Source organism: Rutidosis leptorrhynchoides, chromosome 1 (genome assembly GCF_046630445.1).
Source record: "Rutidosis leptorrhynchoides isolate AG116_Rl617_1_P2 chromosome 1, CSIRO_AGI_Rlap_v1, whole genome shotgun sequence".
Taxonomy (NCBI): domain Eukaryota; kingdom Viridiplantae; phylum Streptophyta; class Magnoliopsida; order Asterales; family Asteraceae; genus Rutidosis; species Rutidosis leptorrhynchoides.
This window is the reverse complement of record NC_092333.1, coordinates 379666215-379810393: the sequence shown is the minus strand read 5'-3', so window position 1 is coordinate 379810393 and position 144179 is coordinate 379666215. Positions and strand designations below refer to the sequence as shown.

Genomic DNA, 144179 nt, shown 5'->3' with positions numbered 1-144179 from the left:
TATCAACGCCCGACGCAACGGACCAAAAATTACAAGTCTACTATGCACAAGAATATAATATAATATTTAAATAATTATATAAATTATTTATATATTTTATATTATATTAAATAGTGTCGGCAGACTAAAAAACAAATGAATGTGAGCTGGTGCCAGACACCATGCGATCGCATGGCCAGAAGGCACATATCCCATGCGATCGCATGGCCCGAAAAAGTTGGTCAGGTCCTATAAATAGCCAGCTTATTCGACGAGTTTTAAACATAATAATAATAATACTCCTCTAATAATAATAAATATATATATATATATATATATATATATATATATATATATATATATATATATATATATATATATATATATATATATATATATATATATATATTAGTATAGGGTAGTTTTATATTAGATTAGTTTGGGTTATGTAAAGGTTATTTTACGGGTTTTAAAGTCGAAGCTCTGTCCGTGTAACACTACGCGATAAATAATCAATGTAAGCTAAGTTCTCCTTTTTTTTAAAAAAAAAAAATTAAATAAAAACTCTCGGGCCCGAACACTGTAGCAGCCCAGCTCTTGGCCCGAAACCCTACCTCATGCGATCGCATGAGATTTTAACTTCCAGACCATGCGATCGCATGGCTTGAGTTGACAGGCCTGGTAACCTCAGCCGACAGTTTAGGGTTTTAATTAATTTATAATTATTATTATTATAACCCTAATTAGGTTAGTTTATTTAATTATTAGTTTTAGTTTTATTTAATTAATTTGTATTTTTAGTTTAATTAGTTTTAATAAATTATAAAACTAATCCTTTTATAAAATAAATAATATAAAAATAATATTTTTATAAAAATTGTACTTTTTACAACTTTAAGTTTATTTTTATATTTTGTATCTTTTTATTTGTTTTAGTGTAATATTTGTATTTTTTTTGCTCGTATTTAGTTTTAATATAGTTTTTACCATAGTTATTTTTATTTCTAGATTTTTAGGCTTTGCCGTAAAATCTCTGAAGTGCTTTTTCTTTAGACTAAGACTTAGGTGCTTTAGAATTTTGCGACGCTGTTTATAAGTTTTAGTACATTTTTAAATTATTGCCATTTTGGGATATAGTTTTCCTTTTAAGCTTTAATATTTTTAGACGCAACTTTTAATTCTTAGTTTTTAGTTCCTTTTTAAGTTTCGACGCGCTACTTTCTTATTTTTATTTTTCGACGCCTATTATTTTTCGACATTTTTATTTTTCGACGTTTTTCGACGCACTTCTTTTTCTTCTTATTTCTCGACGATCTAGTTTTTAGGACATAGAATTTTCTATTTCTTCTCTAAAATTTCAAAAACGAAAAATTATTTTAAGCGGTTAAATTGATAGACATCAAAATTTTCTGCTTCGTAGTAATAGTTGGATTTGTTAGTGGCTGAGTTGTGAGCTTCCGATTTAAAGGGTTCTGGCTCCCTGCTGCATCTATTGGCTATTCAAAACGTGGGCAAAAGCAAAAAAGTCTATTAATTTAAAAACTTATATAATTTTTATTTTTATAACTAATAGGATAATTAAGTAAATGCACCACATTGTAGCTAAAATTTGGTAATAAGCGCATTATGGAAAATCTCGAGAATATTTTGGAAACTCTTTATGACATTCGAAATCAATTTAATCAATACTCTCAAATGGGTGTTGATGAAAATTCGTTCGGTCAATCTTGGATCACGAATGACGAAACAATAACTGGTTGTGAAATCTGTGGAGATTATCACTCAATATGGGAATGTTATTATTACGTTCCTATGGAAAATTATGAACCCATGGAACCTGAAGGGAACGATTATGAAGAATACAATTCATATTGGAATTATTCCCAAGAATATTTCCAAACTCCACAACCAGAAGATGAGGAAAATTATGTTTCTGAAAATTCTTTAGATTATATGAAAATCAAACTCGAAGAACTTGATGCTCAAAATGAACAAATGAGAGAGTTTGTAAATAGGCAAGCTGAAACTCTATCAGATTACGCACCTGTTGATCTGAGGAGTCATGTACAAGAAAATCTCATATCATCGAATTTTGATGAATTCGAGAGCTCCGAAATCACCAATTATCCCGACGATACTTTTTATTCAGTTTTACCAATTTCACAACATATCGACACATTAGCCTTTACCGACAAAATCATCGATCCATCAATGAATGAAGAAGAAGTAAGGGTGACAAATTGGTACTCTTGGAAAACAATAACGTTGAAAATTTTACCCCCGAGACCAAAATGGTGAGACCAATAAGTACCATTAATGAAGAAGAATTTGCTTCGATCCCGAAATCCACCATTCCACAACCTTCCAACCCAATATTCTCAATAGACGAGTCATCTACCAAAGATGAACTACAAGCTGTAATAGATATGGACACCTCGAATTTCACCCAATTGGGTAATAGAGGTGAAAACCTTGATCCCGAGAATGAACAAAAGGAAATGTTAGGAATTGTCCACCATATAGAAATATGTATGTCGGTGTATATCGATCCATTTGACCAAGAACCAAAAAAGAGACGTATCCATTTACTAAAAGCTACACTTAAAAAAGAATTAAGTAGTGACGATCGAGTGGTTCTAAACTTTAAACCCATTGATATATTATACACCACCTGAGATGTAAATAACTGGCTCACTATTCTAATTCGTGAAACTTATTCTACCTACTTCACATATCGTCAGCTAAGTGTGGGGAAGTCTAACCCCACTTAACGTTAAATTAGGGGTTCGGGTTAGTGCATAACTCGTTAATAAACATGCATAATAAGTAAGGGTAAAAGACGCATTTTCAAATATTAACAAACAGCTCAGAAAATCAGCCGTTTTTGAAGAAAAAAAACATGTGTGATAAAACAAGAAGGGATGAACGATGAGGCGCGCCATCTATCATTCGACGAGCTTTGTAATTACAAAACTGGGTATCTTTAACTACTTTTCTGCACTAATCACCCTCATGAATTTATAATTAGAGTCTGATTTCATGCAAATGAGGGCATTGCATGATCTCAAGTGTGGGGAAGGGTAATAATTCTCTCAGGTTTACACTTGGTTTAATTGCCAAATTTTGTGAAAATTTGAAAAATTTTCAACTAAATGAATTCAAAATCATGTTTATACATATTTATGAACGATGAAAACTAGGTATTAATACCGAAATTATCGTTACCTCGGAAAGGACATAAAATTGAGAAACACCCTAAAACACTTGAATTCATTTAAAATGGAATAAAGGAGAATAAAAAGGCAAAGAAAGAAACTAAGTGTGGGGAGAATGTACCAAGTTATTCAATTAAAAAAAACTATCTATCACATGTTTCTGTAAAGTTATTGCAGGTGCTTTTGTTTTGGACTAAATTGACTGTTTTACCCGCAATATTATAATAAAGATAAAAGAAAAGATGGATCTACACGATGAATCAATTCCATCAGTAAAAGGAAGTAAAGTCTTCCGAAAAAGACACGCGGTTCTTGATTTAGGTCAAGAAGTTGTCGTCCAGACCAGCTGTAGGTTGACGAAAAATCTAGAAACGTCATCTCTAAAATCAGCAGGACATCCACGGACCTCAGCATCAAACAGGGTCGTCAAGTGGTCAGATTTATCCTAACCATGAGAAGGATTTATCTCGTACAATAGGGGGCACCGTGTAAATTAGCTTGATAAGACTAATGAATCAGATCCCCGGAAAGGATAATCTCCTTAAAGATTAAAAATCATCTTTTAAGACTGATATTACTCAATCCTAGAGATTGACCTTAAAGATTGAGAATTACAAACTCATGGAATTCGATGATATCTAAACTCGAGCTTGAACGAGAAAATATTTTGATCAAATTAAAACCAATTTGTTTTCTAAAAACCCATTTTTAATGCGTTCATTACCATTGAACGTAAAATCCTAGGAATTCACCTAGAATTCATTAGGTCACCTGAACCAATTCGGGTGTCAACCGTAAGAACGGTGGTTGCATAGCATGGTCGAAGACAGGACCTTGTGCCAGACCGAAAAAAAATTATAGGGTGATCTTTACTATTGCTCCTACAAAGGATAATAATTGCATCCGACACGTTTTAGACCATGAACAAATGTATGTCATTAGACATTGACTTAACAGTTTCTTGTTCATCGCTTTCCTTTACAACCGGACGGTAGTTTGCCGAAAGGTAATATACGGGACAAGTATACTGGACGTGTTGCTTTCCCAATACAAGGTTAGCAAGTGGGTGACACAAAACCACAAGTTTTGAGCTAAAATTTTAAAATCTGAAACCCACAAAACTCACAAAAACATTTTGCAAACACCGGTGAAGGGGTATTCCGGAAAACTTATCTAGGGTAAAAGCTAGAATGAATTTTCAAAAGATCAAATGTTTTCATAAAGATCCAATTTCCTTAAGGATCTAAATTTTTATAGTCATTCGGGACTGTAAACCACATCGTTACTATCATTGTTTATACCGCCGTATCAAAATCACTAATGTATAAAGTGTGAAGAATAAAGAAGTGATTCGTGTGATTTAATTTCAAGTTCTGTATTGCTTGAGGACAATCAACGTTCAAGTGTGGGGATATTTGATAGTGCTCCAAATGAATATATATTTAGTAGCAATATCCTCCCAATATGTAAATTATTTAGTTGTAATTGTCATATTTTAAGTTGTAATCGTTTATATTAAATAAGTGCGAAGACAAAAGGCGAAAATGACGATTTGAAGACGCAAATGACCAAAAAGCTCAAATGTACAAGATACAATCCAAGTGGTTCAATTTATTGATGAGAAACGTCTAAAAATGACAAAAGTACAAGTTGCGGAACGCAAAGTACAAGATATTAAATTATACGAAAGGACGTTCAAAAATCCGAAACCGGACCTGAGCCAACTATCAACGCCCGACGCAACGGACCAAAAATTACAAGTCTACTATGCACAAGAATATAATATAATATTTAAATAATTATATAAATAATTTATATATTTTATATTATATTAAATAGTGTCGGCAGACTAAAAAACAAATGAATGTGAGCTGGTGCCAGACACCATGCGATCGCATGGCCAGAAGGCACATATCCCATGCGATCGCATGGCCCGAAAAAGTTGGTCAGGTCCTATAAATAGCCAGCTTATTCGACGAGTTTTAAACATAATAATAATAATACTCCTCTAATAATAATAAATATATATATATATATATATATATATATATATATATATATATATATATATATATATATATATATACACACATATATATATATATATATATATATATATATATATATATATATATATATATATATATATATATATATATATATATATATATATATATATATATATATGTGTATATACACACATATATATATATATATATATATATATATATATATATATATATATATATATATATTAGTATAGGGTAGTTTTATATTAGATTAGTTTGGGTTATGTAAAGGTTATTTTACGGGTTTTAAAGTCGAAGCTCTGTCCGTGTAACACTACGCGATAAATAATCAATGTAAGCTATGTTCTCCTTTTTAAATTGATGTCTCGTACTTAAGTTATTATTATGCTTATTTAAAACAAAGTAATCATGATGTTGGGCTAATTACTAAAATTGGGTAATTGGGCTTTGTACTATAATTGGGGTTTGGACAAAAGAATGACACTTGTGGAAATTAGACTATGGGCTATTAATGGGCTTTATATTTGTTTAACTAAATGATAGTTTGTTAATTTTAATATAAAGATTTACAATTGGACGTCCCTATAAATAACCATATACACTCAATCGGACACGATGGGGGGGGGATATTTATATGTATGAATAATCGTTCATTTAACCGGACACGGGAATGGATTAATAGTTAATAGACTTATTAAAACAAGGGTGAAATTATGTACAAGGACACTTGACATAATTGTTAACAAAGTATTAAAACCTTGGGTTACACGCAGTCGATATCCTGGTGTAATTATTAAACAAAGTATTAAAACCTTGTTACAGTTTAAGTCCCCAATTAGTTGGAATATTTGACTTCGGGTATAAGGATAATTTGACGAGGACACTCGCACTTTATAATTATGACTGATGGACTGTTATGGACAAAAACCAGATGGACATATTGAATAATCCAGGACAAAGAACAATTAACCCATGGGAATAAAATAAAATCAACACGTCAAACATCATGATTACGGAAGTTTAAATAAGCATAATTCCTTTATTTTCATATTTAATTGCACTTCTAATTATCACATTTTTAATTATCGCAATTTTATTTCATCGCACTTTTATTTATTTCAATTTCATTATCGTTATTTATTTTACGCTTTAAATTAAGTCTTTTATTTATTTAATATTTTACATTAGGTTTTAACTGCGACTAAAGTTTTAAAATCGACAAACCAGTCATTAAACGGTAAACCCCCTTTTATATATTATTATATATAATTATAAAAATTTTGTACAAATATAGTTAATTAAAATATAGTGTACAATAAGCCCGCTCCCTGTGGAACGAACCGGACTTACTAAAAACTATACTACTCTACGATTAGGTACACTGCCTATAGTGTTGTAGAAAGATTTAGGTATATCCCATCTGTAAATAAATAATAAATATCTTGTATAAAATTGTAACGTATTTAATAGTTTTTCCTAGTAAAATATAAGCTATTTCATATACACCTCGCATAACATCAATGTCTATCAATAAATATGCATCAGTATACGTTAGGTCTAGAGTTATTCGTGTAAGGATATTAGGACTCAAAACAACGCAAGTGATTCAACAAGATCACTCACCGATAGTAATTCTACAAGATTACTAACCCACTTAATGAACGAAAGATTATAAATGTAAGAAATGTAAATCGACACAGGAGATAATGTGGTTATATGCAATCGTTGTGATTGCTTTAGTCCACGGACCAACTAGAGAATGTATTTACTGAATATTTGTGGTGTGTTTACAATGAGTTACAAGAGGGTCTATTTATAGAATGGTTTAAGGAGTAAGCTAAAAACAGTTCCTTGAAGCTTCATGTGAGTTTCCTGACAGCTTCATGGAGGCTACATGTGAGTTTCCTGACAGCTTCGTGGAATCTACATGTGAATTTTCTCAAAACTTCGTGGAAGCTACATGTGAATTTCCTAACAACTTCGTGGAATATACATGTGAGTTTCCTAACAACTTCGTGGAAGCTTCGTGTGAGTTTCCTGGAATCTTCCCTCTAATTGTTTAAAGTTCTCCATATCTCCAACAATCTCCCACTTGGAGACTTTGAACAAACCCAACCTTCGTCAACCCAAAATATCAACGATCTAACCAAGAACGTTAAACCACCATTATACCGTCAAACTCCATTTGGGACACGCACACTCAACACATACTTCGGATGAGCAGACTTTCGATACAAGGTCTTCAACACTACTTGTTAGAATTGAAACATTAACTCTCTAATTCTCTAGTTGGGGTCTTCTCTCATCAATTCATTAGAAGACCAATTGAGGTAATGCAAAACCTCAATTTCCCTGTCGTAACAACCTTAGTAAACATATCAGCAAGATTCTTCGTACCAAGAATTTTCTCCAATAATAAAGTACCATCATTTATATGTTGTCGAATAAAATGATACCTTATCTTGATGTGTTTCGTACGACTATGAAACACCGGATTCTTCCCAAGATGAACCGCACTTTGATTATCACAATTCAAGACGCAATAATCTTGTCTTTTACCCAACTCACCTAAGAAGTTTTTCAACCAAACAAGATCTTTAGAAGCTTCTGCAATAGCCATATATTCGGCTTCGGTGGTTGATAAAGCAACACTCTTTTGTAGTCTAGACATCCAACTAACCGCCGTCTTCCCTATTGTGAAAACATAACCCGTAGTGCTTTTCCCCGAATCATCACATCCACCCAAATCAGCATCCGCATAACCCCTAAGTATGAGATTGTTTTTGGAGAAACACAATCCCATATTAGAAGTACCTTTCAAATAACGAAGCAACCATTTGACCGCTTCCCAATGCTCTTTCCCCGGATTAGACATATAACGACTTACAACTCCCACTGCTTGAGCAATATCGGGTCTTGTACAAACCATGGCATACATAATACTACCCACGATCGATGCATATGGAACCTTTTCCATATCTGTTTTGTCTTTTACCGTATTTGGTGATTGACTTTTCGATAACTTAATCGTGCTACCCAAAGGCATAGAACGAGCCTTTGAATTCTCCATATTGAACCTCTCTACTACTTTCTCAATATATTTGGATTGAGACAAGTATGAGTACCTTTCACATCACGCACTATACTCATGCCAAGTATTTGCCTAGCACCACCAAGATCTTTCATCTCGAATTCACGGGAAAGTAATCCCTTCAACTTGTTAATTTCGGACATGTTGGAACCTGCAAGTAACATGTCATCAACATACAACAATAAGATTATATAAGATGATTTGAGTTTCTTTAAGTAGCAACAGTGATCCGCTTCACATCTTAAGAAACCAATCTTCTTCATAAAATCATCAAACTTCAAGTACCATTGTCGAGGTGCTTGCTTCAATCTATACAAATTTTTCTTTAGCTTACAAACCCACTTCTCTTTACCCTTTACCTCAAAGCCCTCGGGTTGCCTTATGTAGATCTCTTCAACAAGATCACCATGCAAGAATGCGGTCTTCACATCTAGTTGCTCTAGATGTAAGTCTTCGGATGCAACCATAGAAAGTACCAAACAGATAGTAGTCATTTTAACTACTGGGGAAAATAACTCTTTGTAGTCAACCCTTTCCTTTTGTTGAAAGCCTTTGACTACCAAACGAGCCTTGTACCTTTTCTTGCCATTCAACTCATTCTTGATTCGATACACCCATTTACTTTGCAATGCCCTTTTATCATGAGGTAACTTCACTAGTGACCAAGTTTTATTCTTCTCAAGTGACCCCATCTCTTCTTTCATGGCAAGCTCCCATTGTATGGATTCTTTTGTCTTTTTTGCCTCAAAGTAACTTTCGGTTTCACCATTCTCGGTATAGAGCAAGTAGTTTGCTGATGGAGAATACCTAGGATTAGGTTTGGGCACTCTAGTCGAGCGTCTTAGTGTAGGAGTAACCGAAATGGTTGGATCGGTTTCATTTGTTTCCTCCTCATCACTAGAACTCGCGCTATGTTTGAAATCATCACCGCTTTTCGAACCATCCCCATCATTAGCATATTTCGACGCCTCACCATTTATTGGTAATTCATTGTTTCCCGTACTCCCACTAGAACCTGTAAGATCATCAATAGAAACATCGTCAAAAGTAACATGACCCGGTTTAGGACTCCCCGTTTCCAGTTTGCCATAGACCGAATCTTCATCAAAAGTAACATCGCTAGAACGAATTACTTTTCTAGCCTCGTTATCCCAACAATGATAACCCATTTCATCTGACCCGTAGCCTATGAAAATACACTTCTTTGACTTGGCTTCAAGCTTGTCTCTATCCGCATCTTTGGTCTTCACATATGCATTACACTCAAAGATCCTAAGATGACCATAACTCACCTTCTTACCATGTCATTCTTCCTCGGGAATTCGAAAACCCAACGGTGTTGAGGGTCCCCTATTTATCAAATAAGCCGCCGTGTTAACCGCATCCGCCCAAAACATTTTAGGCAAACCGGCATGTAGTCTCATACTCTTTGCCCTTTCATTTAACGTACGATTCATACGTTCGGCGACCCCATTGTGTTGCGGTGTCTCCGGTACCATTTTCAACATTCTAATACCGAGCTTTGCACAATGGTCTTTAAACTCAAGACTACCATATTCCCCTCCATAATCCGACTTCAAGCACTTGACCTTGAAGTTAGTCTCATTTTCTATCATAGCTTTCCACTTCACAAAAGTATTAAATACATCGGATTTAGCTTTAAGAAAATAAACTCATACCTTTCGAGTGGAGTCGTCAATGAAGGTGACATAATAGCGAGAACCTCCATGTGATTCTACATTCGTTGGACCAAATACATCCGTATGAACAAGCTCCAATTTCTCCAACTTAGGATCATTCCCCGATTTCCCAAAAGTCACCTTCTTTTGCTTCCCATATACACATGGTTCGCAAAATCCAAGTTCTACCTTTTTCAAATCCGAAATTCTCCCACTCGAAACAAGCATCTTCATACCCTTCTCACTCATATGCCCGAGTCTTTGGTGCCATAGAGTTGATTCAGACTCATCATTAACCGTAGCAACCATCGTGTCTTCATCAAACACTTCAACCATATAAAGAGTTCCCCTTTTATGTCTACGGGCGACAATACAACTACCCTTAACCACCTTCCATTGGAGGTTTTCAAAAGTAACCGCGTTACCTTCATCATCTAATTGACCAACCGAAATAAGTTTCCTTTTTAATTTAGGAATGTACCTTACGTTTTTCAAGGTCCAATTAGAGCCAAGATTAGTCTTCAATACAACATCTCCAATGCCCTCTATATTGAGTTGTTTATCGTCCGCCAATCTCACCTTGCCTTGATATGAACGAAAATTCTTCACCATTTTGACATGAGTAGCATGAAACGAAGCTCCCGAATCCAAAATCCAAGACTCCATAGAATTTTCAACACTACATAAAAGTGCATCATCACTTTCTTCCTCGGTCAAGTTCACATCTTTCGCCGGACCATTTTTACAATTCCTTTGAAAGTGTCCTTTTTGATTGCAACCCCAACAAACAGCTTCACTTCTATCTTTCGATGGATACCTCTTCTTAGACTTCTTTCTACCCTTCTTCTCGCCGCGATCAAATTTTCTACCACGATTGTCGGTACTTAACAAAGAACCGGATGTCGATTCCCCCGAGTTTCTCCTACGAGTATCTTCACCAAGAATCAAATCCCTTATTGCTTCAAACACTAGCTTAGTAGTTCTCGTAGAGCTACTAACCGCGGTAACCGTACCTGACCAACTTTCCGGTAATGATGAAAGCAAGATTAGTGCTTTTAGTTCATCATCAAACTTAATCTCTACCGATTCAAGCTTTGAAACGATATTAAGAAATTCATTGATATGATCCGTTGCACTCGTACCTTCCTTCATCTTCATATTGAACAATTGACGCATGAGAAATACCTTATTAGAAGCGGTAGGTTTCTCATACATGTTAGAAAGTGCTTTCAAGCAAGCAAACGCCGTCTTCTCATTCACAACGTTGTATGCAACGTTCTTAGCAAGTGAAAGACGAATCACACCCAAAGCTTGACAATCCAAAAGCGTCCAATCGACATCGCTCATGCTTTCGGGCTTGGTCTCTAACAGAGGTTGATGTAGCTTCTTTTGATACAAGTAATCTTCAATTTGCATCTTCCAAAAGCCAAAGTCTCTCCCATCGAATCGGTCGATTCTAAACTTTCCGTCTTCCGCCATCGTTCCCTTAACGAAACCTTGTGCTCTGATACCAGTTGTAAGGATATTAGGACCCAAAACAAAGCAAGTGATTCAACAAGATCACTCACCGATAGTTATTATACAAGATTACTAATCCACTTAATGAACGAAAGATTATAAATGCAAGAAATGTAAATCGACACACGAGATAACATGGTTATATGCAATCGTTGTGATTGCTTTAGTCTACGGACCAATTTGAGAATGTATTTACTGAATATTTGTGGTGTGTTTACAATGAGTTACAATAGGGTCTATTTATAAAATGGTTTAAGGAGTAAGCTAAAAACAATTCCTTGAAGCTTCATATGAGTTTCCTGACAGCTTCATGGAGGCTACATGTGAGTTTCCTGACAGCTTCGTGGAAGCTACATGTGAATTTCCTCACAACTTCATGGAAGACATGTGAGTTTTCTAACAACTTTGTGGAAGATACATGTGAGTTTCCTAACAACTTCATGGAAGCTTCGTGTGAGTTTTCTGGAATCTTCCCTCTAATTGTTTAAAGTTCTCCATATCTCCAACAAATCGCCGGTTGTCCTCTTATTTTTTTCAAACAGTTTCCTGGACGTAGACTGACTATCGGTATCAGTTCTCGTTGTTGTTCCATTCTGCAGAAAAATGGAAATACCTAGATATTAGTACTATATGTCTGAAGCAAAAGTGTATAGTAAATATATGTTTGATTCTAATGTGAGAATTTAAATATTTTCAAGTTGGTTGGGCTGTTGGTTGTTGTGGTTTTTGAACTGTAAGCTGAAAATACTTGCCAAAAAGTTTTTGTAGACTAAATTTTTTGTGATACTATGAGTTTGAACTTCCTTTTTTCATAAAATTTTTAGACCATGTGAGGTAGTCGCCTTTGATTGAACTACATATAGTTGGTCGTGTGCGGTTTCATAACTGATACCGTCTCTTCAAATCCATCTTCACATATGCTAATTTCTTTCTATACCAGATTTGTTTTAATTAATCTTAAAAAAAACGAAAAGTGATTTAGTATTAAATTTTATATACTCCATAAAAATGTAGATAACAGGGTACGAAGTTATACCAGTTCACCGTGACAGATGAAATAAATCTGCTCAACGTCATTGCCTAGTTCTATAATTACTTCCCATGTAAAAAAAACTCATGTACTTTCGTTAGCTAAAACATATAAACATCAGTAATTACTTGAACTTTTTAATTGGTTAATAATTACAATCTAATAAGAAGGTGATATAGGTATACTAAATCATTATTATAAACTTGAAGATATATTCAGTAATCAGTAGTAAATCGTATACTACCTTTAGCATCTACATATTGTAAATAGCATACAAATACAAAAGCTAACACATATATTTATAAACAGGGCTGCCTAACATTCTGCAAATAAATGGTGAATATGTAAACCTTATTTCGATATTTTTTTTTTTTTTTTTTGAAAGGCAGAACCTTATTTCGATATAAAATGAAGATTACTTACAATCTGATTCATGACCTCCAATCAGCAGCCCCATAAAAGATAAATATTTTAAATGTCCGACTTATATAGAGTTTGAAAGATCTGCAAGGAATGACTGCATTATCTAGCATCATAAAATTAATATACATACGATAACAACAAAAGGATACAACAGTCACCAACAAAAAGATAAAATGTCCTGAGTTTAATCAAAAAGGAGATGATAACTATGGTCGTTCAATCGGTGAAACAAGGTATGTTTATAATTTGTCTTGTAAAAGATGCAATGTACCATTTACTTTTCAGCTAAATATGGTAGACACTTACCATTTCATAACTCATTTTTTAAATATCAAATAAATGGAAAATATCTTATTCTGAATGAAAAAAGAGTACGTATGTTGCATAGGATGGTTGTGAATTGCATACTTTTGGTAGAATGCTAAGTATATGGCATTAAATGGTTAAAAGCACGTTGCATATATCCGTATACAACAAATGGTGCAAATCAATTTTTTGCAGCTTGTTATCTATATCATTAAGTGGGTGTTTTGATGTGAATTTAGAAGTGACTAGGCATAAGTAATTTTAGTGTTTGGATAACCTGGTTCTACTTATTGTTGTCTCAGTAATTAGGGATCATATAAGCATTCTGATATGCCAACTATAGTAGAGTTTCAGTTTCAACCCGTTCACCCGAATCTATCGATTTGGGTAAGTTTGTCACGGATGGGTCAAAGTCATCAAATGGTTCAGAATTCAAACTTAGCTTCACGCAAATTCATTTCGTAATGACTGTTAACAAAGTAATCAAAATGAAATTGATCGTTTGTATTGATATTATTGAAGATTATGATTTGATACAAGCTTTAATTGATTCATTTACAATGGAAACTAGCCTATATATAAGACAAATGTTGTAACAGCTACTTCCTAATTTGGAATGGAGCTTTGTTACTTTTGAAGGAATCTGCTAAAAGAAGAAATAGCCGTTAGTCAACTCTTGGTCAACTATGGTCAACGCTGGTCAACTTTGTTATAGGAAATGATGAGCTTATTCTAGTTCTGATCCTTTTTATTTCAACACTCCCCCTCAAGTTGAATAGTGGGATCTCCAAAATTCAACTTGACCAATACTTCGTTAAATAACCTTCCATTAACTGATTTGGTGAGAATGTCTGCGAGCTGGTCTTCTAATCTCACAAATGGTAGTGAGATGATTTCTGCTTCAAGCTTTTCCTTGATAAAGTGTCTGTCGATTTCAACGTGTTTTGTCCGATCATGTTGAACTGGGTTTTCTGAAATAGCAATCGCTGCTTCGTTGTCGCAAAAAATCTGACTAGTGTCTTCTGGTGGAAATCCGATCTCTGTTAGTAGCTTTCGGATCCATAACGCTTCTTGTACTCCTCGTGCTATCCCTGTGTACTCAGCTTCAGCACTTGAAAGAGCAACAAACTTTTGTTTTTTTTCCATGTAACTAGGTTCCCGCCAACTGAGGAAAAATACCCTGATGTGGATCTTCTGTCTCATTTTTCACCTCCCCAACTTGCATTTGTATATATCTGAGTTTTGAGGTGTCCGTTGTTTTTTAATACAACTCCATGTCCAGCTGTTCCTTTGAGGTATCCGATGATTCTCCATACAGCTTCCATGTGATGTACTTGAGGGTGATGCATAAATTGGCTAACCACTCCTACTGCGTATGCTATATCAGGGCGAGTATGAGCAAGGTAGATCAGCTTTCCAACGATCCTTTGATATTGTTCTTGATCTGCAAGTTCAGCTCCTTCTTCAATAAATAACTTTTGGTTTGGAATTGCAGGGGTCTCAGCTGGTTTGCAGTCGATCATCCCTGTTTCAGCAAGTAAATCAAGCACATATTTCTTTTGGCATATATATATATTCCTTGTTGAGATCGTAATACTTCAATCCCTAAGAAGTATTTTAGCCTTCCCAAATCTTTCATTTCAAATTCGTTTGATAAATTTGTTTTTAAGTTGAAAAATTCATCTCTGTCATTTCCTGTAATTATCATGTCATCAACATAAATAATCAAGCAAGTTATCATTTTGTTTCTTCGTTTTAAAAATAAAGTGTGGTCTGAATTACTCTGTTTATAGCCATATTTTTTTATAGCTAAGGTAAATTTTCCAAACCAAGCCCGAGGGGATTGTTTTAGCTCATATAAAGATTTTTTAAGGCGACAAACTTCCCTATTTTTGAAGTTTTCTGAGAATCCTGGTGGAGATTGCATATAAACCTCTTCCTTGAGCTCGCCATGTAGAAAAGCATTTTTCACATCAAATTGGTGAATGGGCCATCCTTTATTTGCGGCAACAGAGAAGAGAACTCTAATGGTGTCAATTTTAGCCACCGATGAGAAAGTCTCGGAATAGTCTATCCCATAAGTCTGAGTATATCCCTTGGCAACTAGCCGGGCTTTGTGTCTTTCAATTGTGCCATCTGGTTTGTGTTTTATTGTAAACACCCATCGACATCCTACTGGCTTCTTCTCGTGGGGAAGAATACATTTTTCCCATGTATCACTTTTTTTCAAAGCTTCCATTTCAACTTCCATTGCCTTTCTCCAGTTTTTTGATTTCAGCGCTTGTTCTATGGTAGTTGGTATTTCTTCAGGGTATATCGCGGAATTGAATTTCTTTGCTTCTTCTGATAAATTTCCTTTAGCAATATTCACCATTGGATATCTCGATCTAAGAGCCTCTTTCCCGGGATCAAATTTTTTAGGTGGAACTCCCTTGTTAGCTCTTGGAGGAAGTACATAACCTTCATTTGATTCATCCTGACTTGCAACAGGTTCAACTGGAATTTGTTGAGTTGATTCGTGACTTGAACTTTGTGGTTCGTCGGGAATTTGTTGAGTTGATCCACTTTGATTTAAACATTCTTGTTCGTCTTGTGTTGTAGTATCTGATACCATGTTAATAAAGTAATCGAAATAAAATTGATCGTTTGTATTGATATTATTGAAGATTATGATTTGATACAAGCTTGAATTGATTCATTTACAATGGAAACTAGCCTATATATAAGACAAATGTTGTAACAGCTACTTCCTAATTTGGAATGGAGCTTTGTTACTTTTGAAGGAATCTGCTAAAAGAAGAAATATCCGTTAGTCAACTATGGTCAATGCTGGTCAACTTTGTTATAGGAAATGATGAACTTATTCTAGTTCTGATCCTTTTTATTTCAACAATGACAACAAAATCAATTCGTCATTTACTGTAGAGTAAACGTTGTATCCTTGATTGAAAAAAAAAAACTCTCACAAACATTTTAACAAACAACTTGTAGACACTTGAAAAAACTTCTTTTTAATCCACAAATTTCTATCCGTCAGGTACATCAAGAACATACGAGAAACCAATTAAAGATTGATCTGAACACCTAAAAACCCAGAATTAAACAAAACAAACCGTAGAAAACGAAGATTATTCTAAATAAACATAAACATTAATTAAAATACTCAGGTGATAGTTTTTGAAGTCGATTGAAACACCTGTTGGGGTAGTTAAACATGTAAACATGATATTGGTGATGGTGGCGCCGACTTGTACTATTGGGAGACTGGACGATCGGCAGTTACCAATTATTTAGGTCATTGAGGTTTGATGAGACAAAACCCCTATTTTTGTTACAGGTAAAACTGATAGAAGGTAGATATTTGGAGATGGTGACGGTGATATAGGGTTTTGTTTGTGATTAACAAGACTGAAAGGATGAATACGACAATGGTGATCTAGGGTTTTGTGAGAGTGGAAGATTTGAGATAGAAATAGGATTGAGAGTAAAAGTAAGTTTATGTTAATAAAGAGAGGATGGAATGTCATTTTGGTGTAGTCGTACGACAGAAATATGCACGACTGTCATAACCCGTCCTTAACCATAAGAACGTGTTAGATAACGTATGATTTCATTGCGAGGTATTGACCTCTATATGCGACATTTTTAAAAAGGAAAACTGCATATATTATACATTACAAACCAAACCATTATTTTTGTTACAAGCTTTAGACAATAAAAAGATGATTATCGTTTAACGATAATCTTCGACTTACAAACTTTACAAATGATAATAACAACACGATTTCTAGCATATTTTACAACACACGTCCTCGGATATGCAGTTTTATTTTTGACACAAATATGAGTACGCATGATCCTGCTTAGATTCAACATAATGCAGCGGAAGCTTTAATTATCACCTGAGAATAAACATGTTTAAAAACGTCAACATAAAGTTGGTGAGATATAGGTTTAGTGCGCATCAATATATATATATAGACCACAAGATTTCGTATATAAACATTTCAATAAAAATATTCTAAGTGGTTGAGCACTTGGTAACCATACTTAACATTTTCACGTCGCATATTCCCTTTAATATGAAATCTTACTACACCGTACCAAGTGTAGTCACAAAACGAAGTACTGTGCAACCGTTGAATACTGGTCGTCCAGTCCGATTGGGGTTGTCAGGCCCGATAGATCTATCAACAGGATTCGCGTTTACAATACCGCTGTAAATATTAGTTACCAAGCTACAGGGAAGTATGCCAGTGGTACAACTCAACGTAGAATATATTTTTCAGTTACTTGTGTCCATAACGTAAAACATAAAATACATGTATTCTCATCCCGAAATATTTAGAGTTTAAAAGTGGGACTATATACTCACTCTTGTCTTGATGATATATATATTTTGACTCGGTCTTCCGGTTGATATCACGAACCTATAATATATCAATATGTTTTCATTTTTAAACAAACGTTATAAATATATACTTGTTATACTTTTAATACTTTGAATAATTCCTTAGTCCGTAGTTAGCAGTCCGATGTTAGTAATTCAATTTTAATGGTTCATTTTTAGATGTTTAATATACCCGCAATGAAATAAATAAAACCCCCAACGAAATCAATAAAACCCCATCGTATATGTGTTGGTCGAGATTAATCTTGACCCATGGTACCGGTGTTGTCAAATGACGTGTTGCGTACATAAAGTACCGGTGTTGTCAAATGACGTGTTGCGTACAAACATGGGATCTTATGATTAATCTTCTCGTATTGTTTACGGGTGATCCTGAACCATATAAAATTGAATTATAAGTACATATATATAAAATATCATGTTATCTTAGAAATATGTGATTTATATCATTTTTTTCCAATTGATCCCGTAGTTGAAATGATCTAGGATAACCAATTTTGTTTCGGTCATAGTTTCTTCGTTACAAATCCGTTTTCATTGATTCAAATTGCCATCTTCTTGGATCGAGTTCTTCTTTAAGACTATGAACTGTAGATACCTTGGTTTGTATTCAAAATCATACGGCATAAGTGAAACATTAGTGAAACATATGAAGTTAAACATTTTTGTTACAACAAAATCATTTAATGACCATTTTTCTAAAAATACTTATACTTTGAAAAACCAAGTTTTACCTTGTTAAATTAGTATATACATAAGTTATATTACAGGTCTTGAAGTATTTTAAAAGTTAAGTTAGAAGGATCTATTTAGTTTGCAAACAAGTTTGAAAACATTCAAACTATGTTCTTGTTGTTAAACTTTTGTACCACAAAATAAGATAGCTATATATATATGAATCGAATAAGGTTATGAACATAGTTACTACCTCAAGTTCCTTGGATAAGTTTGCTGTAAAAGAGGAGTAAGAAGCTAGAATCAAAAGGGTGATAGAAGTGGATGAAAGATTGGAAGTAAGTTGGTGTTCTTGGAGGGTTTTCTTGAAGTGTTTTTGTATGGTTTTCTTATGGTGTTTTAGTATGGTTTTTGAAGCTAGATCTTTATGGAACTTTGCTGGATTGTTATGGAGTTTAGAGAGTAAGAAAGAGTGTGTGTTTTTAGTTAAGAGATTGAAGTAAAAATGAATCAAAAATGATGATACATATATACTCCTAAAAATGTGATCTTTAAGGATAACATGACAAAATTCTAGTTTGTATTTTTGTAATTAGTCTTGCAATGATTCAAAAGTAATTACCTTATGCATAAGGCATGAATAAGGGCTGGTTAGGTGGTGATTTGATGTGTATATACCAATAGTAAATACGTATAGAAGCTTGGTATGATACGAGTACAAATACTCTAGGTATACGTATAGAAATTTTGTGAAAAATGGAATGAGGATTCAAACATAGCTATCTTTTGTGAATACACTTATATGGTTTTATGTATTTAAGTCTTTAAAAGTGATTAAATACATTACTTATACGATATATGTATAACATTATAAGTCTTAAGTATTTATGTCAAATAACGTTACGTATAGTTATCGTTTTGAAAACTTAAGTTAGTAGTTTCAAAATATACTTATAACTTGTTGTTATTAATACAAAATGAGATATTAAAACATTTATTAATCATGTTAAATATGTATATATACGTTTATATACACAAACGTATAATTATCATATATTGTATAGTTCGTGATATCATCGGTCAAACTAGACGGTCAAACGTTGTGTAAAACTCTTTTCGGAAATATAAGTCTCGACAATTTGGATTGCTTATCATGTTGGTAAGGTTTAATTTATGTAAATATCAATCTTATAAGTATAGAACGATCGAAAAAGTGCGGGTCGTTACATTACCTCCCTGTTAAATAAATTTCGTCCCGAAATTTTAAAATTGTACCTATTTTGCGTTATCGAGAAACAAGTGCGGATACTTTCGTTTCATCTGATCCTCGCGTTCCCAAGTAAACTCGGGACCTCTTCTAGCATTCCAACGAACCTTAACAATCGGTATATTACTCTGTTTGAGCTGTTTAACTTCACGGTCCATGATTTCGATTGGTTCTTCGACGAATTGTAGTTTCTCGTCGACATGGATTTCTTCAAGAGGAATGGTGAGGTCTTCCTTTGCAAGACACTTCTTAAGGTTTGAGACGTGAAAGGTATTATGTACTCCGGCGAGTTGTTGTGGTAACTCGAGTCGATAAGCTACCGGTCCAATGCGTTCGATGATCTTAAACGGGCCTACGTATCTTGGGTTCAGTTTACCCCTTTTGCCGAAACGTATTACACCTTTCCAAGGTGACACCTTTAGCATAACCATGTCCCCGACCTGAAACTCTAATGGTTTCCTTCGAACATCGGCGTAGCTCTTTTGGCGACTACGGGCTGTTTTCAATCTCTCCTTGATTTGTACTATCTTCTCGGTCGTTTCGTGTATGATCTCGGGACCAGTTAAATGTCGATCTCCTACTTCATTCCAACAGATAGGAGATCTACACTTCCTTCCGTACAATGCTTCGAATGGCGCAGCTCCAATGCTCGCATGATAACTATTATTATACGAGAATTCTGCTAACGGTAGATATTTATCCCATCCGTTTCCAAAATCGATCACACATGCCCTGAGCATGTCTTCGAGAGTCTGAATCGTTCTCTCACTCTGTCCATCGGTTTGTGGATGATATGCGGTACTCATATCCAACCGAGTTCCTAGTGCCTCCTGTAGTGATTGCCAAAATTTTGAAGTAAATCTACTATCACGATCGGATATAATGGAAATAGGTATTCCATGCCTTGAAACAACTTCCTTTATATACAATCGTAATAGTTTCTCCATTCTATCCGTTTCCTTTATAGGCAAGAAATGTGCAGATTTGGTAAGACGATCAACAATTACCCAAATGGTGTCGTATCCCCAGGCAGTCTTTGGTAACTTCGTGATGAAATCCATGGTAATACCATCCCATTTCCATTCTGGGATTTCTGGTTGTTGAAGTAACCCTGACGGCTTTTGGTGTTCTGCTTTGACTTTAGAACAAGTTAAACATTCCCCAACATATGTTGCAACGTCTGTCTTCAAATTAGGCCACCAATAATGCGTCTTAAGATCTTGGTACATCTTTCCAACTCCAGGATGTATCGAATATCTTGTCTTATGTGCCTCGTTCAATATCAATTTCCTTAATCCACCCAACTTCGGTACCCAAATACGATTTGCAAAATATCGAATTCCATCTTCCCGCATAACGAGTTGCTTCGCATACTTCTTCATTATTTCATTTCCTATATTTTCTTTAGTAAGTGCTTCTCGTTGAACTTCTTTGATTTGTGAGTTGAGATTCATGCGGATTTTTATGTTCATCGCTCGTACTCGAATTGGTTCTCGTTCTTTTCTGCTTAAAGCATCAGCCACCACATTCGCCTTCCCGGGATGATAACGAATTTCACAATCATAGTCGTTTATTAACTCGACCCACCTACGTTGCCTCATGTTCAGCTGTTTCTGATCAAAAATATGTTGAAGGCTTTTATGATCAGTAAACACAGTGCATTTAACCCCATACAAGTAGTGTCTCCATATCTTTAATGCAAACACGACTGCTCCCAGTTCTAGATCATTCGTCGTATAATTCCGCTCGTGAATCTTCAATTGTCGGGATGCGTATGCAATAACTTTCTTCCGTTGCATAAGAACGCAACCAAAACCTTGTCGCGAAGCGTCACAATATATTTCAAAATCATCGTTCCCTTCTGGTAACGATAAAATAGGCGTCGTAGTTAACTTCTTCTTTAGTAATTGAAATGCGTTCTCCTGCTCCGAGGTCCATTCGTATTTCTTCCCTTTTTGCGTTAATGCTGTCAACGGCTTAGCTATTCGAGAAAAATCTTGAATAAACCTTCTATAATAACCGGCTAAACCCAAAAATTGGCGTATCTGCATTGGTGTCTTAGGAGTCTCCCATTTTTCAATGGCTTCAATTTTTGCTGGATCAACCTGAATTCCTTTGCTACTAACAACGTGGCCAAGAAATTGTACTTCTTTCAACCAGAAAGCACACTTAGAAAATTTAGCATATAGCTGTTCTTTTCTCAACAACTCTAATATCAACCTTAAATGCTGCTCATGCTCTTGCTCACTCTTGGAATAGATAAGAATATCATCAATGAAAACGATAACAAACTTATCTAAATACGGACTACAAACTCGATTCATGAGGTCCATGAATACAGCTGGCGCATTCGTCAATCCAAACGGCATAACCAAAAATTCGTAATGACCATAACGTGTCCGAAAAGCAGTTTTCGGAATATCCTCTTCTTTGACGCGTAGTTGATGATAGCCCGATCTTAAGTCGATTTTTGAATAAACACATGATCCTTGCAATTGATCAAATAAGTCATCAATTCTCGGTAGTGGATACCGATTCTTGATAGTTAACTTATTTAATTCACGATAGTCTATACACATCCTAAAAGATCCATCTTTCTTCTTAACAAACAAAATTGGAGCTCCCCACGGTGAAGTACTCGGTCGTATGAATCCACGGTCCAGTAATTCTTTTAACTGACTTTGAAGTTCTTTTAACTCGGACGGTGCAAGTCTATATGGAGCACGAGCCACTGGTGCAGCTCCTGGTACTAAATCTATTTGAAATTCTACCGATCTAAATGGAGGTAATCCCGGCAATTCTTCCGGAAAAACTTCAGGAAAATCTCTTGCCACAGGCACGTCGTTGATGCACTTTTCTTTCTTTTCGACTTTATTAACATGTGCTAAAATAGCGTAACATCCCTTTTCTAAACACTTCTTGGCTTTCAAACAGCTAATGAGTTTTAGCTTTGAATCACCCTTCTCTCCGTAAATCATCACCGGCATTTTATCCTTACCAGGAATACGAATTGCCTTCTTGGCACAAACAACTTCCGCTCCTATTTTGGACATCCAGTCCATGCCAACTATTACATCAAAACCTCCTAATTCTACGGGTATTAAGTCGATTTTAAACGTTTCTCCGGCTAGATTTATTTCACAATCACGACAAATTTTATCGGCTTTAATTAGCTTACCATTAGCTAACTCAATCAAGTACTTAGCATTTAGAGGTAATGATGAACAATTCAATTTAGTGTAAAAATTTCTACACACATAACTTCTATCGGCGCCAGTATCAAATAAAATAGATGCTGATAAGTTATTAATGGTAAACGTACCCGTAACAAGCTCCGGGTCTTCTCGTGCCTCTCTAGCATTAATAACAAACGCTCTTCCACGTGCAGGTCCGCCATTCTGATTCGGGCACTGGCTCTTATAATGACCTTGTTTTCCACACCCAAAACAAGTAATGTTAGCCAAAGCAGTTCTATTTGCGTTGGTGGCAGGAGTCTTGTTACCATTTGCATTTGTAACGAGAGCCTTACAATCTTCAGCAAGATGTCCCTGTCTATTGCATTTAGTGCACAACACACTACAGTAACCAAAATGATGTTTGTGACAACGGTTGCATAAAGGACTTTGTCCTTTGTAACCAAAGCCTGAACCGCTACCCGCACCTTTCGTGGTTTCTTGTTTCTTATAAGGTTGTTGTTGGTTACCTTGATCATAACCTCCATTCCACTTTTTCTTGTTCCCCAATACCTTCACCTCAGTATTGAATGCTTTCTTGTCCAAAATGACCTGATCCATTAGCTCGTTTGCCATGGTTATAGCTTCATGAATTGTCTTAGGTTTCGATGCTGTAACGTTTGCCTTGACCTTTTTGGGCAAACCACCTTTGTACATTTCAATCTTCCGTGCTTCGGTTGGAACCAATTCAGGACATAGCAAAACTAATTCCATGAATCGCTGGTTGTAGTTGGTGATTTCAGTACCAACCACCTTCAAACTTCGTAACTCATCTTCTAACTTAATAACCTCATTCCTTGGACAATACTCGGTGATTATCATTGCTTTGAATTCTTCCCATGGAGTATCATAAGCTACATCTCCTCCTACCGCCTTCACATAATTCTTCCACCATGTGAGTGCACTATCTTGTAAAGTGCACGATGCAAACTTGGTCATGTCTTTTTCATCACAACCGCTGATTTTGAACACCGTCTCCATCTTTTCTATCCATCGGGTTAAACCGATAGGTCCTTCCGTTCCACTGAATGATGATGGCTTGCAAGCTTGAAACGTCTTGTAGGAGCATCCTACACGAGGATTTGGATTAACTGCAGCAGCTCTTGCAGCCTCAACCCATAACATTCTGTCGTTCACTCGCTGGTTGATGAGTTCCTCGAGTTCTTGTTCCGTCATTCGATTCAATCGCGCCATTTCCTAATGAAAGAAAATAATTATTCACATGGATTATTATAGATGTAGTGTGTATTTATAGTACATTATAGCTTATTAATAATATGAACTAGGTATTATTATAAAAGCCTTTTCTTCTTATTAGCGTTTTATAATTATATCTTGGGTAGTACCTACCCGTTAATGTTCATACTTAATAGCTTAGTACAGAATCAATTACTACAATCTAAATAATACTTAACCATGGAAAATTATTGCATTTCATACTTCAATATTTTACATATGCTTATCTTACATCGAACATTAAGCAAACCACACTATTAATATTATACAAAACATTATTCGGTTCCATGGTCTGACACAGCAGCGCATCGTTTGATCTATTTTCTAGGACGTTTAGACACAAAGATTTGCTTAACGCTTATCCTAACTGTCTGCCTATATTTTGGCTGTGGGACTGAAGAACTGGATGCCGGGACAGAACGAATAGGAATAGCGGGGATAGGGGTGGTAGTGTTGAGTGGAATTGGTGCCACATCATTCTCATTAAACTCGGGATTTGGATTTTCTAATTTATTAGCCTTTCGTTTCTTTCCTAGTTCGAACTCGTCTTTTGTAATTTCCTGTATTTCTTCCTCGGGTTCACTTTCCTCCTCGGGTTCACTTTCCTCCTCGGGTTCACTTTCCTCCTCGGGTTCACTTTCCGATATTTCTATAGTTGGTTCATCCGGAAATTGTGAGTCTTCCCCAAGGATATCATTTTCGTCATCGGACAGGTTAATGACTGGAACGCCATCTGAAGATTCTGATTCGGAGTCGTTGATTGTGATAACAATTTTTGAGCTCGACATCTATCACACAACAACTAACCCATTAGTACTTATATAATATTTACATATAAATTTTAACCAACAGTGATAAGCAATGGTTTTTTTTTTTTTTTTTTTTTTTTTTAAATCAGACCCGGTCAAAGTCCAGACTTACTAATGTATCCTAACGGCTTCTCGGTTAGACACACTAATGCAGACCTGGTTCGCTAAGACCAACGCTCTGATACCACATGTCATAACCCGTCCTTAACCATAAGAACGTGTTAGATAACGTATGATTTCATTGCAAGGTATTGACCTCTATATGCGACATTTTTAAAAAGGAAAACTGCATATATTATACATTACAAACCAAACCATTATTTTTGTTACAAGCTTTAGACAATAAAAAGATGATTATCGTTTAACGATAATCTTCGACTTACAAACTTTACAAATGATAATAACAACACGATTTCTAGCATATTTTACAACACACGTCCTCGGATATGCAGTTTTATTTTTGACACAAATATGAGTACGCATGATCCTGCTTAGATTCAACATAATGCAGCGGAAGCTTTAATTATCACCTGAGAATAAACATGTTTAAAAACGTCAACATAAAGTTGGTGAGATATAGGTTTAGTGCGCAGCAATATATATATATAGACCACAAGATTTCGTATATAAACATTTCAATAAAAATATTCTAAGTGGTTGAGCACTTGGTAACCATACTTAACATTTTCACGTCGCATATTCCCTTTAATATGAAATCTTACTACACCGTACCAAGTGTAGTCACAAAACGAAGTACTGTGCAACCGTTGAATACTGGTCGTCCAGTCCGATTGGGGTTGTCAGGCCCGATAGATCTATCAACAGGATTCGCGTTTACAATACCGCTGTAAATATTAGTTACCAAGCTACAGGGAAGTATGCCAGTGGTACAACTCAACGTAGAATATATTTTTCAGTTACTTGTGTCCATAACGTAAAACATAAAATACATGTATTCTCATCCCGAAATATTTAGAGTTTAAAAGTGGGACTATATACTCACTCTTGTCTTGATGATATATATATTTTGACTCGGTCTTCCGGTTGATATCACGAACCTATAATATATCAATATGTTTTCATTTTTAAACAAACGTTATAAATATATACTTGTTATACTTTTAATACTTTGAATAATTCCTTAGTCCGTAGTTAGCAGTCCGATGTTAGTAATTCAATTTTAATGGTTCATTTTTAGATGTTTAATATACCCGCAATGAAATAAATAAAACCCCCAACGAAATCAATAAAACCCCATCGTATATGTGTTGGTCGAGATTAATCTTGACCCATGGTACCGGTGTTGTCAAATGACGTGTTGCGTACATAAAGTACCGGTGTTGTCAAATGACGTGTTGCGTACAAACATGGGATCTTATGATTAATCTTCTCGTATTGTTTACGGGTGATCCTGAACCATATAAAATTGAATTATAAGTACATATATATAAAATATCATGTTATCTTAGAAATATGTGATTTATATCATTTTTTTCCAATTGATCCCGTAGTTGAAATGATCTAGGATAACCAATTTTGTTTCGGTCATAGTTTCTTCGTTACAAATCCGTTTTCATTGATTCAAATTGCCATCTTCTTGGATCGAGTTCTTCTTTAAGACTATGAACTGTAGATACCTTGGTTTGTATTCAAAATCATACGGCATAAGTGAAACATTAGTGAAACATATGAAGTTAAACATTTTTGTTACAACAAAATCATTTAATGACCATTTTTCTAAAAATACTTATACTTTGAAAAACCAAGTTTTACCTTGTTAAATTAGTATATACATAAGTTATATTACAGGTCTTGAAGTATTTTAAAAGTTAAGTTAGAAGGATCTATTTAGTTTGCAAACAAGTTTGAAAACATTCAAACTATGTTCTTGTTGTTAAACTTTTGTACTACAAAATAAGATAGCTATATATATATGAATCGAATAAGGTTATGAACATAGTTACTACCTCAAGTTCCTTGGATAAGTTTGCTGTAAAAGAGGAGTAAGAAGCTAGAATCAAAAGGGTGATAGAAGTGGATGAAAGATTGGAAGTAAGTTGGTGTTCTTGGAGGGTTTTCTTGAAGTGTTTTTGTATGGTTTTCTTATGGTGTTTTAGTATGGTTTTTGAAGCTAGATCTTTATGGAACTTTGCTGGATTGTTATGGAGTTTAGAGAGTAAGAAAGAGTGTGTGTTTTTAGTTAAGAGATTGAAGTAAAAATGAATCAAAAATGATGATACATATATACTCCTAAAAATGTGATCTTTAAGGATAACATGACAAAATTCTAGTTTGTATTTTTGTAATTAGTCTTGCAATGATTCAAAAGTAATTACCTTATGCATAAGGCATGAATAAGGGCTGGTTAGGTGGTGATTTGATGTGTATATACCAATAGTAAATACGTATAGAAGCTTGGTATGATACGAGTACAAATACTCTAGGTATACGTATAGAAATTTTGTGAAAAATGGAATGAGGATTCAAACATAGCTATCTTTTGTGAATACACTTATATGGTTTTATGTATTTAAGTCTTTAAAAGTGATTAAATACATTACTTATACGATATATGTATAACATTATAAGTCTTAAGTATTTATGTCAAATAACGTTACGTATAGTTATCGTTTTGAAAACTTAAGTTAGTAGTTTCAAAATATACTTATAACTTGTTGTTATTAATACAAAATGAGATATTAAAACATTTATTAATCATGTTAAATATGTATATATACGTTTATATACACAAACGTATAATTATCATATATTGTATAGTTCGTGATATCATCGGTCAAACTAGACGGTCAAACGTTGTGTAAAACTCTTTTCGGAAATATAAGTCTCGACAATTTGGATTGCTTATCATGTTGGTAAGGTTTAATTTATGTAAATATCAATCTTATAAGTATAGAACGATCGAAAAAGTGCGGGTCGTTACAACGACTAATAGTATTTAAGGGTTAATGTATATGTGTCTAATTGGAACTGTCGAAAAGTGTAATCAGATTGAGTTTAAGGATTTGATGAAGCACATATTCTGACCAGCTCCACGTTTCAATCAGTTAAATCATTGTCAATGGATTATATGTATGATGATTCGCTTTATGGTCAGAACTCGGGTGGCCTTCTACGTTAACATCGGTATGCTATGATCAAAATCTCCTATTGTTATTGTAAGTCTGCTATGATCACGGTATGCTATTAAGTATGTAATTCAATTATGATCAAAGTGTTCTATTAAGAGTTGTTACTTATGATCAAAATTTTTTGTTGTAAATTCACTAAAAGATTTGTGCTGCAAGTCTGCTAAAAGATTTATGTTGTAAATGCAGGAATGAAATGATAGATGGGTGATGAAGCTACCATTTAAGCGATTATACTTTATAAGTGCAGACTGATAAATAAGAATGCATTTTCAAAATGGCAAGATAAACTATGAAGAATTGTGCACAAAGATGAGAAGTGAACCAAAATGATCAAAGATGTAGTTAAAAATAGCAGTTATAATTAATAGAAGTGAGCTAGACCCATAATGGGGGAATGCACGTTGTAAACCTTTTTAGTTGTGTTTTAGATTGCTATGTTTTCTTTTGAACCCCAGTGGTTCTTATAAGTAGGTATTTAGGAACCCATGATATTACTGAAAATTTTAAGAGGACCCTTGCAAATTCAGTGTCCTAAAAGGTAGTTTTTAGGACCCTACCTCAAGGACAAAAAAAAAGGGTCCTAAAAGTTATAGTTATTCCAGTCAGCAACCCTGTAAGTTGCGCATCGCGCGGAACTTTTTCCAGTCGCACAGTTAACCTGTAAAAAAATTAGAGTCTAGGGCGTTACATACGGGGTTTTTGTTGAAATAAAAGGATCAGAATTGTTATCAATTCATCATTTCCTTAAAAGAGTTGACCAGAGTTGACCAAGATATGTCTAACGGCTAGTTCCTTTTTTGTTAGAAACAATTCTATTAGAAAATAAAATAAAAGCCATCAACGGCTAAAACTCCCAACGGATCTTTAGGACCAATTAGCTGTTATTCCTTTGTTGTATAAATAATTTAGCATTTCATTGTAAAGAAATCAATTTCAAGCTTGTATCAATTCAAGTTCATCAATATAAACTGATCAATACAATTACAGCTTTTTAATTCTCTTAAATAACATGGTATCAGAGCTATGGTGTTGATCTTGGATCAAAACACATACTTAGCTTCAATCATTTACTAAAATTAAGCTACCATGTCAAAAATTGACAGTAGCTCAGAAGTACCGAAGCAGAAGATTAGCTTCTTAAACCAAGCTGCCATGCCAAAAGATGACGGTAGCTCAAATCAAACCCAGATAACAAACACAAATAGCAGAAACAATAGTACCAATAACCAACTAAGGTTCGTAAAAAAAGGCTACCTTAGTGCTTTCTGCCAATGGCCGACGGCGGCAACAGTGGTATTAGCATAAACAACAGCAGCATCCGGCGACCACAACACAGCTACCTGCAAGGGCACCGCAAAAATTTACCCGAAATGGTGGAGCAATCGGAAACATGGCAGGGTGGCAGTAGAAACGGTAACCGGCGGCAACCGTGGGGTCACTGGAAACAACAGCTGCAGATTCGGCCTGAAAACAGGTACATCAATCTCTAATTCATCTCAAAAAACGACCAAATGGGTGAGGGTAAAACCCTTAAACCCCAAGGTCTCATATAATTGCTTTCAATCGGCCAGAATAAGATCAAACTTAAAATCGATAGATGATGAAGCAACTTGGGTAAACCCTAATCGCTTCCATTGCCTTCAAGGACTGATCAAAAAAGGGAATTTAGACCCTATTTATGGATCTTCACAAATGGCCGATGATATAAAAATGGTTGAGATAAATTTTAAAGTAAAACACTCTTCTGAAACTACTGTGTCAAAAGACCCCTCAAGTGACATAGAGTCAAAAGAATGGTCAATTGCCCTTTCAAAAAGGGAGGAGTCAAAAGTACATTCCCTTTTTTCAAGTAATAAGGAGTAAAATAATTATTTTGAGAATAAAGGGTTAAATTCCCTTTCACAACCCCCTAGTTCTATTAATATACAAACTAGCTCCCATGTGACTAAAACATATGACCATAACCAAAATAAGTCTTATTATGGTTCTGGAAATTCAAATTTTGACACCAAATTTTCTAAAAATCGTATTTTTAACACTAGAATTTTAAATGGTAAAGCAAATATAGTTTCAAATAACGTAAAAAGTAATGAATGGATTTTTGACTGCGGTGCTACCCACACTATGACCTTTGAAAAATCCGATTTTTATTCCGAATCAAAACCCCGGGTCAACAAAATTCAAACTGCAAATGGAGGGGTTGTACAAGTACAAGGGGTGGAAATATTGAAATTACTCCGACTATGAAACTATCTAATTGTTTATATATTCCAGCCCTATCTCATAAGTTACTATCAATTAGCCACGTTACAAAAGAACTAAACTGTTCTGTTCTATTACACCCCACTTTCTGTATCCTACAAGATATCAGTACTGGGGTAATTATTGGACGTGGCACCGAACGGGATGGGTTGTACTATGTGAACGAAGTAACCCAACAAGGTACCGTGATGCTTGCTCACGGAACACCTATGATTGAAGCTTGGTTATGGCATAGGAGGTTAGGTCACTCATCTACCGGATATTTACATGCTTTATTTCCTAGTCTTTTTCCGTCTAATATAAACTTAAACTGTGAAACTTGTATTTTGGCCAAAAGCCACCGAAGTACATTTAAACCTAGTAATACTAGAAAAGATGTAGCTTTTGCTTTAATTCATTCTGATGTATGGGGTCCTGCACCGGTTATTGGAAGGAGAAATTTTCGGTACTTTGTCTTATTTATTGATGACCATTCACGAATGACTTGGATTTATTTTTTAACCCACAAATAAGAAGTTTTTGATAAATTTTCTCACTTTTATAAAATGGTACAAACTCAATTTAATAAAAACATACATATGTTAAGATCCGATAATGGGGGTGAGTTTGTAAACTCATCAATGAAACTTTTTTGTGAAAATAATGGGATTATTCATCAAACCTCGTGTGCTCATACTCCCGAGCAAAATGGCGTAGCCGAACGTAAAAATCGACTACTTTTAGAAATGACAAGAGCTTTATTAATTGAATCCAAGGCTCCGAAAAGTTTTTGGCCCGAAGCTCTTGCTTCCGCTACCTATCTTATCAACCGATTATCTACTAAAGTTTTGGGCACAAAAACTCCTAAAGATACTCTTTCCCAATTTCATACCCTTCCGACCTCATTTAGCATTGAACCTCGCATATTTGGGTGTTCCGTCTTTGTTCACATCCCAAAAAAGTGAGCGCACCAAACTAGATCCATGTGCGGAAAAGTGTGTGATGGTTGGGTATGGGATCAACCAAAAAGGGTATCGGTGCTATAGTCCAAAGAAACGTCATGTCTACACTACCATGAATTGTGACTTTCTCGAAACTAAATATTTTTATCATACCCAACTCACAAGTGAGGGGGAGAAAGAGGATAATGACACTCTAAGTTGGATACAATGGACACCTAAACCTGAAAATATCCAAATTCCAATTCAAATCCCGACAATATCCAAAGTCCAAATATCCAAATTCCAAATATCCAAATTCCGATATCAAATCCCGACAATATCCAAACATCAACATCAACACTAAATACCGAGACACCAAATACTACAACACAAGATAAACCAGAATGTTCAAATCAAAGTGAATCAACTCCCGACGAACTGCAAAGTTCAAATCACGAATCAACTCAACAAATTCCAGTGAAACCTGTTGGAAGTCAAAATGAATCAAATGAAGGTTATGTACTTCCTCCAAGAGCTAACCGGGGAGTTCCACCTAAAAGATATGATCCCGAGAAAGAAGCTCTTAGATCGAGATATCCAATGGCGAATATTGCCAACAGAGGTCAGAGGGTGAACTGAGCAGGATGCGCTCAGCGCACACTTAGGGGTGTGCCAGGCGCACTCCTCACTGTAGCCGGGTTCTGTTGTTTTTTTCAGATATTTTGATGGGCATTTTGGTAATTTCACTTGTGGACGTGTTGGAGGCGAGTAGGTCAGATCTTGGGGTATCATTCACTCCATTTTCAACAACCTTATCTTCTTCACTTTAATTTTGGAGAGAGAGTGTGATTTCTTGAATGAGAAAGCTTAAATCCAAGAGGAAGAAGTTGTTCTCGGGCCAAAGTGCGGGTATTAAAGTCGTTCATCTACTCACTAGCTACGTTGGGGTTGTAGTGGTAAGCTCTAATCTTGATTTCCCTACTTTGATTTTGTGTAGGGTTAGGGTTTGGGTAAATGAAGAACATAAAACCCATAATTGTTGATTTTGGGTGTTCTTGGGTAAGATGGAGTCATGAAGACTCAATGGTAACTAACTTAGGGTTTCAAAGTGTTAATTGATGTTATGAGTCCTAATTGGTTAGTTAATTACTAGCACACCTAGCTAATTGGTAAATGGGTGTTAGTTGGGTTAGTGGATGACCCGAAATGGGTGTGTTGACTTTAAATGAGTCAAAGGGGTTAATGATTTACCTAGTTTGGGATTATGGGTATGAATTACCCTAATTGTGTTATAGTTAGTGTTGATAGACCTTAATCACTAGCTTTTAAGTGATTGACGAGGGTCTTGACCCTTAAGGGGCGGTTTTGGTGAAAATGGGGCATTTAATGCATTTAAGTCATTAAATGCACTTGAGTGAATTGTTGGTGTTTAGCCCAACAAGTTTGTTTGTTGATTGAATGCTTATTGTATTAGGTACTCGGCTTTGAAGCATTCGAAAGTATAAAATCATCACCAAATCGTTGAGGTGAGTGGAATAATTATATATGTATGTATATGATTTATTTACTTGTGGGGTATGGGTTAAAGTTCGATGTTGACGATACCATAACCTAGAGTATATTGTTGGTTCGTTTTGATGAGGGTTTAAGTTCGATGTTGACGATACCTCATGTATGGATTTAAAGTTCGATGTTGACGAAGCCATACCGCTAGTGTAGTGAAATTCGATGAGGGTTTAAGTTCGATGTTGACGATACCTCATATGTGGGTTTAAGTTCGATGTTGACGATACCACATTTATTGGGACGAATGGGAATTAAGTTCGATGTTGACGATACCATTCGTTGAGCTAGCGTTGGGATTCGAATACTAATGGATGTTGTGAACATCAATGCTTATGTATTGTGTTATAACGTATTGTGTTGTTGCATTATATGATATTGTTATACTAGCTTATGTTATCGAGGATTTAGCGTTATACATTATAAAGGTATGCTAATTATGTTGCTAGTATGTATGCGGATGTGTTGTAAGTGTTTGCAAGTAAGTAAGTTATATATTTATATGTATAATTATTGCATTCACTAAGCTTTGCATACCCTCTCGTTGTTTATATTTTATAGGCTCGGGCGTTGATAAGGGTAAGGGCGTACGGTTGGATTATAGATTTTCCGCTTGTTGTTTGATAGGGGACGCCTTTGGATGTGATAGCTTTTGGAGTTTGACCGAGGTTTGGGTAGTTTAACCCCAAACACCATGCTCTTAGTGTCGTTTGGAATTTAAATTAGTGTGGTCGAAACTCGAACTTTTGTATGAAACTCGTAAAACGGCCGATGTGGGCACCATTTTGTAAAACTCATTTTATTATTGAATCGTGTGAGTTTTAACCATTATAACATGTTGTGAAAAGAATTTCGTCTAAATATATCGGAAAGTGGGAGATCCTTATTTGAAAATTGATAAAACCGGACAGAACTGAATGTGGGCCTGTGCGCGCCGCGCACCCCAAGGAGTGCGCGTGGCGCACTCTACTGGAAAAAAAAAATTTGTTTCGCGTATTCGGTTGGTTATTGGTTTGGGTTGTTACAAGTGGTATCAGAGCATGGTCTAAGGGATTTAGGCGACTTGAGAAAGGTGCCTAGACTTAGACTTATTGTGTACGCGCTTTATGCGGGACTTGTAGGAGACGGGTCGGACCGGGAGTTGATTAGTGTTTAGGTTTATGTGAACTAACCTTGCGCTATTTGTTTTGTGTTGTGTTAGCAAACATCAAGCGAGATAGACGTTGTACTAGCAAGTTAATGCGACGTGCTAGCGTAACAATGATTAGCTACCATTGTTACGGGTTCAAATCGTGTCAAACAAGCGATGTACGACGATTGTTGAGCATGATAGGATAGTGTGGTGTATATGTATATACGTATGTGTTAAGTCCTTTTCGTTTCGTTGCTTAATTTACTTCATTTTATAGAATGAAGATGAGAAATGGACACGACACCAATGACGGAAGTACGAGTGAGGACGTTGAACTCACGACCAAGGTCGAGGCCATCTTTAAAAGGCTAAAGAAGGATTTTCTTGACGATGTTCGAAAGGTTTTCCAAGAGTCGGTTGATGGACAAGTGACCGAAATGATAAATGAACGAATGAAAGCCGCAATAGAGGAGGCTTTGGAAGCTAGAAATATTTATCCTCGAGGCGAAGGGGGTGAAGGTAATGGTGGGGGTGGAAGGCGGGACTTCCACTACAAAAATTTCAAGGATACTCAACCTCCAATGTTTAATGGGGTGAGGGATCCATTGAAAAGCACTTGTTGGATTTCCGATATCGAGGGAGCGTTCCGTACCGCGGAATGTCCTCCCGAGAAGAAGACGAGGTATGGGTCTAGCATGTTGCGCGAAGAAGGCAAGTTGTGGTGGGACGATAAAATCAAATTATATGGTGAAGAGCAATGCATGAGCTTGACATGGGAGGAGTTTAAGAAGGAATTTTTCCAAGAATACCGAACTTCTTCCGATCTTGATAGAATCCGGGACGAGTTGCACAATTTGCAACAAGGTTCAATGGACTTGGTCACTCTCAAGTCTACCTTCTTGGCAAAGACTCGTTTTTGTCCGGAATATGTTGGTGACGATCACAAGCTAATGAAAGATTTCTACCGTACCATGAATGATGAGTATAAGGGTAAGATTAGTCGAGGAGCGGCTAAGTCTTTTGAAGAGTTATTTGAATTGGCTTGGGGTTTTGAGCTGGAGGTTCCAAGAAAGAGCGATTTCACTTTTTCTAAAAGAAAGTTTGAAGGTTCTAGTCATTCTAACTTTTCCAACAAGAAGAACAAGAACAAGAAGGGTTCCGAAAGTGTAAATAGTGTGAAGAAGGGAGGTTTCGGGAACTTTATCCCTACTTGCTACAATTGTGGAGTACGAGGTCATTTGGCTCGGGATTGTACAAAGCCTCCTTCAACAAACAAGCTCACTTGTTTTAATTGCAACAAAGAAGGACACCGAAAGTCGGAGTGCCCCGACTTGAACACCGATCATGTTAAACGGTTAGAGAAAGCGGCGGGCACGGCTAGGGGTCGCAACTATTTGATGATGAATGAGGAGGCCAAACAATCCAACGAAGTCGTTTCAGGTACTTTCATGGTTAACTCTAATCCGGCACGAATCCTATTTGATAGTGGTGCCAATTTATCGTTTGTTTCTCCAAGATTCGTGCCTAAGTTAAATAAACCGCTAGCTAAGTTAAGTCGTCCGGTAGAAGTTGAAATAGCGGATAGCAAGACGGCGCTAGTGGTTGAGGTGTGTGAAAATTGTAACGTTGTGTTTGGTGCCAAAAATTTTAAAATCGATCTCATTCCGATGACTTTGGGTGATTTTGATATCGTCGTTGGTATGGATTGGCTCGATCATAATAGAGCCGATATTGCATGCCATGATAAGTTTATTCGGGTAAAGACCCCAAGTGGGGGAGAGTTAATTATTCATGGTGATAAGCGGAGAAGACTTGTGCCGATATGCACTTTTGCAAGGGCACGTCGTTTCCTTGTTAGTGGTGGCATGGCTTTTCTTTCCCATGTTATTGATACTCGAGATGATCCACCATCTATTCATGAAATTCCGGTGGTGAATGAATTTGAAGACGTTTTTCCGGATGAGTTACCGGGTGTTCCGGCGGAAAGACAAGTTGAATTTCGCATTGAGTTGGTTCCGGGGGCTACCCCCATTGCTAAAACTCCTTATCGTTTAGCGCTGACGGAAATGAAAGAGTTGTTAAATCAAACCCAAGAGCTACTTGAAAAGGGTTTTATCCGACCTAGTGCTTCGCCATGGGGCGCTCCGGTTTTATTCGTGAAGAAGAAGGATGGTAGTATGCGGATGTGCATCGATTATCGGGAGTTGAACAAAGTGACGATTAAGAATCGTTATCTTTTGCCTAGGATTGACGATTTGTTTGACCAACTCCAAGGTGCAACGTATTTCTCCAAAATCGACCTATGGTCCGGCTATCACCAAATGCGGGTCCGTGAGGAAGATATAGAGAAAACGGCTTTTCGAACGTGTTATGGGCATTTTGAGTTTGTGGTAATGCCTTTTGGTCTTACGAATGCACCGGCGGCATTCATGGACCTTATGAACTGAGTGTGCCAACCTATGTTGGACAAGTCGGTAATTGTGTTCATTGACGACATACTTGTCTATTCGAAGAGTATGAAGGAACATGAACATCATTTGCGGAGTGTGTTAAGGACGTTGCGGAAGGAGAAGTTGTATGCTAAATTCTACAAATGTGACTTTTGGCTAAGGGAAGTTCAATTCCTTGGCCATATTGTGAACGAAAATGGTATTCAAGTGGACCCGGGGAAGATTGAGACGGTAAAGAGTTGGGGACGACCGACTACGCCTACGGAAATCCGAATTTTTCTCGGATTGGCCGGTTATTATCATCGGTTTATCCAAGACTTTTCTAAGATCGTTTCTCCATTGACAAAATTGACAAGAAAGAACGCAAGATTTAATTGGGAGAACGAGCAAGAAATTGCTTTTCAATTGTTAAAAGAGAAGTTATGTCAAGCTCCAGTGCTAGTATTGCCGGAAGGTGTGGAAGACATGATGGTTTATTGTGATGCTTCTTTAAATGGGCTCGGGTGTGTTCTAATGCAAAGTGGTAAAGTCATCGCTTATGCCTCTCGACAATTAAAGGAACACGAAACGAGATATCCGACTCATGATCTTGAGTTGGCGGCGGTTGTTCATGCGTTGAAAATTTGGCGCCATTACTTGTATGGTGTCAAGTGTACGATTTATTGGATCACAAGAGTTTGAAACATCTTTTTGATCAAAGAGATTTGAATTATCGTCAACGTAGATGGATGGATGTGGTGAAAGATTATGATTGTGTAATACTTTATCATCCAGGTAAGGTGAATGTGGTCGCGGATGCGTTAAGTCGAAAGAGTCACCACCCGGCGTTACGATTGGGATTGTTACGTATGATTATTACTAACGATTTTCTTGAAAAACTTGGTGTGATTCAAATTGAAGCTTACGTTCACAACAAGCATGCGGAACGAATTGTGGGACAATCGGAATTCATTACTATGGGTTCGCGTGGGTTGTTGTCTTTTCAAGGAAGAGTGTGGGTGCCGAAGATGGGGGATTATCGACGAGTGCTACTTGATGAAGCACATAAGTCAAAGTATTCCATTCATTCGGGCGCAACAAAAATGTATCTTGATTTAAAGAAGGAGTATTGGTGGCCGGGCATGAAACGTGATGTTGTTAAGTATGTTGAGCAATGTGTCACGTGTTTGCAAGTTAAAGCCGAACATCAAAAACCGTATGGTAAATTACAACCGTTAGAAATCCCGAAGTGGAAATGGGAGCAGATTACCATGGATTTTATTACAAAGTTACCAAAGACGGCGAGAACCCAATTTGACTCGATTTGGGTAATAGTTGATCGGTTGACGAAGAGTGCCTTGTTTCTTCCCATTCGGGAAGCGATATCGTCGGAGACCTTGGCTAAATTGTTTATCAAGGAGGTAGTCGCTCGACATGGGGTTCCTATATCTATTATTTCGGATCGAGATACCCGTTTTACATCTCGGTTTTGGGAAAAGTTTCACGAAGATATGGGTACACAATTGAATTTGAGCACGGCGTATCATCCTCAAACGGACGGCCAAACTGAACGTATGAACCAAACATTGGAGGATATGTTACGGGCGTGTATTATTGATTTTGGTGGAAGTTGGGACGAGCACTTACCTTTGGTGGAATTCTCGTACAATAATAGTTATCATACTAGTATCCGGATGCCACCTTACGAGATGCTTTATGGGCGGAGGTGCCGAACTCCGATTTGTTGGGGTGAGATTGGTCAAAAAGAAATCGGGAGTACCGATTTGGTCTTAGAAACGAATAGCAAGATTGATATGATTCGGGATCATTTGAAAAAGGCTCAAGATAGACAAAAGTCGTATGCCGACAAGCGTAGACGAAAGATCGAATTTCAAGAAAGTGACATGGTGATGCTTAAGGTTTCTCCATGGAAAGGTGTTATTCGGTTTCGAAAACGGGGAAAGTTAGCTCCTCGGTTTATTGGTCCTTTTAAAATTTTAGCTCGTGTTGGTGAAGTCGCGTATCGTTTGGAATTACCCGAAGAGCTTGTGGGGATCCATAATACATTTCATGTTTCCCATCTCCGTAAGTGTCTTGCGGATGATTCATCATGGGTGCCATTAGACGAGATTGAACTAAATAATAAGTTAGAATATATTGAGGAGCCGATTGCCATACTCGATGAGAAGGTCAAAAGGTTGAGAAATAAAGAAGTGAGAACTTTTAAACTTCAATGGCGTCATAGTAAAGGTTCCAAATTTACTTGGGAGCCCGAAGAGTTTGTGTTGGTCTATCTTCCCTCTTGTCATGCGGCTTGGATCGCGAGGACGCGCTCCGATTCAAGTGGGGGAGAGTTGTAAGACCCTAATCTTCATTGTATAGCAGAGTAAATAGGGTACATGAAGTGTGGGTGACCTTGTATATTAAAACAGAGGTCAGAGGGTGAACTGAGCAGGGTGCGCTCAGCGCACACTTAGGGGTGCACCTGGCGCACTCCTCACTGTAGCCGGGTTCTGTTGTTTTTTTCAGATATTTTGATGGGCATTTTGGTAATTTCACTTGTGGACGTGTTGGAGGCCAGTAGGTCAGATCTTGGGGTATCATTCACTCCATTTTCAACAACCTTATCTTCTTCACTTTAATTTTGGAGAGAGAGTGTGATTTCTTGAGTGAGAAAGCTTAAATCCAAGAGGAAGAAGTTGTTCTCGGGCCAAAGTGCGGGTATTAAAGTCATTCATCTACTCACTAGCTACGTTGGGGTTGTAGTGGTAAGCTCTAATCTTGATTTCCCTACTTTGATTTTGTGTAGGGTTAGGGTTTGGGTAAATGAAGAACATAAAACCCATAATTGTTGATTTTGGGTGTTCTTGGGTAAGATGGAGTCATGAAGACTCAATGGTAACTAACTTAGGGTTTCAAAGTGTTAATTGATGTTATGAGTCCTAATTGGTTAGTTAATTACTAGCACACCTAGCTAATTGGTAAATGGGTGTTAGTTGGGTTAGTGGATGACCCGAAATGGGTGTGTTGACTTTAAATGAGTCAAAGGGGTTAATGATTTACCTAGTTTGGGATTATGGGTATGAATTACCCTAATTGTGTTATAGTTAGTGTTGATAGACCTTAATCACTAGCTTTTAAGTGATTGACGAGGGTCTTGACCCTTAAGGGGCGGTTTTGGTGAAAATGGGGCATTTAATGCATTTAAGTCATTAAATGCACTTGAGTGAATTGTTGGTGTTTAGCCCAACAAGTTTGTTTGTTGATTGAATGCTTATTGTATTAGGTACTCGGCTTTGAAGCATTCGAAAGTATAAAATCATCACCAAATCGTTGAGGTGAGTGGAATAATTATATATGTATGTATATGATTTATTTACTTGTGGGGTATGGGTTAAAGTTCGATGTTGACGATACCATAACCTAGAGTATATTGTTGGTTCGTTTTGATGAGGGTTTAAGTTCGATGTTGACGATACCTCATGTATGGATTTAAAGTTCGATGTTGACGAAGCCATACCGCTAGTGTAGTGAAATTCAATGAGGGTTTAAGTTCGATGTTGACTATACCTCATATGTGGGTTTAAGTTCGATGTTGACGATACCACATTTATTGGGACGAATGGGAATTAAGTTCGATGTTGACGATACCATTCGTTGAGCTAGCGTTGGGATTCGAATACTAATGGATGTTGTGAACATCAATGCTTATGTATTGTGTTATAATGTGACGCCCCGTACTAAATCATCATGTACGGACCATCAACAACAGGATCATTACAAGGTTAAGTACTATATGCGTTTTCAAAACAGAGTTTACATTCATAAATAAAAGTGACGTCATAACATACGTCAATTGTTTTACAAATCAAAAGTATGCTTCGCTAAGTAGAAGCATTAAATAAGTGTACGTGACCATAATGGTCGTTACATAACATAAGTTCATAAGTAAAAAGTTTGAATGCAACATAAGTAGTCATGCGATAACAACTCTAGGCAGCGGGTTCTACAGCACGACTAGTAAGATAGCGGAAGCGACTTCAAGCACCTGAGAAAATACATGCTTAAAAAGGTCAACACAAAGGTTGGTGAGCTATAGTTTAAGTATAACAGTAATGCAAGTAGGCCACGAGATTTCAGTGCTACAACGAGCGATTCAAAAGTATGTAAAAGTATATGCTTAACCGTGGGCACCCGGTAACTAACTTAACGTTTAATGTACCCCCTTAAAGTGCACTTGGCAAGTGCGTATAACCTCGAAGTATTAAACACTCGTTAAATGCTAGCGCTACTAGCCCGAGTGGGGATGTCAAACCCTATGGATCCATATCTAAGATTCGCGTTCACGGTTCAAAAACCAATGATTAAACGTTACCGAGCTAAAGGGAATGTTTCTGCCGTTATATAACCCACACATATATAAAGTTTAAGTACTCGTGCCTAGTATGTAAAACATAAAAATCCGCATGTATTCTCAGTTCCCAAAATAAGTTAAAGTAAAAAGGGAATGCTATAACTCACAATGATTAGTAGTAACGGTAAGGTAGTAGTCGGAAAGTGGTGTGCAAGTAACGGTCCAAACGTCCTCAACCTAAGTCAAATAGCACTAAGTCAATAAGTCGTCTCAAAAGGTTTACAAGTACGTAATTAAGGTCATAAGGGTCATCATCAATCATCATTAAACAAAAGGTAACAAGTAAGACTCGTTTATGAAAGTCGTTTAAAACAAAGGCTGACTTCGGTCAGTCACCACGGCCTCTACCCTTACTGAATTAAGGTGAGACCAGTGGTCATGGCTCCGTCTATGAGTCCCTTAAGTGTGGTAAAATTTACAGAAGCAAACTCGTCTTGGTTTGACCGTGGCGACGGTCTAAGTGCGAGTAGGTCAGAAATTTCTGCACAACGTTAAAGGACATGGTAACGATCGGAGGGCCATAAATCCTAAACCGTAACTCGGATTAAGACGAGTCCTATATGAAAAGTTATCTACTCGAAAAGTTCTATCTAAAAATCAAGGTTAGAACAGCCCAGGTCTACTGGTCTGTTCCAGAAGCATCAGGTCAGTAGGTTTTGGACAGAACAGTGGGTTTTGGAGAGTTCCGGTTGTCTCGGTGCTTGATGTTCATCACGGTTCTCATCCTTGATGCGTATAGCTTCAAGTGTACAACTCGTTGATGTGTTAACATCATTTTGACCAAGGTTTGTCCATCATAACTCAAGTGCAAGTGTTGTAAGTGTTTGATGAACCAAGATTACATGTAAGTTTATGAACAAGTTCATGAACACTAAGAAAGATCACAACCAAGTGTTGGATCCATGATACTTGCACCAAAGTGTAAGCTCTTGTTGGTTTCATGTCCTTGTTCAAATGTTTAGTAAGCAACTTAACAATAAGAAATAAAGAAAATGAAAGATAAGCCTAAACCAACCATGAAGGTGGTATTCTAGTAACATACAACAAACAAGAACACAAGTAACAATTATAAAGATTATAAACTTTAAATCTTTGAAACAAATAAAGTAGAAAACTAATTAAACAAGAAAATGATTCATAGTTGCTCATACTTTTAAAGATTCAACCCAAGTTGATCTTTAAGTGAAGTAACTTCAAAGTTACTTCAAGAACTACAAGTAAAGAGTTTATACAACTATGAACTTTAATTATTTTGAAACAAAATATGTAGAACATAACTAGATAGATTATGTTCTTGAATGTTCTTGTTATAACAAGATAAAGATGAAGAAATCAAACTAGTAAGTTTGTTCTTGAAAGTTAGAAAGTAAGTAACATATAACTAGTAACTACATGTATTCAAACATTAAGTAAGAACAAGTAAACAAACAACAATTGATGATGATGTTTAAGGGGTAAAAGGCCACGGTTTTTAGGGAGAAAGAAGAAGAAGAAATGTCTTCAAATTACTTACAAAGAACAAAGAACTTGAGAGAAAAAGAGAGAAGAAAATTGCAAGTAAAGTGTGTGTGTGTTTGAATGAGAGATACAAGGAATGAAGTAATGAATAAATGAAAGCAAATGACCTCTCTAAAGGCCTCAAACAATTCGGCCAGCAGCATAAGCAAGGGGGAATGGGTTTGTTTTGTGGTTACTTGGTGTTAAAGCTTACAAAAGATGGATAAAAGGGTTAGTCTCATGGGGATTATAAGGCAACTAGATTCCTTAAGCAAGTAACTAGTTAGTTTATGTTTAAATGATACTTACAAGTATGCAAGAGTGGGCTTAATGTCCATTAAAAGAAGTAGGGTGGGCTTGTGAGTCTTATTCAAGAGTCCATTACACTAATTAAAGCCCAAGTTGCAAATAATCCAAATAAGTCCAACTTAAGCCCAAGTAATTAACTAACCATCTTAGTTAATTAAAATGATTAATAAAATTAATCATGAATGTAAATAATACCTTAAAATATTATTCGTGCAAGTTCCGGGTGTCACAAAGACGTTTCGGGCATTTAAAGTTCAAGTACGGGCAATTAAAGCAACATGTAAATGTAATAACATACATTCGTTTAATCAAGCGTATTAATAATAATAATTATTAATAAATAACGTAGGAAAAACCAGGGTCGTTACATTACCCACCTGTTAAAGAAAATTTCGTCCCGAAATTTAAGCTGAAGTAGATGGAGGAGTCGGGAAAAGATGAGGATATTTCCGCATCATTTGATCCTCTCGTTCCCAAGTAAACTCAGGTCCTCGTTTGGCATTCCATCGTACTCGTACAATCGGAATCTTGTTGCGTTTCAAAGTTTTGATCTCACGATCCATAATCTCAACAGGTTCCTCCACAAAGTGGAGTTTGTCATCAATAGTAAGTTCTTCCAAAGGTATGATGAGTTCGGGTGCAGCAAGACACTTCTTCAAGTTTGACACATGGAAGGTAGGATGAACTGAGCTCAATTGTGCTGGTAAATCCAAACGGTAAGCAACTGGTCCAACACGTTCCAAGATTTCGAAAGGACCAATGTATCGGGGGTTCAACTTTCCACGTTTTCCAAAACGGATCACACCTTTCCAAGGTGCAACCTTCAACATTACACGATCACCAACATTAAATTCAAAGTCTTTCCGTTTAAGATCGGCATAGCTCTTTTGGCGATCACGGGCAGTCTTAAGTCTAGCTTGGATCTGAGCAATCTTCTCCGTGGTTTCGTGAACTACCTCGGGTCCGGTGATTTGCTTTTCGCCTACTTCGGCCCAACAAATAGGAGATCGGCACTTACGACCATACAATGCTTCAAAAGGTGCAGCATTAATGCTTGAGTGATAACTGTTGTTGTACGAGAATTCGGCGAGTGGCAAATGCCTTTCCCAGGCCTTTCCAAAATCAATGACACATGCACGCAGCATGTCCTCCAAGGTCTGAATCGTTCGTTCACTTTGTCCGTCAGTCTGAGGATGATAAGCAGTACTCATGTCAAGACGAGTTCCCATGGCTTCTTGCAAAGAACGCCAAAATCTGGAAGCAAAACGGGGATCGCGATCGGAGATGATTGATAAAGGTACACCATGACGAGATACAACCTCTTTGATGTACAGCTGAGCAAGTCTTTCCATTGTATCAGTTTCCTTCATCGCTAGGAAGTGTGCAGATTTTGTGAGGCGGTCAACAATAACCCAAATAGTATCGCATCCGCCCACCGTCTTCGGCAGCTTAGTAATGAAATCCATTGTGATCCTTTCCCACTTCCATTGTGGGATTTCCGGCTGTTGAAGTAACCCAGAAGGTCTCTGATGCTCGGCTTTAACCTTCGAGCAAGTCAAACACTTACCAACATAAGTCGCAACGTCCTTCTTAAGATTCGGCCACCAATACTGTTCTTTAAGGTCGTGGTACATCTTACCTGCGCCGGGGTGAATCGAATATCTCGATTTGTGTGCTTCATCAAGTATCAGGCTTCGTAGATCTCCATAGTAAGGTACCCAAATTCTTCCGGCATAACATCGGAGTCTAGACTCTCTAACCTCGAATCGAGAGACAAGTATGTTCAAATGCTCGTGAGATATGTTCTCCTCCTTGAGAGCCTCAACTTGGGCTACTCTGATCTGGCTGTTGAGGTTCGAATGGATGGTGATGTTCAGAGCCCTAACACGGAGAGGTGCCATCCTCTCCTTTCGGCTTAAAGCGTCAGCTACAACATTGGCCTTGCCAGGGTGATAACGGAGTTCACAATCGTAGTCGTTGAGCGTCTCGATCCATCGACGCTGTCTCATATTCAATTGCTTCTGATCGAAGATGTGCTGGAGACTCTTGTGATCGGTGAAGATAGTGCTCTTAGTTCCATACAAATAATGTCTCCACAATTTGAGTGCAAAGACAACGGCTCCAAGTTCAAGATCATGTGTAGTGTAGTTCCGCTCGTGAATCTTCAGTTGGCGGGAGGCATAGGCAATAACCTTTGATCGTTGCATCAGTACACAACCAAAACCACTCTTCGATGCATCGCAATAAACAACAAAGTCGTCACTGCCTTCAGGGAGTGATAGGATAGGTGCGGAGGTTAACTTCTTCTTCAAAGTTTGGAATGCTGATTCGTGTGTGGGTTCCCAAATGAACTTCTTGCCCTTGTGAGTCAGTGCGGTCAAAGGACGCGCAATCAGAGAAAATCCTTCGATAAACCTTCGATAATAACCGGCGAGACCTAGAAATTGGGAAATATGCGTTGGAGTAGTGGGGGTCTCCCACTTGCTGATGGCTTCAATCTTGGCGGGATCAACTTTGATACCCTGGTCGCTCACAACATGACCCAAAAACTGTACTTCCTTCAACCAAAATTCGCACTTGGAGAATTTGGCGTAAAGTTGCTCTTGTCTTAAGAGTTCAAGCACTAGCCGAAGGTGTTGCTCATGTTCTTCTTCGCTCTTAGAGTAGATGAGGATATCATCTATGAAGACGATAACAAACTTATCCAAGTAAGGCTTGCAGACACGATTCATGAGATCCATGAACACGGCAGGGGCATTTGTCAAACCGAATGGCATCACGAGGAACTCATAATGACCATAACGGGTCCTGAATGCAGTTTTCATCACGTCACTTTCCTTCACCCTCAGCTGGTGATATCCGGATCGCAAATCGATCTTTGAATAAACGCTCGATCCTTGTAGTTGATCAAAAAGATCATCAATTCGTGGAAGAGGATATCGATTCTTGATAGTCAATTTGTTGAGCTCACGGTAGTCAATACACATACGGAAGGATCCATCCTTCTTCTTTACAAACAACACAGGTGCGCCCCAAGGCGAGAAGCTTGGTTGGATAAACCCTCGATCTAATAGCTCTTGTAGTTGACTCTGTAATTCTTGCATCTCGGAAGGTGCGAGTCTATAAGGTGCGCGAGCTACAGGTGCAGCTCCTGGCACTAAGTCAATCTGAAACTCTACTGCTCTCTGCGGTGGTAATCCAGGCAATTCCTCTGGGAAGACATCAGAAAATTCATTCACAATTCGAACGTCGTTCACGTTCTTCACCTCTGTTTCTACCGCTTTCACATGTGCTAGGACAGCAAAGCGTCCCTTCTTCATAATCTTTTGCGCTTTCACGCAACTAATGAGGTTCAACTTCGAGGTACATCTCTCTCCATAGATAACCAGTGGTTCGCCATCTCCTTGTGGTATGCGAAGTGCTTTATCTCCACAGATAACATCGGCCTTTATCTTGCTCAACCAATCCATACCGACGATCGCGTCAAAACTTCCCAGTTTGATAGGTATCAAATCAATTTCGAAATCTGCACCAGCTATGTTGATAATAGCTCCACGACTAATATGGTCAACCTTTTCAAGTTTTCCATTGGCGACCTCGACAAGCATACTTTCCTTCAAAGGAACTAACGACCAATCTAACTTATCACAAAAATGTCTACACACATAGCTCCTATCGGCACCAGTATCAAATAGAACAGAAGCTAAAAGATTGTTGATCTTGAATATACCTGTCACCAAGTCGGGGTTGTCGCGAGCGTCCCTTGCATTAACATTGAAGGCTCTAGCACGTGGTGGTCCGCCATCCTTACGCTTGTTAGGACACTCGTTTCTGAAATGGCCCGTCTTTCCACATTCATAACACTTCTTAGGCCCATTGTTGTTGTGGTTTGGCTTCACATTCAAAGTGGTAACCTTGCAATCCTTGCCAACATGTCCAGATCGTTGGCACTTCTCACAGATAACATTGCAATACCCAGTGTGGTGCTTGTAGCACCTATTGCATTGTGGTAAGGTTCCTTTGTAGTTCGGATTGGTGCGGTTGTTGTTGTTGGGGTTGGTGTTGTTGTTGTGCATGTTGTTTTGCCTGAACCCTTCATGTCGTTTTGCCGGGTTTTGATCATAGTTCCTACCCCTGTTGTTGTTGTGGTTGTTGTCCCATTTCCTCTTTTCACCACTAACAGTTTCAAACTTAACCTTCTCCGGCTCGTCCAGGATGATTTGATTCAAGAGAGTATGCGCCATGCGCATTGCTTCGGGAACACTTGGCGGCTTGGATGAGGTAACATTACCCTTGATGGACTTAGGAAGTCCCGAGAAGTATTTCTCCAAACGCTTAAATTCGGGGGTGACCATGGTTGGACACATAAGAGCCAATTCCAAAAACCTACGGTTGTAGCTGTTAAGGTCGTTCCCTACGGTTTTCAATTGCATAAATTCGATTTCCATCTTTTGAATCTCGGTTCTCGGACAGTATTCCTCGATCATAGCACATTTAAATTCTTCCCAAGGCGTAGCATACGCCTCATCAATTCCTTTCGCTTGGGCCATGGTATTCCACCATGTGAGCGCGCCATCAGACAGCGTGCAAGATGCAAATTTCGTTTTGTTAGCCTCAGAACAATTGCTAACCCTGAATACCGATTCCAACTTTTCGAACCATCTGGTGAGACCGACGGGTCCCTCAGTGCCACTGAAGTAGTGTGGCTTGCAGTTTTGGAATTCCTTGTAAGTACACCCATCTCGGACGACAGGTGGATTGACAGGCGGTGGTGGTGGAACTTGGGGTTGTCTTTCAGCTAGTGCAGCAGCGACTCGCTCGTTAATCATTTCCTCAATTTGTGCCGCGGTGGGGATAGATCTCCCGTTGGCCATGATGTTCTATACAAACATTTTGACTCAAGTCAAAATCCATTATGCAAATAATAATAATATAGTATATAACAACCAACATGAAAACAGCACAACACAAGTTGATTAAGTAATGCAAGCACATATAAGTACCACAAAACCATGATATGATAACGTAAATAGAACACTTGCGCACAAAGTAACAACACAAATTCCATTCATTAATGATAATAAGTTCATACATTACAATAAGTTCGTACATTACATAAGTGAAATATGAAATTACAAAAGAGATTACAATACAGAATCTAGTACAAAGTCCTACGGCGATGGTGGGTACAAGATGTCCAAAACATGAGCCAACTGCTCCTCGAGCTCAGTAACTCGAGTCTGGAGAATCTCAATTTCCCGCCTCATTTCCTCATTAGAGGAAGATGATGGGGCAGGTGGTGCTGGCGGTGCAGGTGGAGCCGGTGGTGCTGAAGTGGATGGTCCGGCTCTGGGTGGAGACGGTAATATCTGTGGGTCGGCGGGGTACGGCACCAGCCGTTTACGAGCAGTGATCCTACGACGCCGACCATAAGCGTCAGTGACAGTACGACCAGGAATTATGCCAGCGAAGCGATACCGCTTCTTCGGCGGGGTAGAAGGTGCCTGAATCGGTCGGTCAGCGGGATCCTCCTCATCACTGGAGTCGTCAGATGAGGTGTCGTCTGAAGAAGCATCGGTGGAAGAACCGTCGTCTGAATCATGCGGTGGTGGCGCGGGTGGCTCAACGTATCCGAAAGCGGCCAACATCTGTCGGTGTCGGCCTGGCGTAATCACGGCTAAGCGGCCGTCGGCAGTGCGTCGGCAAGGTGTGCGCCAGTGATTACGGAAGGGTCCTTCCCCGAACTCCGCGGGGATCTCCATGCCACCAATGCGAGCCAGTTGCCTCAGGGGTCTGGAAGAAGACGCCGGGATAGGCACACTAGAGCTAGCTCCAGAACTAGAGGCGCCGGGGTCGCCAGTGGGTGTCGGGGCCGGAATGTCGGCAGCAGCAGCAGCAGCAACAGGTGCAGCAGTGGGTGGAACAACGGGGCCTGAGCCGCTCGGGATGTCAGTAGGTGGAACGTCCGACATCTGAACAAGGAAAAAATAAATTTTCCATGTCAGTATGTCATAAAGCAAGCAAATAATAGGCCAACAGTTTAAATCATGTATAACAATAAGTAGCATGGCAATATCAGTAATCATACGAAACTAGCATGCAATCGAAAGCAAGTAATAGCATGCAGTAGTGAAATCACGTAGTAGCATACGGCATATAGCAGTAACAGTAAGCAGCAGCATGCAGTAAGTTCAGCGGAAACAAGTAAACTAACAAGTTGTAGATTAGTCCTATTAGTGAATCCTACTCGGGTCGGTCTTAGACTCACTAATGCATCCTAATTCCCTACAACCAATGCTCTGATACCAAATGTGACGCCCCGTACTAAATCATCATGTACGGACCATCAACAACAGGATCATTACAAGGTTAAGTACTATATGCGTTTTCAAAACAGAGTTTACATTCATAAATAAAAGTGACGTCATAACATACGTCAATTATTTTACAAATCAAAAGTATGCTTCGCTAAGTAGAAGCATTAAATAAGTGTACGTGACCATAATGGTCGTTACATAACATAAGTTCATAAGTAAAAAGTTTGAATGCAACATAAGTAGTCATGCGATAACAACTCTAGGCAGCGGGTTCTACAGCACGACTAGTAAGATAGCGGAAGCGACTTCAAGCACCTGAGAAAATACATGCTTAAAAAGGTCAACACAAAGGTTGGTGAGCTATAGTTTAAGTATAACAGTAATGCAAGTAGGCCACGAGATTTCAGTGCTACAACGAGCGATTCAAAAGTATGTAAAAGTATATGCTTAACCGTGGGCACCCGGTAACTAACTTAACGTTTAATGTACCCCCTTAAAGTGCACTTGGCAAGTGCGTATAACCTCGAAGTATTAAACACTCGTTAAATGCTAGCGCTACTAGCCCGAGTGGGGATGTCAAACCCTATGGATCCATATCTAAGATTCGCGTTCACGGTTCAAAAACCAATGATTAAACGTTACCGAGCTAAAGGGAATGTTTCTGCCGTTATATAACCCACACATATATAAAGTTTAAGTACTCGTGCCTAGTATGTAAAACATAAAAATCCGCATGTATTCTCAGTTCCCAAAATAAGTTAAAGTAAAAAGGGAATGCTATAACTCACAATGATTAGTAGTAACGGTAAGGTAGTAGTCGGAAAGTGGTGTGCAAGTAACGGTCCAAACGTCCTCAACCTAAGTCAAATAGCACTAAGTCAATAAGTCGTCTCAAAAGGTTTACAAGTACGTAATTAAGGTCATAAGGGTCATCATCAATCATCATTAAACAAAAGGTAACAAGTAAGACTCGTTTATGAAAGTCGTTTAAAACAAAGGCTGACTTCGGTCAGTCACCACGGCCTCTACCCTTACTGAATTAAGGTGAGACCAGTGGTCATGGCTCCGTCTATGAGTCCCTTAAGTGTGGTAAAATTTACAGAAGCAAACTCGTCTTGGTTTGACCGTGGCGACGGTCTAAGTGCGAGTAGGTCAGAAATTTCTGCACAACGTTAAAGGACATGGTAACGATCGGAGGGCCATAAATCCTAAACCGTAACTCGGATTAAGACGAGTCCTATATGAAAAGTTATCTACTCGAAAAGTTCTATCTAAAAATCAAGGTTAGAACAGCCCAGGTCTACTGGTCTGTTCCAGAAGCATCAGGTCAGTAGGTTTTGGACAGAACAGTGGGTTTTGGAGAGTTCCGGTTGTCTCGGTGCTTGATGTTCATCACGGTTCTCATCCTTGATGCGTATAGCTTCAAGTGTACAACTCGTTGATGTGTTAACATCATTTTGACCAAGGTTTGTCCATCATAACTCAAGTGCAAGTGTTGTAAGTGTTTGATGAACCAAGATTACATGTAAGTTTATGAACAAGTTCATGAACACTAAGAAAGATCACAACCAAGTGTTGGATCCATGATACTTGCACCAAAGTGTAAGCTCTTGTTGGTTTCATGTCCTTGTTCAAATGTTTAGTAAGCAACTTAACAATAAGAAATAAAGAAAATGAAAGATAAGCCTAAACCAACCATGAAGGTGGTATTCTAGTAACATACAACAAACAAGAACACAAGTAACAATTATAAAGATTATAAACTTTAAATCTTTGAAACAAATAAAGTAGAAAACTAATTAAACAAGAAAATGATTCATAGTTGCTCATACTTTTAAAGATTCAACCCAAGTTGATCTTTAAGTGAAGTAACTTCAAAGTTACTTCAAGAACTACAAGTAAAGAGTTTATACAACTATGAACTTTAATTATTTTGAAACAAAATATGTAGAACATAACTAGATAGATTATGTTCTTGAATGTTCTTGTTATAACAAGATAAAGATGAAGAAATCAAACTAGTAAGTTTGTTCTTGAAAGTTAGAAAGTAAGTAACATATAACTAGTAACTACATGTATTCAAACATTAAGTAAGAACAAGTAAACAAACAACAATTGATGATGATGTTTAAGGGGTAAAAGGCCACGGTTTTTAGGGAGAAAGAAGAAGAAGAAATGTCTTCAAATTACTTACAAAGAACAAAGAACTTGAGAGAAAAAGAGAGAAGAAAATTGCAAGTAAAGTGTGTGTGTGTTTGAATGAGAGATACAAGGAATGAAGTAATGAATAAATGAAAGCAAATGACCTCTCTAAAGGCCTCAAACAATTCGGCCAGCAGCATAAGCAAGGGGGAATGGGTTTGTTTTGTGGTTACTTGGTGTTAAAGCTTACAAAAGATGGATAAAAGGGTTAGTCTCATGGGGATTATAAGGCAACTAGATTCCTTAAGCAAGTAACTAGTTAGTTTATGTTTAAATGATACTTACAAGTATGCAAGAGTGGGCTTAATGTCCATTAAAAGAAGTAGGGTGGGCTTGTGAGTCTTATTCAAGAGTCCATTACACTAATTAAAGCCCAAGTTGCAAATAATCCAAATAAGTCCAACTTAAGCCCAAGTAATTAACTAACCATCTTAGTTAATTAAAATGATTAATAAAATTAATCATGAATGTAAATAATACCTTAAAATATTATTCGTGCAAGTTCCGGGTGTCACAAAGACGTTTCGGGCATTTAAAGTTCAAGTACGGGCAATTAAAGCAACATGTAAATGTAATAACATACATTCGTTTAATCAAGCGTATTAATAATAATAATTATTAATAAATAACGTAGGAAAAACCAGGGTCGTTACATATAACGTATTGTGTTGTTGCATTATATGATATTGTTATACTAGCTTATGTTATCGAGGATTTAGCGTTATACATTATAAAGGTATGCTAATTATGTTGCTAGTATGTATGCGGATGTGTTGTAAGTGTTTGCAAGTAAGTAAGTTATATATTTATATGTATAATTATTGCATTCACTAAGCTTTGCTTACCCTCTCGTTGTTTATATTTTATAGGCTCGGGCGTTGATAAGGGTAAGGGCGTACGGTTGGATTATAGATTTTCCGCTTGTTGTTTGATAGGGGACGCCTTTGGATGTGATAGCTTTTGGAGTTTGACCGAGGTTTGGGTAGTTTAACCCCAAACACCATGCTCTTAGTGTCGTTTGAAATTTAAACTAGTGTGGTCGAAACTCGAACTTTTGTATGAAACTCGTAAAACGGCCGATGTGGGCCCCATTTTGTAAAACTCATTTTATTATTGAATCGTGTGAGTTTTAACCATTATAACATGTTGTGAAAAGCGTTTCGTCTAAATATATCGGAAAGTGGGAGATCCTTATTTGAAAATTGATAAAACCGGACAGAACTGAATGTGGGCCTGTGCGCGCCGCGCACCCCAAGGAGTGCGCGTGGCGCACTCTACTGAAAAAAAAAAAATTGTTTCGCGTATTCGGTTGGTTATTGGTTTGGGTTGTTACAGAAATTTATCAGAAGAAGCAAAAAAATTCAATTCCGCGATATACTCTGAAGAAATACCAACTACCATAGAACAAGCGCTGAAATAAAAAAACTGGAGAAAGGCAATGGAAGTTGAAATGGAAGCTTTGAAGAAAAGTGATACATGGAAAAAATGTATTCTTCCCAAAGAGAAGAAGCTAGTAGGATGTCGATGGGTGTTTACAATAAAACACAAACCAGATGGCACAATTGAAAGATACAAAGCCCGGCTAGTTGCCAAGGGATATACTCAGACTTATGGGATAGACTATTCCGAGACTTTCTCACCGGTGGCTAAAATTGACACCATTAAAGTTCTCTTCTCTGTTGTCGCAAATAAAGGATGGCCTCTTCACCAGTTTGATGTGAAAAATGCTTTTCTACACGGCGAGCTCAAGGAAGAGGTCTATATGCAAGCTCCACCAGGATTCACAGAAAACTTCAAAAATAGGGAAGTTTGTCGCCTTAAAAAATCTTTATATGGGCTTAAGCAATCCCCTCGGGCTTGGTTTGGGAAATTTACCTTAGCCATGAAAAAATATGGCTATAAACAGAGTAATTCAGACCACACTTTATTTTTAAAACAAAGAAACAAAATGATAACTTGCTTGATTATTTATGTTGATGACATGATAATTACAGGAAATGACAGAGATGAATTTTTCAAATTAAAAACAAATTTATCAAACGAATTTGAAATGAAAGATTTGGGAAGGCTAAAATACTTCTTAGGGATTGAAGTTTTACGATCTCAACAAGGAATATTTATATGTCAAAAGAAATATGTGCTTGATTTACTTGCTGAAACAGGAATGATCGACTACAAACCAGCCGAGACCCCTGCAATCCCAAACCAGAAGTTGTTTGTAACGACCCGGCTTTTTCGACTTGCTTTTGTGCCTTGTGTTTTTGCGAAACTGCGTATTTGTGCGTACTGTGTTACTTTATACTCTGGAAACTTGATTTACGTGGTTTACTTCCATTTATATGTTAAAACGTGCCTTAGAGTACGTAGGATACATAACTTGATCATTGGAAGCCTTTATAACCGTTAGTGTTATTTGACGTTTCGAATAAACCGCGAACTTGCGCGCACGTTTAACTTTTGTCATAATCGGAATATTATGACTACGAAATATTAATTATTATTTTATAATAATAATTACCTGAGTTTTTGGATGCTTAATTGCGCGTAATAATTTAATTATGCACAATAGTTAGTCTTGTTGGACTTTCTACCTTGTTGGACTCAAGCCCACCCTACTCTAGCTAGTGACCCAATTAATTAGCCGTTGTCCATGTCATCAATCCTTGTCAAATTCCTTGCTTATAAATACTAGCCCTTGTCCATGTCATCAATCCTTGTCAAATTCCTTGCTTATAAATACTAGCCCTTGTCCATGTCATCAATCCTTGTCAAATTCCTTGCTTATAAATACTAGCCCTTGTCCATGTCATCAATCCTTGTCAAATTCCTTGCTTATAAATACTAGCCATTTACCTCTCATTCAAATCACTTGCTTATTTGGTTTTCACACACACTTGTTCTTTCTTTCTTCCCTTTCTAGTATTGCTTGTTGACGACCTTTCGGACCGACTTACTACTTGCGTACTTTCATTACCGACTTTACCGCTTTTATCACTGTGAGTTATAGCATTCCCTTTTTACTTTAACTTATTTTGGGAACTGAGAATACATGCGGATTTTATGTTTTACATACTAGGCACGAGTACTTAAACTTATATATGTGTGGGTTATACAACGGCATAAACATTCCCTTTAGCTCGGTAACGTTTAATCATTGGTTTTTGAACCATGAACGCGAATCTTAGATATGAATCCATAGGGTTTGACATCCCCACTCGGGCTAGTCGCGCTAGCATTTAACGAGTGTTTAATACTTCGTAGACATACGCACTTGCCAAGTGTACTTTCAGGGGGTATAAACGTTAAGCTAGTTACCGAGTGCCCACGGTTATACATATACTTTATCATACTGATTTGAATTATTGATTTGAATTACTGATTTGAAATGCTTGTTTGAAGCACTGAAATCTCGTGGCCTACATTACATTACTGAATACAAACAAACTATAGCTCACCAACATTCGTGTTGACTTTTTAAGCATGTATTTCTCAGGTGTTTAGATGTTGTTGCTTCTGCTGTTAGCCTTGCTGTTCTAGTCTCGGTGTATAGACTTGCTGTTACAGACTTGCTGTGTTAGACTTCCGTTGCATTACTTAGAGATGTCTCAAGCATGAAACTTTTACTTTGCATTCCCAACTTATGTTATTTTCAAAACAATAGCTTTGTAATGACCTTAGTATCATGTACTCATGTTAATGTTTCCTATTCATCTTTTGTAAAACGTTATCTGTTCATGAATGCAAAACTGGTTTTCAAACATCATATAGTGTTTGACCTTGTAATGATCCTGTTGTTGATGTACCGTACACGATAATTTTGTACGGGGCGTCACAGTTGGTATCAGAGCATTGGTTGTAGGGAATTAGGTTACATTAGTGAGTCTAGGACCGACCCAAGTAGGATTCACTAATAGGACTAATCTACAACTTGCTAGTTTACTTGTTTCTGCGGAACCTGCTGCATGCTACTGTGTTATATTACTACATGTTACTGCTTACTACTACTGCATGCCACTGCTTACTTTTACTACCGTATGAACTTACTGCATGCTACCGTTTCCTTTTACTGGTATGTAAACTCGCTGCATGCTTTTGCTTATTCTAGCTACTGCATGCTACTATCTGCTTTCGATTGCATGTTACTTCTGTTTAGTACTGTTAATATTGCCATGCTATATACTGCTGTAAACGAGCTAGGTTACTGTAGTGCCTGATTACGTGCTTGCTTCATGCCAGCTATTCGCTGCACCGACTTGGAAAAACTTACCTTTCCTAGTTCAGATGTTCTTCTGAACCCATTTCCCACACGTCTAACCCTAAGGATTAGTATTGTAATCCACCTGTTACTACTGTTCCACCGTTCCAGAGATCGAAATGTTTCTTCACGCAATCTAGGAGGAGTACCCCTCAGATTACACGCCCACTAAAGTCGATCCTCGGAGGAGGAGATATTGGAGGATTTGTAGGAGTAACCACACCCCGAGCTCACTCTAAATAGCCACGTACGACGTGTGAACATTCGAAGGTTGTTCAGTTCCTGCAAGATGGCTCGTATCTCGTACGCTTTCATGACCGTCACTTATATCTTTCATTCTTCACCACTGCTCGACGATCTGACGACATTTCTGGATTTAGTACCCTAACACTCTTAGGCATTGGGGAAGTCAGGAGGACATCTCCTTTCACAAGGTCAGAGTGCCTTCTACTGATGCTCAACCATACCCAAAGACTTGGGAGTCACCTCAAGACATATCGTACTACTACTTGCAACACATACAACTCGAAGCGAGACCCAGATTGAATTTCTAGAAAGGAACCTAACGATGTTACCTGAACCTGAACATTTTGAAGAAATTTCAGGACATTTAGGCATTGGTGCATGACCTACGGAACTTACGCACCCACACCGAGAAACCGTGAGATTAATTATGTAGATTTTGTTTTGAGATAGCATAGATAAAGCACCGTTGGATGAAATTGAGTAGAACTGAAAGTGATCACGTTACATTGACCATATGGAGTGATATTGGAATGAACGTACGATTTAGTACAATATAATGATGCCAGGCCAGCGTAATTATATTGAAGTGAATTATGCAGAAGTCCCAATGTTACTACATAAGGAATATGAAGCGATTCAAAGGAAATTTTGGTAGGAACCACTTGAGTATACGCATTATGGTCTGATAAAGGCAGGAATAACCACTTAGTCTAGATACTGTACGAGAAGGGCCTGGACTGCAGAATTGATAACCCGAAAATTTGTTATAGATATAGACACCCTGGATACTTAAGGAAAAAGTTCTCAAATAGGAAAAAAAAAACTTTGGACTCACATACGATAGTGCAATCGTTATCTCAGCTATGGAGACTCGCATGGATCCTGATTTTAGTTAGGGTACGTTTCTTCACAACGATTTATCCTCTCGGAATTGTTTAATACTAGAGTGATAGAAACCTTATATCTAAGAATCCTAGTGTGATGACTAATAAGCCATTAACAATCATGAGAGTTAAGTATTCTATAGGACAAGCTAATGGTAAGTTGGCAGAGATAGAGGAGTAATTTAAGATAGTACCTTAAAAATTAACAGGTGGGTCATTTGGAGATGACCTCATGCCAACAAAACTTGGAAGTTTTATAGTAGTAGTTGGAAAGGATTAGTTACCTGCGCACAAGCAGATGTTATTTGAGAAGGTTGATAAAAATTTTTACGGCAGTATAATAAGATTTGGTTGGAATGGACCTTAAAATTAACCTAATACTCATCGAGTTAGAAAGCTTTGAGGAAATAGTTGGAACGGACTGACTTTCAAGGACGAAATCGAAAGTTATTTATAGTAAGAAGATTATTCGTATACCTCGCGAGAATGGTGAGCCAAAAGCCATCCGGATTACTTCAACAACCCGAGATCCCACAATGGAAATGGGAAGGGATGACGATGGATTTCATTCTGAAACTACCAAAAACAGTCGGCAGTTATGACACTATCGGGGTTATCGTTGATCGCCTCACCAAATCTGCTCACTTTCTAGCCATGAAATAAACCGATACAATGGACAACGATACATAAAGGAAATTGTATCCCATCACTTCAGCAATTCAAATACTATACTACCCAAGAATCGTATTTGATACTCATTCTTATGCGACACTGAATCCTAACTTATTCTGAAAGAATTCTTAATCAATGATAATCACACCATCACCCTTCTTACTTCGATATTAGTCATACCAGTTCCGAATTTCCAAAATCAATGGGTAGTTAATCCCCGTCCTCATACTCTCCCTTTCGTTTCTCACTTATAAGCAACAACTTTATACTTAAGCATTTTTGGTCGAAGGACTTATGCCCTACTAATAGTCATCAACCACATTAAAATTCAACAGTTTTCATTACCTCGTAACATTTTTGCTCAAATATCACCCGAGATTTTCAAAAGTCTTTTACTCGATTCTCATCAATCTTTTTTCAACTTGTAACCTCCGAAATATGAAAATTTTGTTTGCCAAAATTTTACTTACACTATTTTACTGTGCGATCCTCTCAAAACTTAATAAAAATAAATTTATTTTATTTGCCATTCATGCAAATTTTTGAAATCGTATACGTTATATAAAATAAAGTAAATAATTACTTCTTTTTGACAAATACATATGAAATTTTACTTTCACTTTTACAAATCAAAATCTTTTATTCAAAGGATATTTTACCTTGAATGGTACGTGTTGTACATAACCCTAGTTTGCTAAGAACTTAATTTCTTTTCTTACATCGTCACCTTAAATGAATTCTATAAAATTTTCGTTGCTTGTCAATATAAAATTTTTCGTTGCTTATTCGTATCCAAGTCATCATGAAGACAGACAACTGTCGAAACTAAGAGATTCATGTGTGTGTATGTGATGAAGGCACTTACTACCACGTCATGCAGAGCCTTCGGGCATCCACAAACACTTAAACCATTCAAAATTACTGCGTTACCCCAGGGATCTTATTCTTCACATCTGTCGGAGCGATGCTCTATCTTACATAACTCAAAGTCCTGACCTATTCCAAGGAAATTCTCATCTAGCGATATTAACATCATTAGTATTCCGACTTTAATATTAGCCATAACATGTGTGGCATTCTGCAAAGTCAAGAAGTGATTAACTTCTCATCCTCATGCTCTATCCTTCATACCTCACTTTTTAGCAACGGCTTCGGACGTAAACATTTTTGGGCCAAAGACTTAAGTTCGGATAATCATCAAAACTACATTTAATTCATTAGTTTTCATTACCTAGTAACATGTCAACCGATGATTCAAAGATTTTTCACTCGACCTTTTTCAACTCGTAACCTCTGAAATACGAAAAACTATGTTTATCAAAATTTTTACACGTTGATTTACACGTTGCTTATTTGTGCGGTCCTCACGAGATTTATGGACAAATGAAAGTACTAAAAAACTTTCTATCACTTACGCGATTTATAAAATCATATATGTATAAATTTACCCTTACTTATTTTGGGTTAGTACATACTAAGTTATACCTTCAAGATGATTAAAAATAGCTCCTTTATTGAGTTGTTTTAAGTCAAATAATTTTGTGCAAATGGTACTCGTTATACATACTTCTAAATTTACCAAGAACTTCGTTCCATTTATGTTGTCGCATCAAACGTTTAAAGGTTTTTCAAAACTTCCTTGGTTGATTTTATTAAAGGTTCCCGTATTAGACTACACCATGTAGGGATCACACTTCTTCTCTCCCTCCGTTAGGGATGAAGCTTACTATTAAAATCCTTGTTAAAAACGCTTGAGCCACTTTGGGTGGCAGATTTATAAAAAAAAAAATTTTGTTAGGAAGTCTTTGTACTCGAAAAATGTTCCTTTTATGGTTAAACATGGCAAAATCGCGGGCCGATAAATCAGTTTTCTGAGGTACACTCAATGGTCACCCCATTGTAGGAAGGGCACTAGGTGGGTTTCTATTCTCAATATTTCACGGCTAATCGCAACATCCTCGTAAAAATCATCTCTATGAATTAGTAGGTTGAGGTACAAGGAATCGTTTTGAGATTTTTTTTCACTTAGAGTAAACCGTTCTTTACGACCAAGGGTCCACGTATCTTCTTGTCCGTGCATCTCCTTAAGTATAAGGATAAATTCAGAACAAACCGCTCGAAGAGTTCACCCTGGTTCAAAGATCACACCTTTCGTGCGATTCTCTTTCAGAAATGTAAAGTAACATACTTTAGGAATCTATGAATCTTGTTATCCTCTTGGAAGGGACTGCTTAAAACATCTGTAATACGGATATGGTTACTCTACACATTCCTTTCTTCGTTGGTTGCAACTATATGTTGTTCTAGTTAATGTTAACCCTAACTTCAACATGTAACTTAAAGGATAAAGTTACATTATGGAACTGTTCTTTCATTCCATCTAAGGATAAGTTCACCTGCAGTATGGTAAACTGGGTGATATCCTTCATTGTTCGTTCAGACCGTCCTGAAGACACTATAGATAATTATGGCTTGCATTGCATATAAGTCCGATTATTCACTTTCAGCAAAAGTTTCAATTCATATAGTTAAATGAAACGTTCTTAAATATTGAGTTCTTTATGCCTATGGTCTCTTTCCGAAATCAAGGGGTTAGTAAAATCCGTGGCTAACACTATCCAGACATCAAATCGCATGGTTATGATCACCATGTTTTCCATCCTACCTGTCAGCTTTGTATTGCGACATAAGCGCTCAATGTTTTAGATGAGTTTAGTAACATTCATGATGTATTTCATGCATCCAGCTTACTAAAGATGCCTGTAAGGCTAAAAACATCATCTTTTCTTTTGTGGATATATTCAGACAACATACTCTTGTTAACCAGAAACGAAATCAATTTGTTGATCTCCTAAGAGACTTAATTAATAGCATATACCTATTCTTACTTTTATACGCCAGAGTACCTTTCAAGGTAAATAGCTCACTTTTTAGCCCACGAATCTTTCGAAACTTTGATACACTACTTCTTATTTAAATACGGTACCATTTTTTTTGTCACTCATCAAATTTCGGGACGAAATTTCCATTAACAGGTGGGTAATGTAACGATCCGGCTTTTTTGACTTGCTTTTGTGCCTTGTGTTTTTGCGAAACTGCGTATTTGTGCGTACTGTGTTACTTTATACTCTGGAAACTTGATTTACGTGGTTTACTTCCATTTATATGTTAAAACGTGCCTTAGAGTACGTAGGATACATAACTTGATCATTGGAAGCCTTTATAACCGTTAGTGTTATTTGACGTTTCGAATAAACCGCGAACTTGCGCGCACGTTTAACTTTTGCCATAATCGGAATATTATGACTGCGAAATATTAATTATTATTTTATAATAATAATTACCTGAGTTTTTGGATGCTTAATTACGCGTAGTAATTTAATTATGCACAATAGTTAGTCTTGTTGGACTTTCTACCTTGTTGGGCTCAAGCCCACCCTACTCTAGCTAGTGACCCAATTAATTAGCCCTTGTCCATGTCATCAATCCTTGTCAAATTCCTTACTTATAAATACTAGCCCTTGTCCATGTCATCAATCCTTATCAAATTCCTTGCTTATAAATACTAGCCCTTGTCCATGTCATCAATCCTTGTCAAATTCCTTGCTTATAAATACTAGCCCTTGTCCATGTCATCAATTCTTGTCAAATTCCTTGCTTATAAATACTAGCCATTTACCTCTCATTCAAATCACTTGCTTATTTGGTTTTCACACACACTTGTTCTTTCTTTCTTCCCTTTCTAGTATTGCTTGTTGACGACCTTTCGGACCGACTTACTACTTGCGTACTTTCATTACCGACTTTACCGCTTTTATCACTGTGAGTTATAGCATTCCCTTTTTACTTTAACTTATTTTGGGAACTGAGAATACATGCGGATTTTATGTTTTACATACTAGGCACGAGTACTTAAACTTATATATGTGTGGGTTATACAACGGCATAAACATTCCCTTTAGCTCGGTAACGTTTAATCATTGGTTTTTGAACCATGAACGCGAATCTTAGATATGGATCCATAGGGTTTGACATCCCCACTCGGGCTAGTCGCGCTAGCATTTAACGAGTGTTTAATACTTCGTAGACATACGCACTTGCCAAGTGTACTTTCAGGGGGTATAAACGTTAAGTTAGTTACCGAGTGCCCACGGTTATACATATACTTTATCATACTGATTTGAATTACTGATTTGAAGTACTGATTTGAAACGCTTGTTTGAAGCACTGAAATCTCGTGGCCTACATTACATTACTGAATACAAACAAACTATAGCTCACCAACATTCGTGTTGACTTTTTAAGCATGTATTTCTCAGGTGTTTAGATGTTGTTGCTTCTGCTGTTAGCCTTGCTGTTCTAGTCTCGGTGTATAGACTTGCTGTTACAGACTTGCTGTGTTAGATTTCATTACTTAGAGATGTCTCAAGCATGAAACTTTTACTTTGCATTCCCAACTTATGTTATTTTCAAAACAATAGCTTTGTAATGACCTTAGTATCATGTACTCATGTTAATGTTTCCTATTCATCTTTTGTAAAACGTTATCTGTTCATGAATGCAAAACTGGTTTTCAAACAGCATATAGTGTTTGACCTTGTAATGATCCTGTTGTTGATGTACCGTACACGATAATTTTGTACGGGGCGTCACATTGTTTATTGAAGAAGGAGTTGAACTTGCAGATAAAGTTCAATATCAAAGGATCGTTGGAAAACTGATCTACCTTGCTCATACTCGCCCAGATATAGCGTATGCAGTAGGAGTTGTCAGCCAATTTATGCATCACCCTCAAGTACATTACATGGAAGCTGTGTGGAGAATCATCAGATACATCAAAGGAACAGCTGGACATGGAGTTGTATTAAAAAACAACGGACACCTCAAAACTCAATTATATACAGATGCAAGTTGGGGAGGTGAAAAAGGAGACAGAAAATCCACATCAGGGTATTTTACCTCAGTTGGCGGGAACCTGGTTACATGGAAAAGTAAAAAACAAAAGGTTGTAGCTCTTTCAAGTGCTGAAGCTGAGTTCAGAGGGATAGCACGAGGAGTACAAGAAGCGTTATGGATCCGAAAGCTACTAACAGAGATCGGATTTCCACCAGAAGACACTAGTCAGATTTTTTGCGACAACGAAGCAGCCATTGCTATTTCAGAAAACCCAGTTCAACATGATCGGACAAAACATGTTGAAATCGACAGACATTTTATTAAGGAAAAGCTTGAAGCAGAAATCATCTCTCTACCATTTGTGAGATCAGAAGACCAGCTCGCAGACATCCTCACCAAATCAGTTAATGGAAGACTATTTAAAGAAGTATTGGTCAAGTTGAATTTCGGAGATCCCACTATTCAACTTGAGGGGGAGTGTTGAAATAAAAGGATCAGAATTGTTATCAATTCATCATTTCCTTAAAAGAGTTGACCAGAGTTGACCAAGATATGTCTAACGGCTAGTTCCTTTTTTGTTAGAAACAATTCTGTTAGAAAATAAAATAAAAGCCATCAACGGCTAAAACTCCCAACGGCTCTTTAGGACCAATTAGCTGTTATTCCTTTGTTGTATAAATAATTTAGCATTTCATTGGAAAGAAATCAATTTCAAGCTTGTATCAATTCAAGTTCATCAATATAAACTGATCAATACAATTACAGCTTTTTAATTCTCTTAAATAACAGTTTTGTCCACTAAACAGTTATATTTAAAGGTTTTTTTTTTACTGTAGTGGTCATTTTACTGATTTGTCAGGTAATCCGCAAAATGCCTATTGTTATCAACTTGAAGGACATCCAGGCTTATTACTGAATCAAATCTTGAAGTTACATGTGTTTTTTTAACTATTTGTATGATAATATACTAAGTCTGTCGTATATCGCTAAACTACTAAGGAGTCTGGAGATATCTAATTTCTAAACATACATGTAACCGATATACCAGGGGTAGGAAAATGGGTTCGGAATGCCTTTCATTTAAGAAATCGGCTAATACCACGAGATAGACTGTTGCCATAGCTAGGATTGAAAAAAAAAAAGTGACATGTGATGGTTCTTTCTATTTTATCTTCAATCTGATTGTTATGGTTTCACTATTAATTTTGATATATGTTGTTGGTAACTATTTTCCTAGAAAGGTGTTGGATGTCGGTTCCTATACCAATGCTACAGTAACTGTTATTTACTTCCTATGACATGATTGGTAGGTATACGTATAACTATGCCTTCAGCTATTATTGTCATGGTAATTCTTTGAAATGCAATTGCTGTTGTTTTGTGTTTCTATTTATGCTTTTATATAGTTTGTACATCATATATGATGTTATTTGTATTGTTGACTATTCTGTGCTACATTCCAATTACATCATATGTTCGTTAATTGTGATGCTTACCATTAGTTAATGCAGCTGCCCACATTGTTTAAATAATAGTGACTTATGGTTATTTGATCTGAACTGCTATTATTTTCTGTTTTTTTATTGAGAAAGTCATGCTTCCCTATGTTTGTCTATGTTTTATTATAATCAAATCTTATTACCGTTAATTTTTGTGCCTGCTTAATATGTAAGCAAATATCATTACCGAGTAATTATTATCGTTAAATGCTTTACGAATAATAAGGAAATAAATTTTGTCTGCTTTTAATAAATAAACTAGTCCGGGCCGGCCGCGCGTTGTGGCGGGGGCTTTCGGCCTGCATATTCATATTTAATGTAGCGTTGTGTATTTACAGTGAGAAAACGGGCCGTGTGTTAAGCGCCGTTGTAGGTGTCGTCGTCTTCAGTATTTTTTAAAAAGTATCTGTTTCGAACGTAGTTAGTTCCGTTTTGTTGATAAAATTATTTCGAGTCTAACGGTGATGTCGGAAAAATTTAACTCGCGTCGAGGAGGAAGATACGGGCTGTCGTTGTGTTTAGCGTTTTTTAAAGAGTGCCCGTTTTGAATGTGGTTAGTTTCGTTTTGTTCATAAAATTATTTCGAGTCTGACGTTGCCGTCGAAAAAATTTAACTCGTACCGAGCGGGAAGATACGGGTTGTCGTTGTGTTTAGCGTTTTTTTGAGAAGTGTCCGTTTCGCGTATAGTTAGTCCCGTTGGGTTCGGAAGATTTTTTCGAGTTGAATGGTGGTCTCTGAAAAATTTAACTCGCACCCAGCGAGAAGATATAGCCTGTTATAAATTCGGGTGGAGTTAGTTTCTTATATTTTAATTAAATTATATATTTATACTTTTTACCCCTAAAAAGTGTAAACTTGAGGGACTGTTTTTGAAATTGAGGCGAAGTTGAGAGGCCGGTTGTAATGTGAACACAAAGTCAAAACTACACTCAAATATAACCAAAACTACAACATTTGTAACCACTTTTAGTATATAAGGTTAAAATAATTAATAATAATTAATAATTAATAACAAATCTTTTTAATTTTAATAATTTATAAAAACCTTACAGTCATTTAACATAAGGGTGTTCAAAATTAGGGATGAGATCGGTACAGGTACCGTATCGTACCTCTAACGACCCGCCAAAATCGCTATTGACGCGGTACGTTATCTACGGTCCCACAGCGAGGTTTCGACCTCTATATGATACGTTTTGATAAAACATTGCATTCATTTAAAAAAAAACATACTTTCTATACATAGAAAGTTTACCAAAATATAGACATATCCCAAATATATATGACAACTTATACAAAATGACTAAATCATCAATTTATTTAATAACAGATTATAACATTAATATTTGAATGCAATGTCTTTTTGAAAATATGGCATAAAAGACTCCATGCAGCACCTTGAGCAAATAGCAAGCAAACAGCGGAAGCACTTTTGAAAGACCTGAGAATTAAACATGCTAAAAGTGTCAACCAAAAGGTTGGTGAGTTCATAGGTTTATCGTAACAACCGTTATCAATAGTTGCAATAGACCACAAGATTTCATAATCATAAACATAATACACTCGCAAGTGTATGTAAAGCATTCTAAGTAGTTGAGCACTTGGTAACCATACTTAACATTTAATCAACGTCGCATATTCCCTTTATTATGAAATCTCACTACACCGTACCAAGTGTAGTTACCGAAACGAAGTACTGTGCAACCGTTGAATAATGGTCGTCCAGTCCGGTTGGGGTTGTCAGGCCCGATAGATCTATCAACAGGATTCGCGTTTACAATACCCATGTAAATAGTAGTTACCAAGCTACAGGGAAGTATGCCAGTGGTACAACTCAACGTAGAATATATTTTTAAGTACTTGTGTCTATTTTGTAAACATTTATAAAAGCAGCGCATGTATTCTCAGCCCAAAAATATATATTGCAAAAACAATTAAAAAGGGAGCAAATGAAACTCACATTTGTAGCCCAATAAACAATTCACGTAGATGTAACCAATACTCGGAATGCAAGTAACCGTAGACCTCATCCTAAAGAATATATGTTGGTTAATAAATGTCTAACAAGCTAGGTCAGGTCATAGGGTTCGTATAGTCCTATTGCTCAAGTCCGACTCATAAATTTATCAAAATTTAGCAAAAGTCAACAAAAGTCAACGCAAGTCAAAGTAAGTCAAATGTAAGTCAAACGCAAGTCAAACACAGTCAACATGATTAACACAAGTCAACAACCGCATAAAATTACACAAGTTGATCAAGTAGTCAAACATAGGTCAAACTTAAGTTATTCATTTTTACTTAGAAAAATTTAGATTATTTACATATATGTATTTTTTAGTATTTTGCAGCTGATTGCGGGTCCCACCAAATTTGATATAATACCTTAGGTCATGACCATTGGAAAGTATGTCATCCCACCTTTCTATAGACAGTTTATTTGACAAAAATGGAGTTACGGTTTTAAAGTTATGACCTCGCGAAAACAGTCTCCCGAAACATAAAATGCTGATAAAATTTTTGTTAAGTGTTCAAAATCAGCAACGATTGCCCATTTTCTCGCTTGTTTTATATCTGTTTAAACTCAACAAAATTATACAAATAATATATCATTTTAAAGCTTGTCGCAAATACTTTCAATACCAAATAATAGTTTTTATCTAAACTTAACTGATTTCAACTTGCGAGTCCTCAAAGTAGGTCCGAGAGTCATTTTGACAATTTTGTAAAAATACTAAAATTTTCGGTTGACGATCCAAATTTGAATCCGGCTGACCTGACTTAACCAAATTTTTATCACAGCTCAAAAATGATATTTTAGATGTGTTGGTGACTTTGGTTTTCCAAAATTATGCATATGGGTCAATTTATGCACGTTTGACCCGAATGAGTCATAAAACTTTCTTTAAACCAAATTTGACCCAAACTCATTTTTAAAGCACCAAAACTTGCAAACATACTTAAATCAATATACGGGATGTGTTACATACCTTTGGTTCTCAAAATTTCGCATATGGGTCAAAGTAGGCTCGTATGGCCCAAATAGGTCATAAACACCCATTTTGACCAAAACATGCCACAACTTATTTTTTAAACACCACAACCTTTAAACTTACTTAAATCGACGTTTGGGACTTTTCTACACTGACCGTTACCCATTTTGACCCATTAAACCCATTTGGTCAAACAAAGTCAATTGCACATATTATTTAGCTTAAATAATGTAGTCAACTTCCAGAATTTTTATAAAAATAAGTACAGGTCCATTTGACTTGAAATATGCGCCAAAATCTCCGAAATTTAGTCGACTATAACATATCCGAAGCACAACCTCTAACCCTAAACAGAAAGCTCGCAGTGACTAAAAACGTACCAGGCTTTAATGCTGAATCGTTTCGGTACTCATGTATAAACTTTGAAAAATCATATCAAATCCAAAAAGTATCCAAATGACGCGTTTCTGGAGTCTAAACTTATTAATTTTTCGATACGCACGCAACCGTGAACCCAGAATTCTGAGAACAGGTCGCACGCATCCCAATGAAACTGTTCTGTCCGGTTTTAAATAATATAAAATTCTAACTTTGATTTGGCCATAGATTTTGACTCTTTTATCGGAATTGGACAATATCTAAATGAAAACCAAATGTTTTTTTTTCGCAAGCAATACAACTATATACCTCTCCGGACCTGAATATATAGCATACTTTCCCAGATTCACAGTTTCAATTACGAATTTTTAAACCGAAATAAATTTTTAAGCATCAAAATCACAAACCTTTAATTAACCATAACGAGGGCTATACATATCCGATTAACATGAATCTTAAGTCTATCTTGGGTGTTTTTCAATTATCTATACATCTAATATCAGTTCACAAACTTAATCATAAAGCATTCATCTCAGAAAATTCGGATTCATAGCAAGATCACATGAAAACTTCAATTTAACATATCGGGAGCATACGATAACGAAATCAATTGATTCTTGAGCCTAAAATTAGTAGTTTTTTAATAGTAATCCATCTACATACTTATATTTACAGATAACAAAGTCAAAATTTCAGAAACATGGCAAAACAATTCGGATTTCATGTAATATCATGTTAAACTTCAATTAATCATACCGGAAGCAATTCTAAACGAAATCAAGTGATTCTTGAGCCTAAAATTAATAGTTTTTTACAAGGATTTCATTTATAAGTATTTCATAAACTGAAAATATCATGTTCATATCAGTAGCATACCATTCAAATTCGTGATTCATCAACAAGTCAACAAATGATCAAATTAACGAACAATATCATGCATACATACAAGGACTTGAGCACTAGACACTATATCTACCATAATATGTAACAAAAATATGAAAACTAGAAAATTAGAGTTTTTAAAACTTACACAAATCAAGAAATTGTTGGTATGGCTGAGTAGAGCTCTTCGAGAGGAGTCCGAATATGTAAACGATTTTATGATCAAGTGATTTCTTGAAGGTGTTTATAAGGAAAGAAGATCGATGATGATGATAAATAGTAATGGGTATTTTAAGGAGAGAGTCTATGTACGTGTGTGTTAGATGAAATGAATTAGGTTTAATAATATAGATGGGATAAAGAGTCACGGGTGATAAATCTATCTCAATTATTGATATCACGGACGTAATAATGTGAAGTCACAGGTATAATAATTAAACACGGGTATTACTATGTAATCACGGGTTATAATTAAATTTTTATCCGATATCTAAAACCCAATGTATTTTATTTTAATATGATTCAATAATTGGTAAATTTTTATATTTATAAAATACATTTACATATATATTGTTCGAAACCTTTTAAATTCTAGACATCGTACCTAGTTGGTGTTTTTCATAAATACTTATTTAATATATTTTTAAACTAAATAATATATGTCTTTTATTGAAAATATAAGTGTTTAAAATAATTCCCCGAGTTTAATTTAAGAGTATACTAATTAATTAAAATGATTTTAGAACTCAATTATTGTAAAATATAATATTTATATTAAGTACTCATACGTTTCGTTCTCTGGAAAAAAATTATTTTATTTTATTATTATTTTATTTATTTATTATTTTTTTCTGGTTACACTAATTGTAGTGTTTTATTTAACACCTATAAAACTTATGTAATAATATATATATATTTTAAAAAAAAAAATTTAGCGTTGAAAAACGTTGAATTTAACAGACAGTTGTTAAGTTTTTAACGGAAAAAGTCGGGTTGTTACATTACCTAACCCTTAAAGAAAATTTCGTCCCGAAATTTTGGTTGGTGTGATTAAACGGCGTTTAGGAAACAAGTGAGGATAGATTGTTCATCTTGACGTAGTAAGATCGAGCATCTTGTAGTTAAGTATGAAAGTTGGGTAAAACGGAATCATGTTCCTTTAATGACGAATACCTTCGGATGAACTGTTCGGAGTACAAGTATGATATGACAAATACGAAAAATCATATGTGACTTCAAATGATGTCACATATAGAGTCTTAGTATATTCAGATGTCAGCAGAGAAAATAAAGGAGTCATGTAACATGATACATGGTAAGGGTAAGATTGATCAAACTTTACCACCATCACGTTCCATTAGAACTTCCGCATGACTTACTGTAATATAATCACGCGATCAACTGTCATCATATTGCACTAACTCATGCTTCTATTCCAACATTACTCCAGAATATTTATGGATATAAAACTCAAGTGTCATTTTCCAGAATTTATAAATCAAAATGATTTCAAAAAAAAAAAAAAAGGTGCACTAAAAATAGTACGAGAATATAATATTATAATTGATAATATTGAAAGGGAACGTCATAAGAATGTCTTGGAAATATGAAGAATCTTTGTACGTCGAAAATGATGCCTTTCGGTTCACAAATCGAGATGTTCAGAATTTCTTAATCGAAGCACATAAGCACATAATATATCACAAATGATAACTCACGTAGGAATGTCGGGAATTTCGAAAGTCCTGAATGACGCTTCCTGGCTTCACTAATCGGGGCGTTAAAATGAACTCGTATGAGCAGGAAAAGTCTTGAAATCGAAAGGAGAAATACTTTCACCGATAGTAGTAATAATGTTATATTAAAGTCAGAATATGCACATAATCACATATAAGTATAACGACACGGTTCTAGACTAGATCACTAATGTATCCTAATGGTCCAGGTCAGACACACTAATGCATCTAATTCCCTAGAACCACCGCTCTGATACCATCTCTAACGACCCGCCAAAATCGCTATTGACGCGGTACGTTATCTACGGTCCCACAGCGAGGTTTCGACCTCTATATGATACGTTTTGATAAAACATTGCATTCATTTAAAAAAAAACATACTTTCTATACATAGAAAGTTTACCAAAATATAGACATATCCCAAATATATATGACAACTTATACAAAATGACTAAATCATCAATTTATTTAATAACAGATTATAACATTAATATTTGAATGCAATGTCTTTTTGAAAATATGGCATAAAAGACTCCATGCAGCACCTTGAGCAAATAGCAAGCAAACAGCGGAAACACTTTTGAAAGACCTGAGAATTAAACATGCTAAAAGTGTCAACCAAAAGGTTGGTGAGTTCATAGGTTTATCGTAACAACCATTATCAATAGTTTCAATAGACCACAAGATTTCATAATCATAAACATAATACACTCGCAAGTGTATGTAAAGCATTCTAAGTAGTTGAGCACTTGGTAACCATACTTAACATTTAATCAACGTCGCATATTCCCTTTATTATGAAATCTCACTACACCGTACCAAGTGTAGTTACCGAAACGAAGTACTGTGCAACCGTTGAATACTGGTCGTCCAGTCCGGTTGGGGTTGTCAGGCCCGATAGATCTATCAACAGGATTCGCGTTTACAATACCCATGTAAATAGTAGTTACCAAACTACAGGGAAGTATGCCAGCGGTACAACTCAACGTAGAATATATTTTTAAGTACTTGTGTCTATTTTGTAAACATTTATAAAAGCAGCGCATGTATTCTCAGCCCAAAAATATATATTGCAAAAACAATTAAAAAGGGAGCAAATGAAACTCACCTTTGTAGCCCAATAAACAATTCACGTAGATGTAACCAATACTCGGAATGCAAGTAACCGTAGACCTCATCCTAAAGAATATATGTTGGTTAATAAATGTCTAACAAGCTAGGTCAGGTCATAGGGTTCGTATAGTCCTATTGCTCAAGTCCGACTCATAAATTTATCAAAATTTAGCAAAAGTCAACAAAAGTCAACGCAAGTCAAAGTAAGTCAAATGTAAGTCAAACGCAAGTCAAACACAGTCAACATGATTAACACAAGTCAACAACCGCATAAAATTACACAAGTTGATCAAGTAGTCAAACATAGGTCAAACTTAAGTTATTCATTTTTACTTAGAAAAATTTAGATTATTTACATATATGTATTTTTTAGTATTTTGCAGCTGATTGCGGGTCCCACCAAATTTGATATAATACCTTAGGTCATGACCATTGGAAAGTATGTCATCCCACCTTTCTATAGACAGTTTATTTGACAAAAATGGAGTTACGGTTTTAAAGTTATGACCTCGCGAAAACAGTCTCCCGAAACATAAAATGCTGATAAAATTTTTGTTAAGTGTTCAAAATCAGCAACGATTGCCCATTTTCTCGCTTGTTTTATATCTGTTTAAACTCAACAAAATTATACAAATAATATATCGTTTTAAAGCTTGTCGCAAATACTTTCAATACTAAATAATAGTTTTTATCTAAACTTAACTGATTTCAACTTGCGAGTCCTCAAAGTAAGTCCGAGAGTCATTTTGACAATTTTGTAAAAATGCTAAAATTTTCGGTTGACGATTCAAATTTGAATCCGGCTGACCTGACTTAACCAAATTTTTATCACAGCTCAAAAATGACATTTTAGATGTGTTGGTGACTTTCGTTTTCCAAAATTATGCATATGGGTCAATTTATGCACGTTTGACCCGAATGAGTCATAAAACTTTCTTTAAACCAAATTTGACCCAAACTCATTTTTAAAGCACCAAAACTTGCAAACATACTTAAATCAATATACGGGATGTGTTACATACCTTTGGTTCTCAAAATTTCGCATATGGGTCAAAGTAGGCTCGTATGACCCAAATGGGTCATAAACACCCATTTTGACCAAAACATGCCACAACTTATTTTTTAAACACCACAACCTTTAAACTTACTTAAATCGACGTTTGGGACTTTTCTACACTGATCGTTACCCATTTTGGCCCATTAAACCCATTTGGTCAAACAAAGTCAATTGCACATATTATTTAGCTTAAATAATGTAGTCAACTTCCAGAATTTTTATAAAAATAAGTACAGGTCCATTTGACTTGAAATACGCGCCAAAATCTCCGAAATTTAGTCGACTATAACATATCCGAAGCACAACCTCTAACCCTAAACAGAAAGCTCGCAGTGACTAAAAACGTACCAGGCTTTAATGCTGAATCGTTTCGGTACTCATGTATAAACTTTGAAAAATCATATCAAATCCAAAAAGTATCCAAATGACGCGTTTCTGGAGTCTAAACTTATTAATTTTTCGATACGCACGCAACCGTGAACCCAGAATTCTGAGAACAGGTCGCACGCATCCCAATGAAACTGTTCTGTCCGGTTTTAAATAATATAAAATTCTAACTTTGATTTGGCCATAGATTTTGACTCTTTTATCGGAATTGGACAATATCTAAATGAAAACCAAATGTTTTTTTTTTCGCAAGCAATACAACTATATACCTCTCCGGACCTGAATATATAGCATACTTTCCCAGATTCACAGTTTCAATTACGAATTTTTAAACCGAAATAAATTTTTAAGCATCAAAATCACAAACCTTTAATTAACCATAACGAGGGCTATACATATCCGATTAACATGAATCTTAAGTCTATCTTGGGTGTTTTTCAATTATCTATACATCTAATATCAGTTCACAAACTTAATCATAAAGCATTCATCTCAGAAAATTCGGATTCATAGCAAGATCACATGAAAACTTCAATTTAACATATCGGGAGCATACGATAACGAAATCAATTGATTCTTGAGCCTAAAATTAGTAGTTTTTCAATAGTAATCCATCTACATACTTATATTTACAGATAACAAAGTCAAAATTTCAGAAACATGGCAAAACAATTCGGATTTCATGTAATATCATGTTAAACTTCAATTAATCATACCGGAAGCAATTCTAAACGAAATCAAGTGATTCTTGAGCCTAAAATTAATAGTTTTTCACAAGGATTTCATTTATAAGTATTTCATAAACTGAAAATATCATGTTCATATCAGTAGCATACCATTCAAATTCGTGATTCATCAACAAGTCAACAAATGATCAAATTAACGAACAATATCATGCATACATACAAGGACTTGAGCACTAGACACTATATCTACCCTAATATGTAACAAAAATATGAAAACTAGAAAATTAGAGTTTTTAAAACTTACACAAATCAAGAAATTGTTGGTATGGCTGAGTAGAGCTCTTCGAGAGGAGTCCGAATATGTAAACGATTTTATGATCAAGTGATTTCTTGAAGGTGTTTATAAGGAAAGAAGATCGATGATGATGATAAATAGTAATGGGTATTTTAAGGAGAGAGTCTATGTACGTGTGTGTTAGATGAAATGAATTAGGTTTAATAATATAGATGGGATAAAGAGTCACAGGTGATAAATCTATCTCAATTATTGATATCACGGACGTAATAATGTGAAGTCACGGGTATAATAATTAAACACGAGTATTACTATGTAATCACGGGTTATAATTAAATTTTTATCCGATATCTAAAACCCAATGTATTTTATTTTAATATGATTCAATAATTGGTAAATTTTTATATTTATAAAATACATTTACATATATATTGTTCGAAACCTTTTAAATTCTAGACATCGTACCTAGTTGGTGTTTTTCATAAATACTTATTTAATATATTTTTAAACTAAATAATATATGTCTTTTATTGAAAATATAAGTGTTTAAAATAATTCCCCGAGTTTAATTTAAGAGTATACTAATTAATTAAAATGATTTTAGAACTCAATTATTGTAAAATATAATATTTATATTAAGTACTCATACGTTTCGTTCTCTGAAAAAAAATTATTTTATTTTATTATTATTTTATTTATTTATTATTTTTTTTCTGGTTACACTAATTGTAGTGTTTTATTTAACACCTATAAAACTTATGTAATAATATATATATATATATATATATTTTTTTAAAAAAAAATTTAGCGTTGAAAAACGTTGAATTTAACAGACAGTTGTTAAGTTTTTAACGGAAAAAGTCGGGTTGTTACAGTACCGATAGCAAAAATCGGTACGGGTATTTTCGGTATTGTTCCTTATGGTACCGAAAAATTTATTTTTTATATAATTATCACTATTCGTATTATATGTTATTCGGTATTCGATATTTTTATATATTTTTCACTATTCGGTACTTTAGTATAATCAAATATATGTTAAAACAATAATAAGATGTAGTTTTCACTATTCGGTATCGTACCTACTGGGTCAAATCAATAAATTTGGTACCCATATAAGCTATTACCTAAAAATCAATAAATTCGGTACCAATATCGATTTCTCGAAAAAAAACACAGGTACCTTACCGAAACCGAAAATGCCAAATTCAAGGAACCGAAACCGATACCGAATACCGATCGGTACCGTTTTTGGTACAAGTACCGATTCGGTTTCGGTATTTCGGTAATTTTGATCATCCCTATTCAAAATCATTCACTTGCCCCACCCCTTGGGCTAGGGTGTTCATCGGTTCGGTTTATTCGATTTTGAAATTTTTTTGGGCAAAATCGAAAACCGAATTCAAATTTAAAACCCGAACCGAACCGATAACCGAATTCGAATTCGGATTCGGTTCGGTTTTAGGTTAAAACCGAATATTATGAAAAAACTGAGAACGATAGTAGTTTAATTGTGGCGTTACTGATGTCTTAGTTATTTATATCATAAATATTGATGATTTGATCCCAAATTATAATGACATTAAAACATAAATATACAAATTAAATATTTAAAAATTTTGAATTCGGTTTTCGGTTAAACCGAATTCAGAATTTTCAAAACCGAAAACCGAACCGAAAACCGAATTCAAATTCGGTTTCGGTTTGACTCGATCCGAAAATCGTTTTACAAATTCGGTTTGATTTTTTTCCGGTTTGGTTTTCGGGTTCTACGGTTTCAAATCAAATACTGACCACCCCTACGTTCGGCCATCTTCCTTCTTTTTTCTTGCATGTTTTATGTTTTAGTAATTATAGTTTTTTTTTTCTACTTATTAATATTGCTTTTTGTGTTTGTTTCTATTTCAAAATTATCATGTGTTAATATGTATGCACATTGTTAGTTAGAAGGTGAGAGGAAAACAAAACGGACACGTGTGTGAAAAATCCTAGATGCTCTGCTAACTTCGGGCGACGGCTTACCTGATAATTTTTTCATATGTTTTCAGTGATCAATCCGCAACGATTAATCTGTATAGTTTGGATAGTATTCTCCAATGGGAAAGAGTTCTGCAGGGAAAAAGAATAAGGGTTCTCAGCAAACGAATTCTAGGGTTTTGAGAAATAGGACGATTGAAGAGAAGGTTGTTGAAACAGACTCAAGTGAAACAAGTGAGAATGATGAGGCCACGTCTAAACATACTCCGAGAGTTGTTTTAGAGGAAGATCAGAATAGGGATCATGGATCAAATACAAAGAATTCGGAGGTTTACATGAATATCGATGGCAACCCGATCGATTTGGTGAAGGATACCTATGATGATAAGATGAGTATCCACTCTGTGGATTCTAATGAGGGTAAATGAGACAGATTTGAATATCCAACATGATCAGAAGAAGAATTCTGCAGCGAAGGCTGAGAATGGTGGTAACTCTAACTCGAACCAAATGCTTGGGGATAAGTTGGTCGAGCAAGAGGTTCAACAAAGGAAGGGATCGTATCATGATGTGGTGTCTGAACCCAAAATTAAAAGTATGGTTAACTTCAGGTATGTTGAACCAAGTTCTGATCTTGAAGAGGGTGTTGATGTAGCTATTCCATTGGCATCGGTTCGGGAAGCATCTGAGAGGTATGGTCACACCTTATATGGATATTTTTTGGGGAATAGGGTTGCGTTTCCTGTTGTTCAGAACTATGTGAGGAATGTTTGGGGGAAGTATGGGTTAGAGAAAATCATGATGAATTTGAAGGGATTCTTCTTCTTTAAATTCACCACTGAACAAGGGATGTTGGATGTAATGGAGAATGGTCCACGGATTATTAGAACAATTCCTATGATTTTGAACAAATGGATGCCAAAAGCTTCATTAACGAAAGAGGATCTTTCAAAAGTTCCCGTGTGGGTGAAGATACATGATGTATCGTTGTCGGGTTTCACTGAGGATGGTCTAAGTTGCATAGCATCTAGAATTGGGAAACCTATGATGTTGGATTCATACACGAGCACAATGTGTATGGACTCGTGGGGTAGGCCTAATTATGCAAGAGCATTAATAGAGGTTCATGCTAAACAAGAGCTAAAAGAATCGTTGGTAGTTGCAACTCCTAGTTTAGATGGGAAGACTCAAGCTAAGGATGAAGTAAAGATTGAATATGAATGGCGTCCTCCTAGGTGTGCTTATTGCGAGGTGTTTGGACACCTTGAATCAAACTGTCCTAAAGTTATTCCTATTAAAGAAACAAAACCGATGGACAATACTAATGGTTTTAAACAAGTGACTAAAAAGAAAGCAAAAGGGGTAACTATTGGGACCAAGCCAAATGCTGAAGGGAATATGGGTGGTGAAAAAGAGTCAAGTTTGTATATAGGCCAGTAAGGAAGGATAACAAAAAAAATGAATGACATGGACACTAATAAGCCAAGTACCAGTGGTGTCAAAAAAGTCAATATGTTTAGTGCTCTTTAGAAATTAAATCCTGAAGATGATCCGGATGTGCAACAGGAACCACCTATGAAAATTGGAGATCATGCAAAGGGGAATAATGTGACAGTAGGGGACCTAGTTGATGAGGAAAGTGATGTCGAGGAAGACCAAGGGGGTAACGGTGATCGCTATAAGGGTCAAGCACTCCCTGTGAAGATGGTCATAATGTTTAGTATAGCATTATGGAACATAAGGGGTTTGAACATCTTCCCTAAACAAAATGAGGTTCGTGATGTTATTACGAGTAATAACTTATGTATTTGTGCAATTTTGGAGTCTCGTGTTTCGTTAAATAAGTTGAAAAGAATAGGTGACAGGGTATTTCATTCTTGGGATTGGACGTCAAATAGTAATGTATGTGATGGTGGAACACACATTTTTTGGGGTTGGGATCCTGCTATTGTTCAAGTGACGGTCCTTGCGGTTACCGACCAAGTTACTCATTGCAAGATTAGGGTGGTTAATGATGGTACACAATTCTTTATTTCTTTTGTCTACGCGGACAATTATTATATTCGAAAAAGAATATTATGGAGGGATTTGGAGATGCATGCTAATTTTATAGGAAATCATCCATGGGATCTTCTTGGAGATTTTAATGTTTCATTAAGCATAGATGAATCGACGGCAGTGGGTTCATGTATGACGTTGGCCATGCGTGAGTTTATGAACTGTCTAAATAATATTCAGGCTAGTGATATTAACAACATGGGAATGCAATTTACATGGAACCAAAAACCCCATGCAAAGTCGGGTATTTTGAAGAAAATTGATCGTGTGTTGGGTAATGATGCTTTTCTGTCAGGTTTTGTTAACGCGTATGCCTTATTCCAACCATACCGAATTTCAGATCATTGTCCTTCTATTCTGGAAATTCCTGGTCATACTCAAAATAAGCCGAATATGTTTAGATTTAGTAACTATATTACGGACCAGGAGGGTTTTAAAGCTGCTGTCCATGCTGGCTGGAATGTTGATATCGAAGGTTATTCTATGTTTTGTCTTGTAAAAAAGTTAAGGGGTTTAAAGAAGCTGATGCGTAAACTCATGTGGGAGAAAGGTCATATACATGCTACTGTGAAAAGGCTTCGTAGTGAGCTTGATAAACTTCAAATGGAGCTTGATAAAGATCCAGAGTCTCGTGTTATCCGAGAAGCCGAAGCTGATAAATTAAAAGAATATAATGATGCGGTTTGGGATGAAGAGAGATTTCTTAAGCAAAAATTAAAGATTCAATGGTTAAAAGCGGGTGATAGCAATACAAGTTACTTCTATAAAGTTATTAAAGGTCGAGCAAACAGAAGTCGTATCAACGCTATTATGGATCGTAATGGGATTTTAATAGAAGGGAGTGGAGTTGTTGATTGTTTTGTTCAACACTATATGAGCTTTCTTGGTACTGACCAACAGTGTGTGCCTCTAGATAACCTAGAAGATTTATTTTTAAATAAGCTGTCGAGTTCTAAAGAGAATGTTATGGTTAGGCCTATTACAGAAGAGGAGGTCAAAGCTACCATTTTTGATATTGGAGAGGATAAGTCGCCAGGAACGGATGGTTACTCGTCGGCTTTCTTTAAGAAAGCATGGGATATTGTGGGTCAGGATGTGTGTAAGGCGGTTATGGATTTCTTTAGAAATGGCCAATTGTTGACAAAAATCAACCATACAGTGCTAGCTATGTTGCCGAAAGTAGAGACTCCTAGTATGGTAAATGATTATAGCCCTATCTCATGTTGTAATGTTATTTATAAGTGCATCAGTAAAATCATTACAGCTAGGATAAAGGGCTCTCTGAATGACATTGTTAGCGATAACCAATCAACCTTTGTTCCGAGCAGACGAATTACTGATAATATTCTTATTACACAAGAGATAATGAAGAATTATCATCTGGATAGAGGGGTTCCTCGATGTGCTTTTAAGGTGGACATTCAAAAAGATTATGACACGGTGGATTGGAGGTTTTTGCTTACTATGTTGCACGGTTTTGGTCTAACGACCCGTCCTAATCCATCTGGATGAAATCCATATCGATTATAAACGATTCGCAATAGTTGATTACATCGCGAGGTACTTGACCTCTATATGATACATTTTACAAACATTGCATTCGTTTTTAAAAGACAAACTTTCATTACATCGACAGTTGACAGACATGCATACCATTTCATAATATATCCAAATATAATTGACCTAATAATAATCTTGATGAACTCAATGACTCGAATGCAACATCTTTTGAAATATGTCATGAATGACTCCAAGTAATATCTCTAATATGAGCAAATGCACAGGGAAGTTTTATTTCGTACCTGAGAATAAACATGCTTTAAAGTGTCAACCAAAAGGTTAGTGAGTTCATTAGTTTAACATAAATAATCATTTCCATCATTTTAATAGTTTAACATAAATAATCATTTCCATTATTTTAATAGACCACAAGATTTCAATTTTTCCATAAATATACATCTCATATCAGGCATTTCGCAAACTGCATAGAGATAAAATTCATTCATATGGATTGAACACCTGGTAACCGACGTTAACTTAATGCATAGAATATCCCCAAAATAGTACCTCTCGTCTGTATAATAATCTCGAAGTACTAAAGCATTCGTACCCCGAATGGGACTTGTCAAGGTCCATAGATCTATCTTTAGGATTCGCGTCAATCAGGGGCCATTTCCCTAAATTCTTAGGTTACCAGACTTGAAGGGCGACATTCGGTTTAATAATCCAACCATATAATGTAGTTTTTGATCACTTGTGTCTATTTCGTAAAACATTTATAAAAAATTGCGCATGTATTCTCAGTCCAAAAATATAAAGGGTAAAAAGGCAAATGAAACTCACCTAATATATTTTGTAGTAAAAATACATATGACTATATTGAACAATGCAGGGTTGGCCTCGAATTCACGAACCTATATCATTTGTATATATATATATATATATATATATATATATATATATATATATATATATTAAAACATATAATCGTAATTGAGCAATTATATATATTTTGTTATTAATAATATACTTGTTATACTATATGTTATTTCGATAAATTTAATATATTTAGTTTGTATGTTTTATTTAACTATTACTTATCATTAAAAATAAAAACTGTATATTGAGTTTTAATATATATATATATATTTGTATAATAATTGATATAGCTTAACTAATATCTCTTTAATAATAAAAATATAGCGTAATGTATTTTTATATAAAAGTATCTATTTATGATAATATTGATTATTTGGGCGATAGCAAAATAATAATTTTAATAATAATAATAATAATAATAATAATAATAGTAATAATAATAATAATAATAAGTTTAATAATAATAATGCTAATGATTATAGTATTAATAATAATGATAGTATTTATAATAATACTTACGTTACTAATAATAATAATAATAATAATAGTACTAGAGGTGATACTAATACTAATTTTAATCATAGTATTTATGTTCTCATGATAATACATATATTAGTCGTTAGAACAAATATAATAATAACAATGATAATAATAACAATATTCTTATTTGTAACTATGATCATAATACTACTAATACCTAAATGACAAAATTTATAATAATAAATACATTAATAATGTTAGTAATAATGATAATGGTTTTAATACATACAAATATGTTAATAAAAAATAATAAGTGTTCGAATACTAATAATAACAATAATATCAATGACAATAATAATAATTATAGTAATAATAATTAATAATAATAATAATGAGTTTTAATATGTAAAGCAACCTTAGGAGTTCATTTTCAAAAAAGACTTGCACCAAGTAGGGATCGAACCCGAGACCTCTCGAAACCCGACACCATAACATAACCATCCAGCTAAACTTATTTTTCTGTTATATTGTCCGATTTAATTTCATTTAATATGTTTTCTGTTTTCTCCATCTTCTTCCCCCTTCACACATCAATTCGACAGAAATGGTTTGGTGTTCAATAAATCATTAAACTTGTTTTAAAACATTTAACTAATATATAAATGAAATTTATTAGGTTCTGTAATCAATTTAAACAGATAAAGAACATAAATATTTCAATTTACAGAACCCGTTATTTATATTGGTTCATCTTCTTCTTTTTAAACTTGAATATCGATTACAGGTTATCATTCACAAAAACAAAAAACAAAAAATTTAAAACATCAAAGTAATAATAGCGATTGAATATCCAGTGTTTATTTTAAAAGAAAATATAGTAACAACATAAGAGCTGCTGTCACGACGGCCCTTTAAAAAAAATCGATTCACAAATTGATAATGTTTTAGACCAAATTTATAATACGAAACATATTAAAAATCAATACTAGAATCTATTGGAAACATCAATTAAACTCATATCAAAACAGAAAAATCGAATTTGACTCAAGAACACAAGTTGACTTTTTAATTTCAAAACTTTGACTTGAAAATTAAGATTCATCATAGAAAATTGGTAATTGAAACTTACCAGATAGTTTTAGTGGAAGATTTCCAACATTATAGCATTTATACATTTTTAAAATTCACTCAAAATCTGATTTTGGCTGAAAAGTTAGAAGAACAGAGTTCATCGCGTGTTTCCTTGATCATTATTTTTTTTTTTTATCAAAACAGAGGATGTACGTGATTATTGATGATAAGGATACGAAGTCTAATGATTGTGGTAATTACTCTGAATTATTTACTCGTTTTATAGCAACTTCAATCGTCACCCAATTTTTCTAACAGGTACAAAAATAAATAAAATAAATAAAGAGAGATGAGACGTTCAACAGCTTTTTGGAATTACACTCGTGATTTATCACAGATTCGTACGACCAATTTGACAAGAATTCAATCAGCTACAGATTGGAAAGTGATTGAAAATAGAATACCAATTTTTCTGTATTTATATGCATATAATAAGCCGTATATATCTAATTGCATACATATAAATCTGTATTTGTATTTATATATCACTGTGTATAGATTTATCTGTATAATTATTTTTTATTTAACTGTATTATTAATATTTGTATATAACTGTGTTTATATAATTGTATATATATATATATATTATAACTAACCTTATCAATTAATAATTATAGCAATAACAATATTACTCTTAATGTTATAAATAATAATAATGATGATATAATTACATGTACTTATTAATTTTTATATATTTTATACTAGAGGTAACAATATTAATAATACAATTATTAATATTAATATTAATATTAATAATAATAAAAGTAATGATAATAATCTTAATATAACAATTATTCAAAATTTGTAATTTAATATATTACAATTTATAAATTTTATCCTAGTTACTAATTATATTAAGTATTTAATATTTATAATTTACAACACATATAATATTATTTATGTTCAGTATTCATGTATATATATATATATATATATATATATATATATATATATATATATATATATATATATATTAATAGTAACTTATTTATTCTGTGTTTTATTTTTACATTATTAATTCCAATTGTTTGGAGTGTATTCTCATCAATTCATATTAATATCTATGTGTACTTGTATTTATATTTATATCTATATATTTAGTTACAAACAATTGTTCGTGAATCATCGAGAATGGTCAAAAGGGTAAATGCATTCATAGAGCTGTTCCAAAGTTTTCGAGACTCAACATAACAGACTTTGTTTATCGTGTCGAAATTATAATAAGATGAAGTTTAAATTTGGTCGGAAATTGCCGGGTCATCACAGTACCTACCAATTAAAGAAATTTCGTCCCGAAATTTGAGTGAGGTCGTCATGGCTAACAATAAGAATGTTTTTCTGACGAATATGATCTGATAAATAGAGTTTTATCATTGTTGGTTAATATAGATAAAATGATTCGAGTACTCGAGTGAAGCTGTCATAATAGATCGAGATAGAGATTTAACTTTTGACGTAGACACGGTGGATTTCCGGAATTCAAGGGATTAAAGAAAATGTTCTAAATCTAAAAGATTTGATTCTTCGGCGAGTAAGAAAATTAAGATCTCGAAAATTAAATACGGTAATCTGCCTTGATTACTCTGTTTGATATTTTCATTATAAATTAAGCTCTTCCGTTCCATTATTCTCACCATTCCTATACTTTCTTTCTTAGTTCATACCTCCAAAAGGTTCTGAAAATGCTTAATCCAGTTCTGATCCTTGTCCTCATCCTTAATATCGCAACAATTATTCTCCTTTTCCAACTTCCACCAGAGGAATCTGCTGTAACATCCCGCATTTTTCCGTTAAATTTATTTTTAACACTGTCTTTTTTTTAATAATATCTTTCATTATTTAAATTCGTAGTTTCCGTTGACTAACGTTCATAATATCCCCATTATTTAATTATAACATCACTCGTTACTCGAGCGTTTTTAAAATATTCGTTTGGTTAATTCACGCACCCGCTTTCAAACTCGAGGGACTAATGTTGTCAAGTGAGCAAAATGGTAACTAGTGGTTGACTAAGTCAACCACCTCCCACCATCCTCATCCATTCATTCTCACTTCTCCTCCTACCTTCTTTTCTCTCTTCCATCTTTGAACTTAAAACACCCATTTCACTAAATCATCATCTAAATCCGAATTAAGAAGCAAACATCAAAACAAATTACATTTTAGTGATCCTCTCTTCATCCTCTACATTTTGGTACCAATTTCATCAAGTTTGGGTAACTTTCTAAAAACACTAAATTTTCTCTAAATTCGTTTTATATACTTGAAATGATGTTAGTTAGTGTCTATGGCTCGTGTATAACATGAATATATGTTTTGTTTGCTCGATTTGTTGTTTTGAGTAACTAGTTTGAACATTTGAAATGGGTTGCTTAATCTTGTGTTTTGGGTGATTGAATGTTGTTAAATGATTAAAGTTCATGTTTTAATTGTGTTACTGGTATCACTAGCTTCATTTTGATGTGTAGGTTGATTAAGAAAACTTCAAGAACATGATTATTGATTTTTGTGAATTTTGGTTAGGGTTTGATAGACTTAAAACGAACTTTTGATGCTTTGAATGGCATGAAATGTTATTAGTTAGTGATTAGTTGTATTGTATATTTCATTACCTTAAAAACGGCATATCGTATGTGTAAATTGGTTTCCCGAGTCAAGAAATGCGTTTTGTGAACTTGAAACTTTGATTTTGAACGTTTAATGAACATTTGATGAGGTTTTCATTGTTGTTAATGATGGATTTGATTCATGAAATGTGTTTAGTTGTGTTCCTCTTTAAATTACCTTTCCAACGATATAAGATACGTGTTTTGAATGTTAACGAGTCAAAAGTTACGTTTGTTTGAAGTTTGGTTCGAGCCTACATTTAAAACTGCACAGGTATCCTGACTAGTGTTAAGCCGCGGCGCGGCTCCTCTAGCCACGGCGCGGTTTAAAGCGTGGAAATGTGGCTGTCCAAAATTTCCAATTTTTGTAAAAATCTAACTATGCTACGCAACTCCGATTGACATGAAACTTGGCCAACATGCTTATATATGGATTCTAAGCTTAGAAAAATTGTCCGAGACCCGACCCGAACACGTTGACTTTTTCGTTGACTTTGACTAAAGTTTGACTTTTAGTCAAACTTAACCAAACACTTATGCAATCCTTCTAATCTTCTTTTATACTTGTTTCTTGCATGAAACTTGACAACGTGATTCACATGCTATATAATCGAGTCGTAACGAGCCATAAGAATAATTGAACACATTTCTCCCGACCTTGAGTCGTAACTGTAACGACCCGACCAAAACCGTTATTGACGGCGCCGTTAACTTAGGTCCCGTTGCTTGGTCGTAGTCCCTATATGAGACTCGTTTGACCAAAATTATGTCGCATTCATTTGAAAGGTACAAGACTTGCAAGTTTAGTTTACAAAACCGTTCGACAACAAGTCTAAGTTTACAAAAGTCATAAAGTATAAATGAAATAACTTGCGACATAATTAGTTTAAAAACACAGTTGCTATAAATAGCGTAAGTAAGTAAACAAAAGTTTGAATCCAAAAGTGCTATCCCTAGCGTATGCATGCATGGTTGACTCCAATCAAGCAATCAAAGAGTGCGGAAGCATGTATCAAGTAGCCAAGTATGAACCTGAGAAAACATGTAGAAAACTGTCAACGAAAAACGTTGGTGAGATCATAAATGTATTTGTAAAAGTATGTTTTTGAATCACAAGGTTTAGTATCAAGCGTATACATCTCTAAAGATGTGTTTGTATCAAAAAGTATTTTTTCGAAAGGCTTGTATCAAAAAGTATACATCTCAAAAGATGTTATTTGTAAACCATAAGATTTTGTATAAAGTGAATATCAAGCGTATACATCACAAAAGATGTTGTCTGTATCACGAGCACCCAATTACCAAAACTTAACTGAATCTTACCTCTGCATAATAGTGTTAGAACCTACACTATACACCGAAAATACGTTTCATCCGTCAGACGAGGGTTCGTCAAACCCGTATGGCCACACAACATAAATTCTCGCTCACACCCTACAAGTGTAACTAATGGTAATTGAACTTGAGGATTTTTGTTCTAACTCGTATGTTTCTTTGCTCTTTGTATTCGTATTTGTGTTCAAAGTATGAAAGTATAAACCGTATAAAATGTATATAAAGTATATGTTTCTCAGCCCACGATTTAAAGTATAAAAGTATTTGTAAAGGTGGGACTATGATCTCACCTCGAGTGCACGAGTATAAAAGTACTTCACAAAGTAAACGTGTGCATGAAAGTTGCTTAGCCTTGACCTAAACAAGTAAGTTGTATCAATTAACCGGTTACGATACAAGGTCGGGTGAAATGTGTTCAATTAGTCCTATGGCTCGTTACGACTCGATTAAATATAGCATGTGAATCAATTTGTCAAGTTTCATACAAGAATCACGTATAAAAGCATGTTAGAACGATTGCATAAAAGTTTGGTTAAGTTTGACTAAAAGTCAAACTTGGTCAAAGTCAACGAAAAAGTCAACACGTTCGGGTCGGGTCCCGGACTATTTTTCTATGCTAGTTATTCATATACAAGTATATTAGAACAAGTTTCATGTGAATCGGAGGTCGATAGCTAGTCAAACATTTCACGTGAAAAGGGACATAATGAGCAGAATCTGGCCAGGCCAGTTCGCGCGCCGCGCGGGGATGGGGCGCGCCGCGCCACCATCTGGGCAGACCCTTTTCTGTTTTTCAAAGTATGCGCGAACCAAAACTCTTTCCAACCCAATTCTTGACCCGCAAACACCCAAAACATGTGTCTTATATCATCGGAAAGGTATTTTTACAAGGAATACAACTAAACACAATTCATCAATCACAAACATCATTTACAATAGCCGAAAACTCGTCAATTGATCAAGAAAGGTTTATTTTCAAAGTTTCAAGTTCGTAAAACGTATTTTATGATTCGGGAATCCAATTTACACATACGATATGCCGTTTCGAAGGTAATTAAGCATACATTGCATCTAAACACTTACTAACAACATTAACAAGCATTCAACGCATCAAAAGTTCATTTCAAAGTCTATCAAACCCTAACCAAAATTCACAAAAATCAATAATCATGTGTTTGAAGTTTTCTTAATCAACCTACGCATCAAAACGAAGCTAGTGATACTAGTAACACAATTAAAACATGAACTTTAACAATCAAAAAACATTTAATCTTCCAAAATGCAAGATTAAGCAAACCCATTTCAAATGTTCAAACTAGTTACTCAAAACAACAAATCGAGCAAACAAAATATATATTCATGTTACACACGAGCCATAGACACTAACTAACACCATTTCAAGTATAAAAACACGAATTTAGAGAAAATCTAGAGTTTTAGAAATGTTACCCAAACGAGATGAAGTTGGTATCAAATTGTAGAGGATGAAGAGAGGATTCCAAATATGTAATTTGTTTTGTTGTAAGCTTCCTAGATCGAATTTAGATGATGATTTTATGAAGTTGGGGTTTGTGTTCAAAAATGAGAAGTAGAGAGAAAGGGAAGGATGAAGGTGGGTGGTGATAATGAATGGATGAGATGGGGTTTGACTAGTTGACCTAGTCACTAGTTAGGCCCCTTTGCAACTTTGGTCCCTCAAGTTTCAAAGCGGGTGCGGGAATTAACCAAACGAATATTTTAAAAACGCTCGTGTAAACGGGTGACGTTAAAATTAAATAACGAGGGATATTATTTAAAAAAAAAAGACGGTGTTAAAATAAATTTAACGGAAAAATGCGGGATGTTACAATATCCACACCTCAAAAAAAATTTCGTCCCGAAATTTAGTTGGAAGTAGTAGTTGTTGAATCTTCCTCGAGATCTTGCGTTGTAAATTCTACGGATAAGTGAAGGTACGTCCTTGGGCATTTCAACGAACTTCGACGGTCGGGATTTTTTTTTTCGTTGGATTGAAGTTTGGTTTCATGATTCATAATTTCAACCGGTTCTCCTAGGAAGTGGAGTGTACCATCGATAGCAGGTTCGTCGAAGAGGGTAACAAGTCCTGGTTTCGCAAGGCACGTCTTTAAGTTTGATACGTAGAATGTGGGATGTACGGAGACTCGAATGAGTTGAAAAATCTAAACGGCTAGTAACGGGTCCGAAACGCCCCCAGGATTTTAAAAGGTTTTGTGTATCGCGGATTTAGCTTCCTACGTTTCCCGAAACGGATTGCACCTTCCTAAGGTGCGACTTTTAATGTTACGCTTTTAACCACTTGGAATTCGAGAGGTCCACGTCTAACATCGGCATAGCTCTTTTGGCGACTACGGTCCGCCTTGAGCCTTTCTTGGATTTGAACGATCATAACGGTTATCTCATGAATGAGTCCGGGTCCGGTGGTTTGCATGTCAACTACTTCGGTTCAACAATTTAAGAAAATGACATTCACGGCTATCCGAGTCCTCAAAAAGTGTGACGTTAATACTCGAATGAAATTTTATTGTAGTAAGAGAATTTGACTAAGTACTTTTCTCAAGTAAATTTGAAGTCGATAGCACGAACTCGTGTTATGGTTTCCAAAGTTTGAATCATATGTTTGCTCGGTCCGTCGGGTTGTGGTTGATGTGTTGTACTCATGTTTAAGCGTGGTCCCGAGACTTTTTGTAAGGCACTCCGAAATCTAGAAGTGAAACAAGAATCTCGATCTGAAATGAGGTACATTTCTGTAAGGTATGTTTGAAAAAGTTTGTTAGGACTTGAAAACGTTAGATAGAACAAGTTTCTCAAGAAATTCGCGCCGCGGAAGATTTATCGTTTTCCAAAAATGTTCGTCGGGACTATTCACCCTCGAGGCGAATACTAGTATAACGTGGAGAGTCTCTCTCTCCATTGAGAGTTTAGAATAAAAGATTTCCTGAACCGGAATTATGAGGGTGATGCAAGAGAAGTTTCCGCCCCGATGTAAGCATAACGAGTAAATTGTAGTTAATCAAAAAGACTGTGCGAGGACGAGATAGTATTCACGTGTAACATACGGTTGAAGTCGAAAGGAATCGGTAATTCATTCGGAAGCATAAGTATAGTTCGACAAAAATCGAAGGTGTGTCCCCGGTATGGTTGTTATCAATATTCTCGGAGTTTTCAGATGTCCAAACATGAATAGATGAAGTCATGTACATGGCTCATGGTGGTGTTTAGGTTGATCGAGTCTAACCACCATCACGTGTCACTAGAACTTTGGTATGTCTTACCGTAATATAACCACGTTGATCGAGTGTTGTTATATTACGCTAACTCATACCTCCATTCCCACATCACTCTATAGATTCAAGTTCGTGTCATCGTGAAGACCTAAAATGAACAAAATGTAACGACGTCTCAAACGTGACTCGTATTAAATCGAAAGAATTTCTGCAACTCTAAGGAAGCGTTCCCCGAGGGAAGTGTATAAATGATTGTTCACGTCAATGCGGTTCGAGTCAGACAAAAATGTATTTAGGTATGAAAAGGGTAACGAGTCATGATAACGAGTAGTACGCAACCGTAGTGATAAATGTTGATGACGATACTCACCTAGAGTAGTGATGGTAGTAACACCAAAAAGTAGATAGTAAGAAACACCAGTGGGAAACCGATAGTAAGTTGAAACGGTGGCAAATAACAATCCGGGAGACAGAGTTCCCGAACAAGTGTGACTAATGAAGTCGTCGTCATCCATACGTGTATGAATCATGAATTTACATGTGTTACCAAAAAGTGGCGGAATACGAGTTCGTATGATGAAGGTTGGGTACCATTAAAAAGTTTGCCTAAGAATGATTCAAGTATAATACACAAGTAGTCAAGTAAGTGCTATCTATAGCAAATGTATGTCAGAATGCAAATGCTAACTATTCGGTTGTAGTCTAGACTCACTAATGCGTCCTAACGACTCTGTCAGACACACTAATGATTATCCTAGTTCCCTACAACCAACGCTCTGATACCACTTGTAACGACCCGACCAAAACCGTTATTGACGGCGCCGTTAACTTAGGTCCCGTTGCGTGGTCGTAGTCCCTATATGAGACTCGTTTGACCAAAATTATGTCGCATTCATTTGAAAGGTACAAGACTTGCAAGTTTAGTTTACAAAACCGTTCGACAACAAGTCTAAGTTTACAAAAGTCATAAAGTATAAATGAAATAACTTGCGACATAATTAGTTTAAAAACACAGTTGCTATAAATAGCGTAAGTATGTAAACAAAAGTTTGAATCCAAAAGTGCTATCCCTAGCGTATGCATGCATGGTTGACTCCAATCAAGCAATCAAAGAGTGCGGAAGCATGTATCAAGTAGCCAAGTATGAACCTGAGAAAACATGTAGAAAACTGTCAACGAAAAACGTTGGTGAGATCATAATTGTATTTGTAAAAGTATGTTTTTGAATCACAAGGTTTAGTATCAAGCGTATACATCTCTAAAGATGTGTTTGTATCAAAAAGTATTTTTTCGAAAGGCTTGTATCAAAAAGTATACATCTCAAAAGATGTTATTTGTAAACCATAAGATTTTGTATAAAGTGAATATCAAGCGTATACATCGCAAAAGATGTTGTCTGTATCACGAGCACCCAATTACCAAAACTTAACTGAATCTTACCTCTGCATAATAGTGTTAGAACCTACACTATACACCGAAAATACGTTTCATCCGTCAGACGAGGGTTCGTCAAACCCGTATGGCCACACAACATAAATTCTCGCTCACACCCTACAAGTGTAACTAATGGTAATTGAACTTGAGGATTTTTGTTCTAACTCGTATGTTTCTTTGCTCTTTGTATTCGTATTTGTGTTCAAAGTATGAAAGTATAAACCGTATAAAATGTATATAAAGTATATGTTTCTCAGCCCACGATTTAAAGTATAAAAGTATTTGCAAAGGTGGGACTATGATCTCACCTCGAGTGCACGAGTATAAAAGTACTTCATAAAGTAAACGTGTGCATGAAAGTTGCTTAGCCTTGACCTAAACAAGTAAGTTGTATCAATTAACCGGTTACGATACAAGGTCGGGTGAAATGTGTTCAATTAGTCCTATGGCTCGTTACGACTCGATTAAATATAGCATGTGAATCAATTTGTCAAGTTTCATACAAGAATCATGTATAAAAGCATGTTAGAACGATTGCATAAAAGTTTGGTTAAGTTTGACTAAAAGTCAAACTTGGTCAAAGTCAACCAAAAAGTCAACACGTTCGGGTCGGGTCCCGGACTATTTTTCTATGCTAGTTATTCATATACAAGTATATTAGAACAAGTTTCATGTGAATCGGAGGTCGATAGCTAGTCAAACATTTCACGTGAAAAGGGACATAATGAGCAGAATCTGGCCAGGCCAGTTCGCGCGCCGCGCGGGGATGGGGCGCGCCGCGCCACCATCTGGGCAGACCCTTTTCTGTTTTTCAAAGTATGCGCGAACCAAAACTCTTTCCAACCCAATTCTTGACCCGCAAACACCCAAAACATGTGTCTTATATCATCGGAAAGGTATTTTTACAAGGAATACAACTAAACACAATTCATCAATCATAAACATCATTTACAATAGCCGAAAACTCGTCAATTGATCAAGAAAGGTTTATTTTCAAAGTTTCAAGTTCGTAAAACGTATTTTATGATTCGGGAATCCAATTTACACATACGATATGCCGTTTCGAAGGTAATTAAGCATACATTGCATCTAAACACTTACTAACAACATTAACAAGCATTCAACGCATCAAAAGTTCATTTCAAAGTCTATCAAACCCTAACCAAAATTCACAAAAATCAATAATCATGTGTTTGAAGTTTTCTTAATCAACCTACGCATCAAAACGAAGCTAGTGATACTAGTAACACAATTAAAACATGAACTTTAACAATCAAACAACATTTAATCTTCCAAAATGCAAGATTAAGCAAACCCATTTCAAATGTTCAAACTAGTTACTCAAAACAACAAATCGAGCAAACAAAATATATATTCATGTTACACATGAGCCATAGACACTAACTAACACCATTTCAAGTATAAAAACACGAATTTAGAGAAAATCTAGAGTTTTAGAAATGTTACCCAAACGAGATGAAGTTGGTATCAAATTGTAGAGGATGAAGAGAGGATTCCAAATATGTAATTTGTTTTGTTGTAAGCTTCCTAGATCGAATTTAGATGATGATTTTATGAAGTTGGGGTTTGTGTTCAAAAATGAGAAGTAGAGAGAAAGGGAAGGATGAAGGTGGGTGGTGATAATGAATGGATGAGATGGGGTTTGACTAGTTGACCTAGTCACTAGTTAGGCCCCTTTGCAACTTTGGTCCCTCGAGTTTCAAAGCGGGTGCGGGAATTAACCAAACGAATATTTTAAAAACGCTCGTGTAAACGGGTGACGTTAAAATTAAATAACGAGGGATATTATTTAAAAAAAAAAGACGGTGTTAAAATAAATTTAACGGAAAAACGCGGGATGTTACAGTAACCGGTTAATTGATACAACTTACTTGTTTAGGTCAAGGCTAAGCAACAATCATGCATACGTTTACTTTGTGAAGTACTTTTATACTCGTGCACTCGAGGTGAGATCATAGTCCCACTTTTACTCTTTTGAACTTACATTTGGGATGAGAAAACATAAACATTACTTTTAAACTAAGTGAACACAAGTAGAGGAAAAGAAACATTCTACATACGAGTTTAGAACGAAATCCTCAATTCGATTATCATTAGTTACTCTTGCAGTGTGTAAGTGTAGGAGTGAACTTATGTTGTATGGCCATATGGGTTTAACAAACCCTCATCTAGGACGGTTCGCTACCGTCTACGGATGAAATATATTTTCAGGAAACAGTGTTATTCTAGCACTATTAATGGGGTATCAATGGACGGAATGTTAAGCCTTGATAATTGGGTGCTCGTGAATATTAACTTTTAGAATGTATTATTATTTTATCAATGTTGCAAATCTTGTGGTTCGACTTACTTTTACTCACTTACTTACTTAAACCTATGATTTCACCAACGTTTTCGTTGACAGTTTTCTATATGTTTTCTCAGGTTCATACTTGGTTACTTGTTACATGCTTCCGCTCTCTTTGATTACTTGATTGGAGTCAACCATGCATGCATACGCTAGGGATAGCACTTTTAGATTCAAACTTTTGTCTACATACTTACGCTATTTATAGCAACTGGGATTTTAAACTAATTATGTCGCTAGTTATTTCATTCATACTTTATAACTTTTGTAAACTTAAACATATTGTCGATCCGTTTGGTAAACTAAACTTTGCAAGTTTTGTACATTTCAAATGAATGCGACATAATTTTGGTCAAACGAATCTCTTATAGGGACTACGACCACTTAACGGGACCTCAGTTAGCGACGCCGTCAATGACGTTTTTGGTCGGGTCGCTATAGATGGTATCAGAGCGTTGGTTGTAGGGATCTAGGATGTGCATTAGTGTGTCTAACAGAGTCTTTAGGACGCATTAGTGAATCTAGACTACAACCGGATAGTTAGCCATTGCATTCTGACATACATTTGCTATAGATAGCATTTACTTGACTACTTGTGCATTATACTTGAATCATTCTTAGGAAAACTTTTTAATGATACCCAACCTTCATCATACGAATCCGTACTCTACCACTTTCTGATAACACATGTAAATTCGAGATTTATACGCGTAAGGATGACAACGACTTCATTAGTCACACTTGTTCGGGAACTCTGTCTCCCAGATTGTTATTCGCTATCATTTCAACTTACTATCGGTGTCGTACCGGTGTTCATTACTATCTACCACTTCTTGTTATTACCACCACTACTCACCTAGAGTATCGTCATCACTATTTATCACTACGGTTGAGTACTATTCGTTATCATGATTCGTTACACTTCTCGTACCGAATTACACTATTGTTTGACTCGAACCGCTTTGACGTGGACAATCATTTATACACCCCCTCGGGAAACGCATCTTCAGAGTTGCACTAATTCTTTCGATTCAATACGAGTCACGTCAGAGATGTCGTTACACTTTGTTCATTTTAAATTTTCACGATTACACGAACTTGAATCTATGGAGTGATGTGGGAATGGAGGTATGAGTTAGCGTAATATAACGACACTCGATCAACGTGGTTATATTACGGTAAGTCATACCAAAGTTCTAATGACTCGTGATGGTGATTGGACTCGATCAACCTAATCACCACCATGTGCCATGTACATGACTTCATCTTTTCATGTTTGGACATCTGAAAACTCTGAAAGTACTGACAACAACCATACCGGGGACACACCTTCGATTATTGTCGAACTATATTTATTCTTCTGAATGAATGACGAATTCTTTCGACTTCAACCATATATTACACGTGTATACTATCTCGTCCTCGCACAGTCTTATTGATTAACTACAATTTACTCGTTATGCTTACATCGGGGCGAAAACTTCTCTTGCATCACCCTCATAATTCCGGTTCAGGAAATCTTTTATTCTAAACTCTCAATGGAGAGAGAGACTCTCCACGTTATACTAGTATTCGCCTCGAAGGGGAATAGTCCCGACGAACGTTTTTGGAAACCGATAAATCTTCCGCGACGCGAATTTCTTGAGAAATTTGTTCTAACTAACGTTTTCGAGTCCTAACGGACTTGTTCAAATATACCTTACAGAAATGTACCTCGTTTCAGATCAAGATTCTCGTTTAACTTCTAGATTTCGGAGTGCCTTACAAAAAGCCTCGGGACCACGTTTAGACATGAGTACCGCATATCATCCACAACCCGACGGACCCAACAAACACATGTTCCAACCTTGGTAAAACATACCACAAACTTGTATTTTTATCCTTTAGACGATTCCCCTTACAATGAGGGTTATCATTCGAGTCTTAACGTCACACCTTTTGAAATCTTATATGACTGGAAACGTCATTCTCCTTTGTCGAACCACGTAAACAATGATCAATTCACCGGGCCCGAGTTTATTCAGGAACGACCGAGAAAATTATTCAAATCCTAGAAAGTCTCGAGACGGCCCGTAGTCGCCAAGGGAGCTATGCCGATGTTAGACGTAAACATTTTGTATTCCAAGTAGGTAACCGTGTAACGTTAAAAGCCGCACCTTGGAAAGGTGTAATCCGTTTCGGGAAACGTATAAAGCTAAATTCGTGATATTTTGATCCTTTTGAAATCTTGGAGCGTTTTGGACCCGTTGCTTGCCGTTTAGAATTTCTGACTTATTTGAGTCTCCGTTCATCCTACATTCTATGTATCAACTTAAAGACGTGCCTTGCAAAACAAGAACTTGTTATTACTTTTCGATGAGCTTACTAACGACGATAAACTTCACTTCCTTGGTAACCCGGTTGAAATTATGGATCGTGAAACCAAACTCGGAAACCACGTAAAATCCCGACTGTCGAAGTTCGTTGAAATGCCCCAGGAAGTACCTTCACCTATTCGTAGAATTGGCAACGCAATATCTCGAGGAAGAATCAACAACTACTACTTCCAACTAAATTTCGGGACGAAATTTCTTTTAAGGTGTGGGTAATGTAACATCCCGCATTTTTTCGTTAAATTTATTTTTAACCCTGTCTTTTTTTTTTAATAATATCTTTCATTATTTAAATTCGTAGTTTCCGTTGACTAACGTTCATAATATCCCCGTTATTTAATTATAACATCACTCGTTACTTGAGCGTTTTTAAAATATTCGTTTGGTTAATTCACGCACCCGCTTTCAAACTCGAGGGACTAATGTTATCAAGTGAGCAAAATGGTAACTAGTGGTTGACTAAGTCAACCACCTCCCACCATCCTCATCCATTCATTCTCACTTCTCCTCCTACCTTCTTTTCTCTCTTCCATCTTTGAACTCAAAACACCCATTTCACTAAATCATCATCTAAATCCGAATCAAGAAGCAAACATCAAAACAAATTACATTTTAGTGATCCTCTCTTCATCCTCTACATTTTGGTACCAATTTCATCAAGTTTGGGTAACTTTCTAAAAACACTAAATTTTCTCTAAATTTGTTTTATATACTTTAAATGATGTTAGTTAGTGTCTATGGCTCGTGTATAACATGAATATATGTTTTGTTTGCTCGATTTGTTGTTTTGAGTAACTAGTTTGAACATTTGAAATGGGTTGCTTAATCTTGTGTTTTGGGTGATTGAATGTTGTTAAATGGTTAAAGTTCATGTTTTAATTGTGTTACTAGTATCACTAGCTTCATTTTGATGTGTAGGTTGATTAAGAAAACTTCAAGAACATGATTATTGATTTTTGTGAATTTTGGTTAGGGTTTGATAGACTTAAAACGAACTTTTGATGCTTTGAATGGCATGAAATGTTATTAGTTAGTGATTAGTTGTATTGTATATTTCATTACCTTCAAAACGGCATATCGTATGTGTAAATTGGTTTCCCGAGTCAAGAAATGCGTTTTGTGAACTTGAAACTTTGATTTTGAACGTTTAATGAACATTTGATGAGGTTTTCATTGTTGTTAGTGATGGATTTGATTCATGAAATGTGTTTATTTGTGTTCCTCTTTAAATTACCTTCCCAACGATATAAATACGTGTTTTGAATGTTAACGAGTCAAAAGTTACGTTTGTTTGAAGTTTGGTTCGAGCCTACATTTAAAACTGCACAGGTATCCTGACTAGTGTTAAGCCGCGGCGCGGCTCCTCTAGCCACGGCGCGGCTTAAAGCGTGGAAATGTGTCTGTCCAAAATTTCCAATTTTCGTAAAAATCTAACTATGCTACGCAACTCCGATTGACATGAAACTTGGCCAACATGCTTATATATGGATTCTAAGCTTAGAAAAATTGTCCGAGACCCGACCCGAACACGTTGACTTTTTCGTTGACTTTGACTAAAGTTTGACTTTTAGTCAAACTTAACCAAACACTTATGCAATCCTTCTAATCTTCTTTTATACTTGTTTCTTGCATGAAACTTGACAACGTGATTCACATGCTATATAATCGAGTCGTAACGAGCCATAAGACTAATTGAACACATTTCTCCCGACCTTGAGTCGTAACCGGTTAATTGATACAACTTACTTGTTTAGGTCAAGGCTAAGCAACAATCATGCATACGTTTACTTTGTGAAGTACTTTTATACTCGTGCACTCGAGGTGAGATTATAGTCCCACTTTTACTCTTTTGAACTTATATTTGGGATGAGAAAACATAAACATTACTTTTAAACTAAGTGAACACAAGTAGAGGAAAACAAACATTCTACATACGAGTTTAGAACGAAATCCTCAATTCGATTATCATTAGTTACTCTTGCAGTGTGTAAGTGTAGGCGTGAACTTATGTTGTATGGCCATATGGGTTTGACAAACCCTCATCTAGGACGGTTCGCTACCGTCTACGGATGAAATATATTTTCGAGAAACAGTGTTGTTCTAGCACTATTAATGGGTATCAACAGACGGAATGTTAAGCCTTGATAATTGGGTGCTCGTGAATATTAACTTTTAGAATGTATTACTATTTTATCAATGTTGCAAATCTTGTGGTTCGACTTACTTTTACTCACTTACTTACTTAAACCTATGATTTCACCAACGTTTTCGTTGACAGTTTTCTATATGTTTTCTCAGGTTCATACTTGGTTACTTGTTACATGCTTCTGCTCTCTTTGATTACTTGATTGGAGTCAACCATGCATGCATACGCTAGGGATAGCACTTTTGAATTCAAACTTTTGTCTACATACTTACGCTATTTATAGCAACTGGGATTTTAAACTAATTATGTCGCGAGTTATTTCATTCATACTTTATAACTTTTGTAAACTTAAACATATTGTCGATCTGTTTGGTAAACTAAACTTTGCAAGTTTTGTACATTTCAAATGAATGCGACATAATTTTGGTCAAACGAGTCTCTTATAGGGACTACGACCACGTAACGGGACCTCAGTCGCCGTCAATGACGTTTTTGGTCGGGTCGCTACATCTGCTTTCTTCTACTTCGCCCTGGGGATTATAATGTTTTTAATTCTCCCGTGTCTTTATGTTGCGATACACATTGATATACACGGTTTGTAATTTGTGTGTTGTTATCGGGCTTTCTATTCTCTCTTATATTTCAAAGCTCTATGCTTTTGTTTTCTCTTCCCGACTTCAAGTCAAGCGAATAATGGTCCAGAATTTGTAGATATAGAGTTTCGAATGATTATAATGTTCTAAGCAGGAAGGAACGTGATAGCACGATTTGATTTTCAAATTTATCAACATCATGAAAGATAGAACCATCAAGGATACATTTTCTTGATTTGTTCAGGAGTTAAGTAGAATGGAAGAGTTATGTAACATGGCACATGATGATGTTATATTATACTAACTCATATATTATACGTTGATCAAGTGTCATTATATTATACTAACTCATGCTTCAGCTCCCAACACTACTTCAAAACATTCGTATTTTAAACTCGAAAGTTTACAGAATATAGAAACTAATAGTTTCTCATATGATGTAACACTGATAGTTTAAAGAGATAAATGATTTCAGATAAGATTAGTTATGAAAAATATATTCAGAAATATCAAGGATATTTATAATGAAAGATACGATAATATCTTTGAATATCTAAGATCAGAGGATGATGGAGACTATTGTCCGCAAGGGTTTAGAGTAAGGAGTAAGATATTCGCTAAATCATTTGGATTCTTTGAAGTCAAACTTATTCTTTGTGATTTGTCCACGGTTTCCTTCATAGTTTCGCATAATCCGTTTTCCAGTTCCAACTTTTCTGAGCTTTTCCAACCTACTATTCTTTATCATCAAACTTCCAGCGATTAAGGTCATTTACGGTTGCCTACAGTTTCTGCTGCTTCATTCAGTTTTTTCAAAGTTCAATGTATTAATACGTAGGCTGGGTGCTTTTCAAAATTTCAGAATTGGAATTCGTAAATCCAGGAGATAGAAGTTTTATATATATATATATGTGTGTGTGTATATATATATATATATATATATATATATATATATATATATATATATATGTATGTATGTATATATATATATATATATATAAATTATTGTCGTGGAATCGCTGAGAATTTCGAGATTATCGATTGATGCCTTCCGGTACTTGGTATGGTAATTATTGTCACAAGATACCGATGAGTTCATGATAAGACTTCAATAGATAAATATATGGAGTTCATGATAAGACTTCAATAGATAAATATATTGATTTGTCGTAGAGATTTGAGCCAAGGAGCAACGAGGTTGCTGGTACGTCTGCTGGTAATATAGTGGAATAAAAAAGAATTCTCCGGTATCAAAAGGGTAATCGTATATATCAGGATTATAGTAAGGCTACTTCGAATGAAAAGTCGAAGTTGACTTGCTGGAGTTGTGACAAAATTGGCTACTTTGAAAAGGGATCGCAAAGTTATTTTGGGTTATAATAACACTAAGGAATTAGCACAGCTACGTGTTAAACATTTACTCATTTTCTGAGAGTTTTTCAGGTGCATAACTATATGCATAAATCTTTCCTTCCGTAGACGAAGTGCGGTTTGGTTCATCCTCTCGATTGAAGTGTTTTCAAGAATTATGAAATGTTTGAACGCAGATTGGAATCGTCAAGATAGAAATGAGGTTTAAGATGAAATCAAGTGGCAAACTTGAAGAAATGTTTAGTTTCATATGTTATATTCAATATTTTAATTCATTTTAATTGTCCAATGTTATTAGTCCACAGTCGATAGTCCATAGTTGACAGTCCAATAATTCATATATGATTTAATATATAATATTTGAATTAATTAATACGTATCGTGACCCGTGTACATGTATCAGACTCGATCACAACTCAAACTATATATATTATTGTAGAATCAACCTCAACCCTGTATAGCTAACTCCCGCATTACTGCATATAGAGTGTCTATGGTTATTCCAAATAATATATATAGATGCGTCGATATGATATGTCAAAACCTTGTATACGTGTCCCGATATTTAAAGTGCGTAAAATAAATAACAGAAATTAAATGACGATAAATAAAGTGCGTAAAGTAAATAACAGAAATTAAATGACGATAAATAAAATTGCGATAATTAAATTACGATAAATAAAATGCGATAACTAAATTGCGATAAATAAAAAGTAATAAGGAATTCACAGTTAGCTAGGAACAGTTAGCGTGAATTCTTAACATAATTTCTCATAGTTAATTTATTTGTTTCTAACAAATTTTATTTTGTCCAATGTTTTCTTCATTATGCCACTTGTTGGATTCTGGTAGATCAAAATCCAAATATGAAATTGAATGAAAAGGGTTATTCTGCGGTGAACGGATACGTATATCGGTGGTTGTAAATAGGAAAGTAAATGACTGTTGAATTAAATTTGAAAGAATATACAGTGTAACTTATTAATGTGAAATCTAAATATTCCTCGGGTATTACCTACCCGTTAAAATATTTTCATCATTAACAATTTGTACGAAAAAATTTTCAATTACAATCTTTATGAAAATATATATACTTATATATTTTCTTCAGATGTAATTATGGATTTAATGAGTCAATATGATATTAAACTCATTTGATTTTTGGTTTGAGCTAGAATAAATAATCTCTAAAACTTTTAGAAACCACATATTCTTCGCAGAATATTTCTTTAATGAAGTTATGAATTAATACTTCATTGTTCATTGTTGTTGGTACTCGTTGGTATCTATGGTGCATGTGACGTTGATGTTCGTGTGACAGATTGTGAAGTTGAGGTTTGCGATGCGGTTGTTGTTGGTGGTGGTAATGGTATTGTTGGCGTTGGTGATGGTGGTAATGGTTATACTGCTGGTGCTGCTGCTGGTGTTTGTAACCTTTGCACCATGTTCTCCGAAGCCACTACCCGAGCGCGAAGCTCATTGACTTCTTCTATTACACCGGGGTGATTGTCGGTTCGAACGAGTGGATAAATAAAATCTAGAATTTGATGTAGTATATAATCGTGACGAGATACTCCGGAAATGAGAGAGAAAATGGTGTCTCGAACAGGTTCGCCGGTAAGTGCTTCAGGTTCTTCGCCAAGAGGGCAATGTGGTGGATGGAAAGGATCGCCTTCTTCTTGTTTCCAATGATTGAGGAGGCTACGAACCCATCCCCAATTCATCCAGAATAGGTGATGACTGATTGGTTGATCCATTCCAGTCACACTGCTTTCGGAGCTTGAGTGAGATTCCATTTCGAAATCCGAGTGACTTGTACTGATGACAAATTCCATTTCGTACGATTGGATAAAGGATTTTTCGATATAAAATGATTTTCCAGCTATCGGGTGGTATTCTATTTACATAGGATATCTATATATATAGATCAAAATATTTCGTAGATTACGGAGGAATTTGCGGGATATGTCAGGAAAAGTTTAAAGTAACAGATATGATAAGATACGATTTAGCAGATACGCTAAGATATGAATTTTGTCTATACGCTACTCATGCAATTAATGTAGCAAGACGTGTCTAGACTAATAATGATAAGCAGGTAATTTTCTAAGAAGAATAAGCAGATGATTTCCGACTAGAAATGATAAGCAAAACTTTTGACATGCGGACACGGTCGAAGTCCAGACTCACTAATGCATCTAAACAACTATCAGTTAGGCACACTAATGCAAGACCTGGTTCGCTAAGACCACCGCTCTGATACCAACTCTAACGACCCGTCCTAATCCATCTGGATGAAATCCATATTGATTATAAACGATTCGCAATAGTTGATTACATCGCGAGGTACTTGACCTCTATATGATACATTTTACAAACATTGCATTCGTTTTTAAAAGACAAACTTTCATTACATTGACAGTTGACAGAAATGCATACCATTTCATAATATATCCAAATATAATTGACCTAATAATAATCTTGATGAACTCAACGACTCGAATGCAACATCTTTTGAAATATGTCATGAATGACTCCAAGTAATATCTCTAATATGAGCAAATGCACAGGGAAGTTTTCTTTCGTACCTGAGAATAAACATGCTTTAAAGTGTCAACCAAAAGGTTGGTGAGTTCATTAGTTTAACATAAATAATCATTTCCATCATTTTAATAGACCACAAGATTTCAATTTTTCCATAAATATACATCTCATATCAGGCATTTCGCAAACTGCATAGAGATAAAAATCATTCATATGGATTGAACACCTGGTAACCGACGTTAACTTAATGCATAGAATATCCCCAAAACAGAACCTCTCGTCTGTAAAATAATCTTGAAGTACTAAAGCATTCGTACCCCGAATGAGACTTGTCAAGGTCCATAGATCTATCTTTAGGATTCGCGTCAATCAGGGGCCATTTCCCTAAATTCTTAGGTTACCAGACTTGAAGGGCGTTATTCGGTTTAATAATCCAACCATATAATGTAGTTTTTGATCACTTGTGTCTATTTCGTAAAACATTTATAAAAAATTGCGCATGTATTCTCAACCCAAAAATATAAAGGGTAAAAAGGCAAATGAAACTCACCTAATGTATTTTGTAGTAAAAATACATATGACTATATTGAACAATGCAGGGTTGGCCTTGGATTCACGAACCTATATCATTTGTATATATATATTAAAACATATAATCGTAATTGAGCAATTATATATATTTTGTTATTAATAATATTTTGTTATACTATATGTTATTTCGATAAATTTAATATCTTTAGTTTGTATGTTTTATTTAACTATTACTTATCATTAAAAATAAAAATTGTATATTGAGTTTTAATATATATATTTGTATAATAATTGATATAGCTTAACTAATATCTCTTTAATAATAAAAATATAGCGTAATGTATTTTTATATAAAAGTATCTATTTATGATAATATTGATTATTTGGGTGATAGCAAAATAATAATTTTAATAAGAATGATAATAATAATAATAAGTTTAATAATAATAATACTACTGATTATATTATTAATAATAATGATAGTATTTATAATAATACTTATGTTACTGATAATAATAATAATAATAGTACTAGAAGTGATACTAATACTAATTTTAATCATAGTATTTATGTTCTCATGATAATACATATATTAGTCATGATAATACTAATAGTATCTATTTATGTAAAGCTACCTTAGGAGTTCATTTTCAAAAAAGACTTGCACCAAGTAGGGATCGAACCCGAGACCTCTCGAAACCCGACACCATAACATAACTATCCAGCTGAACTTATTTTTCTGTTATATTATCCGATTTAATTTCATTTAATATGTTTTCTGTTTTCTCCATCTTCTTCCCCCTTCACACATCAATTCGACAGAAATGGTTTGGTGTTCAATAAATCATTAAACTTGTTTTAAAACATTTAACTGATATATAAACGAAATTTATTAGGTTCTGTAATCAATTTAAACAGATAAAGAACATAAATATTTCAATTTACAGAACCCGTTATTTATATTGGTTCATCTTCTTCTTTTTAAACTTGAATATCGATTACAGGTTATCATTCACAAAAACAAAAAAATAAATAAATTAAAACATCAAAGTAATAATAGCGATTGAATATCCAGTGTTTATTTTAAAAGAAAATATAGTAACAGCATAAGAGCTGCTGTCACGACGGCCCTTTAAAAAAAATCGTTTCACAAATTGATAATGTTTTAGACCAAATTTATAACACGAAACATATTAAAAATCAATACTAGAATCTAGTAGAAACATCAATTAAACTCATATCAACACAGAAAAATCGAATTTGACTCAAAAACACAAGTTGACTTTTTAATTTCAAAACTTTGACTTGAAAATTAAGATTCATCATAGAAAATTGGTAATTGAAACTTACCAGATAGTTTGAGTGGAAGATTTCCAACATAATAGCATTTATACATTTTTAAAATTCACTCAAAATCTGATTTTGGCTGAAAAGTTGGAAGAACAGAGTTCATCGCGTGTTTCCTTGATTATTTTTTTTTATATCAAAACAGAGGATGTACGTGATTATTGATGATAAGGATACGAAGTCTAATGAATGTGGTAATTACTCTGAATTATTTACTCGTTTTATAGCAACTTCAATCGTCACCCAATTTTTCTAACAGGTACAAAAATAAATAAAATAAATAAAGAGAGATGAGACGTTCAACAGCTTTTTGGAATTACACTCGTGATTTATCACAGATTCGTACGACCAATTTGACAAGAATTCAATCAGCTACAGATTGGAAAGTGACTGAAAATAGAATACCAATTTTTCTGTATTTATATGCATATAATAAGCCGTATATATCTAATTGCATACATATAAATCTGTATTTGTATTTGTATATCATTGTGTATAGATTTATCTGTATAATTATTTTTTATTTAACTGTATTATTAATATTTGTATATAACTGTGTTTATATAATTGTATATATATATTATAACTAACCTTATCAATTAATAATTATAGCAATAACAATATTACTCTTAATGTTATAAATAATAATAATGATGATATAATTACATGTACTTATTAATTTTTATTTTTTTAAACTAGAGGTAACAATATTAATAATACAATTATTAATATTAATATTAATATTAATAATAATAAAAGTAATGATAATAATCTTAATATAACAATTATTCAAAATTTGTAATTTAATATATTACAATTTATAAATTTTATCCTAGTTACTAATTATATTAAGTATTTAATATTTATAATTTACAACACATATAATATTATTTATGTTCAGTATTCATGTATATAAATATATGTATATATATATATATATATATATATATATATATATATATATATATATATATATATATATATATATATATATATATATTTTAATAGTAACTTATTTATTCTGTGTTTTATTTTTACATTATTAATTCCAATTGTTTGGAGTGTATTCTCATCAATTCATATTAATATCTATGTGTACTTGTATTTATATTTATATCTATATATTTAGTTACAAACAATTGTTCATGAATCATCGAGATTGGTCAAAAGGGCAAATGCATTCATAGAGCTGTTCCAAAGTTTTCGAGACTCAACATAACAGACTTTGCTTATCGTGTCGAAATTATAATAAGATGAAGTTTAAATTTGGTCGGAAATTGCTGGGTCGTCACATTTGGTTTCCATAAGACTATGATAGGATGGATTATGAAATGTGTGACTATGACCTCGTTTTCGATTAATATTAATGGGGAGCTTCATGGTTACTTCAAAGGAAAAAGGATATTGAGGCAAGGCGACCCTATGTCACCTTATTTATTCACGTTGGTGATGGAATGCTTAACTTTGATGATTAAGCGTAACATCCGAAATGCAGAATCTTTCATGTATCATCCTAAATGTGAATCGCAAGAGATTGTTAATGTGTGTTTTGCTGATGATCTTTTCTTGTTTACTCACGCTAATATAGATTCAGTGAAGGTGATCTCATGTAACATCCGTGTTACATCCGTCCCACATCGGTTGGAGAGGGGAACGAAGCATGCCTTATAAGGGTGTGGAGACCTTTCCTAGCATGACGCGTTTTGGGACCACAAGCGCAGCAGATCCCATGAGAACTCTGCAGTTAAGCGTGCTCAGGCGAGAGCACTACCAGGATGGGTGACCTCCTGGGAAAGTGCTCGTCGTGTTTGGTCACCAAGAAAAATCCGTGAGCAACCTACGGGGGAGACAAGGGTACGTCCCTATCTCTGCAAAGCGGACAATATCATGCTACGGGGAACGTTTACCTGGGGTGTTACATCTCAGAAGTGCTAGAAGAGTTTAAACGTTGCTCAGGGTTGGTTCTAAGTCTCCCGAAGAGTACAACTTTTTTCTTGGATGTATCAAGGGGTTTGAAGAACTCAATCCTTTCATTGATATCGTTTGTGGAAGGCTCGTTACCATTAGATATTTGGGTGTCCCGTTGGTGTCTTCTCGGCTTTACCATAAGGATTGTAAATCGCTTGTGGATGGCGTGAAGGCAAAGATTGGTGACTGGAAAAATAAGTTTCTGTCCTATGCTGGAAGAGTTCAATTAATTGAATCGGTCCTCTCGTCTAGACATGTGTATTGGTCTTCGATTTTTATATAACCTGACACCATCATCAAAGAGATCGAGAAACTTCTTCTGGTATCAAGGGGAGATGAAAAAGGAAAAGGCTAAAGTCAAGTGGAAAGATGTTTGTCTTCCTAAAAATGAAGGTGGTTTGGGCATTAAAAGTTTGAAAACTTACAATGTAGCGCTTATGGCATATCATGTATGGTGTTTGATCACTCGGAAGCAGTCTTTATGGGTTCGGTGGATTCACTCATATCGTCTCGTTGATAAAAGTTTTTGGGAGGTGGATATACCTGCTACTGCTTCTTATAGTTGGAGGAAGATCTTGAATAAGCGAGGTATGATTAGGCCTTTTATAATTCATAAAGTTGGTAATGGTGCTAATACTTCAGCATGGTACGATTCATGGATCGACTATGATAATCTTTCTGAGTTTATTTCCCATCGTGAGATCGTTCGAGCTGGGTTTTCAAATGTATCTAGAGTTGCTGAGCTGATTTTCAATAATGCGTGGAAATGGCCTGTTTGTTGGTCTGCGCCTTCCCATGCTTTTAAATATTCATCCTCCTGACCCAAATACAGAAGATGTTGTGTGTTGGAAAAATGCAGAGGGTGATCTAGTTGAGTTTTCTACTAGAGTGGCTTGAGATTCGTTAAGGCCAAGAGCTGAAATGGTGATGTGGTATCCAATTGTTTGGTTCCCCCAACAGGTCCCTCGTCACTCATTTATTCTATGGTTGTTAGTTCTTGAGAAGTTAAAAACTCAAGATAAACTTAAGCCTTGGGAGGTTAACGCAAGTACAGCAAGTAACGTATGTGTGCTTTGCAAGGCTCATCAGGAATCTCATGACCATTTGTTCTTTGAATGTCCATATTCAAAGCATGTATGGTCGCTGGTTAGAGGTAAAATGCTGTTACCGATTATTTATGATAAATGGAAGGAGGTGTTTCAATGCTTATATAGGTGGCTCGAGTGGTTGTGTCAAAGATTCTGTTTTCCGCTTCCGTTTACTTCATATGGCAAGAGAGGAAGTCCAGGTTGTTCAACAATGTTGGTCGAAACCCGGATCAGCTGGTCAAGGCTATTGTGTCGACGGTTCGTTTAAAGATGTTGTCGTTGAAGTTCAAGGATTCGCATCATGTTCGTGATTTGAGATTAAAATGAAACATTTAAGTTGTTTAGTCGCGTGTTTGTTGCTTTGTTTTTTCTTTGTTTGGCTTGTGGGTCTTATGCTGGCTCACAATGTCTGGATGTTGACCTCGTTTCATCAGGCCTAAAAGTGTAATTTTTGTTCAATAATGATATTATCGGGTGAAAACCCTTTTACTCAAAAAAAAGGTGAGAGGGCTACACTATTTTATTATATGTAATATTTTATTATATGTATGCACTCATTTATTTACAAGGTACAAAAGATTTTATTTTTTATTTTTTATTTTATTTTATTTTTTTTTTGGGCAAAGAAAATTTTATTAAACAATAAACAAAACAAGGCATGGGATAGCCTAACCCATTAACATATTTACAAAATATTAGTAATTGAATTTCGATAACTACATTAACATATTTACAAAATAATCTAATTGTCCACTATATTTTTGACCTGTTACAAGTAGACACATTTAGCTATGAGCCTACGACATTGAACGTGTGAGTTGACCAAATTGGACTGAAAACTTAATAGAGCCATGGTGATGAAGCATTTAAGTTGCCAAGCGGTTTCGAAGTGGTGGTTGGAAACAAACTTGGTGGGATTGCTGCAGTTACCTCGCCATATCGTCTAGAGGTATGTCTTATTATACATATTATATTGATATTAATGCTTAACGTTTTTTGGCATTAACTATTTTCCGCATAAGTTAATTTATAGTTTGCTACATTCGTAAAATACATCAGTTTTTTCTAGAAAAAGTAATGATTAGGTTTCATTGCTACAGTATCAAGTGAATTTGGAAAATTTGAAATTCAAAACAATAGAATTGCTTGGTAATAAGCATATGAGATTGGTGCGGGTTTCCTCCTGGACACGCAGTTAGAGGCGGGTATATTTGTGTAGGAGATAAACGTGTAGGTGGTTAAGTTTCCTGAATGATCCTAACAGCTGTCCAAAAAAAATTACTTTTTTTTTTCCTAATATGATAATTATACAATTTTTTAGATTACTTTTTTAAAAAGAAATAATATAATATACAATATAATTACGACGACTTTGGACAATCTATTTAATACAATTCAAAAAAGTATATAGGTCAATAATAATCGATCATATAGATAAAACATTCATTTTTACAAGGGTTTTCAGTTAATAAGATATTTTAATTATTTAGAAATATTCATTTAAATTTTTAATTTTTTTTTTTAGATTTGTACACTCACATATGATTGTAAGATTCAATCACATGTGATTGTTTAGTATTTTTAATCCTGGCCATTAATTATATCTATCCAAGAGCTCAGATTTATTAAAAATTAAGAATTCAAATGAATATTTTCCATTATTTTACTATAATACAAAATTATTATAATGTTTTAATTCTTTCTTTAAAAATATGTTTTGGTTCTCTCCCAACAAATCGGAGACCTTCCCCCGCTAATTTATAATCAACTAGTGTCATGAATTACTTCAACAATAATAAAATGCTCATTTACAACGTTACAATCCAATTATCGGTTTAGTAGTTTGTAAATTGCTAACATGATGTTAACTGTTAAGTTTAAGAGTCCCAAATTGGACCAAAAGCTGCAATCCCTTTACTCTTACAAGCATTTACCACATCCCTACTACCTTCAGGGTTACTTGTTACAATCACCACCTCGGCACCGAACTTTTTGGCCGCCTCAACGCTCAGTTCAGAGACATTTGGCCGTCCCATAACCGCGGTGTCATGAACAATCACCTTCTCTTTTGGATGCCTACTCACCCATTCTTTTATTTCTTTCCCAAAGTTTTCTTCAATACCTTTTGCTACCCATAACAAACATACTTCAGTTGGACCTTGTTGTAGTAAAAATGACAAAAACACACAAATCCCCGAACCGGTTGCCACCACCAACACGCGATTGTACATGTTAACTAAATAAGGCAAGCCAGCAAAATGCACTTTGTAACATCCCGCGTTTTTCCGTTAAATTTAATTTTAACACCGTCTTTTTTTTTTTAAACATAATCTTTCGTATATAAATTAATAGTTTCCGTGAGTAACGTTCATTATATTCCCGCTATTTAATTTTGACATCACCCGTTTACTCGAGCGTTTTAAAAATATTCGTTTGGTTAATTCCCGCACCCGCTTTGAAACTTGAGGGACTAAACTTGCCAAGAGGGCAAAGAGATGACTAGGTCAACTAGTCAACCTTCACCCTCCTCCATTCAATCACCTCCACCTCTCTCTCTTTCTCTCTATCAAGAACACACACACAAACACCCAATTCAATCATTCATCATCTAAATTCAATCTTGGAAGCTCACAACAAATCCGATTACATTTTCGTGATCCTCTCTTCATCCTCTACATTTTGATACAAACTTCATCTCGTTTGGGTAACATTTCTAAAACTCTAGATTTCTTTAAATTCGTGTTTTTGACTTGAAATTGTGTTAGTTAGTGTCTATGGCTCGTGTATAACATGAATATATGTTTTGTTTGCTCGATTCGTTGTTTTGAGTAACTAGTTTGAACATTTGAAATGGGTTAGCTTAATCCTTGATTTTGGATGAGTTAATGTTGTTAGATTGTTAAAGTGCATGTTTTAATTGTGTTACTAGTATCACTAGCTTCGTTTTGATGCGTAGGTTGATTAAGGAAACTTCAAAAACATGAATATTGATTTTTGCGGATTTTGGTTAGGGTTTGATAGACTTAAAACGAGCTTTTGATGTTTCGAATGCCATGAAATGTTATTAGTAAGTGCTTAGTTGTAATGTATGCTTCATTACCTTCAAAACGGCATATCGTATGTGTAAATTGGATTCCCGAATCATAAAATACGTTTTACGAACTTGAAACTTTGAAAATAAACCTTTCTTGATCAATTGACGAGTTTTCGGTTATTGTAAATGATGTTTTTGATTAATGATATGTGGTTAGTTGTATTCCTTGTCGAAATAGCTTTCCGATGATATAAAATACATGTTCTAATTGTTTGCGGATCATAAAATGTGAATGTTTGTGTTTTGGTTCGTGCATACTTTGAAAACTGACCAGAATTCTCTGGCCAGGTAGTGGCGCGGCGCGCCACATCCCCGCGCGGCGCGCAGAATCGCCTGACCAGATTCTGCTCACTTTGGCGCATTTCACGCGAAATGTTTGACTAGCTATCGACCTCCGATTCACATGAAACTTGTTCTAATATGCTTATATATGAATAAAAACCTCAGAAAAATAGTTCGGGACCGAACCCGAACGTGTTGACTTTTTCGTTGACTTTGACCAAGTTTGACTTTTAGTCAAACTTAACCAAACTTTTATACAATCATTCTAACATGCTTTTATACTTGTTTCTTGTATGAAACTTGACAACGTGATTCACATGCTATACTTAATCGAGTCGTAACGAGCCATAGGACTAATTGAACACATTTCACCCGACCTTGTGTCGTAACCGGTTAATTGATATAACTTACTTGTTTAGGTCAAGGCTAAGCAACTTTCATGCACACGTTTACTTGTTGAAGTACTTTTGTACTCGTGCACTCGAGGTGAGATCATAGTCCCACCTTTTCAACAACTTTTTATACTTTAAATTGTGGGCTGAGAAACATATACTTTGTTACATTTGGTGCTACTTACTTTTATACTTTGAACACAAGTACAAGGAAAACAAACATTCCACAGCGAGTTAGAACAAAAATCCTCAATTCGATTATCATTAGTTACACTTGCAGGGTGTAAGCGAGAACTTATATTGTGTGGCCATACGGGTTTGACAAACCCTCACTACGGACGGTTCGCTACCGTCTATGGGTGAAATATATTTTTGAGAAACAGTGTATGTTCTAACACTATAGTGATGGGGTTCAATGGAAGGAAACGTTAAGTCTTGATAATTGGGTGCTCGCGAACAATACTTTTGGAATGCAAACGATTTTGATAATCAACTATGGGAATACTAAATCTTGTGGTTCAAAAACAACGTTTACAAATACATCTATGATTTCACCAACGTTTTTCGTTGACAGTTTTCTATATGTTTCTCAGGTTCATACTTGGCTACTTGATACATGCTTCCGCACTCTTTGATTACTTGATTGGAGTCAACCATGCATGCATACGCTAGGGATAGCACTTTTGGATTCAAACTTTTGTCTACTTACTTACGCTATTTATAGCAACTGTGTTTTTCAACTTATATTATGTCGCAAGTTATTTCATTTATACTTTATGACTTTTGTAAACTTAGACTTGTTGTCGAACGGTTTTGTAAACTAAACTTTGCAAGTCTGGTACGTTTCAAATGAATGCGACATAATTTTGGTCAAACGCGTCTCAGATAGGGACTATGACCACGCAACGGGACCTAAGTAGTCGGCGCCGTCAATGACGATTTGGTCGGGTCGCTACAGATGGTATCAGAGCGTTGGTTGTAGGGAACTAGGATATGCATTAGTGTGTCTGACAGAGTCGTTAGGACGCATTAGTGAATCTAGACTACAACCGGATAGTTAGCCATTGCATTCTGACATACATTTGCTATAGATAGCACTTACTTGAATACTTGTGCATTATACTTGAATCATTCTTAGGCAAACTTTTTAATGGTACCCAACCTTCATCATACGAATTCGTATTCCGCCACTTTTTGGTAACACACGTAAATTCATGATTCATACACGTATGGATGACGACGACTTCGTTAGTCACACTTGTTCGGGAACTCTGTCTCCCGGATTGTTATTTGCCACCGTTTCAACTTACTATCGGTTTCCCACTAGTGTTTCTTACTATCTACTTTTTGGTGTTACTACCATCACTACTCTAGGTGAGTATCGTCATCAACATTTATCACTACGGTTGCGTGCTACTCGTTATCATGACTCGTTACTCTTTTCATACCTAAATACATTATTGTTTGAATCGAACCGATTTGACGTTAACAATCATTTATACACTTCCCGCGGGGAAACGCTTCTTTAGAGTTGTAGAAACTATTTCGATTTAATACGAGTCACGTTTGAGACGTCGTTACATTTTGTTCATTTTAGATTTTCGCGATGACACGAACTTGAGTCTATGGAGTGATGTGGGAATGGAGGTATGAGTTAGCATAATATAACTACACTCGATCAACGTAGTTATATTACGGTAAGACATACCAAAGTTCTAGTGACACGTGATGGTGGTTAGACTCGATCAACCTAAACACCCCCATGTGCCATGTACATGACTTCATCTTTTCATGTTTGGACATCCGAAAACTCCGAGAATATTGATAACAACCATACCGGGGACACCCCTTCGACTTTTGTCGAACTATACTTATGCTTCCGAATGAATTACCGATTCCTCTCGACTTCAACCGTATGTTACACGTGTATACTATCTCGTCCTCGCACAGTCTTATTGACTAATTACGATTTACTCGTTATGCTCGCACCGAGGCGGAAACTTCTTTTGCATCACCCTCGTACTTCCGGTTCAGGAGGTCCTTATTCTAATTTCCCAATGGAGAGAGACTCTCCACGTTATACTAGTATTCACCTCGAGGGTGAATAGTTCCGACGAACGTTTTTCTTTCAGAAACCGATGAGGACTTGCCCCGACGAACGTTTTTGGAAACTGATAAATCTTTCGCTACGCGAATTTTCTTGAGAAACTTGTCCTAACAAACTTGTCTAAATATACCTTACGGAATGTACTCCGTAGACTTCGGAGTGCCTCACAAAAAGCCTCGGGACCACGTTTAGACATGGGTACCGCGTACCATCCACAACCCGACGGACCGAACAAACATACGATTTAAACCTTGGAAACCATAATACGAATTTGTATTACCAACTTCAAATTTACTTGAGAAAAGTATTTTCCTTTAACCGAATCCTCGTACTACAATGATTTTCATTCGAGTTTTAACGTCACTCCTTTTGAAACCACATGTGACCGGAAACGTCATTCTCCTTTGTCGAACCAAGTAAACGATGACCAATTCACCGGGGCCGAGGTTATTCATGAGCAACCGAGAAAATTTATTCATATTCAGGCAAAACCCTACGCGACTCGTAATCACCAAGAGCTACGCCGATGTTAGACGTAAACATTTCAAATTCCGCGTGGGAAACCGCGTCACGTTAAGAGTCGCACCTTGGAAAGGTACAATCCATTTCGGGAAACGTAGGAAGCTAAATCTGCGATACTTTGATCCTTTAAATTCTTGGGGTGTTTTGGACCCGTCGCTAACCGTTTAGACTTTTCCGACTCATTTTGGGTCTCCGTTTATCCTACATTCGATGTATCAACTCAAAGACGTGTTTTGCGAAACGAGAACTTGTTATCTCCTTTGATGAACTCACTATCGACGATAACCCTCACTTCCTAGGAGGACCGGTTGAAACCATAAATCGTGAAGCCAAACCTTAAAACAACATATGATCCCGACCGTCAAAAATTCGTGGAAATACTCAAGGACGTACCTTCACTTATTCGTAGAATTTACAACGCAAGGTCTCGAGTAAGATTCAACAACTACTACTTCCAACTAAATTTCGGGACGAAATTTCTTTTGAGGTGTGGATAATGTAACATCCCGCGTTTTTCCGTTAAATTTAATTTTAACACCGTCTTTTTTTTTTTAAACATAATCTTTCGTATATAAATTAATAGTTTCCGTGAGTAACGTTCATTATATTCCCGCTATTTAATTTTGACATCACCCGTTTACTCGAGCGTTTTAAAAATATTCGTTTGGTTAATTCCCGCACCCGCTTTGAAACTTGAGGGACTAAACTTGCCAAGAGGGCAAAGAGATGACTAGGTCAACTAGTCAACCTTCACCCTCCTCCATTCAATCACCTCCACCTCTCTCTCTTTCTCTCTATCAAGAACACACACACAAACACCCAATTCAATCATTCATCATCTAAATTCAATCTTGGAAGCTCACAACAAATCCGATTACATTTTCGTGATCCTCTCTTCATCCTCTACATTTTGATACAAACTTCATCTCGTTTGGGTAACATTTCTAAAACTCTAGATTTCTTTAAATTCGTGTTTTTGACTTGAAATTGTGTTAGTTAGTGTCTATGGCTCGTGTATAACATGAATATATGTTTTGTTTGCTCGATTCGTTGTTTTGAGTAACTAGTTTGAACATTTGAAATGGGTTAGCTTAATCCTTGATTTTGGATGAGTTAATGTTGTTAGATTGTTAAAGTGCATGTTTTAATTGTGTTACTAGTATCACTAGCTTCGTTTTGATGCGTAGGTTGATTAAGGAAACTTCAAAAACATGAATATTGATTTTTGCGGATTTTGGTTAGGGTTTGATAGACTTAAAACGAGCTTTTGATGTTTCGAATGCCATGAAATGTTATTAGTAAGTGCTTAGTTGTAATGTATGCTTCATTACCTTCAAAACGGCATATCGTATGTGTAAATTGGATTCCCGAATCATAAAATACGTTTTACGAACTTGAAACTTTGAAAATAAACCTTTCTTGATCAATTGACGAGTTTTCGGTTATTGTAAATGATGTTTTTGATTAATGATATGTGGTTAGTTGTATTCCTTGTCGAAATAGCTTTCCGATGATATAAAATACATGTTCTAATTGTTTGCGGATCATAAAATGTGAATGTTTGTGTTTTGGTTCGTGCATACTTTGAAAACTGACCAGAATTCTCTGGCCAGGTAGTGGCGCGGCGCGCCACATCCCCGCGCGGCGCGCAGAATCGCCTGACCAGATTCTGCTCACTTTGGCGCATTTCACGCGAAATGTTTGACTAGCTATCGACCTCCGATTCACATGAAACTTGTTCTAATATGCTTATATATGAATAAAAACCTCAGAAAAATAGTTCGGGACCGAACCCGAACGTGTTGACTTTTTCGTTGACTTTGACCAAGTTTGACTTTTAGTCAAACTTAACCAAACTTTTATACAATCATTCTAACATGCTTTTATACTTGTTTCTTGTATGAAACTTGACAACGTGATTCACATGCTATACTTAATCGAGTCGTAACGAGCCATAGGACTAATTGAACACATTTCACCCGACCTTGTGTCGTAACCGGTTAATTGATATAACTTACTTGTTTAGGTCAAGGCTAAGCAACTTTCATGCACACGTTTACTTGTTGAAGTACTTTTGTACTCGTGCACTCGAGGTGAGATCATAGTCCCACCTTTTCAACAACTTTTTATACTTTAAATTGTGGGCTGAGAAACATATACTTTGTTACATTTGGTGCTACTTACTTTTATACTTTGAACACAAGTACAAGGAAAACAAACATTCCACAGCGAGTTAGAACAAAAATCCTCAATTCGATTATCATTAGTTACACTTGCAGGGTGTAAGCGAGAACTTATATTGTGTGGCCATACGGGTTTGACAAACCCTCACTACGGACGGTTCGCTACCGTCTATGGGTGAAATATATTTTTGAGAAACAGTGTATGTTCTAACACTATAGTGATGGGGTTCAATGGAAGGAAACGTTAAGTCTTGATAATTGGGTGCTCGCGAACAATACTTTTGGAATGCAAACGATTTTGATAATCAACTATGGGAATACTAAATCTTGTGGTTCAAAAACAACGTTTACAAATACATCTATGATTTCACCAACGTTTTTCGTTGACAGTTTTCTATATGTTTCTCAGGTTCATACTTGGCTACTTGATACATGCTTCCGCACTCTTTGATTACTTGATTGGAGTCAACCATGCATGCATACGCTAGGGATAGCACTTTTGGATTCAAACTTTTGTCTACTTACTTACGCTATTTATAGCAACTGTGTTTTTCAACTTATATTATGTCGCAAGTTATTTCATTTATACTTTATGACTTTTGTAAACTTAGACTTGTTGTCGAACGGTTTTGTAAACTAAACTTTGCAAGTCTGGTACGTTTCAAATGAATGCGACATAATTTTGGTCAAACGCGTCTCAGATAGGGACTATGACCACGCAACGGGACCTAAGTAGTCGGCGCCGTCAATGACGATTTGGTTGGGTCGCTACACACTTGTCGAACCCATAAGTGAGTTGGCGGGTTCGAAACTAGGGATTTCGTAAAATCCCCAACTGCACCGGCTAACATCATGTGTTCCTCTTTTCCATCAGAAATTATACCAAATGCATGCCATTCGGATAAAGGTGAAGGGCTGATTCTACCTAGAATCCCGGGCTTTACTCCTCCTACGAACTTAATAATCGAAGCATGGCCCGATGGCGCTGAGACCTTGACCGCAACTCGTCTTACCGTCACCCAAGGAATAATAATTAGTATAGTTATAGCAATGGTGAACCAAAACTCTTGCTCTTTAACCAATTTTGACACCACATCTTTTCTATAAGATTTGGTCTCAGGCTCATACGATTTGGTGAGCACAATAAAGACCCAAAGAAGAATCAAGGACGCCCAACCCGTGAACCTATGAGTTATTTCAAACACGTTATGGTGAAGGTGACGGACTAGAGGGAAGGCGCCAAGACAACACAAGCACAAAAGCGAAAGAATAGTTATGGCAACACCAATTATTGCATTAGAAGTGTTTTCTCTATCTTTAAGTGTGAGAATCAAGGAATATGTAAGCCAAGCAACAGACGAAATTCCACAACTACTATGTATCCCACCTACAGATTGTAGTAAAGAGGTAATAGCGGTTTTTAAGCGTAAAGGAACCCAAGAACGCCCGAAGACCTTGACCGAAAGCCAGAAAATAACGCGTAAAAAGGATTCACTTCGACATAATGTTAGAGCCAAAAGATTTCCAATCGAGAATAGTGTAGCATGGTTTCTAGCATAGGAAAAATGGCTCGTGGAAGCTAGAACTAGCATCGCAATGTTAAGAGACAAACAAACCATAAAGAGTCTCTTGTAAACCGTAAACATTCCTTGATCTAGCAAGATCACGGACAGTCTAGACCCTTTAGGTTTTGTTTGTGGCCTAGAAACAATCTTTCTGCTAGGGTCTTTTGGGAGTTGTTGAGCTGGATTTGGAACGGATAGCTCATAATTAAGCTCATAGCCTTCTTCAATGTTGATGAGTATATTGTCCGCATCGGTTTCATCATCAATATCTAGGTCACAAAAATGACTACTAGCTCTACTAGTGGACCTTGTGATAATCCCACCAGAAGCTGGTACAATTCTTTTAGACGAATCCCATGGAAGCCAAGTTTTTCGAGTTGCATCAATGGCAAATGGATCCTTATGTGGTTTGATTTCGAATGATACACCACGACAACTTGAAAACCTAAGATCCATGGCTTCTTGGTGCATCATTCTGTTGGTTTTTGTTAATGGTTTTTAAATACTGAAAGGAAGAAGCTAGAAAAAATGGTTGTGGTTTGCAGAAGTTAAGCCAAATACTGTAGTATTTATAGACGCATACTTGTGAAGGAATTGGTCATATTGTACAATTATTGTTACTTTTCAAATATTTCTTATTCTTTATATCCTCTTTTGCAAGTAATTATATATGTCGAATATGACAGTGTGCTGTATATATATTTCTTCGCAGGCCTTTGACTTGATCAAATGTAGATTAGAAGTACGTACCCGCTGTAACTCCATATTATTTTGCAAGTAATTATATATGTCGAATATGAGTATGATTTTAATTATTTTAAGATAACATCATATCTGATGAAATTGACAGTTTAAGTGACTTAAATGCATGACATGAGACAAAAAGTTACGAAATTTAAAAATAAAAATAAAAATAACTACTCCGTAATAAATAATTTAAAATCCATAATAACAACAAAGAAACTACGTAAACATTCTTGAAGATTCTGGAAGTGATATATATAAGGACTCGATCACGGGGTAAAGTAAACAAAAGGTCGATCAGTACCTGAATAGTTAATTAACTGCAGATTAAGTTGATCAAAAGTCTACTCTATTGATCTTGTTTGGTTTATTTTACATTATATTAATTATGTTTTACATGTTGACTAATACATTATTATATGTTTTTGTATAATAATTATTAGGGTTAACGCTACTAAATAGTTTTATACTTTTATTTTTTTCTAATGTAGATTATATATCCAGAAAAATACCAGTGTATGTTACATGCTTTTAAAAAGTGTTCTAATGTAACTAATTGGTGACAGGTTAACTGCGTGTGCAATATCTGAGGATAAGGGACGTTAACAAGAAGCATTCATAGATCAAATTGATTAGAGTTTCAGGATCCTGATTACTCCTTCAAGCTTCGTGTTGAATCATATCATGTTAAAATACATCTCTGAACAGCAGATCGAAAAGTTAAAGTTTATGAGATTTTGGTCAACAATTCAATTGGATCGTTTCTCGAATTTTCATATCTTGATTTTAGTTCACGATTGTTAGGTGATGGAATTAGAACAACTTTCATGAATAAATTGTATCCTAAAAATGCCTAAACGTTAACGCATGTTAGCTTCAGGGACTGCACACGCGGGTAGTCGGTCACCAATAACCTACGTTAGAACAATTTTGAAAGTATATGACCTACACTGGTATTTTTCTGGGTATGTAGCCTACATTAGAACAAAAATAAAAGTATAAAGCTATTTGGTAGCCTTAACCCTAATTATCAATTGATGATGAAAGCTATACTCCGTTCCAATGAAAACATATTAAAGATCTAATTCATTCATATAATTTTTATCAAATACTATATAATAGGAACAAAATTATTTAAAAGTTCAAGTTAAAAAAGAAAGATTGTCAAAAGTCAAAGTGGACGCTTCTGATGTTTTATCAAATACTATATAATAGGAACAAAATTATTTAAAAGTTCAAGTTAAAAAGGAAAGATTGTCAAAAGTGAAAGTGGACAATTCTGATGAGAAGAATGATTACAAGACTATAAAATTTATAGGTAGCAGAAAGAAGAGTAGCAGATAAGTCTAGTGAAGCCTTGAAGGTGGCTCTTGAAGGGTTTATGAGTTCGTTTAAAGGTGGATGATCAACGTGTGGTAGAGAATGAATTAAAGAAAATGGTTGACTTATTAGAGAAGATTCATCGATTGCTGGATCAAGTGGACCATGACTTGATTCAAAAACGAAAGTAAAACTGAATATTGAAGGGGACGAAAATACGAAATTCTTTCAAGGGCTATTGAAACATAAGAGGAGAAAACAAATGACTCCGGGATTATCATTAAATGTTGTGTGGGACACGTCACCTGTTTTTATCAAAAACGCATTTAAAGAATTTTATGGGGTAAATTTTGCAATATCTAAATTCTGGCCAGCCTCCGAATAATAATGTGCAGGTGTAGTTGACTACTATGAATAAGCAGCTGGTCCATAGAAGTATTATTGAAGAGGAGATTCTTAATTTTAACGTCGCGTGGGAATGTGGAAATGACAAATTACCGGGACCGGATGGATTTACTTTGTTGTACGTGAAAAAGTTTGGGAATTTCTGAAGGTTGATTTGGTAAAGTCTATTACAAATGCGTTTGAGAATTGTATGTTACCGACAGGTGTGTCATCTGCTTTTATCACTAGAATACAATATAAGATCGTCTCAAAGACCTTAGTAAATCGGTTAACGTTGGTTATTGACAAAATAATTGGAAAGGAACAATTTGCCTTTATTAAGGGCAGACAAATTCTAGACGGACCCCTTATTGTAAGAGAATTATATACATGGTATCGGGAGAAGAGGAAAAAGTTAATGGTTTTTAAAGTTGATTTAGAAAAGGTGTACTACGCGATAAACTGTTTTTTTATAACATGCTCATGAGACTCAGTTTTGGTGCAAGTTGGAGGGCATGGATTCATGGATTCATATGTGTTTACATAATGCTCGTACGTCGGTTCTCGCTAACGGGAGCCTCACAAGAGAGTTTTGCTTACATCATGGTTTACACCAAGGTGACCCCCTTAGTCCATTTTTTATTTTTTATAATGATGGAAGGTCTTAATTTTTGTTTAATAGGATAAGGTGGAGTCGGGATCCATTCACGGCGTGTCAGTGGATGATCCAATGATTGTTTCCTAATGAAATAAGGATATCTTAGTTAATACTATTGGTGCTCTTGATGATTTCTATCATTTCTCGGGATTGAAAATTTAATGTTGCTAAATCTCATTTATTAGGCTTAGGAATGCCTGACACAATGTTGGTTGATTATGTTAATGAGTTTGGTTGTTCAAAAGGTGAATTCTCGTTTCTTTATTTGGGGTTGTCGATAGGTGTTAACATGAAGTTAACGAATAGTTGGAAGAGTTTAGTTGATCGCTTTCATAAAAAATTATCCGATTGGAAGGCAAATCTACATTCAATTGGTGGGCGTTTAACGCTTATTAAAACGGTTTTAGGGAGTTTGTGTATATACTATCTTTCTTTGTTTAAGTGCCCGGAAATGGTGTTACATAAGCGCGAAAGATTAAGAGTTGGGTTTTTTAGTGTAGAACGGAAGATGAAAGAAATATGCATTGGATAAATTTGGACCAAACTTTGGGTCACGTAATACGGGTGATCTTGAAATAAGTAGTATTCGTTCGTTTAACCTAGGACTCATATTCAAATGTATTTGCCAATTTTTCATGGATCCTGAGTCATTATGGGTTTCGGTTGTGAAGGATATATATATATGGACTGAAGGCAGGATTGGATGATTCTGTGATGTCGTTCAATGGAATCTAGGCAGCGATTGTTCATGATTTCCACAAAACAAAAGAAAAAGGTTGGCTCCTTTCTAATGTTCTTTGCATGAAAGTTGGAAATGGATGTTCAATTTTTTATTTTTTAAACACAATTGGCAAGGTGATGGATTATTGATATATAAGTATAAGAGATTATTTCACTTACACACAGATGACGATTGTACGCCTTGATAAACGCTAATTAGTGTTGGTCGTGGTCACGTATCAATGTTTGAGCTAGAAATTAATTAATGTTGCAAAATTTGGCTACTGTGATTTGTCAATGTTATTATGGATCAGCAGCAAGCAGACTACTGGAAGTGATTAATATGAGATGATCATGATTTGACTATTTATAAGACAAGAAGACATATGGACGACATGTGTTTGCGTTCTACTGAGCCATATACGAGATGAGATAAATGGTTACCTCGTAAAATAAACATTTTATCTTAAGGTTAGCATTAGACAAGCTCCCTACTCATCTCAATCTTTCACGAAGATGTTTAGATATTAAGGATATTGGATGCGCTTCGCGATTTTTGGTATAGATGCGATCCAGAACGTCAATTTTAGTTGTCAATTAGCCGAAGAGTTATGGAGATGGGTTAGAATCTGGGTTGATGTTGCTTTGCCTGCTTTTGCCTACTGGTCAAATTGGATGTCATGGTTCGATAATTGGCACGAAAGAATGGGAGTAAATTCGAGATTGTATGTGATTGTTAGGAATCCGGTAGTGGACCCTAACAAGAATATGTGATTGTGTTATCTTCAATCACAGCACCCACATTCAACAAACGAATAATCACAAGCATAAGTGATAAATAAAAGATAAACGACACAAGGAATTTATGGGGTTATATCCTAACTCCATTGGCATGGAGAAGGTTTAGTCCACGGGCGCAACCATAGATTTTTCTTCTATTAATTTTGTGCAAATCATTAAAGGGAGGCCAGGGGTCTATTTATTGAGGAAACATTAAACCCAAAACTTTGTTGCACAAGTTTAACTTGTCCTTCAAGTACAAGAAACATTCCATAATAGACAACTCCTTGTTTATTAAATAAACTTGTCTTCCAAGCTTGACATGTCTTCCAAGCTTGCTTGTCCTCCAAGTTTGACTTGTCTTCCAAGTTTAACTTAATATCCAAGCTATTTCTATCTTGTTTCTTTTTTGTTCCAATGCTTCATCCTTCTAAAAGAAATGAATATGACAAAAGAATTTATACGACTTGTTCACCAAGTCATACCCGATTTCTCATTCCTTTGATCAAATTCTTCACACCTTCAACAATCTCCCACTTGAAGACTTTGAGCAAACTCTTTACTACTCAACAATCTCCCACTTGAAAATTTTGAACAAACCTGAACATCAATCTCAATTCTAACCAAGAACGTCTCACCGTTCGCTCAAAAAACGTCCAATCCCGTCAAACCCGTATCAATGATCACTCGTACATAATTTTCTGTCTATCTATGATTTTCCTTTCCATCAATCAGAAAACCCAACAGACGCCTTTGTAGACTATTCATCAAGGCTCCAGTGAGAACGCAATCATAACCTTGAAAGCTACTTATTAAAACTTTTCCCGCTTTCACGCTGGTAGACTGACCCACCTCCTAGCTATGAATTTCACGAACACATCTTCTCATTACAAAGCATGCTCTCACTGTACGAGTAAGAAATAAAATGCGGCTACAAGAGAAGAATATGGTTCATACCATGGCCAGTTGCAAATGTCTTTGCCATTCGAGGGTATACTTGCATCATCCAAGTACCCTAGTGTTATACGCACTAATCTTGTGAGGATAAGATACCCACGTCGCATAACCGTTTCCATAACTACCAGTAGTCATCAAACTCCCACTAGATCGGTACTTACGTCGGTTAACAAACTCGCATAGAGTTACCGACACCCTCTGGAAAGCTCAAGTTCCAGGACTTCCAAGATTATACACTTCTTCCATCACCTAAAGAATCTTAATTGGTCACCGAAGGAAAAAAATTTTCTTTGTTGAACCAATGTCAACCAAACCTAAGCCCCAGTCGAATGCGTCCTACTCGAAAACTTCAAACTAATTCCTTCAGTGAAAGAAGCTCTAAACCTTCCAGCATATTTTATGTACCCTAAAATATTCGATCAAATACATTGGTTGACCCGTTCAGTAATCTGATGTTGGACTTTGGTTTGCAATCTGACAAACCTCCCCCCAAACCCAAGTTCAACTGGGCCTCAATTTAATGATAGTCCAGATTCATCTTACTTTAGTACCTGTCGCAACCTCCGAACACAATCTGACTGGGACCAGATCAAGTCGACTTATGGTAGAAGGCTCCACGAATGACTCATCCACTGAGGGTGCGCAACCGCATGCGCCAACTAATGGGTGCGCCAACCGTCGACATGCTGAAAATGTCACGTTGCACTATCCACACATAAAAACTACAATCACGAGTATCCAAACTTCAATGATAACTCCCACTGTTGATTTCCAATCGAATGTCCTAACTGTTTGCTGCCTTACCTCCCAGGCCTAAGAGAAACCACCTTATAAGCACACATTTGTTTCTTCCACATATCCGATGTATGACTTTGGTTTGCACCATATCAAACCTCCTCTCAAACCCAAGTCCATATGGGCCTCCCCTCTAATGATAGTTCGGACACAATCTTACCATCGCCAAACGGAACTCTTAAGATGTTTGTGTGCAACCAGTGGGATTTCGATACAAGGCTTTGGGATCAACTGAACGTCACAAAGGAAACGCACAAATACGCTGAGAGGTATGCCCGTAGTGCTGTCCACCACATCCAGCATATAGTTTGGCTCCAATAACAAAGCTACATCAATGAAAATACAGTTCGTATCGCTCAAAGTTTCTGAGACAAAACCATCTCGCGCTTTCGTCATCAAACTCGAAAAAGTTCACCCTGATAACTCACCAGATTCGAAAAATCATATATCAAGATCCAACAGTCAGATCAACCTCGGATTTTTACCACGTGTAGATCAGTATGTCTTCTATCGACAACCAAAACATCAAGTCAATCCAACGGTTAACGAACCCGATATGAATTTTCTTCTGCAGCGGCGCATAAACATCCGAATTTGATAGTTCAATCATTCTTTCGCAAGGGATCGCGAAGAATGAGAACTAAAATCCCACACCTGGATCTCCCGAAAAATCTCTCAGCAACAAGACCCATAGATCCAACCATCTACTTCGTTAACTGAGCATCTGATCTTGATATATGTTGCAAGCAAACCTTCATTCGTTCATCTTGATGATATCCGGATCATCCGGCAATTGAATCATGCTCTCAATCTGCCATTGATCCCAAACACGTAGCCTTAAGCTCTGATACCACTTGTTATGAATTCGGTAGTGGACCCTAACAAGAATATATGATTGTGGTATCTTCAATCACAACACCAACATTCAACAAACGGATAATCACAAGCATAAACGATAAATAAAAGATAAACGACACAAGAAATTTACGTGGTTATATCATAACTCCATTGGCGTGGAGAAATGTTTAGTCTACGGTCGCAAATAAGAGATTTTTCTTCTATTAATTTTGTGCACATCATTACAATCAGGCTAGGGGTCTATTTATAGGGTAAACGTTAAACCTAAAACCTTGTAGCACAAGTTTAACTTAACATTCAAGTACAAGAAACATTTCATAAATAAACAACTCCTTATTTCTTAAATAAACTTGTCTTCCAAGCTTAACTTGTCTTACAAGTTTGCTTGTCCTCCAAGTTTGACTTGTCTTCCAAGTTTAACTAATGCTTCATCCTTCTAGAAAAAATAAATAAGGCAGCAAAATTTCTACAATTTATTCACCAAGTCATACCCTAATTCTTGTTCCTTTGATCAAATTCTTCACACCTTCAACAGTGATTGTTGAAAATATTGATGTTAAAAAAAAGAAGAAGAATTTGTAAGTGTACCAATAAAAATACATTAATAATAGGTGTGTGGAATGCTGTAATTATAATTAGGGTTTTACTTATTCTTGAGACAACAAGTACGTTATTATTGGTATAAACTTGATACCACATATATGTAGAGGTGTCTTTAGCATAAGTAAGATAAGCAATCGTATAGGGTCCAAAAATTTAGAAAGGTCCAAATTTTAAATACGTAAATATTTTTTTCAATATATTTAATAAAATTAAATAAAAAATTGTCAATTAAAGTTAAAAAAACATTATTTTTAATAGTTAAATACAATGTAAATAAATAAATAGATAAACGGAGTATTATTTTATGCGTAGTAAAAAAATTTAGAATATATATATGAGCTAATTTTTATTTTCGTTTAGGGCCTTTGAATTATTGAGACGACCCTGCAGATATATATATATATATATCAGCTTGGACTCTTTTTGTGGTGTACTAATTGGAAATGGAAATAAAATTAAGCAAAAATATTTTTTTTTTTTTTTTTTTTTTTTTTTTTTTTTTTTTCATGATCAATGTCCATTTTGCCAACTATTAATGAAGTTGACTTGGAATGAGATATATTTGGAAAGTTGGAGACTCATCAACGTCAAACTTGAAATGTCGGCTTATACGTGTTAATATATTGTTATGACTTATTCCAAGACCTTTATAATCAATCAATTTTGTGTAGAATTTTGTAATTGAAAATAATTATAATTGAAAATAATTCAAACGAGAATTACAAAAAGGATGAATACTGCGAAAACTTTTTAATTGCATGATTTTTATGCATTTAAATATAAAAAATTACATTTAGATGTTAATTAATGTTCATATCAATAACAAACATATGTTTATTACCACAAATTACCGTTAGAGAATGAAACCCGTGATTAGTATTCAATACTAATGCGATATTTATATTACAATGGAAAAAAAAAATGGAAACCCTAATAAACCTCCAAACCCTAATGGACCTAAGCCCGTTGGGCTAACTTATCATCTAACACTCTCCCGCAGTCCGAGCAGCGAAATCGTGAAAGCTTGGACTGGAAGAAAACACAAATATCAAATATATAGTAATAAAAAAACATAATATTTTTTTTGTCTTGATTTGTTGCGCCGAATAGAATGATATTCGCTGATTTGGTAACAAAAGTTTTCGACAAAAGTGACAATTTTTTGTCTTTGTGTAAAAAATATTGAATCGAATACAAAATAATCTCCAGGATACAAATTGGTTCAGAGATCTTATTACAGACACGATACAGAAATTACAATCAATATGATTGTAATTATAAAACCAAATAAAACTAAGATTGTTCACCAGAATGATGAACAAATACAATAAACGATTACAGAAACTCTGAATCAAGAACAGAAAAGATGAATGAATATTAGGGTTTTGTGAGTAGATGTAGCAGCTTGATTAACCCTAAACGAACTGTTGCAATCTTTATATAGGCAGCAACTATCAGCAAATTACCAGCAGGTCCCTGCACTTCTAAACTTTACAGCAACTATGAAGAAATAGCACAACTGTGAGGATCCGTCCTAATCCATCCGGACGAAGTTCATATCGATTATAAACGATTACCAACAGTTGATTACATCACGAGGTACTTGACCTCTATATGATACATTTTACAAACATTGCATTCGTTTTTGAAAAGACAATCTTTCATTTACATCAAAAGTTGACGGCAGGCATACCATTTAATAATATATCTAACTATAATTGACTTAATAATAATCTTGATGAACGCGACGACTCGAATGCAACGTCTTTTGAAATATGTCATGAATGACTCCAAGTAATATCTCTAAAATGAGCAAATGCACAGCGGAAGATTTCTTTAATACCTGAGAATAAACATACTTTAAAGTGTCAACCAAAAGGTTGGTGAGTTCATTAGTTTAACATAAATAATCATTTCATAATTTTAATAGACCACAAGATTTCATATTTTCATTTCTCATAAACATACGTCCCATGCATAGAGACAAAAATATCATTCATATGGATTGAACACCTAGTAACCGACATTAACAATATGCATATAAGAATATCCCCATCATTCCGGGATCCTCCTTCGGACATGATATAAATTTCGAAGTACTAAAGCATCCAGTACTTTGGATGGGGCTTGTTGGACCCGATAGATCTATCTTTAGAGTTCGCGTCAATTAGGGTGTCTGTTCCCTAATTCTTAGATTACTAGACTTAATAAAAAGAGGCATATTCGATTTCGATCATTCAACCATATAATGTAGTTTTAATTACTTGTGTCTATTTTGTAAAAACATTTATAAAAATTGCGCATGTATTCTCAGCCCAAAAATATAAAGAGTAAAAGGGAGCAAATGAAACTCACGCATATAAATATTTCAAAACAGTTAATAAAGCATTTGCATGTATTCTCAGCCCAAAAATGTAAAGAGTAAAAGGGATCAAATGAAACTCGCGCATATAAATATTGTAAAACAGTTAATAAAGCATTTGCATGTATTCTCAGCCCAAAAATGTAATGAGTAAAAAGGCAAATGAAACTCACGCATATAAATATTGTAAAATAGTTATTAAAACATTGCATGCATTCTCAGCCTAAAAATATATATAAAAAGGGAATAATGAAACTTACATACTGTATTTTGTAGTAAAAATACATATGACGTCATTTAACAAGTGTAGGGTTGACCTCGGATTCACGAACCTATATCATGTATGTATATATTAACACATATATTCAACATGTAATAGTAATCAAACCATTTTATTAATTATATAATATGTTACTTATTAAAGTAGAAATGTATTTATTATTTCCCATGTTATGTATATCTATATATATTATTTTGATATTATACATGAAAATAGCAAATTTAGATGTACTTATGATATAGTAAAAATTATATTTTTGTATAACTATCTTTTGTCAAAATAATATTTATAATACTACAAAAACAAAAATGTTAGTAATTCTAACAATAATAATAATAATAATAATAATAATAATAAGGATAATAATAAAAATAATAATACTACCTTTAAAAGGGGACAAGCTTCAAAAATATAAAAACTGCCACTATCGGGGATCGAACCCGCGACCTCTCTAATAACTGTAGACACCCTTAACCGTTGGGCTGTTGCCCGTTTTTCTGATTTATACTCCAGTTTTAATTCATATAACTCGTATCTCCTGGTTTCCTATATCCTTCATCCGTTTCAATTTCAGTTCCACAATCACGATCATCATAATACTAGTGGGTTTCGGCCCATCTTAAAATTGATACGGCCCAAATAGAAAAACACAAATAGGGCAGTCCAGCAAGAAATCCGTTTTGCAACATGAATGGCCCAAGTAACAAAATTAAATGGGTTTCGGTTTATTATTATAAACAAACAGAAATCGTAGTCTTGCAAGTGGGTTTTTGATTTCTGTTTGTTCGATCAGGATTACACCAGCTGCCGCTATCCTTTCCTTGTTACCTCATCAGAATCATACGCGTAATATCTTTCTTCTTCATCATCGTTAACATCATTCATTATTACAACGTAATCATCATCATCATTTAACATCCTCATCAACTTGCGATAATATCACGATCTTCATCACTAAAATCACGTAACCCTCATCATCATTCTTTCTCGTTTTCCTTCGGTTACACTAGTATTATCATTTTCATTTTATTATTGTCATCACCATCTTCTTATGATCATCATCATAATTCGTAAATAAAGTGTAAGTGGGATCGGTTGTTCATGCCATACCCGAATAGAAACAAATACAATAATAATTGTATGCCTTTAAAAATTAACAAGTGGGTAGGGTTATTTTCTTAATATATGTCGACCAAAAAAGAGGAAGGGAAACACGTCTCAATACATCAACTTTAATAATTGTCAAATGGCTTTAGTTTTTAAAATAAAAGAATAGAAGTGGCAAGCATACGAGTGGTTTGATAAAAAGAAAAGGTGAATTCGCTGACCCATTATACCTTCCCCTTAGTATACGTTTTCACCTACTGTCCCTACATTAATCACTATCATCTCACTACATTTAATCATACCTTATATAATGGATTGTGTAGTCTTAAATAAGTGTGTATTGAACTGTAAAGAGACATCATAATCTCACCATAACCATTGTAAAAGAAAATATATAGTGGCAAGTGAGTTGCATGATTATGATTGTGTTGTGGTTTGTTTGAACGAACCGAGAAGTGAAGACAATCGTTTATGATTGTGGGTTATTATGGTTGTTAGATGATGAAGGTGGTGATAATTTTAATGAAGTGTAGGGTGGCGGTTATGTTGGTGCTTTTCGAATAAGAATTAAGAGATGAAGAGGAGAGAGTGCAGATAGAGAGATGGTGGTGTTTAAAGATTTGGGATTAGAAAATGGATTTGATTTTGTTGTTTTTAACTCCAATTGTATTTGCAGAGTATTAGGTAAATGTTGATAGATATGTTTACAGCTAATGCGACTTCATTAACATTTGTTTGGTAGTCTGATTCACTCGTCACAGAATATGTTGTCAGAATTATTCAAAGAAAAAAAAAATAAAGTGACAAACAGAATTTGGAGTATCTCCACTGATTTGTACGATCTTTGAAATATACAATCAGATTAGATATAGTTTTGATTGAGCTGTCTAATCAAATCTTTAATCCCATGACTTTTAAATTGAGTAATTATCTATATTTATTTATGTCTAAATTTGTATTTATCTATATATATCTATAATTGTATATATTTATAGAATCTGTATAATTATGTATGATATATATATATATATGTCATTAGTTACATTATCTGTTTATTAACTTTAACTAATATTAATAAATACTAATGTATTAATGATAATAATATTATTTACACTTATAATAATAATACTAATATTAATAAGAATAATAATAGGTTTAATAAGAAAATGATAATAATAGCATCATTACTTTTAATACTTAATTATGTATATCAAATAAATAATAATTTTAGTAGTACCGATATTAATATTAATAATAATTACTAATTTTATTAATATTATTAATGATAATAATAATATTACTAATAACAATACTATAACAATTTATATATATCTAGTTTACATTTATATCTATATTTTTATTTACAATCAATTGTTCGTGAATCGTCGGGAATAATTCAAGGTCAAATGTATATATAAATATAGTTCAAAGTTTTTTTTTTTTTTTTTTTTTGGGGATTTCAATATTACAGACTTTGCTTATCCTGTCGAAATTATATAAAGATTGAGTTTAAATTTGGTTGGAATTTCACGGGTCGTCACAGTACCTACCCGTTAAAGAAATTTCGTCCCGAAATTTGAGTGAGGTGGTCATGACTAACAATAAAAATGTTTTCATGACGAATATGAGTTGATAAATTGAGTTTTATCATCATTGAGTAATATGGATAAAAATAATTCGATTATTCGAAGAGTACGAATGAAGCTATCACCAAAGAGTGGAATAGGAAAGTAAAGATTCATCTTAACTTTTGACAGAGTCAGGGTTGAATTCTGGAATTCAAGAGATTTAAAAGAAAATCTTGGAAATATATAAGATCTGATTCTTCGACGAATAAGAAAATTAAGATCTCTCTAATTAAATACGGTAATCTGCTTCGAGTACTCTATCTGATATTTCCATTATAAATTAAACTCTTCCATTCCATTATTCTCACAATTCCTATACTTTCCTTCTTGTTTCATGCATCCAAAAGATTCTGAAAATGCTTAATCCAGTTCCGATCCTTGTCCTCATCCTTACTATCGCAACAATAATTCTCCTTTTCCAACTTCCACCAGAGGAATTTGCTTTCTTCTACTTCGTCCTTGGGATTATAATGTTTTTAATTCTCCCGTGTCTTTATGTGGCGACCCCGTTAAAACACTTAACGGTTCCGTCAGTTGGTCCCACAGCTTGATCGGACTTAAATGAATTAAATAAACAAAGTTGCATTCTTTTATTTCAAAAGTTTTCCCAAAAAGGAAACAAACCAAATTATGTAGTTTAAAACAACCAAACATATTAAATAACAAAAGTTGACACAAAACATTGTCAACAACCCACAAGTTTAAATTATCCGAAAATAGAATGCAAACTTAAGTTTCATAATTGTTTCATAAAAATCTGCCCAAATGCATGCAGACTCTTCTAAACACAGCGGAAGCATCACATAAACTCAAGTACCTGTGAAAACATGCGAGTAAACTGTCAACACAAAGGTTGAGTGAATTATAGGTTTAAATAAATAAGTAAACTTTAGACCACAAGATTTAAAATGTTAGAAAACATTAAATATTATTCCATTATCAATGAGCCACCTGGTAACCACTTAACCCTTTATTTACCCTTGCCAAACACAATAAAAATATACACTTGGACAGTGTATCTACAACAAATTACGAAGTACTAAACATTCCGATTATAAATTGCTAGCGCGACTAGCTCGAAATGGGGTTGTCAAACCCGATAGATCTATCCATAGGATTCGCGTTCACCGGTAGAAACCAATGATTACAGTTACCAGACTAGGGAATATTTTTGTCCAACTCACAATGAATAATTAAATTTAACTGTTACTTGTGTCTAAATGTAAGTAAAAATACATGTAATCACATCCCAAAAAGTATACTTTGAAAAGTATGTAGAAACGGGACTATAACTCACCTCGATAGCACAGTAAGAATATCACACGAATGTGATAGTTAACATAATCGCAGTTGATCGAAATACCCAACCTAGAGATACAAGTTGGTCAGTATTCGTACAACACTTTTATAGGTTATCTTTATATGTATATATTTTTTTTACAATATATATATATATACATTTTAATTATATTCCTTTTAAAAATTTTATATAGTTCAAGGACTTAACAAGTACTTATAGTCTTCTGATATATTATTATGTAATATAATAGATATTTCGAGAAATAAACTCGAAATTTTAAAATGTCAGTTCAAATGAAATTGTAAATTCTTACGACTCTAAATAGAAATTGTGTGTTTGACATTTTGTTTATTATATGTAATGTAATATATAGTTCAGGGTTTGAATACATAGATATAACATATTGCAAACTTAAAATTGTAAAAAGATCATACCTTAAGGACTAAAAGTGAAAAATCATAACATGACACCAATTTCTTAATTCCATGTATTGATACGTACAGAATAGTTTTAGTCTCAATCTTCTCATACATATATATATATATATATACATATATACATATATATATATATACATATATATATATATATATATATATATATTTCAATCTTTTATACATATATATATATATATATATATATATATATATATATATATATATATATATATATATATATATATATATATATATATATATATATATATATATATATATATATATATATATATATATATTTCAATCTTTTAATTCAATAGTTTTTAACCACCCATATCCCCCATAATAATAACAATAGATGATAAAGTACTAATATGAGTTTGTAGGTACCGATTCACTATATATTTTGGGACCGCAAAAGTTTTCAATATAACCACTCAAACAATGATAATTTGATTTGATGAACAATTATATAAACCCTTTTAATGAAAAGAGAATACCAACAAGTTAATGGGTTTGGTTAAGAGTTACCTTTGAAAAGAAAATGAGAAAATTTGTATCGACTTAATTTGACTGAAAATGCTCTTTATCCGTTCAACTGATCGGCCTTCTTTTTGGTATGTGGTTGTAGTCAAAGTATCTTATTGATAGAGTATCTTATTATGTGTTAGAGACACCACTATATATAAATATAAATGAAATTGTTTTGGAAAAGATATCAATGCGTATTTATGGGATTTTCATTTATCACCATATAATGAAACAAAAGTCAAAAAAATTGTGAAGGAAGATGGAGTAGAATTCAGTCGAAGGAGGGAGCAAGTGAGGTTTCATTTTTTTAGTTCCTTTTTAGTTGTTGATTGTTGAATTACTCACTATATGTTAAGATAAGAAGACAATTCACAAATCTAATCACTTTAAATTTTGTCAACTCAGGTATGCGATATTAAAATTTAAAATATTGTATCTATATTATGCCTATAAATAAGCCTACATAGCACATAGAAATATACTCCGTAAATTAAAATAAAAAGGGTTTAATAAATTTTAAAATAAAAAAAAAAAAAAAAAAGAAGTTGAAAGTGGTCGTCCCATATTTTGATATATATTTTTTTTTATATAAAAATAATAATAACAATCTTATCCTTTTATTCAACATTATTAATATTACTATATATTAACTAATTTACTAGTCAAATGATATTAGGATATTATAATCATTCTGTATAAGTTATTATGGTCAACAGCTAATATCTAACACTTAATATAACCAACATATATAATCACTTACGATTTATTATCTAGTTCATATGTCGATTTACATATATAAGTCACAATATTAAATTAACGAACACAATATTAGCCTTTTATTAGGATGCATATATGAAAATATATGAATTAAGTAACAATTAAAATCTTGGAAGTACTACGGGCATTAATCTTATTATTATACAATAAATATAATAATTGTATAAACATTTGGGCTATAATAACATATCCACTTAAAATGACTTTACTAATTGGCCCGAATGATTAAACGAACGCAATCCGATAAAGTATTGTTACGCGATTAAATTACGCGAGAAGGATGAAATCCCATGAAATAAAATATAGGAATATTTTATAAACTCATGCGACATTGGAATGTCGTATATAGATAAATTCGGATTTGAAAATCACGAAAATATAATCGTTGGTATGGAAGCAGAGACGATTCATCGAATATAAACATTATACGCTATAACATAATAACACGAAATCACATATTTTCATTTAACAAATAATACTAGAATATTATTTAATTTATATAGAATAAAATCAAGTCACAAAAAAAATATGACATGGTAAGGATACTATTTAACCAAAGTTAAATACTTAAATAAATAAATAAAAAAAAACATAACGGAAAAAGTAGGGTTGTGACAGTACCTGCCTGTTAAAGAAATTTCGTCCCGAAATTTAAGCAGTAGTAGATGTTGACGCATCATTCGGAAATAAATGCGGATATTTCTGCTTCATCTGATCTTCACGCTCCCAAGTAAACTCGGGACCGCGTCTAGCGTTCCATCTGACCCGGACAATAGGAATTCTGCTCTGTTTAAGAGTCTTAACCTCTCGGTCCATGATTTCAACAGGTTCCTCAATAAAATGCAATTGCTTATCAACTTGGAGTTCTTCCAAAGAAATAGTCTGATCAAATTCAGCCAAACACTTCTTTAAGTTCGAAATATGGAAAACATCGTGAACAGCACTGAGTTCTTGTGGCAGCTTCAAACGATAAGCCACTGGTCCAACTCTTTCAATGATATCAAACGGTCCCACGAAACGAGGACTTAACTTTCCCCTTTTACCAAAACGGATCACACCCTTCCAAGGCGAAACCTTTAACATAACACGATCACCAACTTGAAATTCAACATCTTTCCTTCCTTTATCGGCATAACTCTTTTGCCGACTTCTAGCAGTTCTCAACCTTTCTTTAATTTGCACAATCTTCTCAGTAGTCTCGTGAATAATCTCTGGACCTGTAAGTTGAGCATCCCCAACCTCATTCCAACAAATAGGAGACCTACATTTTCTACCGTACAAAGCTTCAAACGGTGCGGCTTTAATACTTGCGTGATAACTGTTGTTATAAGAAAACTCAGCTAACGGCAAATATTTATCCCACCCATTTCCAAAATCAATCACACATGCTCGCAACATATCTTCTAATGTTTGAATGGTCCTCTCACTTTGACCATCCGTTTGAGGATGATAAGCGGTGCTCATATCCAATCTGGTACCCAAGGATTCTTGTAAAGATCGCCAAAACCTTGATACAAATCGACTGTCTCGGTCAGAAATAATGGACACGGGAACACCATGCCTAGAAACAATCTCTTTTAAATACAAACGGGTGAGTTTCTCCATCGAATCGGTTTCCCTAATCGGCAAAAAGTGAGCCGACTTAGTGAGTCGATCTACAATCACCCAAATCGCATCATAGCCACCCAAAACTCTTGGTAACTTAGTAATAAAATCCATAGTGATACCTTCCCACTTCCACTCGGGAATTTCTGGTTGCACCAAAAGTCCAGACGGTTTTTGATGTTCAGCTTTGACCTTAGCACAGGTCAAACACTTAGACACATACTTAGCTATATCACCTTTCAAATTATGCCACCAATACAGCTCCTTAAGATCCTGATACATCTTTCCTGAACCAGGATGAATAGAGTACCTAGATTTATGAGCCTCGTCTAAAACGAGTTGTCGAAGACCTCCAAATTTTGGAACCCAAAGACGTCCCGCAAAATACCTAGTACCATCAACTCGTACATCAAACTTCTTAGCCACCTTTTCAATATTCTCCTTCCCGAAATTCTCCTCCTTTAAGGCTTCTTGTTGTGCCTCAAGAATCTGCCTAACGAGGTTTGATCTAACCGTCATGTTCAAAGCTCTAACCCTGCGAGGTTCGGTCCTTTCTTTACGACTCAAAGCGTCAGCCACAACATTGGCCTTACCCGGGTGATATAAAAGGTCACAATTATAATCATTCAACGTCTCAATCCATCTTCGTTGTCTCATGTTCAACTGTTTCTGGTCGAGGATATGTTGAAGACTCTTGTGATCTGTGTACACTGTACTCTTAACTCCATAAAGATAGTGTCTCCAAATCTTAAGTGCAAAAACAACAGCCCCCAACTCTAAATCATGAGTTGTATAGTTCTGTTCGTGAATCTTCAACTGTCGTGACGCGTACGCAATAACTTTCTTTCGTTGCATCAAAACGCAACCAAAGCCTTGACGTGATGCATCGCAATAAACAACAAAATCGTCATTACCCTCCGGTAGGGACAATATCGGAGCGGTAGTCAACTTCTTCTTCAAAATCTGAAAAGCTTTCTCTTGTTCATCCTTCCACTCATACTTCTTCCCCTTATGCGTTAAAGCAGTCAGAGGTTTCGCTATACGAGAGAAATCCTGAATGAACCTTCGATAGTAACCTGCCAACCCTAAGAACTGACGAATCTGAGTAGGAGTTTTCGGAGTTTCCCACTTTTCAATCGCCTCAATTTTAGCAGGATCAACTTGTATCCCCTGTTTACTAACAATGTGACCAAGGAACTGAACTTCTCTTAACCAAAAAGCACACTTAGAGAACTTAGCGTATAACTCTTCTTTCTTTAACAAATCAAGCACTAACCTCAAATGTTCTTCGTGCTCTTCATCACTCTTAGAATAAATAAGGATGTCGTCGATGAAAACAATAACGAACTTGTCCAGATAGGGTCTACACACACGGTTCATGAGGTCCATGAACACAGCAGGTGCATTTGTCAATCCGAACGGCATAACAAGAAATTCAAAGTGACCGTAACGGGTGCGAAAAGCAGTTTTCGAAACATCAGATTCTTTAACACGCAACTGATGATAGCCAGAACGAAGATCGATTTTTGAATAAACAGATGAACCCTGAAGTTGATCGAACAGATCATCAATTCTCGGAAGAGGATAACGATTTTTAATAGTAAGCTTGTTCAATTCACGATAGTCAATACATAAACGAAAAGAACCATCTTTCTTCTTAACAAACAGAACAGGAGCTCCCCAAGGGGACGAACTGGGACGAATAAAACCCTTGTCTAACAAATCGCGGAGTTGACTCGACAATTCCTGAAGTTCAGAAGGCGCAAGACGATAAGGAGCACGTGCTACAGGAGCAGCACCGGGAACAAGATCAATTTGAAATTCTACCACGCGTTGCGGCGGAAGGCCAGGTAAGTCATCGGGAAATACCTCGGGAAAATCTCTAACAATGTGAATGTCGCCAACGTTCTTCACTTCCTTACTAGGATCAACGACATGAGCAAGAATAGCATGACAGCCTTTGCGAAGATGTTTTCGAACTTTCATACAGCTAATAAGATTTAACTGTGTGCATTTCTTATCTCCAAAGACCATCAGTGGCTCTCCAATCACATCAGTAATATGAATAGCTTTATCATAACATACGATCTCAGCACGATTCGCAGATAACCAATCCATGCCAATAACAATATCAAAACTACCAAGTTCAATCGGTATCAAATCTATCTCAAAATCCCTACCACCCAGATTAATGTTACATTTACGATGTACAGTCTTAGCAGTAAGTTCTTTACCATTAGCTACTTCAACAACATAAGTATTGTCTAAGGGAGTTACCGGTGTTTTGATTTTTGAACTTAATTTACTCGACACAAAACTCAAATCAGCCCCAGAATCAAATAGTACATAAACTGATAAATCGTTGACTGAGAACGTACCAGTAACAAGCTTAGGATCTTCCTCAGCATCCTTAGCATTTATGTTGAACACTCGGCCGCGTGCGGTTTCAGCAGTCTTCTTGTTGGGACAAGCATCTCGGAAATGCCCCGGCTTCCCGCACTCATAGCAAACCCTTTGATTACCTCCATTATTCAATTTCCCATTACCATTACCGTTACCACCTCTATTACCAACATTATTATTATTACCACCCGCAGCTGGAGTAGCAGAACCCAACAAAAGCACTGTACAATCTTTAGCAATGTGCCCTTGCTTGGAGCACCTCTTACAAGTAACTGTGCAGTAACCCCCGTGAGCCTTATAACAACGAGGACAAACACGCTGGTTACGGTTAGTAGCACCCGAAGTATCCTGTTTCTTCTGCTGACCCTGGTTTTGATTGCGGTTGTTATCCCACTTTCTTTTCCCACTGTCAGCCTTCTTAACAATTTCTTCACTAGTTTCAGTAACAGTAGCCTTGCTTCTTCTCAACACCTTATCATTAAGTTTGTGGGCCATAGACATAGCCGCCTCAATAGTCTGGGGTTTACTAGACTCAACCCCGTGTTCAATCTTCTCAGACAACCCATCAATGTAAGCCTCAATCTTGCGGTCCTCATCCGCATAAACCCTAGGACACAACAAAGTTAACTCGAAAAACCTTCGCTCATAGGCATCTAACTCGGTGCCATTCATTTTCAAATTTTTGAGTTCAACCTCTAGCTTCTTAAGCTCACCCCGAGGTCTATAGCGGGTGATCAATCTTTCCTTAAAATCATTCCAGGCCAAACCATAAGCTACATCGTTCCCCAAACTACTAACTAGATTGTTCCACCAAGTCAAAGCACTATCCTTGAGAGTGCAACTAGCAAAACTAACTTTGTCCTCTTCACGGACCCGACTAACCCTGAAAATTGATTCGATCTTCTCGAACCATCGAGTGAGCCCTATTGGTCCTTCCGTACCACTGAATTCTTGGGGTCGACCAGCCATAAAAGTTTTGTGGGAGCATCCCACCTGGTTGTTGTTGTTGTTGTTGTTCGCATTGGCATTAACATTAGCATTCGCTGCCATAGCAGCAGCAATCCCTTCAGAAATCAAGCGTTGCATACGAGCTTCAGTGGACTCTCTTGGAGGCATGATCTTCAAAAATAGAATAACACATTCGTTAGTACCAGAAATTATACTAGTGTTATAAAGAAATAGATCAAACACAAAAAGACTAACCATTAAGATATTAGTCAACTAACACTATGAGTAATAACATGACAGTTATGATTGTTATAGAAATAACCATCACATGCATACATATTTTATGATAACATCATACAACATACATAGCACCTAACATACATGAACATATATTACGCATAATATAACATGCCAAGAGCCACAACATCAGAAATAAAACATGATAGTGATAATAGATATCATAAAAATAACCATCCATACATAATGAAAATATCCCATAACAAAAACCTTAATAAAATCCTCGACAAAACGCCGTACATAACTCAAAATGTATGTATAAAAGGACATTAAGTCTTATGGAATAGATAATCAATATGAATAATCACATCACATTCGTTTAGAGCGGGTGTGATAAGCTGGTCCAGCATGAGTCTCGGCAGGAGCCTCATACTTATGCAACTTTCCTTTCACAACATCCAACTCTTCCTTCAACCCACGAACAGTGCTCTCGAGAGCCTCGAACTTAGCATTAACTTCTCGATCACGCTTACGATTCTCATCCTCAACCCTATGCTTAAAACTGATAAAATTACCCATGTCATCACGAATCTCGTCCATAACTTCGTTATGTGGCAAAGTACGCATACAATCACTAAGGGCATTAATACGCGTCACCTCATTCTAAGCCCGGTTCATGTGAGTAATGGTGGAAAAATAATAGTGAACAGGATCATCGATCCGGGGTTGATTAGCACAACGTCTAGCAGGAGACGGTGGAGCAGGAGCAGCAACGGAGTTATCGCTCGAAGTCGACATCTGCAAACAGCAAAACCGCAAACCACATACCAAAAGATATACAAGCTAATAATATAACTTATACGAAATGAAATGCATATTAATGCTATAGCAAAAAGGTCGGGCTGTAGACTAGACTCTAATGCACCCTAAAAACCACGGGTTGACCACATTAAGACCGCCTAGTTCCCTACAACCAACGCTCTGATACCACATGTGGCGACCCCGTCAAAACACTTAACGGTTTCGTCAGTTGGTCCCACAGCTTGATCGGACTTAAATGAATTAAATAAACAAAGTTGCATTCTTTTATTTCAAAAGTTTTCCCAAAAAGGAAACAAACCAAATTATGTAGTTTAAAACAACCAAACATATTAAATAACAAAAGTTGACACAAAACATTGTCAACAACCCACAAGTTTAAATTATCCGAAAATAGAATGCAAACTTAAGTTTCATAATTGTTTCATAAAAATCTGCCCAAATGCATGCAGACTCTTCTAAACACAGCGGAAGCATCACATAAACTCAAGTACCTGTGAAAACATGCGAGTAAACTGTCAACACAAAGGTTGAGTGAATTATAGGTTTAAATAAATAAGTAAACTTTAGACCACAAGATTTAAAATGTTAGAAAACATTAAATATTATTCCATTATCAATGAGCCACCTGGTAACCACTTAACCCTTTATTTACCATTGCCAAACACAATAAAAATATACACTTGGACAGTGTATCTACAACAAATTACGAAGTACTAAACATTCCGATTATAAATTGCTAGCGCGACTAGCTCGAAATGGGGTTGTCAAACCCGATAGATCTATCCATAGGATTCGCGTTCACCGGTAGAAACCAATGATTACAGTTACCAGACTAGGGAATATTTTTGTCCAACTCACAATGAATAATTAAATTTAACTGTTACTTGTGTCTAAATGTAAGTAAAAATACATGTAATCACATCCCAAAAAGTATACTTTGAAAAGTATGTAGAAACGGGACTATAACTCACCTCGATAGCACAGTAAGAATATCACACGAATGTGATAGTTAACATAATCGCAGTTGATCGAAATACCCAACCTAGAGATACAAGTTGGTCAGTATTCGTACAACACTTTTATAGGTTATCTTTATATGTATATATTTTTTTTACAATATATATATATACATTTTAATTATATTCCTTTTAAAAATTTTATATAGTTCAAGGACTTAACAAGTACTTATAGTCTTCTGATATATTATTATGTAATATAATAGATATTTCGAGAAATAAACTCGAAATTTTAAAATGTCAGTTCAAATGAAATTGTAAATTCTTACGACTCTAAATAGAAATTGTGTGTTTGACATTTTGTTTATTATATGTAATGTAATATATAGTTCAGGGTTTGAATACATAGATATAACATATTGCAAACTTAAAATTGTAAAAAGATCATACCTTAAGGACTAAAAGTGAAAAATCATAACATGACACCAATTTCTTAATTCCATGTATTGATACGTACAGAATAGTTTTAGTCTCAATCTTCTCATACATATATATATATATATATATATATATATATATATATATACATATATACATATATATATATATACATATATATATATATATATATATTTCAATCTTTTATACATATATATATATATATATATATATATATATATATATATATATATATATATATATATATATATATATATATATATATATATATATATATATATATATATTTCAATCTTTTAATTCAATAGTTTTTAACCACCCATATCCCCCATAATAATAACAATAGATGATAAAGTACTAATATGAGTTTGTAGGTACCGATTCACTATATATTTTGGGACCGCAAAAGTTTTCAATATAACCACTCAAACAATGATAATTTGATTTGATGAACAATTATATAAACCCTTTTAATGAAAAGAGAATACCAACAAGTTAATGGGTTTGGTTAAGAGTTACCTTTGAAAAGAAAATGAGAAAATTTGTATCGACTTAATTTGACTGAAAATGCTCTTTATCCGTTCAACTGATCGACCTTCTTTTTGGTATGTGGTTGTAGTCAAAGTATCTTATTGATAGAGTATCTTATTATGTGTTAGAGACACCACTATATATAAATATAAATGAAATTGTTTTGGAAAAGATATCAATGCGTATTTATGGGATTTTCATTTATCACCATATAATGAAACAAAAGTCAAAAAAATTGTGAAGGAAGATGGAGTAGAATTCAGTCGAAGGAGGGAGCAAGTGAGGTTTCATTTTTTTAGTTCCTTTTTAGTTGTTGATTGTTGAATTACTCACTATATGTTAAGATAATAAGACAATTCACAAATCTAATCACTTTAAATTTTGTCAACTCAGGTATGCGATATTAAAATTTAAAATATTGTATCTATATTATGCCTATAAATAAGCCTACATAGCACATAGAAATATACTCCGTAAATTAAAATAAAAAGGGTTTAATAAATTTTAAAATGAAAAAAAAAAAAAAGAAGTTGAAAGTGGTCGTCCCATATTTTGATATATATTTTTTTTTTATATAAAAATAATAATAACAATCTTATCCTTTTATTCAACATTATTAATATTACTATATATTAACTAATTTACTAGTCAAATGATATTAGGATATTATAATCATTCTGTATAAGTTATTATGGTCAACAGCTAATATCTAACACTTAATATAACCAACATATATAATCACTTACGATTTATTATCTAGTTCATATGTCGATTTACATATATAAGTCACAATATTAAATTAACGAACACAATATTAGCCTTTTATTAGGATGCATATATGAAAATATATGAATTAAGTAACAATTAAAATCTTGGAAGTACTACGGGCATTAATCTTATTATTATACAATAAATATAATAATTGTATAAACATTTGGGCTATAATAACATATCCACTTAAAATGACTTTACTAATTGGCCCGAATGATTAAACGAACGCAATCCGATAAAATATTGTTACGCGATTAAATTACGCGAGAAGGATGAAATCCCATGAAATAAAATATAGGAATATTTTATAAACTCATGCGACATTGGAATGTCGTATATAGATAAATTCGGATTTGAAAATCACGAAAATATAATCGTTGGTATGGAAGCAGAGACGATTCATCGAATATAAACATTATACGCTATAACATAATAACACGAAATCACATATTTTCATTTAACAAATAATACTAGAATATTATTTAATTTATATAGAATAAAATCAAGTCACAAAAAAAATATGACATGGTAAGGATACTATTTAACCAAAGTTAAATACTTAAATAAATAAATAAAAAAAAACATAACGGAAAAAGTAGGGTCGTGACACTTTATGTTGCGATAAACATTGATATACACGGTTTGTAATTTATGTGTTGTTATCGGGCTTTATATTCTCCCTTATATTTCAAAGCTATATGCTTTTGTTTTCTCTTCCTGACTTCAAGTCAAGCGGATAATGGTCCAGAATTTGTAGATATAGAGTTTCGAATGATTATAATGTTCTAAGCAGGAAGGAACGTGATAGCACGATTTGATTTTTAAATGTATCAACATCACGGAAGATAGAACCATCAAGAATACATTTTCTTGATTTGTTCAGGAGTTAAGTAGAATGAAAGAGTTATGTAACATGGCACATGATGACGTTATAATCTGTGAATCATTACGTCCCATTAGAAACTCAGCATGACTTACTGTAATATAATCACGTTGATCAAGTGTCATTATATTATATTAACTCATGCTTCAATTCCCAACACTACTTCAAAAACATTCATAATTTAAACTCGAAGGTTTACAGAATATAGAAACTAAACATTTTCCTTTAAGATGTAATACAGATAACGCAGGAGATAAATGATTTCAGATAAGGATAGTTATGAAAATATATTTAGAAATATCGAGGATATTTATAATGAAAGATACGATGATATCTTAGAATTTCTAATATCGCAGGATGATGAAGAAGATTGTTCGTAAAAGTTTAGAGTAAGGAGCAAGATATTCATTAATAACTTCAGTAGACACTGAATCATTTGGATTCTTTGAAGGCAGGTTTAGTCTTTGTGATTTGTCTACAGCCTCCTTCATAGTTTCGCATAATCCGCTTTTCGGTACCAACTTTTCTGAGTTTTGCCAACATACTATTCTTTATCATCAAACCTCCGACGACTAAGGTCGTTTACGGTTGTCTACAGTTTCTGCTAATTCTTTCAGCTTTTCCAAAATTTGGAGTATTGATTCGTAGACTGGGTGCTTTTCAAAATTTCAGAATGGAAAAAACATAATTCTAAGAGATAAAGGTTATAGGTATACATATAACTGTTGATGTAGAAATGCTGCGAGATTCCAAATACTGTTTGCTGATTTTCGGTAATTGGTATGGCAATTCTTGTTACAATATGCGAATGAGTATATGATAGGGTTTTAATGAAAAAATATAATGGTTTTTTGGAGAGACTTAAGTCAATGAGTAATGAAGTTGCTGGTAAATTTACTGCTAATGTGATGGGATATAAATGGTTCCCCGGTAACGACGACGAAAGGCAACTTATATCAAAGTTATAATAAAGCTGATCCAAATGAAAGTCGAAGTTGATTTGCTGGAGCTGTGACAAAATTGGCTAATTTGGATAGGGATTGTAAAGTGATTTTCGGAAATAACAACGCCAAAGAAACTAGCACAGATACGTGTTAAGCGTTTACTCAGGTTCCGAGTGTTTTCAGGTGCATAACTGTATGCATCAATCTTTTCTTCCATAGATGAAGTGCGGTTGGTTCATCTTTTCGATTGAGGTGTCTTCAAGAATCATGAAAGGTTTGAATGCAGATTGTAATCGTCAAGATACAAATGAGGTTTAAGATGAAATTAAGTGGCAAACTTGAAGAAATGTTTAGTTTCATATGTTATAATCAATATTTTAATTCATTTTTAATTGTCCAAAGTTAGTAGTCCACAGTTTGTAGTCCAATAATTCATATATAGTTTAATATATAATATTCGAATTAATTAATACGTGTCGTGACCCATTGTATACAAGTCTCTGACTCGATCACAACTTAAAGTATATATATTATTTGAGAATCAACCTCAACCTTGTATAGCTAACTCGATCATTACCGCATATAGAGTGTCTATGGTTATTCCAAATAATATATATAGATGTGTCGATATGATATGTCAAAACATTGTATACGTGTCCCGATATTTAAAATGCGTAAATAACAGTATTTAAATGACAATAAATAAAGTGCGTAAAAAAATAACAGAAATTAAATGACGATAAATAAAATTGCGAGAATTAAAATTGCGATAAATAAATGTAATAAGGAATTAGCAGTTAGCTAGGAACAGTTAGCTAGGATTTTGTTAGCGTGGTTTCTTAATAAAATTTCTCATAGTTAATTTTTTTGTTTCTAACAATTTTTATTTTTGTCCAATGTTTTCTTCATTATGCCACTTGTTGAATTCTGATAAGTCAAAATCCAAATATGAAATTGAATGAAAATGGTTATTCCGTGGTGAACGGATACATATATCTGTAGATGTAAGTAGGATAGTAATTGACTGTCGAATCAGGTTTGAATAATGTTCAGTGTAACTTATTAATGTGAAATCTAAATATTCCTCGGGTATTACCTACCCGTTAAAATATTCTCACCATTAACAGTTTGTACGAAAGAATTTTTAATTACAATCTTTATGAAAATATACTTACATATATATTTTCT

At 35.2% G+C, this 144179-nt stretch overlaps 3 protein-coding genes and 1 long non-coding RNA gene across 4 annotated transcripts; 3 read left to right on the top strand and 1 right to left on the bottom strand.

The window, feature by feature from the left end:
- The first annotated feature begins 27850 nt into the window (after nucleotides 1-27850).
- Nucleotides 27851-28500, top strand: LOC139871071 (uncharacterized). Its single transcript, XR_011766637.1, has 2 exons — nucleotides 27851-28078; nucleotides 28238-28500. It is a non-coding gene; the product is annotated as an uncharacterized lncRNA (long non-coding RNA).
- A 47060-nt stretch (nucleotides 28501-75560) lies between these two features.
- LOC139900642 (uncharacterized) lies at nucleotides 75561-107622 on the top strand. The gene is made up of 8 exons (XM_071883407.1): nucleotides 75561-76470; nucleotides 76597-78559; nucleotides 104947-105178; nucleotides 105261-105731; nucleotides 105919-106104; nucleotides 106173-106349; nucleotides 106894-106995; nucleotides 107572-107622. The coding sequence occupies exons 1-8, from the start codon at nucleotides 75561-75563 to the stop codon at nucleotides 107620-107622; spliced, it is 4092 nt and encodes a 1363-aa protein (XP_071739508.1).
- Nucleotides 107623-115354: 7732 nt separating this feature from the next.
- Nucleotides 115355-116719, bottom strand: LOC139900633 (adenylate-forming reductase 03009-like). Its single transcript, XM_071883399.1, has one exon. It carries the CDS (start codon nucleotides 116663-116665, stop codon nucleotides 115355-115357), a length of 1311 nt encoding a protein of 436 aa, XP_071739500.1. The 5' UTR covers nucleotides 116666-116719.
- Nucleotides 116720-119490: 2771 nt separating this feature from the next.
- LOC139900623 (uncharacterized) lies at nucleotides 119491-119829 on the top strand. The gene has a single exon (XM_071883390.1). The coding sequence runs from the start codon at nucleotides 119491-119493 to the stop codon at nucleotides 119827-119829; it is 339 nt and encodes a 112-aa protein (XP_071739491.1).
- The last annotated feature ends 24350 nt before the right edge of the window (nucleotides 119830-144179 follow it).

Bases quoted from the DNA above. Each gene is read 5' to 3' on its own strand.
- LOC139900642 (XM_071883407.1), top strand. From the start codon at position 75,561: ATGCTTGGGGATAAGTTGGTCGAGCAAGAGGTTCAACAAAGGAAGGGA. The intron at 78,560-104,946 runs GTTTTTGCTTAC...AACGTTGCTCAG, and splicing joins TATGACACGGTGGATTGGAG to GGTTGGTTCTAAGTCTCCCG. The intron at 106,105-106,172 runs GTTAGAGGTAAA...ATGCTTATATAG, and splicing joins CAAAGCATGTATGGTCGCTG to GTGGCTCGAGTGGTTGTGTC.
- LOC139900623 (XM_071883390.1), top strand. From the start codon at position 119,491: ATGCCTGACACAATGTTGGTTGATTATGTTAATGAGTTTGGTTGTTCA.
- LOC139900633 (XM_071883399.1), bottom strand. From the start codon at position 116,665: ATGATGCACCAAGAAGCCATGGATCTTAGGTTTTCAAGTTGTCGTGGT.